The 121,896-nt window shown below is 33.1% G+C and overlaps 7 protein-coding genes and 3 long non-coding RNA genes across 13 annotated transcripts; 4 read left to right on the forward strand and 6 right to left on the reverse strand.

The window, feature by feature from the left end:
- Positions 1-14,492: 14,492 nt before the first annotated feature.
- On the reverse strand, positions 14,493-24,675 carry LOC105198432 (silk gland factor 1). The gene has a single exon (XM_039453209.1). The coding sequence runs from the start codon at positions 23,534-23,536 to the stop codon at positions 22,028-22,030; it is 1,509 nt and encodes a 502-aa protein (XP_039309143.1). The 5' UTR covers positions 23,537-24,675; the 3' UTR covers positions 14,493-22,027.
- A 160-nt stretch (positions 24,676-24,835) lies between these two features.
- On the forward strand, positions 24,836-58,274 carry LOC105198431. Its single transcript, XR_850877.3, has 3 exons — positions 24,836-25,376; positions 47,418-47,682; positions 56,517-58,274. It is a non-coding gene; the product is annotated as an uncharacterized LOC105198431 (long non-coding RNA).
- LOC105198430 lies at positions 52,911-63,607 on the reverse strand. Its single transcript, XM_011165138.3, has 6 exons — positions 63,148-63,607; positions 62,358-63,072; positions 62,082-62,220; positions 61,847-61,965; positions 55,841-55,935; positions 52,911-55,057 (listed from the first exon to the last, which is right to left on the reverse strand). The coding sequence occupies exons 1-6, from the start codon at positions 63,180-63,182 to the stop codon at positions 53,821-53,823; spliced, it is 2,340 nt and encodes a 779-aa protein (XP_011163440.1). The 5' UTR covers positions 63,183-63,607; the 3' UTR covers positions 52,911-53,820.
- Positions 63,608-64,014: 407 nt separating this feature from the next.
- On the forward strand, positions 64,015-66,243 carry LOC105198476 (zinc finger protein ZPR1). Its single transcript, XM_026138839.2, has 3 exons — positions 64,015-64,359; positions 64,581-65,253; positions 65,503-66,243. Exons 1-3 carry the CDS (start codon positions 64,234-64,236, stop codon positions 66,036-66,038), a joined length of 1,335 nt encoding a protein of 444 aa, XP_025994624.1. The 5' UTR covers positions 64,015-64,233; the 3' UTR covers positions 66,039-66,243.
- On the reverse strand, positions 66,198-68,870 carry LOC105198475 (dynein light chain 1, axonemal-like). The gene is made up of 3 exons (XM_011165185.3): positions 68,841-68,870; positions 66,893-67,041; positions 66,198-66,813 (listed from the first exon to the last, which is right to left on the reverse strand). The coding sequence occupies exons 1-3, from the start codon at positions 68,868-68,870 to the stop codon at positions 66,198-66,200; spliced, it is 795 nt and encodes a 264-aa protein (XP_011163487.3).
- Positions 68,871-70,221: 1,351 nt separating this feature from the next.
- LOC105198470 lies at positions 70,222-73,125 on the reverse strand. The gene is made up of 4 exons (XM_039452832.1): positions 72,871-73,125; positions 71,509-71,717; positions 70,447-70,512; positions 70,222-70,367 (listed from the first exon to the last, which is right to left on the reverse strand). Exons 1-4 carry the CDS (start codon positions 73,062-73,064, stop codon positions 70,222-70,224), a joined length of 615 nt encoding a protein of 204 aa, XP_039308766.1. The 5' UTR covers positions 73,065-73,125.
- Positions 73,126-79,624: 6,499 nt separating this feature from the next.
- LOC113003223 lies at positions 79,625-101,415 on the reverse strand. Of its 2 annotated transcripts, XM_039453210.1 has the most exons (8): positions 100,924-101,415; positions 97,806-97,932; positions 95,382-95,475; positions 95,011-95,126; positions 91,053-91,286; positions 89,678-89,886; positions 88,676-88,741; positions 87,919-88,596 (listed from the first exon to the last, which is right to left on the reverse strand). In XM_039453210.1, exons 1-8 carry the CDS (start codon positions 100,946-100,948, stop codon positions 88,451-88,453), a joined length of 1,017 nt encoding a protein of 338 aa, XP_039309144.1. In that variant the 5' UTR covers positions 100,949-101,415; the 3' UTR covers positions 87,919-88,450. The 2 variants fall into 2 exon arrangements, with proteins under 2 accessions (XP_039309145.1, XP_039309144.1); XM_039453211.1 differs by lacking the exons at positions 87,919-88,596; positions 88,676-88,741; positions 89,678-89,886 and adding an exon at positions 79,625-79,741.
- Positions 101,416-106,499: 5,084 nt separating this feature from the next.
- Positions 106,500-109,792, reverse strand: LOC105204307. 3 transcript variants are annotated; one of them, XR_005575482.1, is made up of 4 exons: positions 109,693-109,792; positions 107,937-108,145; positions 106,850-106,914; positions 106,500-106,770 (listed from the first exon to the last, which is right to left on the reverse strand). It is a non-coding gene; the product is annotated as an uncharacterized LOC105204307 (long non-coding RNA). The 3 variants fall into 3 exon arrangements; XR_005575481.1 differs by having other exon boundaries at positions 109,623-109,723; XR_003269283.2 differs by lacking the exon at positions 109,693-109,792 and adding an exon at positions 108,210-108,908.
- Positions 108,912-110,449, forward strand: LOC120358596. The gene is made up of 2 exons (XR_005575483.1): positions 108,912-108,972; positions 109,648-110,449. It is a non-coding gene; the product is annotated as an uncharacterized LOC120358596 (long non-coding RNA).
- A 7,492-nt stretch (positions 110,450-117,941) lies between these two features.
- LOC120358471 (small nuclear ribonucleoprotein Sm D1-like) lies at positions 117,942-118,819 on the forward strand. Its single transcript, XM_039452833.1, has 2 exons — positions 117,942-118,166; positions 118,628-118,819. Exons 1-2 carry the CDS (start codon positions 117,942-117,944, stop codon positions 118,817-118,819), a joined length of 417 nt encoding a protein of 138 aa, XP_039308767.1.
- The last annotated feature ends 3,077 nt before the right edge of the window (positions 118,820-121,896 follow it).

The following is a 121,896-nucleotide window of genomic DNA, read 5'->3' on the forward strand; positions in this document are numbered from 1 at the left end:
GGCTATTGTATTTTTCAGGATTTGTTTGACTATTATATGTATTTTGAAGATTTTCAGTATTTTTCCCTTTATAGAAATACATACGGAACTATATTCTGAGATATCACATATTTATTTTTCTATTTTATCTTTTATCTTTATGAGCCTTCTTATGTAAATAATATGTATATAACATGTATAATCATCATCATATACGATATCTGTCAGGTAAAATGCACGTTAAATATAAACGCATTCATTGGCAGCGGAAGCAGCGCATTCACAACTTGTTTTTCCGTTCGGCGCCGGATGAAAACGGATGAGTCCCGCCTCGTGAAATTAACCAACGACCGAATAACAATCGGAATCGTGCGGAAAAGCGCGGGAATGCAGGCGTAGTGGTGGTGGTACGCCAGCCGTGCGTGAAATTGAAAACGCGGCGCCATTAAAACGGCATTAATGACGGGATCGGGGATATTGAGATTTATCCGCGTGTTATCGAGCCGGCAGGATTTTTGAGCGCTCCGCCGCGCGACAGTGACGATTCGCGTGCGCCAGGCTGCTCGCAATAAATCCGCGTCCCGTAAATTAGGCTCTACGTGTGTCGAATTCATTTTGGAAATATGGTACAGACGCGCGTAATATTGAATGCGAATTTAAAATTCTCGCTATATTTAGCAAGCTCGATTAGATTGTACATGACGATTGCAGCACAAACGGTCATCGCAAAAAAGGTATATGAATAAATTTATAAAAATCCATATGAGCCTTGTGTTGAGCAATAGTTAGTTTTACAAGAAGAGATTTACAGATGGAAAATCTCTGAGAAAAACAGAATGAATGGGAATTTACAATAGAACTTTGATTATTCGTCATTCTATTTATTGTTAGTTTCTACTGTTTAACTCACGCTGTAATAGAGACCTTATACACGCAGGAATACTATTAGTACCAGCAAATGCAGTATTGATCGTGTTTAGTTAATATTGGATTCACGGATTGATGTAGAATATTGGTGACGATTGAAATTTTTTGATTCTCCAGGATCAGCATCTCTGTGATAGAAACATTGACAGTAATAATAATTTTGCAAAGAAGAGTTAGTATTAAACTGTCAGTATAGTTCTACATTCGTGAATGACATAATCCTAGAAATAAAATTAAGTTGTAAAAATATTGATGCATACAACTGTCAGTGTTACTGAGTCAATAGTACTGAGCAGTATTATTGACCGTGTAAGATTTTTACAATACATTGTGATACTGGCGCATCACAATATCTACAACTTATCCGAAAAAGATTAATAATAATTAAAAAAGATTTAATTATTTATATTTCATTAAATTATGTATTATATAATAAAATGAACAAATTACTTGATTTATTATACAGATGTCTTCTATAAACATCTATTATCCAGCTATTCGATTATCTATCATGGTATCGGTCTCACACACTTTAACTATTTAAGTGAAATTCTATATAAAGAATTTGAATATATTTATAAATCCATAAATAGCTGCGAAGGCTTGCCATCGAATTATTGTGACAAATCTTGAAAATAAATGAATTTAATTATCTTTATTATCTATTAAATACGTAATAACATTTATATGATGTTTTTAGTATAAAATATATAATTCATATAAAATAGCTCATAATTTTTGATAATCAGATCATTCAATCATCAGTATTGTAAATTATTTTTCCCTTTTTCATCTAGCAAACTCAGTGAGTATAACGTAGATGTATAACACAGATATAACACATGTATGTGTTGTATGATATTACATCTATGTTATATTCGGTGTTTGCTGGATAGTCAATACCGTCGCGCAGACGTTGTTTTTTCACACTTCGATACACCACGGTTTCGCGTAATGAGGCAAACGAGGACAATGTACAAGTACAGGAATAAAAAGCGAACCGAAACGAAGTACTCGATGAAAAGAGTATGATGCCTTATCTCTACGTGTGCGAAGAATCGTAGAACGCGAGCAAGAGAAAAAAAGAAGGTTCGGAGAAGAGAAGAGGGACCAGGACAAAGTGCATCTGCGTGAATCTATGGTGGAAGCGGTTAAGAGCAAGAGAGACGAAAAAGGGTACGATAACTTACAGACGCGAATGTCTGACAGAGAGAAAACGTACGAGGATTACGGGTGCAAGTGTGTAGAGTAGTGCGCGAGAAAAGGATAGAGAGAAAGAGAGGCCAGGATAAAGGATGCCACAGGATACCACGTATATACGAGCGGAAGCAGAGTACAACAAGCAGGACGGCAGCAGTGGAAGTGAGAGAGATGTCTGGAGGAAGAATCAATGAGTCGGACGAGGAGGGAAGATGAGAAAGAGAGATCGCGCGGATCGCCGGGGGAAGCTCGTGGAGAAGAGAACGTACGCGCAGTGCGCTGAGGGGGAGCGAAGGGAGGACGAGGGAGTGGAGCGAGATAGTCCAGTTATCAGCGAGCGAGAGGAAGCGTGTGGGTGCGATGTGCGTCGGCCATGTTGAACGGGCTTGCGTGTTGGGTTCTCCAGTGTTGGCCTCTCCCTCTCTCTTTGCCTCCCTCCCTTTTCTGCCATCCGCCCCCCTTGCCTCTCTGCCAACGTCATTCTACGGCTCTCGCTCTCCTCTCTTTCTTCGTCTCTCTCTCTCCCCAGTTTTGCCTCTCTCACTCTGTCTCTCTCTCTCTTACTCTCGGTCGAACCGCGGCGCGTCAATACCTCGGGTACCCAGGGTACCCTGCACTCCGCACCGCTCTCAGGAGGGCAGCCTTCGCTCTCAGCCAACCAGAAGGCAAGCTGATACCCCGCTGTAGCGATGGCAACGTTACGTGGCGCGCTCGTCGACAACGAGGCTTCCCGCCGACGCGACGACGGAGAAAAGGAGGAAAACGACGAAAAAGCACCAGCAAAAGAAGAGGAGCCGGCCAGATAGTCGATGACGTGACCGGCGACGACGACGACAACGACGACGATGGAAGAGGCGTCATGAAGGCCGGGTTGCGACCAAAAAAATTAACCAGACACATTTCATTTCGGAACTGACGCCGGATTATTGTCTTAAGATCGTAGTCACAATTTAAGAGTCTTAACATGTATTAATTTCATAAATATCTATTTATTATAACAAAACTATGGGGACGACAAAATTATTTTGTTTGTACTTATAATTTTTAGTCTACTTTTACAATGAAAGAAGATTTCAAATGAGAGAAAGTGTGCTGTGTGAAAAGGGATTTTGCACCTCCATTTAATATTTCATTCCATTTTACATAATGTCTAATTCCCCGTTACTGAATATATTCGCTCGTAGTTATAAAATGTTCTTTCTTTGCAAAATATTTAATAATTTTTTAATAATTTGGAATTTTATATTTTTTTTACAATAATTTTATAATGTAAACTTTTCAAAAATGTAAATACTAAAAATTACACTCTGATGCTTTGAAAATAAAAGAGATTAATATATTATTACAAATGTTAAATGAAGAATTATAAATTTTGGAAACAATTAAACAATAAAATACAAATAATCAATGATAATACTTACAAATATTAATTGCTTTATTGGTAATTACTTTTATTCCGCATAATTTTACAAAGGTTCAACTAACTAACTTAAAAAAAAATCCAATTTTAAAAGATATTTATAACTAGCAAAAATATGTAATCACTTTCAAGTTAATGTGAATAATTCAAAAATATGAGTATTTATCTTAATATTTAGCAATCTTATCAATGTTAAATTTCATTAAAACAAATCATCGTCCTAAATTAATCGTCAAATGAGCATCTGTTTAAAAAGATTCGAGTGGGAATTACATAATGCGAGGGCAAATGGCTTCCTATATACATAGTGTTTCTTTCTCGAATGTTAACACAACTCGAAGCTGATACCCTCGGCGAAACGACTCCATCGTCGCGATAACCAAATATTGTCGTTCCGATTATTACCAACGGTAATAAGTCCCTCCCCCTGCCTATCGTAAAACAGAAAGAAGACGAAACGACTTTGGTGGAGAAAAGAGAGCCGTTTGGTGACGAGACTGAAGTTACAAATTAAACAAGTAACCAGAAACAACGCATTGATTTACCGAAAGTGATGAATTTATGTTTAGTTTTATAGTTACGTTTTTAAAATATTTTTTAAGTTATCTATTTCAAAGTTTGTGACATATTAATTTAATTTATGAATATAACGAATATTTTCTATTCTATTAAATTAATAATTATAAAAATTATGGAAAGAGAGAATTACGTCTTTGGAAATAATTAAATTTTCAATAAAAATTTAAATCATCACTCATTTTTGTTTTTCACAAAATTCAGAATGATGTACATATTATCTATAGTACAAATATGGACAATGTATTAATATTATAATATATTAATAAATTCAGAATTTTTATTCATTGAATAAATAGTTTTTAAAATATTTACTCATTTAACAATTTTCTTTATATTTTTATATAAATTTCTATTTAAAATGGGAATAAACAAGAATAGCTATTAATGTTTCGCTTGATTTCCGGCAAAAATCCAATACGACATCGCGTAACGTCAACGATCAGATTTCGTCGATTCGAGTACGCCCCTGGCAATAAGGTCTGCCCTTCTGTGATGGGAAAGGGAGGGTAAAACGACGAGAAAGAAAAGAGGAAGGACGGGCGAGGGGCCAGATAACGGACAAGCTGATCGAAATTAAGGACAAAATGGTTGAGTTAAAACCAGAGCGGAGCGTTATTCAAATAAAGTTTTATTCAAGCAACCATTCCAGCACAAAAACGCTTCACGTTTTATTTCCTTGGTATGTCCTATAAAATTCGCTAATAATGTATGCACTTTAATCGTCGTATCAATAGTATGAGTATAGAGAGTGGAATTGAATTGGTTGACCGTAACTTTAATCGATTTAACCATTCAATGTTTGCGAAATGTTTTTTCTCGATACTTGTCGTCCGTTACTGTTTCGTTTCAAAACACACATTAGTCGGTGTAAAATGATATCTAAGACAGCCTTAAAAGAATCAACGCGTTCACTTATATTCCCGAGGAATTTATGAAGATTTCCGAAAACATACAATTTGCATCACGAATATGTAAATTATTTTCACAAGGAAATGTAATTCTCATCTATTTAACAATACAGAACAAAGATTACAATGTTATATAAATTTACACGCGACATATTTGTTAGCATCGCGCGTAAACTACGTCGACGTTATTTATAGAAATGTTGTTCGTGTCCGTTAACGCAAAATCGTTCGTCCAACCTACGCTCATGTCGGCACGTACAATCGCCGCGACACACATGTAACTTAACGATCGACGTGCGCTGCACCTGATTTTATTACGTAGCAGGTGTCCCATTAAGACCAGGATTATATTCTAATTAACAAGGAGTTTGTCGTGTGACCGCTCCCCTAATCCGTTTACGAAAATTTCAATTTCTCGCCGGCGCACCTAAGTAAACCGGATCCCGTCCTTAAGCCGCAACGATTCCTCGTCGTCCGTACCGTAGCTCGGCGATCACGTGCCGAAAGTGCAAACGACGGTCAGACTTTGTCTTTCGCCGGAATTCATACTGGAATTATTGCGACGGCGAATTAATCGTCGCGCAAGAATAAATCCTCTGAATAGATCGCATGTAGGATTTCCCAGATTCGCGAAGGAAAGCTGAACGACGGTTACGGGAAAGTTCCTCTTTATTCTCAACGAAACACGAACGTATGTAACAAAAATGAAAATAATTGCAATCGCAAGGAGGGTAACTCCTTGAAGGTATTTACGCATTGGGGATTTATGCTGCAGAAGTCAGAAACAATAGAAGTGGAAATAACTTGCTTGCAACTACTATTACGTTAAATTAATACTGTATTGTAATTTTAGTTTTTAATGTTAACAAAATTATCGTGAGTTGAATCAATTTGTCAATGTTATGAGTGATGCAGCGATGTAATATTACAAATCTACGTAAAATGATTACTCTCTCTCTGTAAAAGATTTAATGATTATTTCGTGATACATAAACGTAGAAAAATAATAAAGGATGGAATACATGAAAATACAAAAGCTCTTGTATTTTTTATTCAAACTGATTGTTCCATTCATAAGTGGCCATATATCCCACTCGGTTTAATTACGACAAAAATGCAAGGATTTTTTATAGTTTCTTTTTCCAAATTAAAAAAAAATTAATATTTTATATTTCTAATTTTTTATAAGTAGTAGATAGTATGAAGCTTTTATTGATGCACTTGACTTTCCTTAAACGTAGTAAATAGTGCTTGATAAATTAAGTTTTTATTAAGCGCGGCGTATATACCGCAGTTACCCTACGTTTCTGCTGTTCTCGCTTAGTATCTTATTTCTTTTCTTTATATAAAACTAATGTCAACACAGCAATTAACTGAAATTAACAATTTAATGCGAAAACAGCATTTTAAAAATTACTTTTCACGTAATTTTATAACATTACCAAAAGCAGCATCGTAAAAAAATATGATTGCTATTTTTTTAGTATATTTATAATTTGTAAATATTTAACGGTACGTTGAACACGTTACGAGTACATCAATTTTATTTAGAAAAGCTATTTCCCGAAGTTCATATTTTTAGCACTTGCCATCCGTTATGGGTTAAGCTTCCACAACTGCAGCGCCGTGACGAGCGACAAACAGCAAACAGATACGTTAACCAGTAAAAATGCATTTTTTTATGCAGCAACGCAAATCGAGGAAGTTGATTCATTTACTTAAACTTTTCGCGCACGAGCATAATCGAATTTTACTTTCAAATTCCCGGCTAATCTTTGGCTCGCGCGTTTCGCGGCATACGCGATCGGCTGTATATCATTCTCGGTATAGGACACCGAGAGATGACGATAAAATGCACGTACGTGCGATACACGCGCGCACATGATCGGATGATTTTCCTCCTTGTCAATAGATGCGCCCGTCGGAGTGTCCTCCTCCCTCGCCCCTCCGGACTCGCTCCCAGTCGCTTTCAGTCAACTCTCGCATCCTCTTCTTCCCTACAGCTAGCTTTCCCTGCAGTTCCCTGCACTCTCCCTCTCCGTGAGTGGGTCTGTCTCTTTCTCTCCCTCTCTCCCTCTCTCTCTCCTTTCTCTTTCCCTGCACCCCTTCGCGCTCACCCTGGTTTTCAGCGCGAGAATATATCGAACGTATGGCGCGCCGCTCGCCATACATGCACTCGCGGCCTATGCAACCCCGCAGTGCGCAGTGAAATTAACCCTCCCGTTCATTAAGCCTCTCGTGCATTTGGGCCTCGTATGAGATCGGATCTGTTTCACGCTCCAGTAAAAAAAGAAATCGAGTAGAAAATAAGATTTTCAAGAAAAGATGTTGATTAAATTTCGATTTGTTAAACTTACAATAAGACAAATTTTCAAATAGCTAATGTTAACAGTAGCTCGGTAAATTAAATGTTAAACTATGGTTCTGTTAGACGTTTTGTTGTTAAGCGTCACTTGAAATTGTCTGAAGATTAAATTCACGTTACCCGCTAACCTCTAATGCTTCGCTTTTAAGAATGGTTCAAGTATAGTTCACAGTGCCGCGAGAAAGTACCGAAGAGCCCGTGTAATATTTTTTACATTTTGCGGAATCGGCTTCTTCCTATATAACTATATTTAATTTACTGATGGAAGATCGGAACGAGTCGAGGTCAATATTTTCTTCAAAGAGCATCTCTTTGATAGCTGAAAGAAGAAACCCGCGCGTTTCTTCCGGGATATATAGATATGTTCGATTCCCGCTTTAAGAGTCTCTAATGATTACGTTGCATTTTACATTGATTCCCGGGGACTTGAAACATAATGCCAGCAAGGTGTTCGCATAATGCTTCGCCGCTATATTAGCTGCCCAAAATATATATATGCGCAACGTGTTTATGCCAATATGTTCTCGTTCATCAGATGGTGCCTCAGACGATGTACGTATAGATAACAAAAGCTAAAAATTGTCTTTCGCAAATCCTGATCACATCCAAAGCAAAGTGTGCTCGTCAAGCACCTATATGTTTGCCAGTTTGCATTAATCTTAACATAAATATTTAAATTTTAACCTCTTTTGATCGATTTAACTCTAAGAAGTAAGACTCGTTTAATTATGTCTCAATTAAAAATATAAAAAAATTGTTTCAGACAGTTGAATAACGATAAACTTACAATTACCTTTAACCTAAATAGTGCAAATAGAATTTGAATTCTATTTGTACAAGCAATCTAAATACATATAAATTATAAATAAAGTTATCATAACTAGTAAAAGAATTTTATGCATCGGTAGAATTATCAGTTCCAAAAAATAAAATAAACTGCAAAGAAATGCTGCTTATCGTTACATAAGAACATTCCATAGAAATTTATTAAGGATGGTCTTATGTAACATGAAGCCTCAAGCATTATTTAATAGAAAAATTTGCTTATTTTAATCTGATGAGGTCCTTATCAGTATTTAATAAGGAAGTTTCAATTTCATAAATATCATGTTTATTAGAATTAACTTATAAAGACTAAAGAAGAATTTATGAATGACACCACATGTAAAAGAAATAACAAAAACTATAATTAAGGTTCTAAATAAAATGAATCATAAAAATGTAAGTGTAAGAGCCGTCGCAGAAGGCCGTAATTGATTTACAATCTAAATGACAATAAATAACGCAAACGTTTCGATCCTGGAATTGGATCCTCCTCCGAGTGCAAATTAACAATCGAAGAAAATATAAACTGTTTTAACTTACGCATTGATAACCGCGATATATTCTTATTCGCCTTTATATTTCCAATTTTTTGAATTAACGAATTAACAATCTCCGAAAGTTATATCAGAAATAATGTAAAATCTTCCAAATGTCCCTCTCCATAACTAATTTAGCATCCAAAGTATAAACAGTCACGAAATATATAAAGTAGTCTATATAAATAAATCAGTAACATCAATAGTTTCATAAAAACTGTCAAACGGGTAAAAAAATAAACTTATGTATGACAGAGAGTGAACCGCACCAAAACGTGGTAACGAGCGGAAAGATATTCGAAAATCAAAAACGGACACAATTCAAGAATACATATCCTCTCTTTCTCAACCAACTCGCCACGTCTACTCACGTATCAATAAGAAGCTTAAACGGTTAGATAACAATTTCATCTAACAGTTCCAAGTATAGGATCAAGAAATTCTGTATCTACTTGCGAATTAAGACCTTGATTCTGTTTTTTAATAAAAATCATTTGAGATGAGGCGTTTAAGAAAAATATGTATTCAACAAAGTCCTTATTTGTGGGGCATAATAAAAACTTTTTATTTAAGTTTTATTTTGTAATAAAGTTTATCATTATTTAAAGTAGAAAGAAGGCAATGAAAATCTGATTTTTAAAATTTTCTTTTCTCTTTAGACAAAACAAAAGTCCAAATCACAAATTTATATTCAGGCCAACTAATCGGGCGTTTATCATCATTTCTACACGAAATATTGCGACGTAGCGCCTTCTCTTCTTCCTCCTCATCCCTAAAGCTTCATTAACAGTGTTTTGCAGTAGTGCAATGTCTCGCGGTATATTCGGTGCTTCTCACGAAATTCCGCTTCTAATGGACACCTTCGCCGTCAATATTCCGGCGCATAACATGGTCGCCAATAATCCCCGAGGCTGCGAATCAGCGCGTCGCTGTACTAACGCGACGTAGCGTGCATTTTCGTTATGCGCCGTGCGCGCGCGCTCGCGCTGCGTTCTCCAGCGCATGTGCGCGCGAGTGCGCGTGTGTACAAACATTGTTCATGATTTAGTCAAATATTGGCCGGATACACAGGTTTGTAGTGCCTCTCCGTGTATATCTGCCCGTGTATCATGTCGAATAATCCGCGGGAGATTGCACCTCCGCATAGCCGCCCGTTAACTAAGACTCGTTTACGGTGCTCATACGCGAGCGCGATAACGCTTGGGACACAGCACCGAGATATAGGTGGCTACGATCGCCGCAGCGTCACCTTATCGCCCACGATAATCCTAACGCTCGCTCGCTAACGCGACACACGCATTACGCGCGTTTCCGCGGCTGTGTTCCGACGATATTTAGCCTGCAGGTGCATATGGTTGCCGCGACCATGAAATATATAACCGACGATTCCTCGGAAACGATATTTTTTCTTCTCTATAGATCAAAATCGAGCGACACACTATAATTTATCTATGAACAAATAAAAAATTTGGAACCTCCACATTTCAACGTATCTCTTAATTAAAAAAGCGGGAAAAAAAGATAAAGGAGTGATATCTTGAATGTTTTGAATATTAATCAATTTTCAAAAAATAAAAGAACAAATGATGTTTATTAAAATATTATTTTATATATTGAAACTTATGTACTAAAATTTATTAGAGACATAAGTATTTTTCAAACAATAGATTTTCGAAATTTAATCGTTAACCGGTCTAGTGAGATGTTATAATACTCAATATACTATTTAACTTTAATAAAAGTCTATTTCACTAGAGCGATTAAGGATTAATAAAGATTTTAACACTGTTATATGTACGTTCAAAAACATGTAAGATTTCACACTAGACGCATTACTTTAAGGGCTTGTTCAGATAAATAAAATTAAGATAGCTATAATTGAAATTTTTATGGAGTGACACAGCGAAAGATAAGATAACAAAAACGCCTCGAAATTTATCTCTTAGAGAAAGCAACTAGCGGAAATAGCTCAAGAAACATCGCACTCTAGAAACCAATAAATCAATCACTACTCTTTAAATTTCTTCGAGTAAAATCTCACTGAAAATGAGTGAAAATTTACTCCCATCGACAGAAAATACTACCACTCGAAATAGATTGAAATTGCACTTTTCATCAACAATGAGTATTTAACTCTAATGAAAAAGTAACTCTGTCACGCGTTTGAAATGAATATTTTACTCCATTAGAATAAATAATTCATCAACAAATTTATTCTAAAGCTCCAAGACTTGCCGCACAAGAACATCCGTAACATGTTAGAATACGTTAATTACTGATCTTAAAGTTAAATCTATTCGTAACAGTTATGTTAACTCAATGAAAATCGTAACTTGACGTTTAACGTTGCTATTTAGAATGCACTGTTTTCAACTGACATGGAGCACATCAGATTCACTTTTTAATTACGAATGAAAATATTTATTTTACTCCACAAAGTGAAAGAATTTATTCTACAGAGTAGAAAAATTCACTCCATATGAATAAAAAATCACTGAATAGTCACTAAAAAGTTATTCCAACTTGAGTTAATCGATAATTATTTCACTTTTTTAATGAAATTTTACTTATAGAAATTTGAAGAGTAGAAACCAAGAAATTAGTCACTAGATCAGTAATAAGTCAACCAAAAATCTCATTCATATCTTCCTACTATTAAAAAAAATAGTTTAAAATAAATATTTTTGTTTTCTATATATGTGTGTGTGTGTTGATCATTTCTGACAATGTAGATTAACTTTATTTTAATTAAATTTTAATTAAACTTGTTTTTATCTTTTTATCTAATTCTAAGAATTAGAAAAAGATAAAAAAGTTTAACCGAGACTATAAAGTTAATAATCTATTAAACATTGGTTTGATAGAAATGGATATTAATCGTTTGTATTAATCGTTCGCAAACATAAGGATAAAAGAGATACGCGGACGAATAAATTTATGTAACTAATTCTGCCAATATCACAAAATACACAAAAGAAGATATATATTATATTTACTCTTTCTTGCATGGCATTTATTTAATTTTGTCTTAAATAAGTTTGCAAATTTGAAACAATTTCCGTATATTTTCTTCGTACTAAAAAATAATACTTGGTTTTTAATATTAAGTGAAATTTTACTCGATTTCAATATTTTATTTTTCGTAATAAAGTGCAGTTTTATCAAGATATTACGCAGGAAAGATTAAAGAGCTTCATTTCGTAAAATGCAAAGTTTTTAATTCTCTTCAAACGAATTTCTCGATCGCTCGACGATCAATTAATCTCCTCAAACGTCGGATCAGCATTTCCGGCTTTCACTCCGGATTACAGTTCGCCGAGTCGCGTGGTAAATCGGCATTGAACAGGCGGATTGCAGCATGTACAGATTAGGAAATTTACACAAGATACTCGATCGCACTTGGCCAACAAAAAGCTTAAGGTCAATGAGTACGAATTGAATGTGCTGTCGCGCAAAAATGTCCCAGAATCGTAGTTAAATATTATTACAATACACTGACAGTGAAATGTGTCGTAGAGCTTAATAAATGCGTAGGTTTGAATAATATTGATACTTACGACGGAAAAAGACCGAAAGATTAGTCTAAGTTTTCAAACTAGACGTCAGAACAGAGCTCTCATCTCAACTTGCTTTACTATCTCATCCGATTGACTGCGGCGAAAATTTTCTCTGCAAACTATTTACCCAAAGATTACCAAATTTTCTTCTTCAAAATTTACATTAATCACACTTTAAAGATTATATCTGTATTTCCTACTTTTCGATTAATAAAGTAGAGAACCCTTACCATTTACATGTAACTTTATTAATAATCAATAATATAAATTAAAAACTAAATAATTACATTCGACAATGTGTTGTTTAATCAATTCTAGACACAAAGTTATAAAAATGACTATTATTTAGAGTATTATATAGTATAAAAATGTTACGAGAAGACGTAATGGATTAAAAAGAAATAGGGATGATAGTGTGCTTCGCCTTTTGCAAAAAAAATTTTTACATTGGTTTCCTTTAAAAAACACAATGTGTTGTTATAAAATTATATATTTATTCAAAATAAGAAAATATTGTAGAATATATATGTAATTGCACGTACACAAAACTCTTTCTCACAGACTGCAGTATTGAAAATCTATAATACATGTAATGTAAAATATTTTATAGAATAATAGTAGAATTACAATCAAATTATTAAATAACTTCTTCGACTTCGAGGAGAGGGACCCTAATGAAGCGGCAACACATTTAAGGGCTGCGTTAGCAAAAATCCATATTATTGTTTAACCTTGCATAACTCGAGATGTGTACAGCCAAAAAAAATATTAAATAACAAAAGAAAGCACTCAAGTGTATGTATATTTGTACGATAATACATTTCAAGTTTAAAAAGAAATGAGAGCAAGTATAGGTAATTAAATGCTAAAATATATTGAAAAAGTCTTGAAAAAGTTTCGAAATGCTCAAAAGAATTCTTTATAATACAAAACCTAATCACGAAAATATTACCAATGGCCATAACATCTACAGGGACCGTAACATCATTTTCTCCTCCGTAAGTTGAAATGTGTGGAAGCATTTTAAAATTTATTTCACGCGCGCGTCTTTTTTTTCTCTTCCAATTCATTCGCTATTCATTATAGCATTTATAACAAATCGTGTAACAAGTCGAATAAAGTTATTAGCACAGTTATCATGACATATTTTTGTGACTCGCTTGGCCAGGAAAGATGCCGCCGGTACACGTGCCGACGCGTTTATCTCGTTTTTAATCTGCCCACTTATCCTCTTCGAGCCTTCCACATACATGTCTTTGCGTTATCATGCCCAAAATCAATCGATCGTTATTGATAACCGGCTGAAGGTTTGTTTGCCATTGGCACTGCGTTGTCCAATCGAAAGCTCCTCGATGATGCTTTTTGCAGTAGCTGTCGCTATCTTGGAACTATGGTAGGCGTACGTATACAACAGAATTTAGAATAGTACACAACAAAAATTAGAGATGCAGGTATAATTCATTAATTAAATGTAGCGTAACTAATCAGTATTATTTAATGTAGAATAATTCAAAAGTTCAGAGATTTCTTTTTTTCAAATTTCTCTCTCGATGTAGAATTAAAAAATCTGTAATACATTGAAGAAATGAAATAAATTCGTAAGTTCGCTATTAACTGGTTGTTCTACTTATGTCAAAGATATGATGCCCACAAAAAGAACATGAAATTAATGTTGTTAATACGTCATAAATGTAGAATAATGAAAATTATGTGTAAAGCAGCAGCAGATTACGATAAGAATTTTTAATTTAATGCGCCATCATAAATTACAGTGAACATATTTCACTGGATATACAATATGATAAAGACAGCCAAAGATGCCATTGCTAATCGCAAATAAATATAATGATCGCAATTTGCTCAACGGATTATCCGACCGGAATGCCGAGATATTCGTCATTTGAAGAAATGAATTTAATGAATTGAATATACAATATCAACAGTGTAATATCGTTTGTTTTGACAAAAGTAACAATTAATGCAACTGTTTACATATCATTTGCATATGGAACATTCGATATTCAATGTATTTTAATTAATTTCACCGCAAGATCAATGTTGGATAAAAATATAATTATGCGATTCTCTCTCTTTCTACTTTTAAATTATAACAAAATATAATAAGGGTAAAAAAAGGAGATTAAAAGGGATTGAAATTCGCAGAGGAAAAACGATATGCAAAAAAGACAGCAATAGTTCAGTTTTCGTAGAAATACGTAAATTTATTGAAACATTTACAGCTTTCTCATCGTTCTTTTCACTCTGTCACATACACATACAATGTATCCCTCTGGCTCTCTTTTTTTCTCAGCATTTTTTTTCCTTTCACATCTATGTCTTTCACTTGACCATTCACTCGCTTTTGTCATTTGATCTCTCGAGATTTGCGTGACGTATATTTATCAGACATGGACAGGTTCAATCGAGAATGACAATTTATAATAAAATTTTCAAAAAAATTTTAAAAACCTATCACGCGCGGATAAATACAGAGATCATCATTCTCGCGTATCTGTATGACCGAAGCCTGAAGTTATTGAACAAATGAATAAAAGACTCTGTCTTTCTCTCTTTCACTCATTCAGAAAGTCGGCGAAACGACCCAAAGGACAGTTAAAAGTGTGTTAAACATGAGATTTCATAATTTCGAGATTAACATTTCATGCGCTGTCCTACCTTGAGAGGTCCCCTTTGCAGGATTCACTTCCTCCTTTCTCACTCTCGTTCGACACTTCGATCGACGCACTCTCAACAGCAAGAGAGCCTGGGATCGATCGTAACGTTTCTATAAAAAAATTTTTTCCCACATTTTTAGTACGTCACCAAATCATATGGAGATCTGGATGTCCTTGTTAGAGAGATTCAACTCACATTATTTTCAAAAATTTTTAATCTTATTACGTGTACTTGGAACATTCTCGTGCGAATGTGTTGCCATTGTTTTTTATTACAATCGAACCCAGATTCTTATGCGCAAAAACATTGTTAGCGAAGAGAATTCGGTAAATTTAGATTCGATTCATTTTCTGTTTTTCTTTTTGGTGACTTTCTCACGAAATCATTTGATATTTATAAAAGAAGAAAAAAATATTAATTTTAAGAAAAGGTAATAACTTTTTTTCTAAATATCATATATATGATAATACAAAATTTTGGCATTTAATAAAGAATAAAACCAAAAAATAGAGCAGGGAATTAACTTAATAGATTCGCGAAATGTAACCGCAACGACGGCAGTAATATAATGATGATAACAATAATTAGCGATCTTTCGTGACGCGCAATTCGCTATTTACAGATTTACATGGGTTGTTGCGTATTTCAAAAGCATCCATCATCAATTTTCGGTTGTGTTAGAAATTTTCTAATTTTTGTATTATTAGAATATTTCTTGTTCTAATCTCATTGCTTTTGCCAACAATGACGGAAGTCAACGTTTCGTTACAGACGCATCTTAAATACATGTATACTGAAAGTTTTTTTAAAATACTACAAATTTAGCTAACTATAGGGGCTGAAAATAATTTTGTTGGACCATTAAAATAATTATATAGGATGTTTAAGCATGATAAAAACAATGCTGCAAAAAAAAAATTTGAAATATTCCAGCAACCAACTTTCCCACATAATTATTTTAATAACCTAATAAAAAAAAATTATTTTAAATTCATAGCTAGCAAAATTTTTTAATACTTTAGCAGACTTCTCTTTCCGTGTAGCAACTGCTCAATTTTAAGAACACATTATTTTTTATCTTGCACCGCCTACATCTAAGCAGTATCTGTATCGGCGGACTTAACAAAAATTTGTAAAAGAAAGTTAGATAGCAGCGCATAAGAAGGATATAAGAAAATCAGCGTAATTGCGAGCCATTATCTAAATTTCCAAAGCGACATTCGATTTTCAATGATCCGCCAATGAAAGCGGACAAGATTTCACTTTCTCTCTTCAATAGAAATATTAGTAAGACGATGACGACGGTAAAAGCTTTCGTGAATTTCATATTCATAGGCTGAAGTAGCGCTGCAAATGTCCTCCTAACGAATTACGTGACCAATAAAATGCGCCGTTCCGCATAAAGTCGTCGCAAGATTCCTGTCACACACGCTCGCTTGTGCTGCCGTGTCGTTTTAATTATGGACGTTTTTTTTCTGTTTTCGACAATTCGTGCAACTTAAACCGCTCGACTTGGCTCAGCCCCTTTGTACTCGAATGTTGACTTGCACTTGCAGAAATTGCACCGACATATGACGCTCGTATGTTCAACGTTACGAGCGAATTCTTTGTCGCTCGTATTTGCGCAGGTTTAACTTCAGCTGTTATATCTTGTGTGAGGAAGCAATTGATTTGCGTATTTTTGCAATACTGACGTAATAGAACAGTGATCGCTAATAAAAATTATGCCGACATACGTCGGACCGGCGATAAACGTGCGATTTCCGTAGTTAAAATCAATTTTGTTTATTACTTATCGCGTAGAAAATTTCTCAAGTCAATTGGCCGATGAAATGTATGATCACTGATCTAGCGGCGTTTCAATCGTTTTCTAATGTAGGTAAACAAGTTGCATTATTATAATATTTTGCTCTAGGATTGTATGTTCATCCAAGATATTCGATTCGCGGAATATCAAAAATTAATACAACTTCATCTGGCCAAAATTATTCAACTTTAGATTGCAGTATACTTTCGGGAATGATTACAAAAACACACAAAACTAAATGAATCCTTACGTGGGAAAGTAGAAAATCTAATGAGTCCGTCATCGCCCAGCACAATGTGAATACGTGTGCAACAGCATAAAAGTATGCTTTCGAAATACGTAATGCGAAATATCACGTTTGCCTAGCTCGCTTTTCCTCTCTTTCTCTCTTTTTCTTTTATTCGCTCTCTCCCGTCATTTCTCTCATTCACTCCCTTATGCTCTATTGTATGTATATACTTAAAGCGCTCTTTAAGCGACCTATATCTTGTGACAGAATTCAGGACGAGACTTTTTGTGCCGTGCAATACGGAAAATATGTTTGAAGGGTCAAAATATACACGTGTACAGAATGCATATCGGAACTCACGGCACATTAAATGCAATCGTAATAAAGGAATCCTGCCTCGAACTTCGTCACCTATTAAGATCGCCTAAAGTGGGCTCAATATAGTGTATTGATAAAGATTCCATTTATATATACCTATACATAATCATATGTATATATATACCTCTCTTTAACATGTAATATTGTACATCATGCGCATTACGATATATACGGGTATCTACAGATATTATACAAAAAAACGCGGGGCGTTTTCTCTCCGCTCTCAAACGAGAATTAACTATTATTTATCAGCTTACGATGCACACGCGCGTTCGTATACCTCCTGTGAATGCACGCCCGTGTGTGCACACACGATGGGCACTGGGGATGCGTAAAACGCGTAGACCACGCGGCCACACGCAGGGTGCTCGAATATAATATATAATATATATGTATATATACATATATATAAATATATATGTGTATATATATATATTTTTTTTTTATTTATACGTGCCCTCTTCTCTCTCGCGCGTTGCGCGACGCGTACGTTCATTAATTTATATTTATTTTCACGTATAGTATCACAAGTTTTGCTCATCCGACACCGCTCTCACTTTTTCGCTGGAGCTGCTTTTCGAAGCTTACGCCGCTCCCTTGCCGCAACAACGCGCCCCTCACAACAGGGCGCGCTCGCCTTTGATATTAATCGAGGATTCTAAAGTACCGATCGGTTCATCGCCGCGGGGCTCGTGCAATCGTAATGACCATTGCAACGAATCGCTCGCGATTTTTGATTACCCTTAAGCGATTCTCTTATTATTAGATACGACATGTGCGCCAGAGTTAGGTATACATATCGGGGTGGAAAGCATTGTTTAATATTTTATTATTCTCTCGTGCGGAGTACCTCGTCTAATTTGATCATTTAAAATTGTATTTAAAATGTGAAATTGAGAAAAAATGAATATAAGACAGATCTGATGGATTGACGGCAGATGATCTAATGGAGTACCGGCATCACATGTGAGATTTTCACAAGACGATAAACCGAACTTATCATCTTATTCTTTAAAAAAGAATTATTTTATTTTATAATTTTGTTACACCTCGCGATAAGAACTAGATATCTTCAATAATCTGCATGTTATACGTTATACGCGAATAAATGTGAAAATAATTACAGAGTAATAGCAAAAAGTCGAAATTATTGATTAATTTAATAAACATATTGTTAAAATCAACATAAATAATAATTTTGAAGAAACCTTCAATGTAGCACGTGTGTTAAATAAAATATTTGTTTTAAAAACGATATGCCGACGTGATGATCTCGTGCGATAAATTTATAAAATTGTACAATAAAAGCAAATTTGTAGCTGATAATTGATAATAATCTTCATCAATTACACGACTTACTGAGACTTAAAATATCTTTATTTTTCGTGGTAAGAGACAGCAAACGACAACTAATAATGAAACGTTAACGCTAGTGAATTGTATTAATAATTGTTAAAAAAAATAGATGATTTGTAGACATAGAGCTTAGTATAAAAGTATATATACTTTTTAATTGAAATGTTGTGTTTTTATGAGAGTTTCTAAATATCACTGGCAATAAGTGATGCTGGATTTACATGTTTAATATTTTACATTTTACTCTCTAAATTGGAATCAGTGGAATTTTACTGATTCCACTGATGTTATACTTATATCAATCTACAATTCAATCAGTGATATATACACTGTCTTCCAGTGATAATATACTACTTTTGATTAGTAAGAATATCTTCCTCTTAATCGGACTCACTGAAAAATGGTGAATAGTCACTGATAATGATAGTTATAAATATAACATTTCAAATCAGTGAATAATACACTGATTCCAATTTAGAGGAGTATATTTCAAAAACTATCTTCTAGTAAAGTTCATTTATCGTTTATAACAAAAATGAACTAATGATTGTAAACTTGGAATATCTATAAAAGATTACGAAGAAGAAATTCAACGTTAGCTCAAAAAATTTGTTTTAGTTTGCATTCTAATTCCGACAACACAAAATATTAGCGTTTACATTGCAAGTTATTGATTATATCATGTTAATTGAAATATTGGTACTTTGTTTCTTTTCACTTCGTGTTTTTTATTATCTTATGAACTGCCATCATTAATTTAATACAAATGATTCATATATATATATAATACATTAGAGATACACATGTATAATCTCGTTGACAAAATAATTTTATATATAAATAATTCTATATAAAAAAATTGTAATAAAATTGTTTATGAGAAATAAGAAAGTGCGCATATCTAAAAAACAAAACGAAACAATTATGAATTTTGAAGCTTTAGACGTTTGTAATAGATAAAGAATAATGAAGTCAAAACTAAAGCGCAATAAGATTTTAATTAATGCGATTTTATAAGATATCTTCTTTGGTGCGCTTCTTTCCATTTTTGTGCTTCCTTTCTCTATTAATTTTGTTGTTACAAGATCATATATTGCAAATTTGACTCAAAGATGATGATCCATAAATACTCAGTCTGTAAATACTCAAGTATATGCCAGATTATTGCGTAATGTCTCGATGTAATAGTGTGTAAGAAACAGAGCATACCGACGAGATGAGCATTGCAGCTATCGCATAACAATATGTTGATCACTCGAGCATATCATGAAAAAGTCTCATGCGATACAATGAAATCCATACAATTTTATCAAACTGTTCGGCTATAATAAACGCGGGAAAACGAAATGCAAGATGATTCAGTCATTCAAATACTTCTCCGGAACACCTACTTCCACAAGCAATTCAAAGTGGAATTCAACGGTTGAAATGAAACAAAGATAAGAAACAATCAAATTTTCAGAGCTAGAAGTAAAACATTGAATTTTATTCACAATCTTGTGTGCCGTCGTGTAAGCTCTCTAACGTTCTCTAACGTATTGTATGTCAAAAAATTATGAATAGAACTCTCTCACGCGAATTAAAGATGTCGTCTAAAGTGGATTTTAATCTCCTTTATCACAACTGTTGTTTGCAATTGTACTTGAAACGAAGTCATTGTCAGTTTAAGTGACAACATACAGTAACGGACATAAGTTTAAGAGTAAGTACAAGTGTAATAGATCGCACGCATGTAAATATTATTATATCCCTATCTGCTTTCTTCTCATTCTCAGCATAATACACGCATATATGTGACCTCCTTAAAGTTTCGGGTATATCTAAGAATGTGAACATTGTTCCTATTACTACAAATATTTACTTGAATTCGCGATTCACATACAGTAGAGCCTTCCATATCTGAAGTTTCATTATCCGAATACTCTAATATCCGAACATTCTACTATTCGAATGTGCCATTATCCGAACAGCGTTTTGTAATAATGTTTATAAGTAACTGTTTAAGTATACAATACATATATGAAGTTCTTTTTGTTAAAAATTTAAGTATCTGTTTGAATACTTGCATAGAATTTAATATAAAAATGTCTTTATTCTATTATTCGAACATTTCCGTATCCGAACAATTTTGTCTCCCTATTATTTCGGACATGGAAGGCTCCACTGTATTCTCTTTTATTATTAAATACATATTTCAAAAGTAGTTTCTTAGAAAACGCAATAAAAATGATCAACTGGAAGTATAATAAATCTTATTTGATATATAATTTTATTCAATAACAATATAAATGTATAAAAATATAAACTTATATAAAATAGAAATATAAATACATATACATTTACTTTCTCTTGCATATTTATGTATATCTGCATATTTATGTAAAGAAATTAATTTTTATGTGAGGAATCAATATTCGTCAGTTAAAACGTAATGTAAATATAATCTTCTATTTTTCTTTCTTTTTTACAATAATCAAAGCAATAAATTGATTATTCTGTTTCTTTTCATCTCTTAAACTTTTGTTACCGTTACTGTAATTTAATACGAGGGTTTATTCGAGTTGTAATTAATGTAACAATGACTATTGAAAACAGTCGCTCTATAAACGAAAGAATACGTATAATGAGAATAAGTAGACCAAAGTATAATATAAAGTAAACTAAATGTAAAAACGCTTCTCAGAAAGAAGAATATTTTAACAGAATATTTTAAGATTCTGACAAACAATTTGCATAATTTGTCAAAATAATAACGTTACGTTACATGTATTTTACATGTAACAGCGATATTGCAATTAATAAGAAAAAATATTTTGTAGAAAAATATTTGCGTTTGCCCGATATCGCACGCGGTAACACAAAAGAAAAAAAAAAAAAAATCGATCCTCGCGACGATGAACCGTAATTCTCAGTGGAACGAAATACCCCGAAGCCTACCTCTCGGCAACCTCGCGATGTTTACCGTCTGTAGACGACGTTCTCCTCTTCCTCGTCCTCGTTCTCGTCGTCGTACTCGTCGTCGTCGTCGGGTGGCCAGCAAACGACGGCGTCGACGACGTCGTCATCGTTGCTGTCGGGACGACGCGCTGTACGTCGACGTGGCTGTGCTCGCGGCGACGACGAAAAAGTTGACGAGGTTGCAGGCGACGTCGGCGCAGCGTTCGTCGTTGACGCCGTGATCGCGGGTAGATCCGGCATCGGGGATGGTATCGGCGCGGCAGCGGTCGCGACGTAAGCCGCGGCGGCAGCGACTCAGGCCAAAGCGTAAGGGTGGGTAGCGTGATGTCACAAGCCCGGCGCCGCGGTGGCGACGGCGGGCGGCGGAGGAGCGCTTGTGGTGGCCACGCTCGTTGCGTGATGATAAAGAGGACTCTGGTAGTACTCCTGATGATGATGATTCGTCATGTGCATTGGCCCAGCGGCGTTCGTGCCGACGTGCATGCCGTTGTGATGATGATGACTGGGCGGCGCCGAATGCGCGTGCGGATGATGCGGCGAGCCAAAGTTGGCGTAGCTCTGATGCAACTGCTCGTACATCTTCATCTCGGGCGGCTTGGTGTCCTGAGCGCCAGGAGAAGTGCCGGCCGTGTCGCGCGGCAATAACCTGTTGATGCTAAATGGATGATTGGCCGCTGTTCCATAAAGCGGTTCTTGCTTCAGACTGCCCGTCATGCCGTGGTGCAGACTTGTATCGGTCAACAGTTGCGGGTGGATGCCGCGACTGACCATTGCGGTGAGCTCGTCGTGCGCGGCGCTGAGATCAGGCCCGAGAAGGCCGCCAATGTCCGTAGTGTCGCTCTTCAAAGCGGCATGATGCTGATGCAGACTCGTATGATGATGATGATGCGAGGACACCAGCGAGTGCAAGTCCTTGTCGTCTTGCTGCTGGGGACCACCATGGTGAATGGACGATCCGGTCTTCTTAGAGCCAGGCGCGACCTCGTGAGTGGGTGGACTGTGCTGACCGGCAATGGTCGCGCCAGACGCCACTGCCACCGCAGCCGTCTGATGCTGTTGATGTTGCTGATGTTTGCTGGTCTGTCTAGTCAACTCCTTCTTCTCGTCCTTGAACCTTTTCTGACGTCGTAAATAGCAACCATTTTCAAACATATTGCCGCTGTCAGGGTGTAGCGTCCAAAATGATCCTTTACCGGGTTTGTCCGGTGTACGCGGCACCTTGACAAAGCAATCGTTAAAGCTCAGGGAATGCCTGATAGAATTTTGCCAGCGCTGCTGATTCTGTCTGTAAAACGGGAATAGGTCCATGATGAACTGATAGATCTCCGAGAGAGTCAACATCTTGTGGGGCGCGTTCTGTATCGCCATGGTGATCAAGCTGATGTAAGAGTACGGCGGCTTCGCATGAGTGTAACTACGTCGGTAGGACTTATCACTGCGGGCACGCTGGAGTGCCGAATTCGGTGAGTCCGGTTCCGTCAGAGCGAGGGGATCGCGGCTGACGCCGGTGCCCCCGCCGGGAGTCAGCGGACCGTATCCGACGGCGCTCATACAGGCGCCGCCGGCGCCCATTGAAGCGCCGCTGTAACCGCTCATACCACCGCCTCCCATCGACGCCATTCCCATCGCCGAGCTCATGGTGCTCATGTTAAAGCCGCCGGTGCCCTGAGGACTGCAGCTGGGCCCGACGCCGACCCCCATCGACATGCCCATCGGCACGCAGCCCATCGAGTTTATCGAGCTGTATGTGGGGCCCATGCTGCCCATACTGGACATCGCGGCGCTGGTCATGGCACCCGCATCACTATATAGCTTTTGCGACTGAAGCATGGTCATAGAGCTCACCGGTGCCGAGGTGGCCTGCTGTCGCGTCGTCGCTGTCAAACGCGAATCATGAAATCCGCGGTACCACGGCTGCTGGCAGTCGGGTATTCCCTTAATTTTCCCACCGGATGAATCCGAAGTCAGTTCGCGCGTTCAGCTCGCTACAATCGAGAGGCCCTGTTGTCAGATCAGTCTCTTCTTCTGTCGCTGTCGAGTCACAATAAGTCACAAGAGGAGTGTGAGCCTCGCGAGTCGTATGCACGGAATACGCACGGAGATGCGATTCTGCACGGGGGGGCTGCCTGAGAGAATTACGTCGCACTCAAAGAACGAACTTCACCAAATAGAAGAACTTCACCAGATATTCTTCCTCAGAGCAACAATGCACTGAACGGCACTGTATCGAACGGAACTCTTCTGTGTCACAACCGCGAGAATGCGCGATTTCTTTCTGCGCAAGGAGAAAAATTACGAGGATATCTTTACCTACGGGGACCTACGAAGGGCACGCACTGCGTGTCAGCGGAGCGATGAGGACGAGACAACTGCAGGAAACTTTTGTTCACACTTCTTGTTTCTCTTCTTCCCAAAACACAATGCACAGTCCGTTTGTTCACGGGAAGATGCGCATTCGACGCGCGAAGCGAACAAGAGCGGGCACGAGCGCGAAAGTGAGTACCCCCCGCGGGAGAGATAGGGGTAATTGTTACCCCAACACCATGGAGGGCACGGCGAATGCAAAGCCGACGATAGGGAAAGAGCCCAGGCTCTCGCTCGCGTGTTGTACGACGTGGACGAGTGCGCGAAACAACACCAACCACTATACGATGACGGCCGCTCGACGGTCGCGCGCGCGGTCGCTTATTTGATCGAGCGGGGCCGCTGTTTGAGCCGCCTCACCACCTCTCACCACACACTCCGCCTCGCGTACCGACGAGTCTCTCTTTCCTCTCTCTGTGTGCCGTGTTGTGGATGGAGGCCGGTTAGCGAGTGTACTCCGCTACTCTTGAGTCGGCGGCTCTTGTTCAAATATGCCCCACCACTAGCCGTGAGAGCCGCGCCCGACGTCGCCGGGTCGACCAATCACGGCGCGACCGTACCTCCGCTCATGTCTCGCCCAACCAATCTGACGATGGGCTCAACGCGGCCGGCAGTCCTCCCGGTCGCTCTATGAATCGCACGTCGTCGGATCGTGCGTGGCGCGTCGTAGCCTCTTCCCCTCCGACGCCACACACGTACGGCGGAGCGAAGCGTGATACGCGCATGCACCGGGCCCGCGCGCGCGAGATTGAGCCCATGAAACGGAACCGGCTTGCGCAATTCCACGCGAGACGCCCGGCTCCACGACGTTGCCGCGCCGCGCCGCACCGCGCCGTGCGGTGCCGCGCCGCGTCGCGCCGCGCCGTGTCGCGCCGCGCCGCGCCGCGCCGCGCCGTGCCGAATCGAGCCGCGGCGGCCGCGCTGCCGCCGCGCCACCACCGCCGCGGCACGGCTCGGCCGCTCCTCTCTCATGTCATGTTGTCGTCTGCCACGCGTTTGATAGCCGGCATCTCCGTCCGTGCGTGCGTATGTGACGCGCCCTTATGCGTCTCCTCTCGCGAATCTCGTCAACGATTTCCGGTGATACGCGTTTTCGCTTCAGCCGAACAATTTTTACGTTCTGACTTCTATCCTTTTTCTTCCGAACTTGTCGCGAACTGAGTTGAATTATTTCATAATAATGCATGATGTCCGAACGGTTGGTTAACGCTCCGATATCGTTTCATTAATTTGCAAGTGAATCTAACGTGAATGAGGTGAACTATTCGCGACAGTGTCTAATGGAGACAGCGAAGACCTCGGTTGATCCAAGGTAAGTCGCCATAGAATCATCACGTTCGAAAGTTTGGAATACAACGTAGGAACATGAATACAATATGATTTGCTCATTGTAATTGTATATACGAGTATATATTGTAAATCAATTATTTTTTACATTCTCTCTCACACTATGCTCTTATATCATAAATTTATTTTTTAACTTATTAATTTATTTATGTATATCAGTATCAAATTCAAATGATATATTCTCCATATAAACATCTTTATTTGAATACGTATACATATAATAATTGCAAGAGATCTATAATAATAAGTACTTCAGAAGTTACATGAGAAAAATTTTAAATATTTAATTATAGTAAAATATTTCTTCAATAATCCATAATAATCAAATTTTTTACGTAACTATTTGTACGCATTGACGACAATGCATCTTACGCATTTTGTATCAGTGAATCGCATCAATGAATATTATGCAGGTATTATATTTTAAAAAATAATATGCAAATATACTTTTTGTTTGCGTGTAAAGTTTATGAATTAAAACTCAGGCATTTCCATTTTTATCTTGTCTAATAATAATTAAATTTCTCTCTCCCTCCTCCTCTCTCTTTCTCTCTTTCTCTCTTTCTCTCGATTGCGCACTCCAATAAGTATAGTAAGTCATAAGCTTGGTAAGTAGTATAAGTGTGAATCTTTAAAATTGAATATATCTCGTTCACGCAGATTATAAACAGGTTGGAATAATAATTCTCACTTCTATCGGAAACTTAAATGCATTACACATTATGACTTGCTTAAAGTCAAGATGACGCTTTGAAGCATTCTTTAATTGATCAATTTGTAAAATTCTTTGTTCTGATTAGTCAATCAAAATGCTTAAAGTTAAAATGCTGTAGCATCAAATTGCTTGCACTCTTACTCGCTATAAGCTTGCCCATTTGTTTATGCCATTTGATATTATTGTGTCTCTTTTACATATAAAAGGCGCCCTTGTTATTTAATATGCTGTGATGTAAGTTTAAAATTTTCTAACTCCGTTTATTTCGAGTGGACGCCTTTCAATTCCTCTGTCACGTTACGAAACATACTGCATACAGTTTCCTATAGATAAAAAGTATAAGGTATCCAGGTATTTCATAGGAAAGTGAAACAAACGCTATGCTAAGCTACACCTATGTCTGCCCACGTTCTCCACCCACGGTCTCATTTGAATTCTCATTGACGTCATTGAAAATATTCTCCGTGCATTATTCGCACGAGAACCTTTACTTTATGTAAATGCTGTCGCGTGTCATTTATTATCTACACACCACGAATATCTTGGAATAGAAGTTGCTAATTAATCCTAACAGCTGCTTCAATTAGTTTTCTCGAAAATTAAAAAGTATCTTCGAAAGTATCTCTCCTCTTCTCACGTAAACAAAGGTTGCATCAATCTTATTCTGATAATGTATGTTTTATCGTAATGATTTTGATGCATTTTTACTTAAGTAACTATACAAACCTAGATAAGATAAAATGAAAAACTAATAGAAAAATATCAATCTAAGAATATATAACTGTATAGGGCTCTCTACAGTATTGACAAAAATTATTTGTCGAGATTATCATTAAGATTATCGAACAACAAAAATTGTTTAATTTAAACCTTAAATCAGAGTACTTTAGTAGTTTACGTTAAAAATGTATCAAATATTAACATTAGATTAGAATAAGCTATCTTCAGAAAAAGACATATGGACTCTTAGCAAACACTTTTGTTTTCCACGCTTTGTTAGAATTGACGTAAATTCAACAATAACAAGATGCACAGCGGAATTTTTAAATCTAAATGTGTTTTAAAACAAGCACTTAAGAAAATAAAATTTTTTTTTATACTGATTGCATTTAATTTCATTAAAAGCATTAAAATTACCTTTAAGATATGAAACATTTTTCAATCTACTTCTCAAGTGAAGCATATTAGTTTGTATATATTTCTTAAATATGGTTATAGAACATTAGATATTTTTAGAAAATATATATGTATAACGTATATCAGATTTTTAGGTATCAGTATTGATATTATCATTATCATGGGATCTACTATGATAATGATAAGAAAATCTAACTATATACTATTTCAATACCGTGCTGTATAAGGCTTAAGAAGATTATTTTATAGATTTTTAATAATTAGATTCTGTTATCTTTTTAAGACAAAGACTATTTTTATTGTGATACTTAAAATCTAGATATGCTTCATGTGTATTTTATATATGTTTCATAGAAATATCTAATGTTTTATAATCATTTAGGAAACATAATGTATAAAGCCAACATATGCTGCTTGGGAAATAGACATACTAATAAAGCACAGAAAAATAAAAATAAAAATGCTTATCAAGAGTTGATTCAATTTTTTTTTTACAAATAATTTATTCTAATCTAAATTCTAAAAGCCGTGATTAATACTAAACCTGCTGTTAAACAATTAAAAAGTAAATATTGACGAAGTGCAGCTTTTATCAAAAAGAAATTAATTTATTATCTTTAATGTAGATTCTATTTTTCTTGGAATAAAGTCATACAATCTTAATAATCAACTTTAATAATCACCAATGGAATGTGATACTATTCTTTTAGTAGAACATCTTTCAACTTATATAAGTGATGTTGGAGGAAGAAATATGCTTTTCATATCTATTTTCCAAACTTGCCCTCTGTTTTTCTAAACTTTATTTTTCACGACCAATCTCATTTTTCGTAACTTACGTGACTTAAATATCATCGAGTCATTGTGAACAATTTTGAAGGATAGAATGAAAAATAGATTTTCTTTTCTAATGTCTCTTAAGCATCCTTCAATATCTTTTAAAAAGTGTTACGCTAGAAAATTGCGCTGTTGACTATTTAACCATTGTATGACCTTGTTGCAAACAAAAATAAAATTTATATTAAAAACAAATAATAGACCAATCCCTTAATAATAAAATAAGCGTACCTAAAGGTATCTAAACCGAATAAGACTCGCTTAATTTGTTTTTAATTCCATTTGTTGGGAATATTAAAATAACTAAATGAGAATAAAATATTTCCATGATTCCCAAAAATATATTTTTCATATAAAATATTTGTAAATAAACAAAAGAGTTTTTCTAACTCAAACATTAGATCTTATTATATATTCAGAAATATAAGGTCCGAAAGAAAAATAAAATAGAAATAACAAATTAAACACTATCTTTATTATAAAAGAATCTTATACACTCCATCATAAATTTTTACACTAAACAGATACGTTCTAATTCCCCAGATCTTTCTTTTTGTTTCTTTCCTATGACACATCTTTTAAGCATAAACTTTAAAGTGTTAAGTGGTAAATTCAAAGCCTTATTTAATGCCTGAGCCTTATTCGATTCAGGTACCTTAGTTTATTTCTCAGACATTCACACTGTTTGGTTCTTTTTTTTTAAGTGTCGAAAGAATAAGAAATAAATTTTATTACGTGTAATGATCTCTTGTAAAATAACGAAAATTTATGCGAAAGAACAAGAGCTATTATCGCATTAAGAACTGCTAAAAAGCAATTTATGACAGTATACTGACCAATCGTATCATTTTGCTGATCGATCCCGTCGGCGTCCTCCGACATGGCGTCCATTAGCCGACGGGGAGCAACCGCCAGCACGCAACGACCGTATTATAATAGATAACGTACACGGGTTTTTTTATTGTTTGCGCTCCCACAACTGTGCAATTGTTACAGTTGTAAAAGTTGCGATATACAAGTTGCGAATTAACTCACGATGTTACGTAAAAGAAGTCTGACAATAAAAGAGAGAAGGGTAAGAAATAAGGCGAGTATAAAATTGCTTCATACATTTATTCTCAAGGAAGAGTACAATACTATAGAAGATTTTTATAGGACTAATTATGCCCTCCTCCAAATAGTTTTGAAAATTACCTTAATGGATCTCGATAACCTTCGGGATGTGTTTTACAATCGTATACCTGATGATACCTACATCTTATTCGCATACCTGGTTTTTTTTTGTTGAGTGAACCGTTACATTGAAGTTACCGACAAAGAATTGCCGACGCTACGTGTCGAAAACATTTCATTAATACCGAATTTGAGGCAATATGTATTCATCGACGCGTGCATTCTATTTTCACCAGCAATTCTCGGTTGACAGCAAAATTTTCGCTAAACAAGTGAATTTCTGTCATCACAAAAAGGCTGAATTGATTGCGCGTCTAATTGGATGTGCAACGAAGATACAGCCATGTGTACTGTACGAAAATAATATACTTACGCTTTGAATAAGAATAGAAATATTTGAATAGAAATATTTGAAAGATATTAGAGATACTTTGTACAGTAGCGAGACACAACAATTGGTGTATGTATGTGAGTCAATGTTTATGTCAGGGAACGTACAGACTACCGGTCAAACACAGTCTCGGCGAAATAGTATCAATGAAAGTATTGTCGGCGAAATCTATCGATGATCTCAATGTAAACCCCTCATTACAGGTCCATCTTTTTCGCATTAGCATATATCTTTAAGTTATTTAGTTTACCCTAAATATACTACATTATAAAAAAAGAATGAACAAAATGTCACCGAAAATTAAAGTGTCGTACGTGCAGAGAGTGTAATTCTGTACTACGACACAGCAAGTATAAACTAGCAGGTAGCTCATTCCCTATTACTACTTCATATTATCCACAAACCATAATATCCCAAAGAGATCGTTTCCATTCATGCGGTTAGTGGATCGTAAATGCCGTAAGATTACCTCAGCGGGACGGCGGTATTTTGTTTCCTTTCCTATTACAACTGATAACTTCTGAAAAGACAATTGTAAAGAGGGAGAAGGAAAAATGTAACTATATAAAAGTAGAATAAAACGTAGCTAAAAATATTTACTTTATATTACTCAACGCTTTTCGCTAAACTGAAATTATTTGTAGAGATTTCGAGCTTTTATGAAATTCGATTGCAGGTTTATTTGAAGTGTAATAAAAAAAACACACATATCTTTATTTAATAAATTTATAATGTGCTCAATTTCGACAGTCCAATCTGAACTTTCCGAAATATTATCTCCGCGGTAACTTGATTTTTAAAAATTGAACATCAGATTGTGTTTTAAATAATCCAAAACTCTTCGTATGTAACATCATTTAAACAATATGCGAGAGAAAATGCTTCGAATGTCATTTATAAAACCATATAGTTTCGAAGCTATAAATCATATCTCAAAAGCGTAGTAAACGTGATTTGGAGTCTTTCCTTGCCTGTGCTCTTTATTTGTTCACGGGGAATGCTGTTTAAATAACTTTCACATAAGTTTGCGTAAAAAGCGAAATCCCGTGAGCAGCCCGCGATTCGTTCGTAGCTTTATGATCCGATCCGGCCCGAAGCGCGAAAAGAAAATCGCAAAATATCGTTCCGTCGACGCCGCGACGTCGAGGAATCGACGGCATACAACTCGATGATTCAAGCGTTTAGAGTCGGCTAATACTTTACTTGAGAGATTCGTAAACACACACGTATACACAATATGTGTATATACGTGTATACAGGCGCGTTCACAAACGAGCAGCGGCGCGTTCGTTACAACGTTAGATCCTCGCCGAGCACCCACCTGTACACCGTGTCTTTATCGAGCCACGAATTGTTTGCGGAATGAAAATATTGTCCCTGTAAACAAGTGACTACATTGTGCCGGGCGCGCCGTTCTCTTCGTTATAACAAATCGCTCCCTCCATACCGCTTGGCCCCTTGGAACGCAAGCACACGCAATCGAGAGAGAGAGAGAGAGAGAGAGAGAGAGAGAGCTGTTTGTTTCGGTTAGTACAAATCCTTAATCTACGATTAAACAGCGATTTGCTATTTGACCTAGATTATCACGTATCGCAGGCCTTCATCGGCTCGATCGAGCACTCAACAACCGTGCGTAAACGCAGCGATTAATTGAATGCACAGATTTCATAGATAAAAACGAATAGATAATTTTGCACAGATAAACAAAAGTATTTTGACAACATTTTTTCTCTGTAACAATTTAAACGGATGACTATGGAATTCCTTCGCAATGTAATAAACAGATCCGTTAAACAGGGAGTTTTTTTTTAGAAAAAAAGAAGCTAAATTAAATTTTGATTATAAACGATCTATACAGGCTTATTCGTGATTCAATTACAAACTACTTTTTAATTTAAAATTTTCATTTAAAACAATTAATAATTGGAAATTAGGCCAATGAGAGTCAGCGCGGGTAAAAGTGCGCAATCACAAGTATTAATATATATTATTCAAATTATTTATTCATTTCTAAATTACAAATGTTTGTAATTTAGAAATGAATAAATAATATGTTCAAAATTAGTACTTGTGATTGCGCACTTTTATTTGCGTTGATTCTCATTGACTTTATTTTCAATTACTAATTGTTTTAAATTTGGAGAGTCCTGAACTAATTACTTAATCGATTTTTATTTAAGATTGAATCATGTTTGACGAGAATTTAAATGTTTTAAAATAATTTAATTAACTTAAATTAATGAAATTTTAAGAAATAAAATTTTTTAATTATTAATTATTAATATCGAATTTATTATACTTAAATTCACTTCTCAATATCTATTACTATATAAAAGTTTCGAAAAACATGTTCTTCGAAATATAATAAATTCATAACTGTTAAAAAAATTGTTAAATATTATTTGTATAATTTTTATTGCGAGAGGTGATCGGCGCAATCGAGGTAAAATTTTTTAACTGCGTTTCCATTACTATCCCAGTTAGGGGCAAATGTGTTATATTGCGTGATTACGTAAACTCGTGGTGCACCAACCCTATAGCGATTTATTTGAAAATTTTATCTGCTTGAAATTGCCCCGTTTAATTTTTACTTGTCGCGGTTGATTAAAGATTTATTTATTATTCACGGATGAATTATAACGTAATCGTATGTCGCAAATGTTATTGCTCATTCAGCAATATTATATCAATCAAGTATTACATTTTATACTCGATAGCATTTTTAAATATGAGCAACCGATGCTAATAACGTGGAAACCGGAGAAAATGTTGCGAATAAAAATAACAAATAATCATCTCTTTACTGTCATATGACAGATTGACACTTTGTTTTAAGTAAGGTTGAGAATGTAACGCGTTACATTATGATAATTTTTTCACAGCGTGTTAGTAACGGCATTACTTTTTTTTCATAACTATAACAAATTTAATAGTTTTACTTTTATTGTCACTTTTATATTTTGAACCTATTTGTATATTATTTCCGTATGCGAATGCGCATGTGTAATAATAATTATTATTAAATCGATTATCAATTTTATATTATGATGTTATTGATCTGATTCAGTTTAGAATATGTTTCAGGCTCAAAAGTATTTTTTTTGGAATTACTTTTTAGAATTAGCAACTAATAAAGGTAAGTAGTTTTTCGAGTCATTGTCAATAATGAATACGTAATATTTAGCAATTTTTTAACAGCTAAATCTATTTCGAAAAACATCTTTTTCAAAATTTTTATAGATAATGATTAGTATTGAAAATAATTGAAATAAACTTAAATAAATTCATACAATATCAACGGTTAATTGAAAAATTATTATCCATATTTTATAAATTCAAGTTAATTAAATTAATAAGAGTACATCAATCGCTATATAAGAAAATTAATTGACATAATTAATTGACAGGTACTTAGCGCAATTTGAAAGAATTAGAAATTGCATATGTACAAAATTACATAAAAAACATTTCAGCACTAACAATAAGATTTAGCTACGATCATTAGGGTTTGTGCATTATTAATTAAATTAATTACTTTTGAAAAGAAAGCTTTCCTGATTCTGATTTTAAATATTCCTGTAAATGTCAATTATCTTTGTGAGAATAGTAATCATTATCAATGTACAAGTGACTCTTCCGTACTTTTCAAACTCAAGAAGCGTGAAATAGCTAAATAAACTGAACAGCTCGGATTTTAGACGGACAAATTCCGTGACGCATTAAACGTTAATGTAAACCACATAATATACTCGATCAATGGAGTATATTACCTGGCGATCGAGTTGATGTGTGCCTGGGATTGTTTAACTTTCGTGAGCCGGAAAAGGTGCAAGTTTGGGTCCCTGGGGCAGCTTGATAAAAAGTGTTTTGTCATTTTTATAAGGAGTACAAAGAGGGTGACAGAACGCAGGAACGGCCGGCTGGACCGACTTTGTGAAGTTCCTACCTGGATCCACGTGGGTGGTCCTCTTTCTCCTTTCTCTCTTTCTGCCTCTCTCTCTCTCTCTCTCTCTCTCTCTCTCTCTCTCTCTCTCTCTCTTTCTCGCCCCTCTCGTATTATTAACACTGGTGATAACTCGTAGGCACACAAGGACGTTATACCGCCCTTCCTTCTCTCGGACCTTCGTTCGTTTCCACTCTTTTTCTGTATGTGTTGTATTGCTGTCTGAATGGCGCTCGCTTCGTACATCCGCGAAAAGGGCGATCGTATATTCATAGAGACAAAGATCTTTCACGTGAGATTTTATTCCTCTGTATCTATTTACTCATCCATTCATTTTCATTTATGCTTTTCAACACCAAATTATTTTTCAGCATTAGAAGATAAATTCCAATTCCGTTTTCTCTTTTCCACGGCAATATATCTTTATATATTCCTCCTTATATATGGAGAATCTAATACCGGCGATACTCGTTTAATAATTATTTTAATTGATAATAAAATCCGTTTTTTTTCTAATTTTTATTTAACAATAATTTGTCGAATTTATAAAATCCGATCAATGAAAACTTTCTGATTCTTTTATAAATGAATATTTAAAGAATTTCAGACAAAAATCTATCATATTTTGCACTAGTTCCTAGTGTTTACTAGGAACAAAGTCCCTTTAAATTTCGAATACACCGGATGTTCCTAATTTTGTATGACTCTGCATTTCTTTGAGAAATCTATCGCAAATCTTGGTTTGTCCTAGAAAAATATTCTGAAGGACATGGACGTGGTCCAGAAGATGGTACGTGGTACCTGTCGCGTTTGATTGCGGAAAGCATAACATCAACAGATTTGTTGTCCTAAGCATTCACTACCCTGTCGATATTTCGCGCAAAAAAAGGGAAAGTCAGATGCGTGTGGTGACTGTGTCATTTTAACAAAAAAAAAAAAAAAATGAGCGTTTTAGTCAAAAGAAAAACAACTACATCGATCTTTAGAGATCATCTATCACGTCCTCCAAACTTAACACGGTATGTGGGTCAATTTTTCGAATTGACAATTTTAACAATCAGAGAAGTGTAAAGAACAGAACATGTAAAAACATGAAGTGGCAAATAAGTCCATATCACTTAATATTAATTAAGACAATTTCTTGTTTACCAGTCCCAACTTGAATATTATTACATTGGTTATTGCATCCAAATTACTTGCATGCATAAACCAATGTTCAAATAATGACTTTTTTTTATATAAAAACGAGATTGGCGCAAAAGATTTTAAAGATGCCATTTTAGTTTATTAAAATAAAATTTTATTGAAGTAAAAATTATTATGTCATTAAAACTTTCATTCCTTGACACAAATTTATTATGTTGATGGTTAAAAAGATATGATTAATACTATAGAGTCTGTTGTCAAAGTTTTGATTTAATATTGACGGACGCCATATTGCTCATAAATATCTTTCATAAATACCTTTTTTACTAATCGACACAATTCCTTTTAAGGGACAAAAGTCCTAAAAACATACTTTACTTTTATTGCAATAAAACTTCTTCAATACGTCGCATATCATAGTTGTAAAGCAAGATGGGGTAAAACAGGGCAGTTAAGCTTTGAGAATGAATAAAAGCTAGGTTTTCATAACTAACGAGTCAACTTCATTTTTATAATATTCTTTGGACATTTATCTTTCAATATATTTATCATTAAAATAAAATTTTTATGTATTACAAATTTTCTTTATTAAAAACCAAAAAGAGGCATTTCTCCCCATCTTGCGAACGGGTGGGGTAAGATAGGGTATCCCCAGGGCAAGAGGGATACCTATGCGTATCCCTCTTGCCTTTTTAGCTTAATATTTTTCTCATACGTTTCTTTGGCTCTTATATAATTTTATTTTATACTTTTCTTGCTCTCTTCTTTTCTTTTTTCGTCTTTATCTGTTTCCTCGCTATTATTTTTTATTGTAGTCATAAGGAAATCGCAAAAAAGTATAATTTATGGTCTGTCTCAATAACGCAGCTGTCTATTTCGCTAACTCGTGGATAACTTTTAATGACCAAGGAGCCGCATCTAACGCGTATGCTCGATTGTGATTTCTGTACTCGAATCGCGCGATACAGGCGATACTCCGTCTTATCTCTCTACCCTTTTTTTGCCTCACCTTCCTCTATTATGCAAAAATATACTACAATAACCTTTTTTTTGCAATTTCAACCATAAATCTCCATAAATATCAAAATTGTGTTGACGTGACAGGAGAATTTAATAAACGAAATTGTATTTAGTGGCCAAGAAACTACGGGAAACAATTGCTTTCGTTTTTTGTGCACTTTTTTGTTGAACAGTATAAGCAAACTCATTTCCTATCAGGATCCCTATTCTGTAACTCAATAGTGTTGGTATTGTTACATTGTTGTTATGCTGTTTTATATAAAAATATACTACAATAACCTTTTTTACAATTTCAGTCATAAATCTCCATAAATCTCCAAATTGTGTTGACGTGACAAGAGAATTTAATAAACGGAATCGTATTTTGTGACTAAGAAACTACGGGAAACAATGAAAACCCTGTGTAACGACAACACAATGCCGACGTCATCGTTTAGAGTTACAGAATAGATCTACTATAAGTCTATTTTGTAACTCTTTAGTGACAATTCGGTATCGTTACAGCGTCGTTGCGCAGATATTATACATGATAAAAAAGCTGCGCAACGATACTGTAACGATACCGAATTGTCGCTAAAGAGTTATAAAATATTCCTACAGTAGGAAATCTATTCTATAACTCTTAACGATTGCAGTTTCGTTACCGTTATAACATTATTGTGCAGATATAATACATGATAAAAACGCTGCGTAACGACGTTATAATAATAACGAAACTGTTATTAAAAATTACAGAATAAGTCTGCAAGAGGTCGATTCTGTAACTTTGATGTCGTCATAATATCATTGCGCAGATTTTTTGTATCTATCGTGTAATAGATAAAAACTCTAACGAGTTTAACGACAGTATTGGTATCGGTATGCTGTCGTTGCGCAGATTTTGTACATGGTAAAAAAATTACGCAACAATACTATAACGATATCAGTATTATCGTTAAGAGTTACAGAATTCCGCTACAGGTATTGAAGATAAATCAAAATCGATCTTAACCCCAAGTCAGCTGATGTATCAAGGACTCGAACAGATATGACCAGTCTAAAATTACATTGGCCGACTAAGCCGCCAATGTAAACAGACAGGTTTCGAATGAACTAAAGTAAATCATCACAACGTTTACGACATAAGAAACCTCATTAAGATCGAATTAACTTCGTTAACGTGAATATGAATCTCTCTTTTTTTTTTTTCCAAAGAAAAACCCTAATCCTAAAAACAAGCCTAACCTTGTCACCTTTCTGGGGGATATTGTACGAAATTGAAAAAGTAAACAAAATTTATCAAATTATTGTACAATACAAAGAATCTTCCAAAACTTATGGTAATTCTTTATCCCTCTCAATGCTGTGGGTGTGTAAGCATGTCTGGCTTGAGAATAAACAAAAATAAACAAAAAACTCTGAAATACGTATGGATGGCTAGGGTATTCCCACAGCTTGCGAATGCAAAAGCCATTCATTAAAAGTATTCATAACATTTTAAAGTTAATATTTTTATGTCCCATCACGTTTTCAAAATCTGTTTAGGCGGAAAAATTAAACGTGAGCAAACACAAAATAACTACTTGAATAAAAGTTTTTAAATTTATTATTCATTCTAGCAATCTAAATGCAGTAAATTTCATAACGTCACACGTGTGCGTTTGGACGTAATACTTATAATATACATCGATCAATATGAAAATAATGAGGGATGATGTAAAGCGAACTGCATATCAATATATGTAGTTATATCATATTGTTCAAAAAGTCGGTAAATAGTAAAGCATCGATAGCTTCTAAATGTTAATTAATTCTAAACGGCAATTATCCGATAATAGCCGTTGGATATTTGCGATCCATTCATATTGCGAATGATATCGCAATTTGCATTTGAAAATGGGATTCACATCTACAAAGAGTAATATTTACAAATTCAACTTGTACAAACCAGTAGAAAAGTGTATATTAGGTATCATAAACGCTTCAAGATTTATCAGATGCATTTTTAGGTGCATTTTTGGGAAGAACATATATATTTATATTGACTTATGATTATTTGTGATACATAATTAAGATACAAACATGCCGATAACAAAGTTGAAAGCAACGTACAGTAACGTGGTATAACACGCTTTCGATCATTTTAGCTCTTATCTTGCATGTTTCACGTACGCTATTGTACCCCTGTGGCACACAAAAAATCGAACGTTGTTTTAAGATTGTTATAGCAAAGTAATCGTTCGTGCATACCAATATTTCTGAGAAAAATCTTATCTCCGGCAAAAATAAAAGGTAAATAAGAAATAAATAATATAGACAAAAATTTAACAAGTTTCATTTTGTTTTGTACATGCTATCAGCATTTTAGAAAATCAGATATATTTGATATAAACTTTTTGTCAATTTATATAGTTTATAATAACATAATTATGCAATTTTATTTTAAATTTATATTTTCATAAAAAAGGTTTGTTGCATGTTTTACATCCATTGTATACATATTTACAATTATTGTAAAAATTAAATCGATATTTTTATAAACGCTTTCAAGTTTCCTAATCCGTGTATCACTACAGTTTTTACTATAAAGAAATGATGTTAATGTAAAATTGATAAATGACAATAAATATGTTTTATCTCTTCTTAAATATCTATAATTCTTTGTATTTATTTATTCATCTTAATAATGTTATCCAATTACAATTCGCTACAATGGCTTATTTAGTATTTGTTAATGTAATTTATATTGAAGAAAGCTAAGTAAATCTGAAACATTTATATCAATTAAAATATTCTTATGCTTGTCATGTAATTAAGATTTAAATTAATTATTATTCATTCTCATATTTGCTCGTTAATTGACCTTTATTTATCTTTGTTTTGCTTTTGCATATGAGTCTTATTAATCTATTTAGATATAATTCGTCTAAATCTGAATGAAAACTTCAATATTAAAACAAAGCAGAGATTGTTGCTTTTAATTTATATCGCGCGAATAACGACTGACTGCTCGCAAAATTAAAAGAAAAATCTTAAAAAATTTATAAGTTGCAAGTTTGGCTGCCGAAAGGATTGAGACGGCAAGCTCTGCGGGGAAAGGAGCCGCGAAAGTGCCGCGGGGCATATTGACGTCCTATAAGTTAGCGGAACAAAGTGAGCAGAATCAATTCAAACAAATTTTTTTATTTGTTGCTCATTTGTTGCTAAAAAGTTGCCAAAGAAAAAAATTTGTTGCTCTATTAATTTTTTTTAAAAATAATGTTCCGCTAACGGAAGTTTAAGTTAGCGGGACAATACCCTTATATCGCAAAAATCATACGCAAAAGCAATGTTAAAATATGTTGCTAATTTGTTGCTCACAAAATATGCTACTCTCGATATTGTTACTTGCAAAATAAGCACCTATAACAATAAACACTCACCCATACAGAGAGTTACAAGAGATTTATACAGAGAGTTACAAGAATAAACTAGAAGAAATAAATTTGTTACTCGCATAACTATGATTCCGAGCATAACTATAATCCTCAGCCATCGTACTATTAAAAATTTAAAATTATTGCTAACCATAAAACACTAAAGATAATTAATTTACCAAGGAAATGCGCGCGTCGCGCGCGGTAGGCATGTTAACGAATGTCAAAAAATGTGTACGCTGGTATAATTGTAATATCAAAATAACCCCCAGATATTGTACTATCAAAATATATAAAAATCTCAATTTGTTGCTAACTATAAGACACTGCAAATAATTAATTTATGCAGTAAACACATGCTGCGCGATATAGGAAAGGTATTGCCTATCAAATAATGTGTACGCAGATAAATTCCTAGATAAATTAATTATTTTTAATGTCTTATGGTTAGCAACAAATTGAAACTTTACATATTTTGAGAGTACGACATCCGCGGATTAATTTGATACCATAATTTCGCCAGCGTACACATTATTTGATAAGCAATACCTTGGCTATAGCGCGCGGCGCGCGCGTTTACTGCATAAATTAATTATTTGCATCGTCTTATGGTTAGCAACAAATTGAAACTTTACATATTTTGATAGTACGACATCCGCGGATTAATTTGATACCATGATTACGCCAGCGTACACATTATTTGATAAGCAATATCTTGGCTAAAGCGCGCGGCGTGCGCGTTTACTGCATAAATTAATTATTTACATTGTCTTACGGTTAGCAAAAAATTGAAACTTTACATATTTTGAGAGTACGACATCCGCGGATTAATTTGATACCATAATTTCGGCAGCGTACACATTATTTGATAAGTAATACTCTGGCTATAGCGCGCGGCGCGCGCGTTTACTGCATAAATTAATTATTTGCAGTGTCTTATGGTTAGCAACAAATTGAAACTTTACATATTTTGATAGTACAACATCCGCGGAATAATTTGATACCATAATTTCGCCAGCGTACACATTATTTGATAAGTAATACTCTGGTTATAGCGCGCGGCGCGCGCGTTTACTGCATAAATTAATTATTTCCATTGTCTTACGGTTAGCAAAAAATTGAAACTTTACATATTTTGAGAGTACGACATCCGCGGATTAATTTGATACCATAATTTCGCCAGCGTACACATTATTTGATAAGTAATACTTTGACTATAGCGCGCGGCGCGCGCGTTTACTGCATAAATTAATTATTTGCAGTGTCTTATGGTTAGCAACATATTCAGATATTTACGTGTTTCGCTATAGGCGCGCTATAGAGAAGGTATCAAATAATGTGTACGCTGGCGAAATTATGGTATCAAATTAATCCGCGGATGTCGTACTCTCAAAATATGTAAAGTTTCAATTTTTTGCTAACCGTAAGGCAATGCAAATAATTAACTTACGCAGTAAACGCGCGCGCCGCGCGCTATAGCCGAGGTATTGCTTATCAAATAATGTGTACGCTGGCGTAATCATGGTATCAAATTAATCCGCGGATGTCGTACTATCAAAGTATGTAAAGTTTCAATTTGTTGCTAACCATAAGACGATGCAAATAATTAATTTATGCAGTAAACGCGCGCGCCGCGCGCTATAGCCAAGGTATTGCTTATCAAATAATGTGTACGCTGGCGAAATTATGGTATCAAATTAATCCGCGGATGTCGTACTCTCAAAATATGTAAAGTTTCAATTTGTTGCTAACCATAAGACATTAAAAATAATTAATTTATCTAGGAATTTATCTGCGTACACATTATTTGATAGGCAATACCTTTCCTATAGCGCGCAGCATGTGTTTACTGCATAAATTAATTATTTGCAGTATCTTATAGTTAGCAACAAATTGAGATTTTTATATATTTTGATAGTACAATATCTGGGGGTTATTTTGATATTACAATTATACCAGCGTACACATTTTTTGACATTCGTTAACGTGCCTACCGCGCGCGACGCGCGCATTTCCTTGGTAAATTAATTATCTTTAGTGTTTTATGGTTAGCAATAATTTTAAATTTTTAATAGTACGATGGCTGAGGATTATTTTGGAATCATAGTTATGCGAGTAACAAATTTATTTCTTCTAGTTTACTCTTGTAACTCTCTGTATGGGTGATTGTTTATTGTTATTGGTGCTTATTTTGCAAGTAACAATATCGAGAGTAGCATATTTTGTGAGCAACAAATAAGCAACATATTTTAACGTTGCTTTTGCGTATGATTTTTGCGATATAAGGGTATTGTCACGCTAACTTAAACTTCCGTTAGCGGAACATTATTTTAAAAAAAAATTAATAGAGCAACAAATTTTTTTCTTTGGCAACTTTTTAGCAACAAATGAGCAACAAATAAAAAAATTTGTTTGAATTAATTCTGCTCATTTTGTTCCGCTAACTTATAGGACGTGGCATATTGAGCCACTTAAAAAACGATATTTTCGATGTGTGTGCTTTATCGGGCGCGAACGTGGCGCAGACCGGATAGTCACGTGCTGTGCGTGCCTCGCCGTGGATTTCCCAGATTTGCGATCCCCGAATCTCGCTGGCCGTCCTATCTCCGACGAAAACCCGGGCACCACGGCGCACCCTCGATCGGCCCAAGGCAAAAATAATAGACTCGTCGCACGTTTTCATTCCCCCGGCCGACGGCGTGACGGCGGCTACTATCGACTGCACCCTTATCCTACAGAAAGCTCTCCGGGGATAGGCGTAATCACGAAAATTCCACGCAAGAACTACTCTCAACATCTTTCCGCAAAGACGACGACACTGTCGTGTCTGGAATCCTCTGCCATCGATCATATCCACATTTTTCCCGCCGATATGTTACTTTTATATTAGATTACATTATTTATTTGCTGATTATATATTTATTTATACTAATTATAGCATAATACTAATTACACACACACACACACACATTTGTATATTATATTATTTATTATATTAATATATTAATTACATTGAGAACAAAATTAACCCAAAAACTAAAATATTTAGTTTGATACGTGCAACTACATAAATATTGAGTTAGTTTAATAAATTCTTGATTTAAAAAATTGAATGATTGATATGAATGAGCTATACATCTTTTTTTGTGCAATTAAATAATTTTTGAATTAACCCAATGTGTAGTTGATCGTATTGAACTGAATATTTTAGTTTTTTAACCAATTTCTTTTCTCAGTGTATATTATGTCCCTTTTAATATTTTAATAGGCCTGCCCCAAAAATTTTATTGTGTATTCAAAACATTGCAATGGTCTGTCGTCAAATTGTTAAACGAACTTTGATATTGGTAAAAGATATTACAATTCTTCGTTGACCTTTTGCAAAATAACTTCCTTAATAATCAATATTTTAAATTGAAAACTTAACAATTATATTCGTTAATGTGTTATTTAATCTAGACTCAAAGTTATAAAACATTTATTATTTAGAATTTTATAAAAATGTATAATGGCTCAAAGAGAGAAAAACAGGTGTAGTATAAAGGTGTAATCCCTCATTCCCCTCAAAATAGATTTAAAAAATTGTTTTTGTTTATAAAACACAGTGTTTTGTTATAAAATTGTGTATTTATTCAAAATAAGAGAAAATATTGCAGAATGTATGCAAATGTATATACGTATACATAACCCTTCCGCATATACTCGTACATAGATTGCAATACTAAAAATCTACAATACATGTGATATAAACTATAGACAGCAGTAGAACTATAATATAACCAACTTATCAAATAATTACTTTAAAAACATTAGCAATTATCGAATAATTACTTAAAAATACTTTGAAAAAGAGGCCATATTAAGCCTGTTGAGATGTTAACACACTGGTGCATTAACAAAATCGCATGCCATTGTTTAACTTTGCATAACTCGAAATGTGTACAACCGAACAAAAAGTTAAATAACAAAAAAGCACTCGTGTGTACATACATTCGTGTGATAATGCGCTTAAGTTTACAAAGAATGTGGAAGTATGTATAATTAAATGTTAATGTGTATCTTGAAAAGGTTTCGAAAAGTAAATGCTCAAAAATAGAAATGCTTCACAACATAACAAACGTAGGTTACTATTGGTAGTGATATATTATCGCCATTACATAACGACGAGCTATTAAACAAATGATTCCATAAACAATCATTAAAATTCGTCACTTAATAACGGAATAGCCGCAATGTCTACAAGGAACGTAATAGCACCTTCTCTCCTATTCTGTTGATTAGAGGCATATCAATTATAAAATACTTACATGGATATCTTACGTATCTAGTCTTGCGATATAATGGAATTATCGGAATGCCGAAGTTTTCAACATCGCAGTTTGTTTTTGTGTTCTGAACTTCGGCATTAAACGTTTGAATAAGACGGTTCAAAGTCCAGTGCCATTCTAGCGTCGTCTAGTGCATAAAATCAAAGAAGACAATCAAATGTCTATAATCGCGTACATGCTTCTGTTTACAGATGAACTCGAAAGGCGATTTCGAAATTAGAAAAATTATTTTTCTCCTTTTTAAAAATGATTTTTATTTATTTTCAACATTCCGGTTGAAACAGTGGACGTGAAACGTTAGAAAGAGTACGCAACATCCCGTAGCGTCTCGTCTGAGAAGCGAGCCGGGAAAGATTTTTGATATTTTCCGAGCGGATAGGACGTTCCTGCAGAGCGCGCGCGTAAAAGCACGTATGTGGCGAATCGATTGTGCAAACAAGAGCGCCCCCGTCTATCGTCCTCTCGTTAAATTTCTGTTTCACCGTTTCAATGCAAACGTTGCAAGATATAAAAGTTGCAAGCAGGCCATCAGGCCAATCCGAGAAGTTTTGCTCTGTTTACTCGGCGCGTCTAACTTATTAATAGCGTGTAATCGCAAATAAGTCTCTGTGTTTGTATATTATATAGTATTTTCACCTATCGGTATGTTCAATGAGTGTACGAAGGCGGATATTTCACGTATTTCGGCATTTGTAAAATTATTTTACGTCTAGTGAAATTTAAAGAAGCGCCATTTTTCATAATCATCGAAGACATCGAACTCCAGACATCTCGACAAAACGGTGAATGCAAAGTATTATGGTAACGAAGTTTCGTGTTGAAGTTCTGCTCATGTTAAAGCAGATCCGCTCGAAACCAACTTTAAATATTTAAACGAAAATTCGAAATCATTTTTATTTCGCTTCCGCACTTGGAGATATTTTACATCTATTATAAATATGTATCTCTGAAATCAACAAGATAGCCGGAAAAAAAATACAAGTACAAGTTTCTTTTATCTAACGTTTCATTTATCTTCAAATAATATTTAGGATTCAGGTAAAAAATAATTCCTATCTTCGGAAAACGTGACAATTCTCGATACATATATATTTGAAAAAAAAAAGTGTTTACGAATTATCTCGAACGTCCATCTAAATACGTCCGTATGATTCTAAGTTTTATTTCGTTCTCGTGCAAAGAATGTTGTAACGAGCCGAGAATTCAATAGGCGCATTTAGCGTTAAGTGCGGAGATGGGCACGAGCCTCGGTCATTTTTAACGAGCCGCGCCGTAGCGCTGGTCGGAGCGCTGGTCGATCGATGAGAGAGCATTGGAAGACAGGCAGGTGGTGGATGAGTCGCCGCCGATCAAACGCCTCGAATTGGCAGCGATTTCTCGACCAGCCGCGGCCAACCTCCCCGTCGGCCAGCCGCCACTTCCGTCGAGTCAATTTTAATAATTCCACCCCCCTGCGATCCACCTTCGTATCGCGATGACTCGCACGATTTTTCCGGCGGCTTTCAATTATCCGAGGACCCGCACTCCCACGGACGAGCGTTGCCTCGCGAAATATCGATCGCTCGTCATTGCTCTCTCTCTCTCTCTCTGTCTCTTCCTAAACGATCGTCGCGTTAGCGGGCGTAGGCACCCCGTGCCGGAAGTGGGCGGAACGAGAAATTACGAGTTGTAGTAACGAGAAAGCGCGTTATCGTCGCCCGCAATTACGACTCTTACGTTCTCTGGAAAAATGTCCGAGCCGCCCGTCGGCTAATTGGATGACTGTTACATGGGGTGTCCTTAAATTATCGCGTAGACGGCACTTTTCCATACGAAAAGTTTGTCTTTAATGATAACGTCGAGGCATTGATAATTTTTGACGTGTCAATGTTTGAAACTGAAGAAGATTTTGCGTAACTTCCATAATTTCCGTGTTATTCAAATAACGTGTTATTCGAATGCATTTTGTTTCAGTGGAATCTAACACACGCACAATTTGCTTTAGTATATCTTCATTTCGTAACAAAGAACCACGTTATTCCGCGACGCAAGTAGTTGCGCATGTGTGAATTCTTTAGAGAACCAAAGGCTAAAAATTGCTTTGGCACGAATGACAGCGCAGTAAACCGGATGTATACGAACTTTCCGACACTCGCTAATATACCCTTTGCGGAAAACCGGCCTTCTCAATCGGCCGGCCGAAAGAAAGAAAACCGTGAAAAGAGTGCGGTTGTAAAATCATAATCGGTTTATGACGGCGGTGCTTTTTGCTGCGAGTCCCTTTTCCAAACTTTGAGAGGTCCTAGATCATTCCGTAAGAAAGACACAAAACCCTAAAGTGCAATTAAGTATACATATATAACACAATGCAGTGATAATAAAAACAAGTTACCGTATCTCAAGCTGTCTGTAGCAAAAAATTCAAGAAGCATTATAGAACCGTTACAGAGTTTTTTGCGCAAAGCTAGATACCCTTTTAATTTCAGTTACAGTTTTGTTTTGTTGCATTCATAAATAAAATTTGATTCAGTTTTACTATACTGTGTTGAAAACACAAAATATCCGTAATGCATTGTTTAAATTTTACGAATAAGTAAAAGCCACTTGTCTTCCTTTCATTATAAACTTCCCTGGACACAGAAGGAAACAACAGAAATACTAAAAATTTATTAATATTTTTGTTTTTTTCTCCCGAATGAAATCTTAAAGATGCTTTTACAATATCAGCTAAAAGTTTACGAAATTTAAAAACTGCAAATTTTTTTCCTGTTCAATGACAAAAGTGACTTTGGTCATGAATATCTGCATTTTAGTCTTGAAAGCTACAAAGAAGAAAGCAATAAAAAATTTAGCTTATAATGGTTTATAAAGCAGCAAAAATAATTCTATCCTATAATAGATCCTATTTTTAAATAAGTAACTTTTAACCGTGTAAATAGATCTAAAAGAATTTTTGCACAAATATTTATTAAAATATTTATTAAAATTATTTTACTAATATATGTATAAAAAATTAATTTAATAGCGCTTAATATTAGTATAATCTATGAAAGTTTTAAATTTTTTGTAATAGTATTAAAATTGTACTAATATATGTAAAAAATTACTAATATATGTAAAAAAATAGATTTATTTCGAAATGCAACTTTCTCATCAAATCTGCAAATAAATATTACAAAAGGCGAATTTACATAAAAGTTAAGATCAAATAAAAAATTAAATTTTTAAACCACTAAGAGAGTTATATTTAAATTTTACACAGGTATCAAAGCGTAATACTAGAATAATTTATAAAAGTTTTAAATTTTTTATAATACTTTGAGACACATGACTCATACATACAAGAGTAATAAAAAAAATCATTTTTTCATTATGAGCTGTATTCATCTTCATCTTGAGGATGATAAATACTATAGTCTAAAATGACGTTAATATAATGGCAGCGTAATACAATGAATGAAAATATTTCATTAGTTCACTTATTAATCATAAAAATGGCTTGGGTACCAATAGCATATCCAGACTAATAATTAATTATTGCTTACAAATCGAGTCTTTTTTCTTATCTAATCTATTTGATTATTTTTGACATTCTAATAATCGCACAATACAAAAAAATTGTTTAATAGAAATCGGCAGGGGGCGAAAAATTGTTTAATGGAAAACGGAAAGCCTTACCGATTCTCCTCTCTTGTATGGAACGAAAATATAATTCATAGTGTATTCTTTTAATATCTTATATAATAAAATTTAAAATTTTTTATTAAGAGCTCAGCGTTAAGGTACAAAAAGGACTAAAGTTTGAAATAGGTCATGCGTGAGAAAAAATTAAGAGAAGGAATTGCAACGCGTTTCCGCGCTATTTACCTTCGTCCGTTTATCCTCAGACCGGATCTAAGCGACATCGACGCCATCGATATATTGGACCTTTTATTGTTCCAGTTCGATCTTCGTGGGAGGCTGCGCAGCGCGTAAAGATAAACATCCATACGCAAGAATAACATCTTCCAGATCCCTCTAATCACAACACTCGGAGGATAACCCCGTACATAAGCGAGGAACACGGGTAGGAAAACACTTTTGATAGAGCCATCGGAAAAAATGAGAGAGCGGCCTGACAATTCATCAAGGGAGATCATTATTCGTGGTAGCGAAGAAAACTAGACTCGCACAACCGGTGAACAATTCGTAACTTTCGGAAAATGAAGTAAGAACTGCGTGTATTAATTAAAAATTAAATTAGCATTTTTTTCTTCTTCTGATTAGAATAATTAGATGGTTTTCATGGAATTTTATGGTATAACAATTAAGTATCGTTAGTAAAGAAGAATAAATAAAGAAAAATAGCAGCAAACGTTTCAACCAAATGAACAATTATATCGAAAACGTAATTTTGTGAGAAAAGATTTAATTATTTGTGAGAAAAATTGCTAAACGCACACGGAAAGAAAAATTTTTTCTGAAATACAGATCTGAAAATAATTATGTTGAACTATTAAGAAAAATAATATTTGAAGTGATTGCTAGTATGTCGAAATTTTTGCAACAATATTATCATGCTTAAGTATCCTACATAATTATTTTAATGTGATCTAACATAAAATTATTTTCTAATCTGTATCTATAACTAAATTTTTAGATACTGCAATAAAACTATTCTTTCTGTGCAGCATTTTTAAATTATCGCTAATAAAATTATTTTATTTTTTATCAATATTACAATGTATATTTAATAATTAAGATTCTTATTGAACTAATTGAATTGTTTCATAAATATGTAATTTTATTCAGATTATTTTGATACATTCCACGTTGTTCTACAACGTTTCGCAATATAATCGAAAATAGAACAATAGAACTTGAGCTACGCTCGATTCTAATGGCACTTCGAGTTCGCTAGAAAGTGTTACATCGTATACGCGTTACATTGCGAATGTTTTAGATTAATGCATCAATTAATAAGGCGAAATATTCGGGGACTTTTATCTCTTTCTTATGTTATACAAATAAATAGATTGATAAAACGATCGAGATTTACATGAAATTTACTAAAGATTTCTAATACTGTACCTTGTAAATAATTTTCAATAAATTGAAAAGAACTGATAGGAATTTATGCTGCAAAATTAGTAATTTTCTTCCATGTCGAGCTTAAAAGTTTTGGAATTTTGTTTATTTCTTTTTTTCTTCTAATTTTCCTCATTAATAAATTTACTTTTTAAAACTAAAATAGGTTATATAATAAATGCTTTAATCCCCCCTTAAGAAGAAACTAGATTATGTTATCATATGCAGAATAAAAGAGAAGATTGAAAGCAATCTCAGCGTATTTCAATTGTTATAAAAAATAAAATATGATGGCATAAGTTCCTATTAATCTTTCCTTAGTCCAATGATTTTTAAAATAACACAAATGTCTCAAAAAGAAAAAAACCTGTCAGCGGCGAAATATACAAAATGAACATTACATCTTACATGGAGGCACATGTGACTTGCGATATGATCTGATACTTATTGAACAAATATAAGTTTACCTTATCGCAGTAATAACTTATTATCTCGAGTTCGGAGCAAGTTTAGCACAAATTAACTTCTATTCTGCGTGAAGTAAAACGAATAACGAGTGCCCATTATAGAGCAGTAACGTTATATCATGTACAGTCTAAACCTTACTCTGTTATGACGTAAAATCTCATAAATTAGCCCACGCGAAGAATAGTATTGCGAAATTTATTTGATCGGCTTCTACAAAAAGTTGTACAAAATATGACACGATATCCGTTTACGATATGCGTTTAGAGTGCGTTGTCACTCATAAAACTACATCTACGTATTTATTGCCAACTGGGAGATATATTGGTAGAGATATCTCAGCCGTAATAAACTGCAGAATATCCATAAAAATATCTATGTGTAAATAGTACCGGCGAAGACATGATATAGATGAATAAATAAACTTGCATGTACAAACTTGCAACTGTGATAATCTCAAATGTGATTTAAAGAGAAAACTGCGAAATAAGACTCTCTATTCTTCTAATCGGAGTAATAAAATTCATGTAGCTCTTGATATCTTGGCAGTCTCAACCAAGATTTTAATTCCTACATTATACATAGCGCATCGTTTAATTGCTCTTTGAGGTACAAACTCATTTCTTGGCAAAATCGTACGGTAATGAGGTAACTGTGCCAATTAATGGTATATTCGTTAGTCCATTTACAACGTATAATGTAGTACCTTATCTCTTACGCATTAATGACAATAAAAAATTTATAAGTATTCTTAAAAATTTTCTTAAATTTACGCGGAATCTACTTGCGATTTATAATAAATATACGAAGACGACTAAAAAGAACTAACATAGCTGCTATCAAACGCAAAATAGGTACCTACATAGAGGTATGCACCGAAGAAAAAAGTTATTAACTTGATTAAATTCTTCAGTTAAAGTATTTATATATTTAACATAAATACATAGATACTTGAACTAAAGAATTTAATCAAGTTGAAAAATTTAGTCAAGTTAATAACTTTTTTCTCAGTGTGAAATATACGTATTGATGGAATATTTTAGTTTACATGCTTAATTCGAGAGTAAAATATCGAGCATAGTTTTTTTCAAACAAATGATCAGAATAACATATTAATACGTATATATGTATAATGAAAGATGGATAGACGTGAAAGCTATTTAAAGATACGTTAAAAGAAGTCGACGTGTAATCTATTAATACTCATAAAATCTGCATACCCGGCCTTTGAACTTTGTTCAATTATAAAGCATAAACGGGAAAAATTCTAAGACTGACGTTACGCTTTTTCGTGTTATGTCCCGAAAACATATTTTCATACAACGATGATTGTCGGGCAAGCTTATCTGTACTAGTGAGCAGTAGATAAGATAAGATGCATATTGTGGTAAGATAACAGATGAGGTATGTGAAAGATAAATTAGTATTAACCCTTCGCGATCCTAATTATTATTTCTCAAAAATAATAAAGTTAAGAATTTCGTTCTCAGTTTAATTTAATCGAGTTTAACATTCGATTTATATTACTTGTGTATGTGTGAAGGAATTATATTATTTCAAAGAATAGACATTATAAAAATATAATTTACAAATTGTAATCGTGCATACGAATGTTGAGAGAACTATTTCTGGAGATTACACTATGTCGAGCTAATAAAATATCGACTTTGGAACGACAAAGAGTTAAAACAAAAGACAAAGTGAAAAGATGGAAAAGATGGAAAGTGTAAGAAAGGAAAAGACGGTGTAACAAAAAAAAAAAAACAGTATTGTAGATTGAAAATATAACATTTGTCATGTAATAAGCCAATTTGAGCGTCCCATACGCAACTGCGCAAAATAATTAAAAAAAAATTTTTTTCAAGTTTTATGTCATAAAAAATATTTAACTATGCGTTTCAATCATTCTAACAATATTATTTTTTCAAAATCACATAGAAAATGAAAAATATTCGACCATGAATTTCAATCATTCTAACCATATCAAAATTCAAAGCAAATATCATCTATTTTAACCTGCAATTGCATTCTAGTCGATTTCAGCATTGTTAATAATGCAGATATATTTCGCGTAACAATACGTCCAAACAAAATTACACGCGCTTAATTAGAATAGCGCTTAATAGTAATAAATTATTATTTCGAAAATACATACGAATTAATGAACAAGTCTTAATAACAATGATCTATTAATAATTTGCTCTTTCTCTAACGAAGATGTGTAACGATCGTTTGTGAGGAGCGATCGGATAAAACGATCTCATATGAAGACTCATGATGTGCACAAAGTTTTAATCAATAATATTTTTGCAAGTATACTCTAATATTTAAATAACGCGCGAATAATTATAGACAAGCGATACATAATCAGTATGTTATGTTAAAAGTAATTGTTTGATGCTCTTGCTAAATTATAGTAATGATTTGAGAAATAATTCCAGATTAAATAATATGAAATCCAAACAATTAATGCGGTGATTTTATAAAATCAAGACAGTCATGCATTTACTTTTATAAACTATTTTGCATGATATATATATCATGCAATTACTTTTTATAAAATCACCGTGGTGACTTTACAAAAAAAAAAGAAATATTTCAAAAGACATTATGAACCGCTTATGTGTATAAATCAATTTATTAGCCGGCGATTCTACGTAATCGTCAGAAATTTCATGAAGTGGTCTTCGAATTAAATGTTTTCATCATAATCTATAATCTATAAGGCAACAACTCGCACTTCCGACATGCACGCGTTCAGAGATCAGTCACGGGTCCGGATAAATTTACGCTACCGTCTACCACGAGGATAATTTTGGAATCGCTCGCGATCGACGAGTTCTTGTCACTTCTGGACGTGTCCGGTTTCCCATTATCGGTGTTGTCGTCGCCGTCCTCCGGCTCATTCCGCTCGTCTTCCGATGATGACGATGATAACGGCACCTGAATCATCGGCTCCTTGGCCTGGTCTTCGGGAACGGGATACACACCGGAAGTTAGGACGTCGCAAATCCTGCTTACAGTTTCCATGGCCGTGGCACCGTTCATCTTTTTACGTAGTATCTCCACCAGCTTCTCCAGTCTGACAAATTACGTTTCGTGTCACGTTACATTCGTTCGTGCGCGCTTGGGAACGTGCCGTTTTCCACCGCTAATGCATCCAAACATTTACTAATGCATCCAAAGACTTGCCCAACAAATTCTTTAGCAGAGAGTAAAGCGAAAGTTTCAGCGGAAAGCCATGCTGCCGGCTAGAAAACAGAAGAAAACGGTGCGATTCGGTGCTTGCCGTCCAGATGAAGCGTGCGCTGGGAGATCTCTCCGAGAAAGAGACAGAGAGAGAGAGAGAGAGAGAGAGAGAAATCGACAGATCTTCCAAGAGTAGAAGGAATCATGCAAGTAGGGTTGCATTAACAGTTTACATAGAAAAAAATAATTTTAGAAAGCGAAACGTACAACAATTCAGCAATAATGTAAATTACTGTTATATTATTCAATATTACAAAGTAAAATATTTTACTAAATCGAATCTAAAAAAGAAAAAAGAAAGCATATTTTTGGACAAAAACATATTCGGATTAAACTTTTATATTTACTTTAAATTATAGAGAATTATAGAGAGTTATAATATATAAATACAAATTTTAATAGAAAGGTTTCATAAAATGTCTGAATCATGCGAAAAATATGGCAACAATTATTTCATCTTCTTTAAAGCGCTGAAAATAATAGAAATATGCAACGTAACTAAAAACATACAACAATACAGGCACAATAACAGGTGTATAAAAAATATATATGCAACATATAACATACGCAGAAAAATACAAATAGAAGCATGCTAATAAAGCTGCATACCATGCATGATATATGAAAATTTAATTAATATATACATCATAAAAATATAAGAAAAAAAATGTATTTATTGTGCATATCTGTGCTTTTTACATACATTTGATATATTTACGGATATCTCTACATTAAAGAAGCAGCTATTCGTCAGTTAACAATGTATAAAATTTCCATAAGCATAGCGAATAACGACAATGTATTAAAGTGTCTGCATACTTAAATAGCAACTGGAGTAATTGCTACGTCAATCTATGTAAAGCCCTTTGGTCGTTAATGTTAATCAGTTACCTTCCTTTCCATGAAAAGAACAGCTCCTTACGCTGATTACGAAACACTTCGCTTATGTAAAAAAAATATATAATACAATTATAAATTATTGAATTGAAAATGTCTACTTCCAATCAACAGGAAGCCGTCTTTCTCCAATTTTCTTTTAAGATGCAACGTTACGGAAATAGTGCTGCGATATGGCGCATGTAAATTACGTTATTCCGGTACATTAAACAATCGTGTATTGTTTTATAATTTAAATGATATTGTTAACAAATTAAAATCATTATAAAAGAAGAACTCGATATCAGTCAGCTACATATACGTATGATTCATCGAAAACAAAATTCATTCAATTAAGTTTAAAAAAGTCACTTTTTTTAACTTGTGCCAATATTTTCAACTAATGTATAGAACTTATGTATACCTGTTCAGAAATACGAATCTCCTTTAGATACCAGGAATGACGTAATTCCCCCGAAGTGCCGGGAGCATGAGTGCGACGAGCGTGTACGAAAAAGCATGCATGACAAGTGAATAATAGACCTACGTGCTATTCGATATGTACATAGTAGTAGCCTCTAGTAAAAAGCCCCTTGAAGCCCCTTTTCGCGGATATTGATGACGAGTAGCGTGGTGTATGGCGTTCTTTTTGTCTTTTTGCTCGGGGCCCCGCGCGTACGCGCGCAACCTAGATATAGGCGGTGGTGTAGGTGGCACGTGAAGGTGCTGTTTGGGTTCTGGAAGTCAGGGTTCTCGTCGAGCAGAGGTCTTTTGGGACGATGGAGCCACCACTGACCACAACGACGTCCGGCACGTCGGTGATGGCTCGACCCGTGCGACTGTCATTGGGAAAACAATCCTCATCCTCGTCCTCGTCCTCGCCGTTCGCCGTGTCGCGATTGCTCCCGGAGGAGCACGGTGGGAACGTGGTGCCGATCAGGATCTTGATGTCTTCGCACGGATCCTTGTCGCACTTGTCACCCTCGCTAAACAGCCTCCTCAAAGTCCCCTTCTTTCGCCGTGATTTCTTAAAGCTGCCTCGCTGGTTGTTAAATTTGCGCAGCTCCTGCCAGAAACTGTGATTATCCGAGTGATTGATGAATTTCTCCGGCTTGCTCGCAACATCGTTCAGCTTATCCGGCAAATCTTTCTGTTCCTCGAGGACTTTGGATGATTCGGGATCCTTTGCTTCATCCTTTTCCGTTATCGATCGCCTCTTCGCTTCCAATATCTGATTTATCCAAGGTTCCAGAATACCAGTCAAACGCTTCGTTTTTTCTTCCTCCTCAGTCATCGGTCCCTCCTCGATTTTCACTTTGTCATCGTTTCTCGTAGTACCGATGTCGCGCACTTCCTTCTGATTCAACGGCACAAAGCAATTGTTCAATTCTAACGACATAGTTTCGCAAATAGCCTTGGTACAGATAGATCCCGAACTCTTTTCTATTTTGTTCCAAGGTTCGATTTCAACCGCATTGATGACATCATCGTTCGTACAAGTTACAGCGATGTGACAAGACACCAAAGACGTTTCCGACCGCGCGTCTTCCTTCGTCGGAGAATCCTCGCGGGACACGGATCCGGAGTCCGCCGCGAAATTTTGACATTGATTCGTCTCGGAGATGAGTTGAAGAGCCATTTCCTCCGCGGAACGGGGACGTAGAACGGAAGAGGCGGAGAATGTGTTGCGCAATGAAGGTGGGATAGCGGAAAGCAGGAAGCAATCGGGAAGAGCGGTACGCACGGGGGTGCTGGCTATACAGGGCGTATCGAAAGTTACAGGCGTGACAGATCTGGATACCGCAAAGTTTACGCACTTTGCTGCGTGGTTCTCGGCCAGGGTCCTGGACGCCCGCGCCTCCTGGAGCTCTCGTCGCAGCGCCAGATTCTCCTCCTCGAAGACTGCGATCTCGCGGCCCTCGTTGCTAGTGCGAATAGAATTGATTTTTCTTTCCGTTTCTTTTCTTTTTATCAGAAGCAAGCTTCGACGTTGATTGCGAGAGACAGCGAACCGATGTAATTGAAGTTGTGGATATCGTTAAGTAATTTCGAAGATCGCGTTCGTCGAGAAAAGATGATTGAAATAACATATAGTTCGAGAAAAGATGATTGGAATGACGTATGATATAGAACGAAAAGTTATTGTGAATAATGATATGAAATATCTAGACTGTTCATCCAGAAGTGCTGATTCAAATGCTTCATCATTCGTAATGGCTTTCACTTGCCTTCTATTTTAGCCACGTGACTTTACTGTAGAAAGCGTTGAACTATTCTGAAGCTACTGCCGGACTCCAGATGACATCGTGGAGTTCGATTCTAAGCAACGTTTCAATAATCATAAACGGAACAGCAGAAGACAACATCAAAATGTACGCGATTTATTGGACAATAATTGTTCGCTAAATTTATCACAAATAAATGTGTGAAAAAAAAATTATACGTGTGCCCCTATGCGTAGAGATTATGAGCGGAAAATAGAACTAAAAGTAGGAACAAATATCTGTGATAAACCATAATCAATTACGGAGGAATAATTGGAATCAATTTTCCGACAGGCTTTATCAGATACGTCGGAGTACTATCGTATTTTACCACGCCTTTTAAATTATATATATACACCGTCGGAACGGTGTTGGAAAACAAAACAAATACTAGAACCTAAAGCAAGCTTCTAAATATTTACAAATGCTAAAAAGCTTACTTACGTTGCGCTCAGCTTCAACGCCATCATTTCCTCCTCCAGTTTCATGACACGCTGGTCACTTTCTTCTTTCTCTTTCATAAGCTTCGCCAATTGATTCTGCAACAAAAAAAAAAATATAGAGAAACGTTAATCCTCAGGTAAGATAAAAGCTAACATCGGTATCATTGAATCAGAACCAGAAAGAGAAACTCGTCATCGTGTTGAAAGAACTAAAGTCTTATTGCTGGAAAAAAAATATAAGACAATATTTTCACATTCGTAGATTCTGTTGAAATATCAGACCAATCAATGGGTTCCCATATATTTGGAAAAATATATATGTTTGAACAGAACAAATAAGATTTTGTCAGAATTCTTTTCATTTTTTCCAAATTATGTTTTTTTTCATTTCAGAGGCTACAAACTTTGTAGCCTCTGAAATAACTCTTAACTAGCAATTTTTCATTGTACTTACGTTAAAAATTTTCTACAGCAAATATAGCTGTCCTAGAAAAATTATTAAAAACGCATAAACTTATAAACGAACTGATATAAATTATTCTCAAAAGAATTATTCTAACATTTTCTAAATTATTCCTAAACTTCTTTGTTTTTACACAAAACTAGCTTAAACTATCAAAGGTAATTACATTTTTTTTCTTATCCGTTTTAACCACTTTATATCTTGATGTTTAAAGGTAAACGCAACACGCTGGGAAATATAAAAAAAAAAGAGAGGAGAAGGAGCGAAGCAACCTTGATCGGCTCTCACGTGCAGCAAAATTTACATGGACGTGGAGATGGAGGGTCCCGGAGGTTCAATTACGAGATTGCCAATATGCAAGCGACATGGCGGTGGCGGCCATCGCTTCGGCTGATGAGGCTAATGGATGGTTGAAACCTGAGAAGAACGGCAAAGAGGAAAAAGAGGCCAAGGGAGAGGCCCCTGACAGCCACTAAGTGCGCTCCGTCCTTCTCCACCCTTCCCCAATCCCCCCTCCCTCTTCCATTCCCGTCCCTTCGGTCCCAGCCCTGTTCTCTCTCGCCTCTGCAACACTCTGCCCGCTGCGGATGCCCTTATGTGAAACCTAATCACTTTTAGCGCGTCACGGATATTTCGTATTATGTCTACATTGCGTTCTCCGGTATCGGCCGACTTTATCAGCCGTCTCTCTACGGTTCGACCTTTCCCTCATCGCCCCTCGTACCCATCCTTCACGAAGTCGAGTCGCGCGTGCAGCAAGCCCTAATCGGCTGATGCGTTTCTCAAGGATAGATCGTGGAGTTTTTGAGAGAAGCGTCGAAAAATGCTTATAAACTCTTCATTGTGTAAATGTAAAAATTTTTTTAAATAAAAAATATAAAATATAAAACTCATTAAATATTTCTGAAATGCTTTTGTCTCTAGACTGTTAAAAACAAAGTATTTAATGATACTTATCTTTACCTAATCTATTCGTCTTTAGCTGCCTTTTTGATTAAAAATTTTTTTCAAACAATTGTATACATCCAAATGCTGTATTTTTATATTTAGTTTTACTTATCGCAATGCTGTTAGTAATGACATTGTAATAAAAGATTACGCTTTATAATGCGTGATTACAACTTAGATAATGCAGTTATGACAGAGAAGTATAATTTGTATTGGATAATGCAACATCTTTCTTTCTATGTTGTTAAATCGATACGTATGTACGAATGCTTGTAATAATGGCACATTTGCGTGTTTGTACTAATGTATGCAATACTTTATTAATACGTATCGCAATTTCGCATCATTAAAATAATATGTGCGCAAAAGGAAATTAATTTTTCTAGGAAATTTATAATGTGATCTCAACTATTAATGATTTGTTCTATTGCCAAAATTAGATTATCTATGCAACATATCATAATGCAAAAAAAATGTATTCCTAACGATTTAACAACTATTGTGCATTTTTTAGCAAGAAATAAAATTAAAAGAAATTGAAAGAAAATATAGAAAAGTAATAAAAATAATTTAATTATACAGTCGTATTGTTGGAATCATTTTGGTTTTGCTAATTATTTCAATTTTTTTGTATTATAAAGTATAGAATACTTTCAAATATTTTATAAGTATGTGAATATAATACAAATAATGATATAATATTAAAATATTTCTTCAGTAACCGAAAATAAGAATAGAAAATTACTAAATATTATACATTCAGCTGTAATGTTAAAGCTAAGATTAATCTCTATAAATCTAGACAATTAAAGACACACAATAAATTTTGTAAAATATGCAGATTTAACATAGTTCGCAAATATTTGTTATAAGTTTCATTAGTAGAAAGGTTACACAAATTGATATAGGGTCTACATAGAGTCACTGCACCATTCATTGAACAATCACTAATAAATGACTGTTTAAGAAAAAAATGTAACTGTTTAAACTGTTTAAGAAGAATATTAAAATAATAGAAATAAAAGTACGGGTTCCATTTACATTTTATACAATAACTTTATTAATAATTATTCAATATTATAAATTGAAAACTTAATTATTATATTCGTCAATGTATTGTTTAACTAATTCCGGACTCAAAGTTATGAAATATTTACATATTATCTACTTTTTCTATCCACTATTATCTATTATTTACAAAAATGTAACAATACTGCATAATAGGTCCAAGAGAAATAAAGATGGTAATGTAATCTCCCCCTCTCACAAAAATAAATTTTAAAATTATTTTTGTTTAAAAAAATGTTTTATTATAAAAATATATATTATTTAAAAAAAAATATATATATATATATAGAAAATATTGCAATTCTTTCATATTATAAACTGTAGTACTGAAAATCTATAATATATGTAAACTATAAATTAATAGTAGAACTATAATAAACTCATTGATAATAACTTGAGAATAACTTCTTCGGCATAAATACTTCACAAAAGAAGCAACATTAAATCTGTTAAGATGTTAGTATGTTTAAAAGACAAATTGATGGCAGCCAAGAGAAAAACGTGCTAATTTAATAAAATTCCATACTATTGTTTAACTTTAAGTAACACAAAATATATATAGTAAAAAGAATATTAAATAACAAAAAAGCAATCAAGTGTACATATATTTGTATGACAATAAGTTTAAAAAGAATGAGAAAGTGTATGTAATTAAATGCTAAAATATACTTTGAAAAGATCTCGAAATGTTCAAAAGTAAAAATGTCTTGTAACAAACATCGACTATTGTGTATTGTTATATTAGCGTCACTGTATAACGGTAATTACTAAACAAATGATTCCATAAATAATCACTAGAATTCGTCACGTAATAAAGGAGAAGGAGGTATTATTGACAATTACGAATGATCATACTACGTACTTTCTCCTCCGAGACTTCAAAATAATAAATTGCAAATTAATTGATGTTTTTTAGATCTAATTTTCATACAGATTTGATTAAAATATTGCTTTGTACTTGAAAATGCAATTATATTAAATTGTTTCTATTTGTTTATGGACTAGTTTAATTTCTTATTTATTTATTAACTGGTGCAATAATTTTATATAAAGTTGTCGATAGAATGATGGCAAAAATTCAATCTTTGACGTACTTGTTACAGAAATTGACAGTATAAATAAAGCAAAATTTGCGTTCGATAACTTGCTCTTTGAGAAGATTATTAACAGAATAAGCAAATAGAAATACAAGCAAGCAAGCAAAAGCAAAATCAATTGTGGCATTTCGCACAAAAAAATTAAGGTTGTCTGAATAATGTTATTTTTTGCCTATCCATATAAAAGAAAATTATAATACTCTATAAACGACCTACATCGCCCCAACCTTAACAAATATAGCTGTTATATACATGTTACAACCGTAATCAGACTTGTAATATGATCGTATTATTAGATGACGATAGAGTATGCGATCAGAAACATAATAAAATCCGTTCACATGCAGCATTTAGCAGTAAATTAGTGGCAGAAACTTGTAGCCTCATACGCAGTTTAGCAGTTTGATGCAAATTAGCAGTAGAACCCGTCGCCAATCTGTTATTAGATTAGCTTGGGTTATATCGACTCTGCCGGAAGAACCCGAGTTTAAAACGGATATAGTTGCTACTGATCTGCTGATATACTACAGATTTATATTTCGTTGACGAGGATATAAATTAATATACACAAGAAGGATCACAATACAATAACACACTTTATTTTATGTGTGAAAATTGTTCGAGAGTTGATACCGCTGCTGTCTATTCTATTACTATGAAACCGAACTCTCAAATGCTGTGCTGCGTAGCTATATTTCATAGATCTCTCAAGATCATACTATTTGTTCTATATTTGATACTATTTAATCTCTCATAGATCATACTATTTGTTCTACGGACCACATTAGAGAGATAGTAATAATCCTTTAGTTGAGACAACCATATATGAAAGTGTTCTAACTAAATGTTATTTATCATAAGAATTACGGTTATGAGAACCGTATAGATGGGCTTAATATCTTAACAATTAAATTCAGTGTAATATTAACTTAAATTCATATACATTTTTCTTTTCTAAACATAGAAAATATTGTTATAACAATCAGCAATTTTTTACCGTGTACGGTAACCGAAAGAGAAGGAGAGAAAGCTGAAAAAGACCGATAGGTACCACCATCACCTGGCTGTCCTAATCAAACAGAACGTAGGAATGCCTGCGCAAACATTACGTCCATGATCGTGACCCGGAAGAGCGAATGCCGAAAATATTGAACGGAGTGCTCATATTACCGTATCTCAATCGCATAACGGCACGGGAAAAAAAAGGGGTCCACTACTTTTGTTTTCTATTCCCATATACTCCCATGTATGGACTTATAGCACACGCACGTATTGTATACGTATACATATATACGTATCTTAACTTTAGTCTTTCAAAAAATTTTACTTTCCTAATTTATGTTTTGTCAAAGAATTACACTAATTTACAAGTTTTTGTACAAAAACGATAATATAAAAACTGTTTCTAGAATAATTTTCGATGCTGAATCCAAATTTGTTGCCAAAATATTTCCATCAGGTTTTTGGAATGTAAGAAAAAATGGTTTTCCAATATATAGAAAATATTGTATAGTATTTTTATTGAAATTAAAAAACAAATCAGAATTATGTTATGTTTAATTTTTTTTATGAAATAGTAGTGTAAATAAATTTCAACGATTATGCAGTTCTTTCTTCCAATAATGTATTGTCACAAACAAAACGTAATAGAAACGTAGTGTAGTTAAAATTAGTCTTATACAATCTTCTCGACATTTTTACGCCATAATATAACAAAATAATAGCTCTATGCAATATTTTTGCAAACAAATAATGATACATTGTATTGTTGCTATCAGTCAAACAATATTATCAACATGCTATGTTTTAAAAATTCAATTTGATGAAATTTTTCTGGCAACAAATCAAATTCAGCACCTCAAAATATATTTTAAAAGTCAAAATTTATTTCAGCAGCTAAAGAAAATCGTCTTTTTTTATTTCATCCATATCAGAGGCCAAAATCAATCCATCACCCTCTTTATAAATTAGTGTTATTAATCATTTTAAAAAATCAACAATGAAACTTGCTCAAGAAAGTTAAAAATAAAAATAATATTAGTGTTGCATAAAAATAATCTTGAAATTTTGTGTGCGTATACGTATGGACTGTTTTATATATTCTTTACTATTTTATAAAAAATTACTAATTTATTTACATTTTATTTGTATGTGTAACTAATACTTGAGATAAAATAGTAGATTATTTAATAAATGTATATAATTACTAAATACAGTTCAATGAAAATTTATCTATTTCTTACTTATTCCCAGCGAATTATGTATTCATAGATAAAAGATGTTGCAAAATTTGGAAAAATAATTAAGTATCAAATTAAAATATCATGCAATTGAGTGCGTTAGAAATAATTATTAAATATATAAAGTAGTGCATGAAGTATATATTAGTACAAAAAATGTTATAAAGGATTACTAAATTTTATATACATACCTTCAGCTCGTCCACTTCTTTTGCTTGTTGATTGCATGTCTCTTCTAACATAGATTTGACTTTTGTAACTAAACCTTCTTCACAGTTCTTGTTAGCTTCTCTAATTTCACGTATAAATTCTGAAACAAATAATATATTATTTCATCAAAATAATGTAATGATAGCCTTACTATAAAACTGTGCAAAACGAATAAAAAAATTATAAATATTGAAATGTTATAAAATTATTCTCTACCTGATAACATTCCAGGTTGGTAATCCGTAGGAGTATTATGTTTACACTGTGCCAATTTTGTTTTTACATTCTCTAAATTTGACTTAGTTTCACTAAGTTCTTTAAACAATTGGCTGTTACATTTTTTTAACTCTGTCATCTGTAACATAATATATTTGAAAAAAATATATTAATAAACAATACATTTTGAAACTGATGTACTAAGAAGTACAAATAATCAGTAATAGAATATGTTTACTCTATTTTAAAATAAATAAAAGTTAAATAAGTATAAACCTGCTCAATAAGTGACAGGACAAGTTTATTGCTACGGCTAATTGTTGTTATGGAACTTCCACTTTCGACACTATCAGAATCATCACTGTCTGAGTGAGCAGAAGTCCCAGCAGGTCCCAACCCAGGATCAGAGTATCTTCTGTGCTCTGAATTAAGTTCATCACCATTGACACCGCTGTCTTTGTTGGCGGTGGGTGGTAGACTGGCGTAATCTCCATTTTGAAGGGCGATATGTACAGTAGGCTCTACAACACCATTTTCCTGCATACTCCCATAACCATTAACATTATTGTTGGCATTGGGGCGAACATTTGCCAAATGCTTGTTATAGTGCCTTTGCCTATTGTGGACGGTTCTAATATTTGGCACCGGCATCGGCTGATACATTCGGTACATTGTTGGCAGTGAGACTGGCTGCATAGCATACGTCATCGGCATCGGCGAGTAGCCACAGACGCTCGGATCCGACATCGCAGTGAATAAACGTTGCCCATTACTCGGTACATTCTGCGGCTGCACATCCGTTGGCTGCCACAGCATCCGTGGAGGGTAATCTACCCCAGCCACTAGACCACCGTCCTGATTATTGGGTGTAGTATTCGACCACGTGTCCAGTACCGTGTCCACCAAGTTACTTCTGCGACCAGATCGTCTTTTATTCTTCTTCGAGTGGCTTGGTGGAGTCTGACGTGACGGTCTCGACGGGTTCGGCAACCTGCACGTCAGCAGTCTTGTTTACATCAAAACATAACCCCATGACAAAGCGAGCGGACAGAAAAATGTGACTCACCTCTGCTCCATCCCGGCGAGCGACTCAATCCGCATCAAGAGAACCTGGCTCCTCGTGAGAACGCGCGCGACATCCACGAGACGGGGATGTTAGGTGGGCCGATCCGACAATCCAGTTCTCAACTGTAACGGCACGCCGAGATACCTTCCCGAAACTCCAGCGCGATGTGACAGATCAGGACAATCTTCGCATTACCTTCGACAACTCAACGCATTTTATCCAATCGATTACGCATCGACGCTCGTCGTCAGCAGCGACGACGATCACACAATAGAAACCGAGTGAAAAAAAGAAATAGTCTCGAAACGAGTAAGGTCGTCTATCCGTATTCACGCATGCTGCAATAATGACAGGTGACGATTTCACATGATTTCACATAATTCACATACGAAAAATCGATATTGGGTGACCGCAAATCGATAATAACGACGATCAAACTCGGACGACGATTATCCTCAGTTGATAATGTCACAACCGATTGTTAAGTTGACGCGACCATCAATATTTGGAATATATGTATATAATTTTCTTGCAAATATATTCACTTTAGAAGTACACACACACACACCACACACACGCGCGCGCGCGCGCGCACACACGTACACACGCATGCACAATAGCTTTTTTTTCTTTTTTTCTGGTTAGGGTTGGTTTATAATAGCTGGGAATAGTCATAATTGTAAAAAATTGAAATCATAGTCGATTATTCTTCTATAAATTGATTGGCTAATTTTTTACAGTTACAGCTGATATTTCCGCCGCGCGGCAAAAGTTGGATCGAGTTCAACTTCATGATTGGCTACCATGCCAACTTCCGCCGCGCGGTAAGTCTTGCCGCCTCTTGTGGGCACGAGGCAAGTGCACCCAGATATTATTTTATTCTTGTTTAACATTTAGTAAACAACAAAGATAAAATATCTGGGTGCACTCGAACGTTCATTCTGAATGCACTCCACTGCAATCCATTAGCAGAATTCCTCTCTGCTATTACAATCCATTATCAACATTACTAAAAAAAAAATTTACAGTTGGCATTGTTGGCAATGCTGTAACAGAATTGTGCGACACATAACCTTAAAATGAGAAATGGCAGCCGCTGGAAGACGTATGGAAAATGAGAAAAATCAACCGGTCTTTTGCGAGCTGTCGGCTAGTGATCTGGAGCCGGAGATTACGGAAATCGAGAGTCTATGCGTGGAGTGCGGCAAGAACGTAAGTAACTTTCACGTTTAATATTAAATTTTTGAAACGTTCCTCGTTGCACATTCTCTAAATAACATTTTATATATATTTTATATATATTAATATATATATATATATATATATATATATATATAATAAACATAATTTAAATTTATATATATTTATTTATTAATACATTTATTTTATATTTAAATTTATTATATTATTATGTAAATATATATTCCTACAAGGGGATTACCCGACTGTTGTTGACGAAAATTCCACACTACAAGGATATAGTGCTTATATCCTTTGAGTGCGAACACTGTGGTTATCAAAATAACGAAATACAAAGCGGTGGAAAGATAGCGGAAAAGGGGATCAAAATAACATTGCAAGTGGCAACGTTGCAAGATCTGAATCGCCAAATAGTTAAATCCGATTACACCAGTATTCACATACCCCACTTGGATTTTGAAATTCCTTCGCAGTCTCAAAAAGGAGAAGTTACGACTGTGGAAGGAATAATCGACAGAAGCATTAGAGCATTGGAACAAGATCAGTCCAGGCGTCGGGAAGAATTTCCAGATACTGCAATTGAGATAGACCTATTTATCAGCAAATTACATGCACTGAAGATATTAGAAGAACCATTTACTATTATCTTTCAAGATATTTCAGGAAACAGTCATGTGGAGAATCCAAAAGCACCTATCAAAGATAGTCAGTGTACTATAACATATTTCAAAAGGACGGAAGAACAGAATCATATGTTAGGGATTTATTCTGACAATGAAGATGTCTTACTCAAACCAATACGAGAAGGAGAGTATCCTTTGGAACAAATTGAGGGTGAAGTACTATCCTTTCCTACTAATTGTCCAGACTGCAACAGTCCTTGTGAGACGAACATGAAATTGACAAGTATCCTTTAATTATATTATATAGTATTTCTTAATTATGCCCAAATTATATTTTTAAATTTTCAATAATCAATATAATTTTAATATTTTTAAGCAAAATCAGATATATTAAAACTGTAATGAAAGAATGTATTGCATTACTAAAAAAAATATTTTTTTTTTTTTACTTATTGCTAGATAGTATGTAAATATCTTTGTATCTGTAATTATAAAACTTACACATGAATTCTTTCCTTAATATAATATTTAGACATACCACACTTCAAAGAGGTTGTTATAATGGCGACATTATGCGAGTCTTGTGGTCACAGAACTAATGAGGTGAAGAGCGGCGGTGGGATTGAACCTCAAGGAGTTAGAATCGAAGTGACAGTAACAGGTAGAGAAGACTTCAGTCGTGATCTACTAAAATCAGAAACCTGTGACATGGAGATACCCGAGTTAGAATTGGAAGTTGGTCCAACCATTTTGGGCGGCCGATTCACGACCGTCGAAGGAATCATAATGGCAATGAAAGAACAGTTGTCTTCTTCCACAGCTTTTACCGGAGATAGTACTGATTCCGAAACCGTGAATAGGATGAACACATTTATTGCACAGTTGGAAGACGTTTTAGATGGTCAGAGAAAAGTGACTTTGATTTTAGATGATCCAGCTGGGAATAGCTATGTGCAAAGTCTATCCGACAATGGACCTGATGATAAATTAAAAATTACGAAGTATGAAAGAAATTTTGAGCAAAATGAAGAGCTCGGTCTTAATGATATAAAAGTCGAAAATTATTAGATGTCTCTACCAAAATAAAAAAACAAATATTGCTGCAGTACAAATGTCATCATATGTAAGAATAGCTAAATAACAAAATATTCTAGATCATTGTTTTTGTAACAATTGTATTATTGAAATAACGAATCATTTTTTGTAACAATTGTATTGTTGAAATAGCTAGTATCTTGTAAATATAAATTTTATATTAATTTTGACGCACAAATTCAAATTGATAATTATCTGATTAATAGTCTTTAATAGTTTAATCTTCGCCTGCGTGCCTAGAAGAGGAGAATAAACTTCTTTTTTAAGTGACTTAAAGCGGCGTAGAAAGAGAGAGAGAGAGAGAGATACAGATATAAAAAAATATCTTAAAAGATATATTAGAGAATGCATAGTATACACAATCGGTATTGCATCAAGTTTCGTCAACGTAGGTAGTCGTCTTATGACTTGCGCGCGCCACGATTCCGCATCCATGTTTTCACATATAGGATTGTTAATGAATAACAAATCTTGAAGATTAGGTATTTCTTGCAGTCGATTAAATTCCGCCCAATCTTTTACTAAATTGTTGCCCATATACAAGACTTTGAGCGCTTTGAGAGCGTTGACACCTTTGATCTTTTCGATCAAGTTATAAGATATCCACAACTCCTCCAAATGATCTCCAATCGCCTCCAATCCCGAGAACGTTTTAATATTGTTTCTGCTCAGTGACAAAATCCTCAAATATTTCAAGGAATTAATACCACTGATCTTTTCTATTACATTTGTCGATAAAGACAATTTCCTGGGAATATTTTAAAGAAATAATTTAATCTACGACTTTTAAAAAATACTCATTTTTAATTTGTTAAAGAAGAACGAACTCGACGTTGATTAATGCTGCCAAATTGTTATCCATTCTCTCGATTGGAGGCCATTGGAAGGATAAAATCATCTCTTTTTGTTCGCTTGCGATCAATCCCGTTTTTTCTTCCCATTTTTGAATGGCTTCTTTACATGTCGTCGCTTTAGCCTATATAATTTAATTATAAGTATTATAATTATTCAATGAAAAATTAAATATACTTAAAATCTATTACCATAATTTTTAATATTAATTCTCTTTAATTTCATAAATTAATCTTAACTTTAATGAGATTAATTAATAAATAGTTGCGTTCAGGAGAATGTTTATTTTACAACTGTTATTTTACAGAACACATATAAAGAGAAATGTCAATTCTGTTTTTATATATATTTTCCGTGTTATTTCTTTGCGCCGATTGCTTAGATCACAGAACATATACAAAGAGAAATGTCAATTCCGTTTTGAAAAAAAGGAAAACATGCGACAATCCTAGTAGGGTGGCACGTGTACTACATACTGAATTGTTCTCATGTGGTAACTTACAAGTAATCTTGTATTTATTAGTTGGGATATTAAGCGAGTTTTATAATTCATCGATTAATCAATCGCATCATGCGCAAATAGAACTTTTATAGAAATTGCATTTGCGCCTAATGCGATAACAAATATATATATGTTTTATATATATATATATATATATATATATCTAAAACAATTCAGTAACGATTGACGTACATGCAAATATGTGTAAATATATGTAAATATAACAACATTAAATTCTTAAAATTCTAACAGACATGACATAATTTACTTTTAAACGCTATTAAGAAATTTTGTTAAAAATATTATTAACAATTTTATTAAAATTATTACAAAGTTTCTTGTCACAAAACAAAAATCACAAATGTGACAAGGACAATAAAAATAAAATAGTCTTTATTAATTGCCTAATGGCCTAATGTAAATAATAAAAAAGTCGCATTATGCTGCGATTGCAATGCTAGTGTATTTATTCTTTTTACACAGGCTATTATACGCGTTTGCATGGTTCTTTTTTTATTGATGAATGAGGATCTGTAGCAACGTCTGTAGCACGATCTCAGTTTCTGAATGTGTCCTCCCACCATAGACTTTCAATATATTTTTATACAGATGCACATAAAATCTGTATACGACAAAGAGACACATTTATATAGTTTTCTTTTTCTTTTTTTAGTAAATAAAAAAAGATACGAGCAGAAATATATAAAATGCATTACTTGGCTAATCCTTCCCAGACAACGCACAGACAACACTTCGCTATTGGGCGCTTGTTTCAGAATTCTAAAGTACAATATATAATAAATACTATGCCCGTTATTTCCGTGAGAATTTTGTATTACGCCTACTTATTTTCTTCAGCTTTCGTCTCGAGTATCTCTTCCTTCACTTCCTTTCGTTTTGTGCTCTTCTTCCTTACGCGTCGTTTTTTCTGCTCTGTTTCGTCCTTTTCCTTATCTAGATTGACGTCTTTGATTCAAAGGGCTAGTAACACTACTGCTATGACCCCAAGGTGTAAAAAATGTTTTCTTAACTTGATTCTCGATTTCAAAGGTTTTATAAAATGGATTTCAAAGATTTAAATATTAAAATTTTTGCAACGGACAGCTATATTCGACAAAACAACATCGAACACGTAACATTTATAAAATTGCTAGTGTTCGGCCCTCATCAATTTCGACATGCGCGCTGGTGTGGGCTTGGATAGGGGATTGCCACTGATAGAAGAGGATAATTATAAAAAATAAAAAAGAGAAAAAAGTATTTAGTTTAAACCAATTAATATTGAATAATTGGGGAATAAAGGTGAAATCTTAATAATAATTAGTAAAATAAGAATTAAAAGACATTCTGGAAGATAAAGAAGAAATATACACAATCAAATCTCTGGGCCAATGGATTTGACTGATTGTAAGACGTGGTACTTTGATCTTCAGTAGAAGACAGATATCCATAGGTTAATAGAAGAAGAAGAAGAAGAACCTAGTGTCATCCCTTGAATTATATCTTTTTTTAGATCTAGAGAAACAATTCTATTGAAGTGAAGAAAACTTCCAACAGTTGTAAAATAAATATTCTGCTGAATGGGATGGGAGCGCTTTATTGGATCACAAAACAATTGTTCATAGCCATTCATAATAATTGGTACCAGAACTTTTCGATTGAAATAAATAATCAAAAAATTTTTAATTAGCCAATTGATGTGGGCAATCGAGTCCCTTAACACGACCAATGGGCTGTGTTCAGAGAACGTTAGGGTGCATTCAGCCCAAGCAGAACAACAAGTCAAAATGACATCAAAGTAATTCACAATTGTGTTAAAATGGCATCAAAATGAATCGTAATTGATTAAAAAGTGACTTGTAATGATCATTATGCAGTCACTTTGACATCATTTTGACGTCGTGATGACTCCTTGTTCTGCTTGGGAGATGTCGGAAAGCGGAATCAGCTAGGAACGATCATATTCTTGGTACTACTCTTTTCAATGTATGGACTGCTTTTCTTTCGACTCATTTTGATTTGAGGCATTCTATGAGTTTTATGCGTTGAAGCAATCTATGCGTTTGTTGCGTGATTCGAAACGCTCTTATATTGTATCGATTACCTATCGGATATACCATGGTAGAGTCGACAAGCTCGGACACAATAAATCATTTATTTGAATTTCCCATTTTCATTGAAGAGAAAAATGAAATAATTACTTTATTTTTAAATAAAGAAGAGATGGAGAGAGCAACAAAACGTAAAATTATACGGTTACGCAGATATAATTCACTTTATTAATTATAGATTAGACGCTATTAATAATTGTGCCTTTTTACAGACGAAGCTTTTTTAACACAACTTATTTAAAAATGTTAACAGTTTATTTAAAAAACATTTCTTATAAAATAGGTTTTGTCATTAATAGAAATAAGTTATTTATGTTAAACAAATGTTCAAAAATATGAAATTTTATGTTAAAAGAATATACGTTTAAAATGTTTGTTTCTTTGTGGGAAGAGGCTTACAAAATACATAATTTGAATATTTCATATAAAATGATAAGATTTTTTTTATAATTAAAATAAAACCAAAGATAAAACATAAACAAATACATTTATTAACCTAAATATTTATTCATTAAAAAATACAATACAAAATTTATTCATTAAAAAATACAATATAAAAGATAAATACGTTAATAGATCTTTATTTCAAATACGTAATGTATCGTTTGTCAAAGTTATTTCAATTAAAATTATAACATTTAGAAATTCATTAATATTATAATTATTCCTTTATGTCCGATAATTAAAAATTTTAGTGTTTAGGATAAAGATTAAATTGAACATTATTCTTTCCAAATTTTAACCAGGCAAATATAGGAAATTTATCCAAATTCCAAATTACGAATTGAGAGAGGTAGTTATAACATATTCTTACAACTGCTCCAACATAAGGAACAACTGAAAAAGATACAGAAAACAAATTAATATATTGTATTGATATATTAGTCACAGACATCTATATCTATGTAATACTTACAAAATAAATAAAATAATCCTTCATGAAATTTCTTATTTAGCCAACTGTACCATCCAAGTTTTTTGTCTGAAACATAAATTATCTGTAATAAAAAAAATGTGTAGCAAGCATATCAATCTATCTTTATTCAATGAGTAACCAAAACAGAACAACGCTTGTGTCAATAAATGGAAAGCACGTTTCATAATTTTAAGCATCCAATTCCTGCCGCAAATTTACTTTAGAACATAGAAATGTCTATAGTTCTGAATGTGTTTTTTGAAACAGGTATTGCATATACGGAATGGGGTTCTCCTTATACGACTTTTATAATTTTTAATAAGGTAATGAACATACATATTACCTTATTAAAAATTATAAAAATCGTATAAGGAGAACCCCATTCCGTATATGCAATACCTGTGAACTACAGACATTTCCATAGTGTTCTAAATTTGCGACAGGGATGACTATATCCATACTATATTTTCGTCTATTGGACGCCCGGATTATTCCGATATAGATATCCATCAAATATCCGCATTCGTTTAACAGATATCCATAAGATGTTTTATAGACGTCAAAAAACCGGACATAAACTAATAGAATATGTTATTGCAAACAAATGCAGTTGAATTAAAAATGCATTTAAAATGCAGACAGAGACAGATAAGATTATAATATGTAAATACGGGCAGATGCAGTTGGATAGAAATTACATTAGTATGTGGATAGAAATTGTTAAAATCTTTATACATAATTGCTGATTTTCTATTTGCATTTGCAGTTGTTTTATAGTTAGTAACAAACAGAAGTAGACTTTGTAAATTCGTCTTGTATTTAGAACAGATAGCATTTGATTAAAAACCGATTTAAATTATATTGTATCTTACAGGAATTTTTACGAAACGTAATAAAAATAAAAGTTCTTATTTTTGTCTCTCGCATGCATGTACAATGCTAAAGAATTAAATACTTAAAGAATAACTCAAAATAAAAAATATTATTTACAAAGAAAAAATAAAAAATAATTTCGAAATTATTAAAGTAGAAATATATTTATAATACAAATTGAATACCTACATGGAACATTATGTAAGTCACAGGTGAATGCCATCAAGGAATCTTTATCTAAGGTGATCATAACGTACCATAACGCATCTGATATAGTTGATACTACTTTGTGAAAGTCGGGTGATGTTTTACAATTTATTAAATAAGTTGTGTATAGATCTTTGATCTTTTTACACAATTTAATAGTTTCATTTACATTATTTCGACACAAATTAAATCTGTAAATTAAAATAAATAATTAATAATATTTTAATTATAAAATTGTATCATGTATCTACCCAAGCAGACGAGCCAAAATAACTCGCAATTGAATCGTAATTGATCAAAAAGTGACTTTTAATGATCATTTTGCAGTCACTTTGACATCATTTTAACATCGTGATGAATCCCTGTTCTGCTTGGGTATATTTCCGTTAAATTTATAAATTAAACAGCCACATAAAAAAGTATCATGTCCAAAAGATCCATGTATCTTTATGTATTTTGAAGCTCTAAAACCGCGAATATGATCTCAGAATTGCACCATCAGATCAAGATATTTTTTTACCTTCAAAAAATTGCTAAACATTCCTTAAAATTACACACTATTCAGCCCGGTAAAAAATCCTGATCTGATGGCGCAATTCTGAAATCATATTCTGTTTCAGAGCCTCAAAATACATAGGGATACGTGGGTCTAAGTTTTCTGACATAACACTTTTTATTTTTTTGGCTATGTTATTAGTGATTGTACAAAAGTAGAGGAGAAAAGGGTATACTGTAGACATTATGGCTATAATCTTTATTATCTCCGTTATTAGGTAACAAATTCTAACAACTTTTTATGGAATTATTCAATTAGCAGCCCATCGTTTTTTAATGGGGTTTATCCCGGTGAGAACAGGTACGTGGAATCCACAATTTTTTCACGTGGATAATCCAAGTGAAAATCTACATAACCAACCAAATTTTGAGTGGATGGTCCATTCGCTTTGATGTCATTTTGACGTTATTGTGACTCGTTGTTCTGCTTGGAAAACTTTTTCAAAGTATACTTTAACATTTAATTACACATAATTCCTCATTGTTTTAAAACTTGAACGTATTATCACACGAATATATGTACACTGGAATGATTTTCTGTTATATAACTTTTTATTTGGCTGTACAGTCAGGAGCTAAAAGGTTGCAATTTTGAGTTTATAATCTGTTAAACAACACTTTGACGAATTGTTGCAGTTTCAATGTAAAATATTGATTATAAACAAAGTTATTCAATAACATAGAAATGGGCGTCATATTACTGTCTTTTCTCCATTATATTATATATATTAAACATGGCGCTAAACCTGTTTAGTAAAAATCATCTTCCAATATCATTTTATGCATTACCTGTCAGAGATTCCTAGCATGTATCCATTTACACGCCAGACGTGGTTAAATGCTTCGTCTTCTTCATGTGTATTGCATAATCCAAAAGATTTAGGCGCAATGTAAACGTATGCCATGAAACTGTACTGAGTGAGAACCATGTCTCTTAGAGAAATTTCTCCAAGACCAGCTTTTTTTGATTTCTTAGATGCCATTTTGTGATGCCAACGAATTGCATTTATCGATTTGTACCACCTAACAAATTTTAAAAATTAGTACAACTATATATTTTTTAACATAAGAAATTTTAATATTTACTAGCTTTATCTTAAAATCTAATTCAAAAAATATTTTTAACAAATAATTCTAAATTTTTAAATACATTTAAATACATCAATTTTGTGCGATTTTTGTGAAGTTTCCATGATTTAAAGACTTTAACACTTGTATGCAGTCTTACAAAGACGAATTTTTTTAAAGAAATCTTTCTATTGTTATTTTTAGCTTAAATTATATGGTACATGTAAAAGTTAAAATAGCAACAATTATATATAAGGTAGTATATCTGCGATATATTTAAAATATATATTTAAAATACGAATGATTAAACATTAATATAGTATATAAAATAAAGATAATATTATTTTTTATCAATTTTTAATATTTGATTTAATTTTATTTGTCCCGGTTCGCGCCATTAACCGCGTTCTCTCATATATGTTCCATGCACAGCTTGTATTTTACGTTAAATAAAAGTGATTGTCAAGTTTGATAAACCCTAATTAGTTTATTTCTCGCCATAAGCGTCCTGCCATCACTAACAATCCTCAAATTTAGGAGTTTATCTTCAAAGTTTGTGGTTTCGTGAGGGGTTAAACAGAAATTATTTTTATTTTAAAATTCAATGAAATTAAAGCAAACCATTACTTTGATTGTCACACTTATTAATAAAAAAATCTTAAAACAATTTACATTTAGATTAAAAATACTTAATAGATAAGATATATTAAATAAAATTTAAAAAATATAAAAGTAATCAATCTCTTATTACTCTCTGCTAGACACAACAGTCACGATAGAGTTCCAAGAAACATGTATCCGGCGATCAAATATCCGTGAGAAATTCTGACTTGCCGTTTACCTTCGCTCGCATATTAGTTATTAAAAAAAAAAATGTGTTAGATTTAAAAATTAATTCTAGATTTTCCTTTTGATTTAAAGCTCCAAAGAAAAATAAGAAAAGAAAAGAAAAAAAGAAAGAAAAAATTTTTAGAAGCTCAGCGCGAGTTTGTTTTAACAATTTAAGATTCGACATTTTTTTAGAATTAACTTCATCCATCGGATCTCTTCGCGACTTTCTACTTAGATTTAAACGTTGGAGAAATTTACTCTTATATTATAATCGATTCTACGATTTGTACTGTTCTTATTGTGCTGACATTATTCAACTTTTTAGAGCTTGTTCTCTGAAAATCCGTTATTACATTATATCAAGTTAATTACTAAACCTATTGTTTCCGACTCTATCAGTCGCGACTTTTAATTTATATATTTTTTTCATTTCTCTTTTGATTCTTTCTTCGTGCGTCAATTATTCAGACGCGTTACTATTTGCGTAAACTTTAATCTGCATTAATTAATAAACCGTGTTGCTATTTGCGTTAATTATTAAGCTTAGGGTTAACAATTATCCGTTTATCCGGATATTCGGATATCCGAAATAGAGATAGATCCAAGATTAAATATCCGATTGAAGCGAATATTTTTTAGATAAGATGAAAAAAAATAATCCGGATTGATTCGGATATCCGGATCTTCATATTCTATCCGAAATATTTAGATATAGAATCCAGATAATATCACTATCCGGATACTCAGATATCCGGATATCCATAGATTCGGATGAAATCGTCAACCCTAATTAAGCTGCGTTATTATTGCGTTAGATAAAAGAAGGAAGACTTAATTCTCAAACATCGGTGTGCGATAAGCCGTGCGCAAAACGCCGCACAGCTACGCCTGCGCCGCGGCACATTTTCACATTTTGCGCCCGCGGAGGAGGAATACAACGCCCTTCGCCCAAGAGTGCGCATACCTTTTCTTTATTTATTCATTCATTGTCCGTAGTTCATTTCATCCGGTTATCAGTAAGATCTTAACACGCGTATTCATTTTCCATTAATTCGAGTTCATTCGTTTTTATCTAAAATTTTCAAATTTTGTTATACGTTTTCCCTTTCTTTATTTCGCTATAAACTTTCCGCGATATTCGACTACGCCATGGATTACTTTTATTGTTAATTTTAATATCAGAATAAATAATAAAGTCAATGAACCGCGAGGAAAAATCTGGCCCGATCACTCTGACGGGAGGGTCCCAGATGCGCACAGACCCAATTGGATACCACCAATTATAGCGGCCGATGCCTAGAGTATTTCCGTTGGTTGGGTTAGATTAGATTACGTGATTGGTGGTGTCCGATCGGGTCTGTGCGCATCTGGGACCCTCCCACTCTGACGACCCCTACCAGCGAAAGCCGTTCTACCCTTTACACAGAGAGTTTTCATTCCTTCTAGCCAATAATAATTTTAACAAGCTGGACGTAAATGTAAGAAATCTATTTGTTAATTTTTACAATATTTAATTTTAATTATGTTGAAATTTAAAAGTAACACGTCATGTATCAAGTATTCAAATATAGGCGGGAATTGTTAAGTTACATCAATCAAAAATAGCACTCTCGTATCTGTAATGTGTAATGCGTTGTTAATCTTATTTAAAGTTATTTTCGTATCTGCAAGTAACGGAGTCCTTCCCGCTTATGTATCGTCACTGTGAGTCGCGACGCGAGCACGATTGTTTTTACCAAAAGATTTTTGTTGTCGGTAACCAGGCAAAGCTCAAAAAGACAAGCCAGAACATGGTGTAAAAAGAAAGATAAGTCAACACGCATCTTTGGCAGCTTGATGTGCTATGAGCCAATGAAATTTAGGTCCAAATATCATGGCTGTAAATAAGGCTGTTCAATAAGGCTGTAGCCATAGTGAAATCCAGCATTTGGAACCAATTCTGATTGGTCGAGACATATGGTCTACTGCGCATCTGGTTACTTACTTCACCTTTCTTCTTACACCATGAGCCAAAATATTAGTGCAGGCAATTGCAAATTTGTACAGAACAGAGCAAGACGTATTTTTAATAAACCTATTCCTTACACCTGTGTCTACCCGCTTGTGTCTACATCCTGACGATAATTCCACTCTACGCATCGCAATTCTTATTAGAATTACTCTACTATTATACAGTATGAATTTATCTACAAATGTAGTACTCTCTTTCTCTCATTTATTTAGATCTAGCCTGATAGAGAATATTAAGATAAATTTTAAAAAACGCAGTTATAAACTGTCGGTTACATTGCACAAAGGGTGCGTTTACAATGGACGCTCACGCGCTGTAAGCATTGTTTTATCTTTCTTGTTTACAAATATTAAACAAGGATAAATAATGATCATAAGCGCTGTGAGCGCCAAAGCAAACGCAGCCAAAATAATACCATATCAAAATTAATTTTGAATTTAGTTTGAACTTATATAAAAGTGTTAATAAAGCATAAAAATAATAATAATATTAATACAAGCAGGTTGATTAGACATATAAATTACATACTATAAACATAAATACCTAAAACAAATCAAAACCGGTATTCTTTTATACGTACATCTATTTTACAATTAAACATAAACTCTGTAATAACGCTATCTTTTTGAAAAATAACATGTAATTTTTCGCGGTACCTAGTATATTCGTAAAATATTCTTTAATATGATTTAGAATTTTTGAATATTTTTGACAAATGCTTATAGAATGCATAAAATAAATTTGTGTTAGCTGGATTGTTTGTATTATGAATAATAAAAGACTTAGCAATAAAAACATGAACTTATATCAATAATTATACAATTTAAAGAAACTTACTTAGACTTTGAATCATTTGGATCATGCATATATAAGCTATATATGTGTAGTATAGTTTCTGCGTATCTTTTAAAAGCCGAACAAGTCGAACTACTTCGTTTTGTAAGTATAAGCACCTGTTTAAAAAATAAATTGTTCAAGAATAAATAACATTTGTTTCTTTTCACAATAAATTTTGTTTAACGTAATAAATTCTCAAACAGTGTAGTATTTTATATAACATTATTTTATTTTTATTTTAAATTTAATTATGTAATTGAAATGCATAAAAAGAATAAATTATAATACAATATAAAAAAATTATTTATTATTTAAAAAAATTTAATATTAATATGTTAATACAAATAAAATGTCAATACCTTTAATGTTGTGTCTATTAAAAAAGTCATAACAAGACCTATGGCACATCCTGCTAATAATGACGCCATGTTTCGCTTGAAATATTTTTGACCTCTGCAATCATATATTTTTAAAAATATAAAATGAGCAATGCTAAAAACATTTTATTGTATATACAGGAGAATCCAGTAGAATCCGGACAATTTTCAAATTAAAATTTTTGCCATATAATAACTTGTGAGCCGGCAACTAGATAGCATTCAAGCAAGCCTCATCCATTGGGAACAAAAACATAACTTTATCATGGCCGAGCTGGTTAAGTAGTGTTCAGAATATAACCGGAGAGCCGCGCTGGACGTATCGCGTCCGAAATAATGAAATTTTCCGATTACGCGAAATCGACGGTTTACGACATTATTCATCGCTATACGGCTTCCGAAGAGTCTGAAGAAGGTTCTTAGACGGTCACTTACAAGCAAACCTACCCAAGTATTACATTCCAATTTTGAAGAGCTTTGAATATGTTGTATTCTAGGTCAAAATAAGAAACACGTACTTTTTTATACGGGCCTATATGCACTTTTAGGGGGTAAAACACTCTTTTGAAAAAAATCGGTTTTTTTCTTTCGAAGCGTATATCGTCGAAACTATAAGAGATAGAGAAAAATGTTCTAAATGAAAGTTGAATGGCTTGAAAAATACTTTATAAAAGTGATAAAAACAATTTTTATTTTAATTTTTTTTATACTTTTCCCCACCACATACATATTTCTTTCAAAATTTTTATTTCTTTTTATACGCAAAATAAAGCTTATTATAAATTTTATTATAAATTCAACGATATAAGATAAAGTTATGTTTCGACATTTCTATGTTCCAAAAATAATTAAAAACCTCTCTATGTACGCATGGTACGCGCACCCGTTCGTATGCTACGGAAGTGTCCCCCTCCGATTTTGACGAGCCTTTAATATATTGTAGATAAAAATATGGGACACGTATTTTTATATACGGGCTACAATATATGACTGTCAAGAAGATGAAACACTCTTGAAATAAATTGATTTTTTAATTTCTGAGGTAATACCGCCAAAACGGTAAAAAATATAAACAAAAATTTTTAATAAAAGTTTTATGGATTTCTTTATAACAGTTTGCTCAAATTTTTCGAAAATGTCATTTTTCTCGAAATCCCTCTCCTTTTTTAAATTTTTAAAAAATTTGAAATTTACCTTATATCAAAACTTATAGCATATTTAACAACAAATTCAAAATTATAGTCCGATAAAATTATAGTCCGAATACACATTTTTCAGAAATAAACTAAAAATATCTATATCGCTATACACGCGCCCCATCCATATCCGCTTTATGGCGTCTATTGTTAATATTTCTTTTTTATTTGATTGACTTTATCTTATAAGGTTGAATTTGTAATAAAATAAACTTTATTTTGTATAAAAAGGTATAAAAAAAATTAAAATAAAAATTTTTTAAATTTTTTATAAAGTACTTTTCAAGCCATTCAACTTTTATTTAGAATATTTTTCTCTATCTTTTATAGTTTCGATGATATACGCTTCGAGAGAAAAAAACCGATTTTTTTTCAAAAGGGTGTTTCACCCCCTAAAAGAGCGTATGGGCACTATGGGCCCGTATAAAAAAATACGTGTCTCTTATTTTAACCTAGAATACAACATATTCAAAGCTCATCAAAATGGGAGTGTAACACTTGGGTAGGTTTGCTTGTTAGTGCAGAATCAATTCTTCGAAAACATGAGCATGTGTCGGAGTAAGGAATTTTGGTCTGCTAACAGCCTGACATTATCCGCTGGATCATTTCGTGTGCAGCGTGTTTGAGCAAGAATCTAACAAAACTCTACATCCTAACGTTGCATCGCTGACAGCCGCTATTGAGGCATCGTGCGCGAGTATGGTGAAAGAGTTTTCGACAAAGCTATGCGCGCACTTCCGGCCAAAAATTGAAGCGGTCATAGAAGTAGAGGGGGGCTATATAAAATAAAATTGTTTTTTAGGAATACCCAAACCCAAATATAAAAATATTTTTCATACAATTGTCATTTTTTATTAAAATAAATAATTCTAAAAACTCACAATGGATTTGTCCGGATACTACTGGTGCACCATGCATATTGGAAATAAATATTTGATTTGTGTTATTAACTAACTTACATGAACATGTTCATAATGTAAAATATAATCGATATAATGTTTACATACTATATAAAACACAGTAAATATCTAAAAATGTTATTGTATAAAAGCGTAGTGCAAGATTATATATGTGTATTAACTCTATATTTCTATTTTTATAAATAATTTACTAATTTTTTTTTAGTTGAATATTTTTTATGTGCATAAAAATATCTTTTTTACATATTTTGTGATAATGAATTTCAGCATTTTAAATTTATATAGATACTTACTTTTTGTATAATGTTTCATTATACCATTCCGGAAGATCATAGGGCGTTACATCAGTCGCCTCTGGATCAATCACACTATTATCTTCTAAAAGTAATTTGAACTGTTCGTCTACTGTTTGCATTTGAACTGCAATATAATAATATAATACATACATATATATGAAATAAAAACATGAAATAATCAGATAATTCGGAAAATCATATCATTATAAATAATTCTCTTTTTATACGGTTGTGTCAATGTATTTGCAATGTATGTGTATATTTTTTTTAAAGGGCCTCGCACTATTCTTATGGAAATTGGATTTCACTCTAACAGGATAAAAATTTGACAAATAAGACTTTGTAAAGGAAAAATACGCGTTTATTCGACGAACTTTATTAATTTTTATTTTGATTACTATTGCGAATAATAAAAAATGGTAAAGGACTTTTCTTCGCAAAGCAAATTGTAGATACTTTATGTGGTACGATATGTCAGTATAGTTAATATTTAAAAAACAATATAAAATATAAATTTGTTTTGTTTGATTTTATTTACAAATAAACGTTTTAATCTATTTTATAATTTTTACATATACAACGTTAAATTTATAAGCTTACTTTTAAAATATATATTTTTGATTTTGTATCTCTCTTTTTCTCTCTCACTCACTGATTTGTAATTACATAAACTAAATTATTAATTATTAACAATAAGTATTTTTATTTTTAGATGCTACTTCTACACATTTTGAATTAATAATTTTCAAATTTAAATTATCATTATGTATCAGAAGCGTTACGATCAGCCAAACAAAGGTATCAACATCAGCAGCGTACGAATGCAAGAGATCAAGACAATATAAACTGAGATTTTATTTAAACTTTAAGTTTTCATTTAAATTTAACTTTTTTTATTTCAATTTTTCATCTAAGAACTACATATCAACTATTTGAAAAGACCAGTAAGACGAGCAAAAAAGTGTAGGTGTTTGTATAACTTATAATCATTATTTATTAATATTCAAGACACAAACGTTTTGACTCTACGGAGTGTTCTTCAGTGTGTGTATTTCTTACGTTATTGACGCAAAGCGCAAACGGAATCTTCAAAACAGCCTGAAGCTCTTAAATACATTAGTCTGGGATTTAAAGCCCCATGGTCCGAAACTTCTATAATTGCTTCGTCAATTTCCAATCCGCGATACAAATCATGTCAAAAAATTCGGTCGACATCTCGCTTCTTGTTACACGACTCATGCAAATTAATCAACTTTCAACCGCTGATACTTTAAAAAATATAAAAAGACAAAAATAAAAATAAAATTCAAAAATAACTGTTACGAGCATTTTTTATAAACGCATACGAACATATCAAATTTTTCAATTATTGTATTAAAGCATAAAAATACATATTACACAAGAATACGTGATTTGATTTTGTTGTAGCTTTTCATCTATTAGAAGCGAAGAGGGTAATATAGCACTCATTTTTATTTTATTAAATAATTTTGTTTATAATTAATATTTTTTATTGAAACTTGAACTATTACATTCGTCAAAGTTTAACAGATTCTAGGCTCAAAGCAATGAGACATTTATTATTTAGGACGTTATTTATCAAAATCTAATGCACTGTATAATCGGTAGGAGAAAAAAAGTGGTTGTAATATGGCTACTTATAAAAATAATTTTAAAAAATTAGTTTAGTTTAAAAGAAACACAGTATCTTGTTACAAAATCTTATATTTTTAATTTTCCTGATTTAGAATTTTCCTGCGCTCGGAAACTTTAGAAATAGCATTAAAAATTTGGTTAGAAATATCATTTTATCTCTGTTTAACATGAAACAACAGGCATAAAATGATGTCTTTAATGTTTTTATACACCGCTCTGTAGAATGACAATCAATTTATCAAAGAAATATTTCGATATAAAAATTTCGCTTAAAAAACCATAGTAATGAAATTCTATGTTATTGCTTTAACTTTGTAGAACTCAAGATGTGTATAGCCGAATAAAAAAGTAAATAACAAAAAAACACTCAAGTATATGTACATTCGTGTTAATACACTCAAATTTAAGAATAATAAGGAAGCATGTTTAATTAAAGTTTAAAGGTATACCTTGAAAAAGTTTAGAAGTGCTCAAAAGTAAAAATGCCTTATAACAATTGTCACCCTTTTATGTATTGTCATAGCATTACTAAAAAGTGGCTACAAAATGAATATTTGTGTGCACCGAATAACCTTTCAGAAACATCGAATAACTCCATAAGCAATTGTTAGAATATGTCACCTAATAACGGAAATAATAGAAGTAACCATATTGTCGACAGTAGCCATAATATCCTCTTCTTCTCTACACACACACACACACACACACACACACACACACACACACACACACACACACACACACACACACACACACACACACACACACACACATACACGCGCGTGCGCGCGCATACACACGCAAAATTTTCTGGTTTTTTCCACATAATAACATTTTACTTATATATAATATGGCAATACATGTATACATACATATGTGCCCTTATATAATGATATCATTTGAATATTAATTATATATATGCACACACATATGATTAATTGCTATACAAATGGTAATGTAAAGTTATATGTACTTATTTGCCATATTATAATATAAATGAAACGTGTTGTTATGGAAAATAATCTAGAAAACATTTGGCAGGTAAATATCCATCACGCGCAAAAATGATTTCTACAGCGCAAACAAAATCTTGTCGTAGTGCGTTGTTATATAAGTAACAAATCGCTAGCATATTGTGCGTGATGCTTGCATATATTATACGCATATTGCATGTACAATATTGTTAGCGTATTGCTTGCACAATATGTATACATATTGCTTGTTGATTTGGTATTTATCTCTTATTATGTTTACAAGAGTGTTGCAATCAAAGTTTGCTGACGATTTATTACTTATATGATGACGCACTAGGACAAGGTTTTGCTTGCGTTATAAGAATTCCTTTTGCGCGTGATTTGCTGGACATTTACCCGCAAAATATTTTCTGGGTACATTCTTGGAATATTGTTTTAATATTATTTTGATTGTTAATAAGATTTGTATAATATTCTAGGAATATTGTATACTTATTAAATCCACTGATAAAAACTTTGCCTTACCATCGTCGATATGTTTCTTTTCCATCGTTGCTATAATTTTTTCTGCTTTGGGGAGCACGCGTGTTGATCTTCGAGCAACTAAAATGATACTAAAATAGTGTGACTCTCATGAAGCAACTTTCACCGATTTCTACATTATAGAGGAAAGGGTAATGTTCCAAAAAGTTGCATAAACATATTACCATTGGAGCCTTTCTGGAACCATGAGGTGAAAACGTTAGGTAAGAAAAAGAGAAAGAATATGAAAGAGAAACAGAAAGATGGCCAGGACATGCGTAGCTATTAGTTTCTTCCTTTCACTTTTTTTGGGTGTGTTCGGGAAGACGTTATTAGCGCTATCTGCATCATTCTATCCTTGTTAATGCCTAATAAATGATAAAGATAGAAAACGCAAGTAACGCCAATAGCTGTCTCTTCGAACGCACCCTTTGTAACACGGGTCCATCACCATTCACTGTCTCGCTCCCTTCCATATGCTCTCGCTCGAAACCGTATTAACCCATGTACACCCAGCATCATTGATTCTATTCCTCAGAAAATTTTCCAAACTGAGAAGTTATCACTTTTTACATACTCGCAGTTTATGATTAATGTAATGACTAGAGCTCATTGGTCGTTACGTTAATTATAAATTGTAATTATGTAGAAAGATAGTGATTTCTCAGTTTGGAAAATTTTCTTAGGGACAAAATTAATGACGCTGGGTGTACATGGGTTAATATGGTTTCGAGCGAGAGCATATGAAAGGGAGCGAGACAATGAATAGTGATGGACCCGTGTTACAAATGGTGCGTTCGAAGAGACCGCTATTGGCGTTACTTGCGTTTTCTATCTTTATCATTTATTAGGCATTAACAAGGATAAAATGATGGAGATAATAACGTCTTCCCGAACACACCCAAAAAAAGTGAAAGGAAGAAACTAATAGCTACGCATGTCCTGGCCATCTTTCTGTTTCTCTTTCATATTCTTTCTCTTTTTATTACCTAACGTACGATCTTGCATCTTTTCCGTACGCTCGTACACGCGTTATATTCTCTGTTCGCGCTTGCAATTCTCTCCCAAGCAGAACAGGGAGTTATCAAGACGTCAAAATGATGTCAAGGTGACTGCGAAATGATCATTAAAAGTCACTTTTCAATCAATTACAATTCATTTTGAAGTCATTTTGACACAATTGTGAATCACTTTGATGTCATTTTGACTTGTTGTTCTGCTTGGACTTTTCCGTACGCGTCTTATTAAAAAAGCAGGTGAAAACAGTAAGAAACTATTTATAGAAGGATAGACGAATGGAATTAATGTATCTGACGATGAGACATGGAGAAAGCGAGGATTTTCGTCATCGTTTTATGGCATGGATTAATCATAGTCATCGGGTGGCAAAATTATCGATGATCTTGTTAAATTAAAATACTGCAGGGTCTGTAAATTTTGGAAAATAAAAGGATACTACAGAATACCAAGAATAGGTTGAGTTGCATTCGAAGCATTACCAAATAAATAATTATAGTGGGTCATTATAGTAGTTAAGTTACTTTAAGTACCCTTAATCCTCTGTTAAGAGTCATATTTGCTCTCTATAACTGAAATGCTTTGGACATTATTATTGCAAGTTTTTTTTACGACGGTTTGCTCTTTTGTGTGTTTTTTATTTAATGTGTACATACACACGGAGACCCTGTAACACCTTGAACTCATTAAGCCAATAGCAACATATGATTGGTTAAATTGCTGGAATTCCTATACCAAAAAAGGTCTCATAAATGCACCTCATTGTACAATACATGTGGTGATTTGTTTTATTTTTTCTGTGTAAATTGTGACTTGCGTGGAAATAATGCCAAAATGCAAACTGAGTATTGTACGAATAGAAGAAGAAGCTGTTCTTAAAGTAGAAAGCGAAGGTGAAGATTTTGAAGATAACGACGATAATTACAAACCGATGACAAAGAAAATAGCTGCAGCTGATACCGAAAATTATGATTCAGATAGCGGTGAAAATATAGAATATTTGTTACAGAGAATTACATGAAAGAGCTGCTTTTGACCGCTCTATTTTGTATGAATCAAAAGCTAGAAAAATTACATCTAGTACGGAAGCAGCGATACTGCACAGCAGCGGCACTGTGCTACAATGAAAAACTATATGCCGCTCAGAGAAAATGCAACTACATTACTACTAAAAATGCAAGAATCGTCACGATCTACATTTACTATATTAACTGTAATCCATTCTTCGCAACCAGCAAAAATCTTGGAAAAAAGATGGAGTAGGTATTGCCCATATAATAGAAGCGGAACCAAATATGCGAATTTTTGCGATAAATGTGGCAAAGCGATGTGTCCAGCGCATTCTATGTCTCAACAGTTTTGTTATTTATGTGTTCCAAAAAAAAATAATTAGTTGCCAACAAATATTTATGACTTTCTTTTATCATTTGCTGTAATTTTTAAGAAAATACAAAATCTTATTTGCTATTAATACATAACAAATTTGTTTTTTCTTGTTTTAAATAAACATAAATGTCTTTGCTGTCTGTAAAAAGATTATGCCGATAAAACTATATCATTAGAATTTTAAAAATTGGTAAATAAAAATAATCTTGTAGTACATACAGATGTAGGGCAAATTTGACTCTTAACATAAAATTAAGGGGTACTAAACCAACAAAGTATGAGAGTTCAATTTAACGAAAAATATTTTTTGTTAGTATAATTATTTGAAAAACTTTTGTTTTTAAAATCATTTATTTTGAAATAAAAATATGATCATATTTTATATCTTATACTATTTTTTGCTCAATAACAATATTATCTGATAATTATCTAGATAAAACTATATATTTTTTTATCTTTTATCTAGATAAATTAAAATTAAATTATCTATATTTGATGTAACATACATTTACACGTAATTTATCTTATCTTTAACTAGATAAATTTTAAGTTATATAAGCGCAACAATAAAGGTTATTCCATAAAAACTTTTCTAAATTAAATACATCTATTTGAGTTAGAACAGAAAAATTTTTCATTGGAAATACACAGATTAGTAACAGTTGTATTTTATTTGAAAAGAAATTAAAGATACCACTACTTGGGTTTTATTTAAAAAATTAAGAAATTATTATTTGCATTTTATTTGTTAAAAGTAATACAGCAGTTATTTTAAAGAGCAATATGTTCTTTTTATAATTAGCGCAATTTAAAGATTTCATACATTTTTTTTGAAAAAATACATTTAAGTTAGATTAAATTCAAGATATTTATTTTTAAGTAAATACCACTTGGGTTGGAATAGAAAGATTTTTCAATGATAATACAGAGATAATACAGAGATTTACGTTTTGTATAGAAATTAAAGAGAATACCATATAGGTTAGAATAAGAAGAATTTTCAATGAGGATACAAAGATAGTACCACTTAGATTTTGTAGAAGAAAATAAAGATTTAAGGGTTACACACACACACACACACACACACACACACACGCGCGCGCGCGCGCGCGAACACACGCACGCACGCACACACGCACGCACACACGCACGCACACACGTGCGCGGGCGCGCTCGCCTTTTTTTATCTCTTTTTGAAAAGGTAATTTTGTACTGATATCATGCTTTTGTACTATTAAGCAATATATATATATATATATATATATTTTTTTTATGATAAAAGTCATGATTTCAACTTATAAGTAAGACCATAATTAACGCAGCACTTTTTCAGTAAAGGTTTTTGGCCATTTCAAAGTAAATTTGTAAAGAATTTGTTATGGATTTCTTTTTTTCTGCTCGAAATAAGTTATTATCTGTTTGAGATATTTTTTGTAACTGTATCGGTAACATAGTTACATTTTTCTAGTAACGGTAATGAATTTAATAGTTACTTTTATCGTTACTTTTTAATTTATAATATAATTTTTAATCTTTATTTTTTAAGCAATATTCATAGTTTGTTGTTATATTATATTTAAGATTGTTTTGAAGAATACTTGTAAAATAAACCAATCACAGAATTGTATTAACATAAAAACAAACTTTACAAACGTCAACTTTTGTTAAAAGTAAATAGTAAATTAATACCGATAAAAATGTAATACTAAAGTAAAACATTTTCATGGTTTAACTTGTACATTACATTACTCAAGCCGAACAGGGAGTCATCACGACGTCAAAATGATGTCAAAGTGATTACAAAATGATCATTAAAAGTCACTTTTCGATCAATTACGATTCATTTTGATGTCATTTTGACACAATTGTGAATCACTTTGATGTCATTTTGACTTGTTGTTCTGCTTGGGTTTGATTGATTGTAAGACGTGGTACTTTGATCTTCAGTAGAAGACAGATATCCATAGGCCAGTAGAAGAAGAAAAAGAAGAAGAAGAAGAACCTAGTGTCATTCCTTGGATTATATCGTTTTTTAGATCTAGAGAAACAATTCTATTGAAGTGAAGAAAACTTCCAATAGTTGTAAAATAAATATTCTGCTGAATGGGATGGGAGCGCTTTATTGGATCACAAAACAATTATTCATAGCCATTTGGTACCAGAATTTTTTGATTGAAATAAATAATCAAAAAATTTTTAACTAGCCAATTGATGTGGGCAATCGAGGCCCTTAACACGACCAATGGGCTGTGTTCAGAAAAGGTTAGGGTGTATTCAGATGTCGGAAAGCGGAATCAGCTGAGAACGATCATATTCTTGGCATTTTTTCCAATGTATGGACTGTTTTTCTTTCGACTCACTTTGATTTAAGACATTCTATGGCCGGTATTCATAGTCGATTCTTATATTTAAGATTATCTTAAGTATCATCTTAAGATGCCATCAACCAATCGGAGAGCCGTATTAGCATCTTAAGACGTTATTTAAGACGATCTTGAAATAAGAATCGACTATGAATACCGACCTATGAGTTTTATACGTTGACGTAGTCTATGCGTTTGTTGCGTGATTCGAAACGCGCTTATTGTATCGATTACCTATCGGATATACCATGGTAGAGTTGACAAGCTCGGATACAATAAATCAACTATTTGAATTTCCTATTTTCATTGAAGAGAAAAATGAAATAATTACTTTATTTTTAAATAAAGAAGAAATGGAGAGAGCAACAAAACGTAAAATTATGTGGTTACGTAGATATAATTCACTTTATTAATTGTAGGTTAGACGCTATTAATAATTATGCTTTTTTACAGACGAAACTTTTTTAACACAACTTATTTAACAATGTTAACAGTTTATTTAAAAAAACATTTCTCATAAAATAAGTTTTGTCATTAATAGAAATAAGTTATTTATGTTAAACAAATGTTCAAAAATATGAAATTTTATGTTAAAAGAATTAATAATACGTTTAAGAAATGTTTGTTTCTTTGTGGGAAGAGGCTTACAAAATAATTTGAATATTTTATATAAAATGATAAGATATTTTTTATAATTAAAATAAAACCAAAGATGAAATATAAACGAATGCATTTATTAATCTAAATGTTTATTCATTAAAAAATACAATATAAAAGATAAATACGTTGATAGATCTTACAAATTTATTTCAAATACGTAATGTATCGTTTGTCAAAGTTATTTCAATTAAAATTATAACATTTAGAAATTCATTAATATTATAATTATCCCTTTATGTCCAATAATTAAAAATTTTAGTGTTTAGAATAAAGATTGAATTGAACATTATTCTTCCCAAATTTTAACCAAGCAAGTATGGGAAATTTATCCAAATTCCAAATTACGAATTGAGAAAGGTAGTTAAAACATATTCTTACAACTGCTCCAACATAAGGAACAACTGAAAAAGATACAGAGAACAAATTAATATATTGTATTGATACATTAGTCACAGACATCTATATCTACGTAATACTTACGAAATGAATAAAGTAATCCTTCATGAAGTTTCTTATTTAGCCAACTGTACCATCCAAGTTTGTTGTCTGAAATTATCGGTAATAAAAAAATTTGTAGCAATCCAGTCGGCACATAGATTCAAAAAGAATTAAAAAAAGAATTCAGACCTATGTCATCAATTTAGTGTTCATTTTGAAATGCAGAAAGAATTCCTTTTTAGAAAAGAGTTCTTTTTACGTTTGAAAACGAATTTTGAATGATGACATAAGTCTGAATTCTTTTTGAATTCTCTGTGCCGACTGAGAAGCATATCAATCTATCTTTAATCAATGAGTAACAAAAATAGAACAACGCTTGTGTCGACTTGTATCAACAAATGGAAAGCACGTTTCATAATTATAAGCATCCAATGACTATATCTATACTATATTTTCGTCTATTGGACGCCCGGATTATTCCGATATAGATATCCATCGGATATCCTCATTTGTTTAACAGATATCCATAGGATGTTTTATAGACATTAAGATACCGGACATAAACTAATAGAATACGCTATTGCAAACAAATGCAATTGAATTAAAATTGCATTTAAAATGCAGACGGAGACAGATAGGATTATAATATGTAAATACAAGCAGATGCAGTTGGATAGAAATTACATTAGTATGTGGATGGAAATTGTTAAAATCTTTATATAATTGCTGATTTTCTATTTGCATTTGCAGTTGTTTTATAGTTAGTAACAAAGAGAAGTAAATCTTGTAAATTTGTCTTGTATTTAGAACAGATAGCATTTCATTAAAAACCGATTTAAATTATATTGTATCTTACAGGAATTTTTACCAAACGTAATAAAAATAAAAGTTCTTATTTTTGTCTCTCGCATGCATGTACAATACTAAAGAATTAAATACTTAAAGTATAAATCAAAATAAAAAATGTTATTTACAAAGAAGAAATAAAAAATAATTTAAATTATCAAAGCAAAAATATATTTATAATACAAATTGAATACCTACATGGAACATTATGTAAGTCACAGATGAACGCCATCATGGAATCTTTATTTAAGGTGATCATAATGTACCATAACGCATCTGATACAGTTGATATTACTTTGTCAAAGTCGGGTGATGTTTTGCAATTTATTAAATAAGTTGTGTATATATCTTTGATCTTTTTACACAATTCAATAGTTTCATTTATATTATTTCGACACAAATTAAATCTGTAAATTAAAAAGAATAATTAATAATATTTTAATTATAAAATTGCATGATGTACGAGTATATATCCAAGCATAACAAGCGAGCCAAAATGACTCGTAATTGAATCGTAATTGATCAAAAAGTGACTTTTAATGATTATTTTGCAGTCACTTTGATATCATTTTGACATCGTGATGACTCTCTGTTCTGCTTGGGTATATTCCCGTTAAATTTATAAATTACACAGCCATACAAAAAAGTGTCATTTCCAAAAGATTAGATCCATGTATCCTTATGTATTTTGAGGCTCTAAAACCGCGAATACGATCTCAGAATTGCACCATCAGATCAGGATTTTTTTTACCTTCAAAAAATTGCTAAACACTTAAAATTACACACTATTCAGCCCGGTAAAAAATCCTGATCTGATGGCGCAATTCTGAAATCATATTCTGTTTCAGAGCCTCAAAATACATAGGGATACGTGGGTCTAAGCTCTCGGACATAACACTTTTCATTTTTTTGGCTATGTTATTAGTGATTGTACAAAAGTAGAGGAGAAAAGGGTATACTATAGACATTATGGCTATAATCTTTATTATCTCCGTTATTAGGTAACAAATTCTAACAATTTTTTATGGAATTATTCAATTAGCAGCCCACCGTTTTTTAATGGGGTTTATCCCGGTGAGAACAGGTACGTGGAATCCACAATTTTTTCACGTGGATAATCCAAGTGAAAATCTACATAACCAATCAAAATTTTGAGTGGATGGTCCATTCGCTTTGATGTCATGTTGACGTTATTGTGACTCGTTGTTCTGCTTGGGAAACTTTTTCAAAGTATCCTTTAACATTTAATTACACATAATTCCTCATTGTTTTAAAACTTGAACGTATTATCACACGAATATATGTACACTGGAATGTTTTTCTGTTATATAACTTTTTATTTGGCTGTACAGTCAGGAGCTAAAAGGTTGCAATTTTGAGTTTATAATCTGTTAAACAACACTTTGACGAATCGTTCCAGTTTCAATGTAAAATATTGATTATAAACAAAGTTATTCAATAACATAGAAATGGGCGTCATATTACTGTCTTTTCTCCACTATATTATATATATTAAACATGGCGCTAAACCTGTTTAGTAAAAATCATCTTCCAATATCATTTTATGCATTACCTGTCAGAGATTCCTAGCATGTATCCATTTACACGCCAGACGTGGTTAAATGCTTCGTCTTCTTCATGTGTATTGCATAATCCAAAAGATTTAGGCGCAATGTAAACGTATGCCATGAAACTGTACTGAGTGAGAACCATGTCTCTTAGAGAAATTTCTCCAAGACCAGCTTTTTTTGATTTCTTAGATGCCATTTTGTGATGCCAACGAATTGCATTTATCGATTTGTACCACCTAACAAATTTTAAAAATTAGTACAACTATATATTTTTTAACATAAGAAATTTTAATATTTACTAGCTTTATCTTAAAATCTAATTCAAAAAATATTTTTAACAAATAATTCTAAATTTTTAAATACATTTAAATACATCAATTTTGTGCGATTTTTGTGAAGTTTCCATGATTTAAAGACTTTAACACTTGTATGCAGTCTTACAAAGACGAATTTTTTTAAAGAAATCTTTCTATTGTTATTTTTAGCTTAAATTATATGGTACATGTAAAAGTTAAAATAGCAACAATTATATATAAGGTAGTATATCTGCGATATATTTAAAAAATATATTTAAAATACGAATGATTAAACATAAATATAGTATATTAAAATAAATATAATATTATTTTTTATCAATTTTTAATATTTGATTTAATTTTATTCGTCCCGGTTCGCGCCATTAACCGCGTTCTCTCATATATGTTCCATGCACAACTTGTATTTTACGTTAAATAAAAGTGATTGTCAAGTTTGATAAATCCTAATTGGTTTATTTCTCGCCATAAGCGCCCTGCCATCACTAACAATCCTCAAATTTAGGAGTTTACTTTCAAAGTTTGGCGTTGTTTTTCGTGAGGGGTTAACTAAAAATTATTTTTACTTTAAAATTCAATGAAATTAAAGCAAACCATTACTTTGATTGTCACACTTATTAATAAAAAAATCTTAAAACAATTTACGCCATTTAGATTAAAAATATTTAATAGATAAGATATATTAAATAAAATTTAAAAAATATAACAGTAATCAATCTCTTATTACTCTCTGCTAGACACAACAGTCACGATAGAGTTCCAAGAAACATGTATTCGGCGATCAAATATCCGTGAGAAATTCTGATTTGCCGTTTACCTTCGCTCGCATATTAATTATTAAAAAAAAAATGTGTTAGATTTAAAAATTAATTCTAGATTTACCTTTTGATTTAAACTATTTAAAGCTCCAAAGAAAAATGAGAAAAGAAAAGAAAAAAAGAAAGAAAAAATTTTTAGAAGCTCAGCGCGTTTGTTTTAACAATTTTAGATTCGACATTTTTTTTAGAATTAATTTCTTCCATCGGATCTCTTCGCAACTTTCTACTTAGATTTAAACTGGAGAAATTTACTCTTATATTATAATCGATTCTACGATTTGTACTGTTCTTATTGTGCTGACATTATTCAACTTTTTAGAGCTTGTTCTCTGAAAATCCGTTATTACATTATATCAAGTTAATTACTAAACCTATTGTTTCCGACCCTATCAGTCGGGACTTTTAATTTATATATTTTGTTCATTTCTCTTTTGATTCTTTCTGCGTGCGTCAATTATTCAGACGCGTTACTATTTGCGTAAACTTTAATCTGCGTTAATTAATAAACCGTGTTGCTATTTGCGTTAATTATTAAGCTTAGGGTTGACAATTATCCGTTTATCCGGATATTCGGATATCCGAAATAGAGATAGATCCAAGATTAAATATCCGATTGAAGCGAATATTTTTTAGATAAGATGAAAAAAAATAATCCGGATTGATTCGGATATCCGGATCTTCATATTCTATCCGAAATATTTGGATATAGAATCCGGATAATATCACTATACGGATACTCGGATATCCGGATATCCATAGATTCGGATGAAATCGTCAACCCTAATTAAGCTGCGTTATTATTGCGTTAGTTAAAAGAAGGAAGACTTAATTCTTAGACATCGGTGTGCGATAAGCCGTGCGCAGAACACCGCACAGCCGCGCCCGCGCCGCGGCACATTTTCACATTTTGCGCCCGCGGCGGAGGAATACAACGCCCTTCGCCCAAGAGTGCGCATACCTTTTCTTTATTTATTCATTCATTGTCCGTAGTTCATTTTGTCCGGTTATCAGTAAGATCTTAACACGCGTATTCATTTTCCATTAATTCGAGTTCATTCGTTTTTATCTAAAATTTTCAAATTTTGTTATACGTTTTCCCTTTCTTTATTTCGCTATAAACTTTCCGCGATATTCGACTACGCCATGGATTACTTTTATTGTTAATTTTAATATCAGAATAAATAATAAATTCAGTGAACCGCGAGGAAAAATCTGGCCCGATCACTCTGACGGGAGGGTCCCAGATGCGCACAGACCCAATTGGATACCACCAATTATAGCGGCCGATGCCTAGAGTATTTCCGTTGGTTGGGTTAGATTAGATTACGTGATTGGTGGTGTCCGATCGGGTCTGTGCGCATCTGGGACCCTCCCACTCTGACGACCCCTACCAGCAGAAGCCGTTCTACCCTTTACACAGAGAGTCTTCATTCCTTCTAGCCAATAATAATTTTAACAAGCTGGACGTAAATGTAAGAAATCTATTTGTTAATTTTTACAATATTTAATTTTAATTATGTTGAAATTTAAAAGTAACACGTCATGTATCAAGTATTCAAATATAGGCGGGAATTGTTAAGTTACATCAATCAAAAATAGCACTCTCGTAATTGTAATGTGTAATGCGTTGTTAATCTTATTTAAATTTATTTTCGTATCTGCGAGTAACGGAGTCCTTCCCGCTTATGTATCGTCACTGCGAGTCGCGACGCGAGCACGATTGTTTTTACCAAAAGGTTTTTGTTGTCGGTAACCAGGCAAAGCTCAAAAAGACAAGCCAAAACATGGTGTAAAAAAAAAGATGAGTCAACGCGCATCGTTGGCAGCTTGATGTGCTATGAAATTTAGGTCCAAATATCATGGCATTCAATAAGGCTGTAGCCATAGTGAAATCCAGCATTTGGAACCAATTCTGATTGGTCGAGACATATGGTCTACTGCGCATCTGGTTACTTACTTCACCTTTCTTCTTACACCATGAGCCAAAATATTAGTGCAGGCAATTGCAAATTTGTACAGAACAGAGCAAGACGTATTTTTAATAAACCTATTCCTTACACCTGTGTCTACCCGCTTGTGTCTACATCCTGACGATAATTCCACCCTACGCATCGCAATTCTTATTAGAGGGTTTCTACTATTATACAGTATGAATTTATCTACAAATGTAGTACTCTCTTTCTCTCATTTGTTTAGATCTAGCCTGATAGAGAATATTAAGATAAAAATATAAAATTTTAAAAAGCGCTGTAATAAACTGTCGGTTACGGTGCACAAAGAGTGCGTTTACGATGGACGCTCACGCGCTGTAAGCATTGTTTCATCTTTCTTGTTTACAAATATTAAACAAGGATAAATAATGATCTCAAGCGCTGTGAGCGCCAAAGCAAACGCAGCCAAAATAATACCATATCAAAATTAATTTTGAATTTAGTTTGAACTTATAAAAGTGTTAATAAAGCATAAAAATAATAATAATATTAATACAAGCAAGTTGATTAGACATATAAATTACATACTATAAACATAAATATCTAAAACAAATCAAAACCGGTATTCTTTTATACGTATATCTATTTTACAATTAAACATAAACTCTGTAATAGCGATATCTTTTTGAAAAATAACATGTAATTTTCCGCGGTACCTAGTATATTCGTAAAATATTCTTTAATATGATTTAGAATGTTTGAATATTTTTGACAAATGCTTATAGAATGCATAAAATAAATTTGTGTTATCTGGATTGTTTGTATTATGAATAATAAAAGACTTAGCAATAAAAACATGAACTTATATCAATAATTATACAATTTAAAGAAACTTACTTAGACTCTGAATCATTTGGATCATGCACATATAAGTTATATATGTGTAGTACAGTTTCTGCGTATCTTTTAAAAGCCGAACAAGTCGAACTACTTCGTTTTGTAAGTATAAGCACCTGTTTAAAAAATAAATTGTTCAAGAATAAATAACATTTGTTTCTTTTCACAATAAATTTTGTTTCACAATAAATTTTAACGTAATAAAATCTCAAACAGTATTTTATATAACAATATTTTATTTTTATTTTAAATTTAATTATGTTTTCAAAATGCATAAAAAGGATCAATTATAATACAATATAAAAAAATTATTTATTATCATTTAAAAAAATTTATATATTAATATGTTAATACAAATAAAATGTCAATACCTTTAATGATGTGTCTACTAAAAAACCCATAATAAGACCTATAGTACATCCTGCTAATAATGACACCATGTTTCGCTTGAAATATTTTTGACCTCTGCAATCATATATTTTTAAAAATATAAAATGAGCAATGCTAAAGACATTTTATTGTATATACAGGATGCACCAGTAGAATCCGGACAATTTTCAAATTAAAATTTTTGCCATATAATAACTGGTGAGACGGCAACTAGATAGCATTCAAGCAAGCCTCATCCATTGGGAACAAAAACATAACTTTATCATGGCCGAGCTGGTTAAGTAGTATTCAGAATATAACCGGAGATCTGCGCTGGACATATCGCGTAAGAAATAATAAAATTTTCCGATTACCCGAAATCGACGGTTTACGACATTATTCATCACTATACGGCTTCCGAAGGGTCTGAAGAAGGTTCTTAGACGGTCACTTACAAGCAAACCTACCCAAGTGTTACATTCCAATTTTGAAGAGCTTTGAATATGTTGTATTCTAGGTCAAAATAAGAAACACGTATTTTTTTATACGGGCCTATATGCACTTTTAGGGGGTAAAACACCCTTTTGAAAAAAATCGGTTTTTTTCTTTCGAAGCGTATGTCGTCGAAACTATAAGAGATAGAGAAAAATGTTCTAAATGAAAGTTGAATGGCTTGAAAAATACTTTATAAAAGTGATAAAAAAAAATTTTTATTTTAATTTTTTTTATACTTTTCCCCACCACATACATATTTCTTTCAAAATTTTTATTTCTTTTTATACGCAAAGTAAAGCTTATTATAAATTTTATTATAAATTCAACGATATAAGATAAAGTTATGTTCCGACATTTCTATATTCCAAAAATAATTAAAAACCTCTCTATGTACGCATGGTACGCGCACCCGTTCGTACGCTACGGTAGTGTACCCCTCCGATTTTGACGAGCCTTTAATATATTGTAGATAAAAATATGGGACACGTATTTTTATATACGGGCTACAATATATGACTGTCAAGAAGATGAAACACTCTTGAAATAAATTGATTTTTTAATTTCTGAGGTAATACCGCCAAAACGGTAAAAAATATAAAAAAAATTTTTAATAAAAGTTTTATGGATTTCTTTATAACAGTTTGCTCAAATTTTTCGAAAATGTCATTTTTCTCGAAATCCCTCTCCTTTTCTAAATTTTTAAAAAATTTGAAATTTACCTTATATCAAAACTTATAGCATATTTAACAACAAATTCAACAATGTATGATAAAATTATAGTCCGAAGACACATTTTTCAGAAATAAACTAAAAATATCTATATCGCTATACACGCGCCCCATCCATATCCGCTTTATGGCGTCTATTGTTAATATTTCTTTTTTATTTGATTGACTTTATCTTATATCGTTGAATTTGTAATAAAATAAACTTTATTTTGTATAAAAAGGTATAAAAAAAATTAAAATAAAAATTTTTTAAATTTTTTATAAAGTACTTTTCAAGCCATTCAACTTTTATATAGAATATTTTTCTCTATCTTTTATAGTTTCGATGATATACGCTTCGAGAGAAAAAAACCGATTTTTTTCAAAAGGGTGTTTCACCCACTAAAAGAGCGTATGGGCACTATGGGCCCGTATAAAAAAATACGTGTCTCTTATTTTAACCTAGAATACAACATATTCAAAGCTCATCAAAATGGGAGTGTAACACTTGGGTAGGTTTGCTTGTTAGTGCAGAATCAATTCTTCGAAAACATGAGCATGTGTCGGAGAAAGGAATTTTGGCCTGCTAACAGCCTGGACATTATCCGCTGGATCATTTCGTGTGCAGCGTGTTTGAGCAAAAATCTAACAAAACTCTACATCCTAACGTTGCATCGCTGACAGCCGCTATTGAGGCATCGTGCGCGAGTATGGTGAAAGAGTTTTCGACAAAGCTATGCGCGCACTTCCGGCCAAAAATTGAAGCGGTCATAGAAGTAGAGGGGGGCTATATAAAATAAAATTGTTTTTTAGGAATACCCAAACCCAAATATAAAAATATTTTTCATACAATTGTTATTTTTTATTAAAATAAATAATTCTAAAAACTCACAATGGATTTGTCCGGATACTACTGGTGCACCATGCATATTGGAAATAAATATTTGATTTGTGTTATTAACTAACTTACATGAACATGTTCATAATGTAAAATATAATCGATATAATGTTTACATACTATATAAAACACAGTAAATATCTAAAAATGTTATTGTATAAAAGCGTAGTGCAAGATTATATATGTGTATTAACTCTATATTTCTATTTTTATAAATAATTTACTAATTTTTTTTTAGTTGAATATTTTTTATGTGCATAAAAATATCTTTTTTACATATTTTGTGATAATGAATTTCACCATTTTAAATTTATATAGATACTTACTTTTTGTATAATGTTTCATTATACCATTCCGGAAGATCATAGGGCGTTACATCAGTCGCCTCTGCATCAATCACACTATTATCTTCTAAAAGTAATTTGAACTGTTCGTCTACTGTTTGCATTTGAACTGCAATATAATAATATAATACATACATATATATGAAATAAAAACATGAAATAATCAGATAATTCGGAAAATCATATCATTATAAATAATTCTCTTTTTATACGGTTGTGTCAATGTATTTGCAATGTATGTGTATATTTTTTTTAAAGGGCCTCGCACTATTCTTATGGAAATTGGATTTCACTCTAACAGGATAAAAATTTGACAAATAAGACTTTGTAAAGGAAAAATACGCGTTTATTCGACGAACTTTATTAATTTTTATTTTGATTACTATTGCGAATAATAAAAAATGGTAAAGGACTTTTCTTCGCAAAGCAAATTGTAGATACTTTATATGGTACGATATGTCAGTATAGTTAATATTTAAAAAACAATATAAAATATAAATTTGTTTTGCTTGATTTTATTTACAAATAAACGTTTTAATCTGTTTTATAATTTTTACATATACAACGTTAAATTTATAAGCTTACTTTTAAAACATATATTTTTGATTTTATATCTCTCTTTTCCTTTCTCACTCATTAATTTATAATTACATGAACTAAATAATTATTAACAATATTTTTATTTTTAGATGCTACTTCTACACATTTTGAATTAATAATTTCCAAATTTAAATTATCATTATGTATCAGAAGCGTTACTGTCAGCCAAACAAAGGTATCAACATCAGCAGCGTACGAATGCAAGAGAACAAGACAATATAAACTGAGATTTTATTTAAACTTTAAGTTTTCATTTAAATTTAACTTTTTTTATTTCAATTTTTCATCTAAGAACTACATATCAACTACTTGAAAAGACCAGTAAGACGAGCAAAAAAGGTGTTTGTGTAACTTATAACCATTATTTATTAATATTCAAGACACAAACGTTTTGACTCTACGGAGTATTCTTCAGTGTGCGTATTTCTTACATTATTGACGCAAAGCGCAAACGGAATCTTCAAAACAGCCTGAAGCTCTTAAATACATTAGTCTGGGATTTAAAGCCCAGGGTCCGAAACTTCTATAATTGCTGCGTCAATTTCCAATCCGCGAAACAAATCATGTCAAAAAATTCGGTCGACATCTCGCTTCTTGTTACACGACTCATGCAAATTAATCAACTTTCAACCGCTGATACTTTAAAAAATATAAAAAAACAAAAATAAAAATAAAATTCAAAAATAACTGTTGCGAGCATTTTTTATAAACGCATACGAACATATCAAATTTTTCAATTATTGTATTAAAGAATAAAAATACATATTACACAAGAATACGTGATTTGATTTTGTTGTAGCTTTTCATCTATTAGAAGCGAAGAGGGTAATATAGCACTCATTTTTATTTTATTAAATAATTTTGTTTATAATTAATATTTTTTATTGAAACTTGAACGATTACATTCGTCAAAGTTTAACAGATTCTAGGTTCAAAGCAATGAGACATTTATTATTTAGGATGTGATTTATCAAAATCTAATGCACTGCATAATCGGTAGCAGAAAAAAAGTGGTTGTAATATTGCTATTTATAAAAATAATTTTAAAAAATTAGTTTAGTTTAAAAGAAACACAGTATCTTGTTACAAAATCTTATATTTTTAATTTTCCTGATTTAGAATTTTCCTGCGCTCGGAAACTTTAGAAATAGCATTAAAAATTTGGTTAGAAATATCATTTTATCTCTGTTTAACATGAAACAACAGGCATAAAATGATGTCTTTAATGTTTTTATACACCGCTCTGTAGAATGACAATCGATTTATCAAAGAAATATTTCGATATAAAAATTTCGCTTAAAAAACCATAGTAATGAAATTCTATGTTATTGCTTTAACTTTGTAGAACTCAAGATGTGTATAGCCGAATAAAAATGTAAATAACAAAAAAACACTCAAGTATATGTACATTCGTGTTAATACACTCAAATTTAAGAATAATAAGGAAGCATGTTTAATTAAAGTTTAAAGGTATACCTTGAAAAAGTTTAGAAGTGCTCAAAAGTAAAAATGCCTTATAACAATTGTCACCCTTTTATGTATTGTCATAACATTACTAAAAAGTGGCTACAAAATGAATATTTGTGTGCACCGAATAACCTTTCAGAAACATCGAATAACTCCATAAGCAATTGTTAGAATATGTCACCTAATAACGGAAATAATAGAGGTAACCATATTGTCGACAGTAGCCATAATATCCTCTTCTTCTCTATACACACACACACACACACACACACACACACACACACACACACACACACACACACACACATACACGCGCGTGCGCGCGCATACACACGCAAAATTTTCTGGTTTTTTCCACATAATAACATTTTACTTATATATAATATGGCAATACATGTATACATACATATGTGCCCTTATATAATGATATCATTTGAATATTAATTATATATATGCACACACATATGATTAATTGCTATACAAATGGTAATGTAAAGTTATATGTACTTATTTGCCATATTATAATATAAATGAAACGTGTTGTTATGGAAAATAATCTAGAAAACATTTGGCAGGTAAATATCCATCACGCGCAAAAATGATTTCTACAGCGCAAACAAAATCTTGTCGTAGTGCGTTGTTATATAAGTAACAAATCGCTAGCATATTGTGCGTGATGCTTGCATATATTATACGCATATTGCATGTACAATATTGTTAGCGTATTGCTTGCACAATATGTATACATATTGCTTGTTGATTTGATATTTATCTCTTATTATGTTTACAAGAGTGTTGCAATCAAAGTTTGCTGACGATTTATTACTTATATGATGACGCACTAGGACAAGGTTTTGCTTGCGTTATAAGAATTCCTTTTGCGCGTGATTTGCTGGACATTTACCCGCAAAATATTTTCTGGGTACATTCTTGGAATATTGTTTTAATATTATTTTGATTGTTAATAAGATTTGTATAATATTCTAGGAATATTGTATACTTATTAAATCCACTGATAAAAACTTTGCCTTACCATCGTCGATATGTTTCTTTTCCATCGTTGCTATAATTTTTTCTGCTTTGGGGAGCACGCGTGTTGATCTTCGAGCAACTAAAATGATACTAAAATAGTGTGACTCTCATGAAGCAACTTTCACCGATTTCTACATTATAGAGGAAAGGGTAATGTTCCAAAAAGTTGCATAAACATATTACCATTGGAGCCTTTCTGGAACCATGAGGTGAAAACGTTAGGTAAGAAAAAGAGAAAGAATATGAAAGAGAAACAGAAAGATGGCCAGGACATGCGTAGCTATTAGTTTCTTCCTTTCACTTTTTTTGGGTGTGTTCGGGAAGACGTTATTAGCGCTATCTGCATCATTCTATCCTTGTTAATGCCTAATAAATGATAAAGATAGAAAACGCAAGTAACGCCAATAGCTGTCTCTTCGAACGCACCCTTTGTAACACGGGTCCATCACCATTCACTGTCTCGCTCCCTTCCATATGCTCTCGCTCGAAACCGTATTAACCCATGTACACCCAGCATCATTGATTCTATTCCTCAGAAAATTTTCCAAACTGAGAAGTTATCACTTTTTACATACTCGCAGTTTATGATTAATGTAATGACTAGAGCTCATTGGTCGTTACGTTAATTATAAATTGTAATTATGTAGAAAGATAGTGATTTCTCAGTTTGGAAAATTTTCTTAGGGACAAAATTAATGACGCTGGGTGTACATGGGTTAATATGGTTTCGAGCGAGAGCATATGAAAGGGAGCGAGACAATGAATAGTGATGGACCCGTGTTACAAATGGTGCGTTCGAAGAGACCGCTATTGGCGTTACTTGCGTTTTCTATCTTTATCATTTATTAGGCATTAACAAGGATAAAATGATGGAGATAATAACGTCTTCCCGAACACACCCAAAAAAAGTGAAAGGAAGAAACTAATAGCTACGCATGTCCTGGCCATCTTTCTGTTTCTCTTTCATATTCTTTCTCTTTTTATTACCTAACGTACGATCTTGCATCTTTTCCGTACGCTCGTACACGCGTTATATTCTCTGTTCGCGCTTGCAATTCTCTCCCAAGCAGAACAGGGAGTTATCAAGACGTCAAAATGATGTCAAGGTGACTGCGAAATGATCATTAAAAGTCACTTTTCAATCAATTACAATTCATTTTGAAGTCATTTTGACACAATTGTGAATCACTTTGATGTCATTTTGACTTGTTGTTCTGCTTGGACTTTTCCGTACGCGTCTTATTAAAAAAGCAGGTGAAAACAGTAAGAAACTATTTATAGAAGGATAGACGAATGGAATTAATGTATCTGACGATGAGACATGGAGGAAGCGAGGATTTTCGTCATCGTTTTATGGCATGGATTAATCATAGTCATCGGGTGGCAAAATTATCGATGATCTTGTTAAATTAAAATACTGCAGGGTCTGTAAATTTTGGAAAATAAAAGGATACTACAGAATACCAAGAATAGGTTGAGTTGCATTCGAAGCATTACCAAATAAATAATTATAGTGGGTCATTATAGTAGTTAAGTTACTTTAAGTACCCTTAATCCTCTGTTAAGAGTCATATTTGCTCTCTATAACTGAAATGCTTTGGACATTATTATTGCAAGTTTTTTTTACGACGGTTTGCTCTTTTGTGTGTTTTTTATTTAATGTGTACATACACACGGAGACCCTGTAACACCTTGAACTCATTAAGCCAATAGCAACATATGATTGGTTAAATTGCTGGAATTCCTATACCAAAAAAGGTCTCATAAATGCACCTCATTGTACAATACATGTGGTGATTTGTTTTATTTTTTCTGTGTAAATTGTGACTTGCGTGGAAATAATGCCAAAATGCAAACTGAGTATTGTACGAATAGAAGAAGAAGCTGTTCTTAAAGTAGAAAGCGAAGGTGAAGATTTTGAAGATAACGACGATAATTACAAACCGATGACAAAGAAAATAGCTGCAGCTGATACCGAAAATTATGATTCAGATAGCGGTGAAAATATAGAATATTTGTTACAGAGAATTACATGAAAGAGCTGCTTTTGACCGCTCTATTTTGTATGAATCAAAAGCTAGAAAAATTACATCTAGTACGGAAGCAGCGATACTGCACAGCAGCGGCACTGTGCTACAATGAAAAACTATATGCCGCTCAGAGAAAATGCAACTACATTACTACTAAAAATGCAAGAATCGTCACGATCTACATTTACTATATTAACTGTAATCCATTCTTCGCAACCAGCAAAAATCTTGGAAAAAAGATGGAGTAGGTATTGCCCATATAATAGAAGCGGAACCAAATATGCGAATTTTTGCGATAAATGTGGCAAAGCGATGTGTCCAGCGCATTCTATGTCTCAACAGTTTTGTTATTTATGTGTTCCAAAAAAAAATAATTAGTTGCCAACAAATATTTATGACTTTCTTTTATCATTTGCTGTAATTTTTAAGAAAATACAAAATCTTATTTGCTATTAATACATAACAAATTTGTTTTTTCTTGTTTTAAATAAACATAAATGTCTTTGCTGTCTGTAAAAAGATTATGCCGATAAAACTATATCATTAGAATTTTAAAAATTGGTAAATAAAAATAATCTTGTAGTACATACAGATGTAGGGCAAATTTGACTCTTAACATAAAATTAAGGGGTACTAAACCAACAAAGTATGAGAGTTCAATTTAACGAAAAATATTTTTTGTTAGTATAATTATTTGAAAAACTTTTGTTTTTAAAATCATTTATTTTGAAATAAAAATATGATCATATTTTATATCTTATACTATTTTTTGCTCAATAACAATATTATCTGATAATTATCTAGATAAAACTATATATTTTTTTATCTTTTATCTAGATAAATTAAAATTAAATTATCTATATTTGATGTAACATACATTTACACGTAATTTATCTTATCTTTAACTAGATAAATTTTAAGTTATATAAGCGCAACAATAAAGGTTATTCCATAAAAACTTTTCTAAATTAAATACATCTATTTGAGTTAGAACAGAAAAATTTTTCATTGGAAATACACAGATTAGTAACAGTTGTATTTTATTTGAAAAGAAATTAAAGATACCACTACTTGGGTTTTATTTAAAAAATTAAGAAATTATTATTTGCATTTTATTTGTTAAAAGTAATACAGCAGTTATTTTAAAGAGCAATATGTTCTTTTTATAATTAGCGCAATTTAAAGATTTCATACATTTTTTTTGAAAAAATACATTTAAGTTAGATTAAATTCAAGATATTTATTTTTAAGTAAATACCACTTGGGTTGGAATAGAAAGATTTTTCAATGATAATACAGAGATAATACAGAGATTTACGTTTTGTATAGAAATTAAAGAGAATACCATATAGGTTAGAATAAGAAGAATTTTCAATGAGGATACAAAGATAGTACCACTTAGATTTTGTAGAAGAAAATAAAGATTTAAGGGTTACACACACACACACACACACACACACACACACGCGCGCGCGCGCGCGCGAACACACGCACGCACGCACACACGCACGCACACACGCACGCACACACGTGCGCGGGCGCGCTCGCCTTTTTTTATCTCTTTTTGAAAAGGTAATTTTGTACTGATATCATGCTTTTGTACTATTAAGCAATATATATATATATATATATATTTTTCTTTTATGATAAAAGTCATGATTTCAACTTATAAGTAAGACCATAATTAACGCAGCACTTTTTCAGTAAAGGTTTTTGGCCATTTCAAAGTAAATTTGTAAAGAATTTGTTATGGATTTCTTTTTTTCTGCTCGAAATAAGTTATTATCTGTTTGAGATATTTTTTGTAACTGTATCGGTAACATAGTTACATTTTTCTAGTAACGGTAATGAATTTAATAGTTACTTTTATCGTTACTTTTTAATTTATAATATAATTTTTAATCTTTATTTTTTAAGCAATATTCATAGTTTGTTGTTATATTATATTTAAGATTGTTTTGAAGAATACTTGTAAAATAAACCAATCACAGAATTGTATTAACATAAAAACAAACTTTACAAACGTCAACTTTTGTTAAAAGTAAATAGTAAATTAATACCGATAAAAATGTAATACTAAAGTAAAACATTTTCATGGTTTAACTTGTACATTACATTACTCAAGCCGAACAGGGAGTCATCACGACGTCAAAATGATGTCAAAGTGATTACAAAATGATCATTAAAAGTCACTTTTCGATCAATTACGATTCATTTTGATGTCATTTTGACACAATTGTGAATCACTTTGATGTCATTTTGACTTGTTGTTCTGCTTGGGTTTGATTGATTGTAAGACGTGGTACTTTGATCTTCAGTAGAAGACAGATATCCATAGGCCAGTAGAAGAAGAAAAAGAAGAAGAAGAAGAACCTAGTGTCATTCCTTGGATTATATCGTTTTTTAGATCTAGAGAAACAATTCTATTGAAGTGAAGAAAACTTCCAATAGTTGTAAAATAAATATTCTGCTGAATGGGATGGGAGCGCTTTATTGGATCACAAAACAATTATTCATAGCCATTTGGTACCAGAATTTTTTGATTGAAATAAATAATCAAAAAATTTTTAACTAGCCAATTGATGTGGGCAATCGAGGCCCTTAACACGACCAATGGGCTGTGTTCAGAAAAGGTTAGGGTGTATTCAGATGTCGGAAAGCGGAATCAGCTGAGAACGATCATATTCTTGGCATTTTTTCCAATGTATGGACTGTTTTTCTTTCGACTCACTTTGATTTAAGACATTCTATGGCCGGTATTCATAGTCGATTCTTATATTTAAGATTATCTTAAGTATCATCTTAAGATGCCATCAACCAATCGGAGAGCCGTATTAGCATCTTAAGACGTTATTTAAGACGATCTTGAAATAAGAATCGACTATGAATACCGACCTATGAGTTTTATACGTTGACGTAGTCTATGCGTTTGTTGCGTGATTCGAAACGCGCTTATTGTATCGATTACCTATCGGATATACCATGGTAGAGTTGACAAGCTCGGATACAATAAATCAACTATTTGAATTTCCTATTTTCATTGAAGAGAAAAATGAAATAATTACTTTATTTTTAAATAAAGAAGAAATGGAGAGAGCAACAAAACGTAAAATTATGTGGTTACGTAGATATAATTCACTTTATTAATTGTAGGTTAGACGCTATTAATAATTATGCTTTTTTACAGACGAAACTTTTTTAACACAACTTATTTAACAATGTTAACAGTTTATTTAAAAAAACATTTCTCATAAAATAAGTTTTGTCATTAATAGAAATAAGTTATTTATGTTAAACAAATGTTCAAAAATATGAAATTTTATGTTAATAGAATTAATAATACGTTTAAGAAATATTTGTTTCTTTGTGGGAAGAGGCTTACATAATAATTTGAATATTTTGTATAAAATGATAAGATATTTTTTATAATTAAATTAAAACCAAAGATGAAACATAAACGAATGCATTTATTAACCTAAATGTTTATTTATTAAAAAATACAAAATTTATTCATTAAAAAATACAATATAAAAGATAAATACGTTGATAGATCTTACAAATTTATTTCAAATACGTAATGTATCGTTTGTCAAAGTTATTTTAATTAAAATTATAACATTTAGAAATTCATTAATATTATAATTATTCCTTTATGTCCAATAATTAAAAATTTTAGTGTTTAGGATAAAGATTTAATTGAACATTATTCTTCCCAAATTTTAACCAAGCAAGTATAGGAAATTTATCCAAATTCCAAATTACGAATTGAGCGAAGTAGTAACAATATATTCTTAAAAATGCTCCAACATAAGGAACAACTGAAAAAGATACAGAGAACAAATTAATATATTGTATTGATACATTAGTCACAGACATCTATATCTACGTAATACTTACGAAATAAATAAAGTAATCCTTCATGAAATTCTTATTTAGCCAACTGTACCATCCAAGTTTTTTGTCTAAAACATAAATTATTCGTAATAAAAAAATGTGTAACAAGCATATTAATCTATCTTTATTTTACGAGCAAAACAGAACAAAAACAGAACAACGCTTGTGTCAATAAATGGAAACCACGTTTCATAATTTTAAGCATCCAATTCTTGCCGCAAGTTTACTTTAGAACACTGTAGAAATGTCTATAGTTCTGAATATGTTTTTGGAAACAGGTATTGCATATACGGAATGGAGTTTTCCTTATACGACTTTTATAATTTTTAATAAGGTAATAAACATATGTATTATCTTATTAAAAATTATAAAAGTTGTATAAGGAGAACCCCATTCCGTATATGCAATACCTATTTCAAAGAACACATTCAGAACTATAAACATTTCTATAATGTTCTAAATTTGCGGCAGGGATGACTATATCCGTACTATATTTTCGTCCATTGGACGCCCAGATTATTCCGATATAGATATCCATCAGATATCCGCATTCGTTTAACAGATATCCATAAGATGTTTTATAGAAGTCGAGAAAACGGACATAAACTAATACAATACGTTATTGCAAACAAATGCAGTTGAATTAAAATTGCATTTAAAATGCAGACAGAGACAGATAGGATTATAATATGTAAATACGGGCAGATGCAGTTGTATAGAAATTACATTAATATGTGGATAGAAACTGTTAAAATCATTATACATAATTACCGATTTTGTATTCACATTTGCAGTTGTTTTATAGTTAATAACAAATAATAGTAGACTTCGTAAATTCGTCTTATATTTAGAACAGATAGCATTTCGTTAAAAACTGATTTAAATTATATTTTATCTTACAGGAATTTTTACCAAATGTAATAAAAATAAAAGTTCTTATTTTTGTCTCTCGCATGCATGTACAATACTAAAGAATTAAATACTTAAAGTATAACTCAAAATAATAAATATTATTTACAAAGAAGAAATCAAAAATAATTTTGAAATTATTAAAGTAGAAATATATTTATAATACAAATTGAATACCTACATGGAACATTATGTAAGTCACAGATGAATGTTATGATGGAATCTTTATCTACGGTGATTATAATGTACCATAGCGCATCTGATACAGTTGATGTTACTTTGTCGAAGTTGGGTGATGTTTTACAATTTATTAAATAAGTTGTGTATAGATCTTTGATCTTTTTACACAATTCAATAGTTTCATTTACATTATTTCGACACAAATTAAATCTGTAAGTTAAAACAAATAATTAATAATATTTTAATTATAAAATTGCATGATGTACATACGTACCCAAGCAGATCAACGAGTCAAAATGACATCAAAGTAAATCGTAATTGAACAAAAAGTGACTTTTAATGATCATTTTGCAGTCATTTTGACATCAAGAGGCGCGGTCGCGTCTCGTGCCAATTCAAAAAAAAAGCGAGAAAGACCGACGCCTCTTTAACACGAGTCAGCGAATTCAAGCATAACGATTCGAGATTATCAGATATCAGCAACGGCTGAACCGATCAAGTTTAAAGTCGTCTCATTCGATAGCTTGGGAAAAATTGCATATATAAAAGTGTTTTTATTTTTTCTCTCCGTGCTGTACAAGCGGAGATATCGCGATGCAAATTCTAATCTCTACATTTTTCTGTAAGATATGACTCCTTGGTCGTCGTCCTCAGGAATTTTCCCTTTCACATTTTCGACACAGTGTGACGCTCGCTACTACATTATCAGCATCTATGCGGTCACGTGATGCTCCATGTGATGTGCATCACGTGAACGCGATCATGATTACGCGTATGACAGATTTCCTAACCTGTAACTTGAATCGTCAGTAATATCTCGGTTTGCGGGACAAACGACTCATTTTTCTGCCAAATTCTTTCGCGTGGTGCAAAAATGCGTTGAATAAGCCTATTATTAATGAATATGTGCAGTTAAAAATATATATTTTGCATTAACTAGAGTCAATATTATTATATATTATACTCCTACGAGTGCTACGTATAAAATTTTTCGAGTGTCATAAGAAGATATGATTTACAAAGTGCACATGAACATGGTAATGAAACGAGGTTAATTAGATCGGATGCATCTTATTAAATCTATTTTTGGTAATTATGAAGGAGACGGTCCTTCTCACCGATTTTGATAAAATTTTACATATTTGTTCATTTTGAAACATACATTAAGAATCTAAAAGAAAAAATCGTCGCTCTCAAGGGGATAAAAAGTTATAAAGTATTAAATAACGACGTTTGTGAGGTTAGGAAATCTGTCACACAGCAAAATTAATTATCGCACCTGAAAGTAAATGCTTAAAACCCCCCGCCACATGGGTTTTCAACTTCTACGCAAAACAATTTTTGAATTAAAACTGGGACACGGGTTGGGTTGGGTTAGATTTTGGGGGGGGGGCGGGAGGAGGGGCGAAGCCCCTCCCCCTTTTAAGCATTTACTTTCAGGTGCAATAATTAAAAAATATATTCGGTCTCTCTATGCCGTCAGTGTGACAGATTTCCTAACCTCACAAACGTCGTTATTTAATACTTCATAACTTTTTACCCGCTTGAGAGCGACGATTTTTTCTTTCAGATTCTTAATGTATGTTTCAAAATGAACAAATATGTAAAATTTTATCAAAATCGGTGAGAAGGACCGTCTCCTTCATAATTACCACTTTATTGATCAACAACTAATGAATTTGCTCACTTTTGTAATTTTCACCTCGTTTCAGAAACCGTAATAGCCCCCCCAGATATTTTGGCAATATATGACTTACTGCACATTGTTTATCCTTACTGTCAAGAAAGAACCAGGAGTATCGAAATACTAGAGATTACACCGAACGCGCCTTCTGGTACTTCAGGACCAGTAGCGCCCATGGTGGAAGGGATAGCATGGTGTGTGCAGTTCGGCTAAACCACGCCCACTTTTGCTCTGCAAGGGCAGAGAGGAACCTGAGAGGGGACAGGCTTCGAGTTTAGATGGAACCTTATTTTGAAGCGCCTCTATGTTTCGTGAAAAATGGACATTGAACTACGTAGCCAATGTCCTATTTCCACGTCGGTAATGTCCACGTTTAGGTGGTTCTCAGCGGTGCTATGTCCATTTTTACGGTTCTCTTCTGTGCTATGTGCAGGAGTGAGAGATGCATCAGTTGGATAAAGACGGATAATGGATCTCTGTCTGTCTTCTGTTTAGACCATCGGTTAGAGAGAGAAAGTATCGCGGTAGCAAACACGGAGCGAGCGGCGATGTTATCTCTACGGATACCCTCCTCTCCACTCCCCTTTCGCCTATCTCGTTTTCCGCGCTACGTTTTGGCCGTAAAATTCAGAAAGTCCTCTTCGGACGATTTCTGGGCAGGGACGTAGAAAGGCCAGAAAGCGCCTACTCTTTAAAAATGTTTTATATTTTGTTATATTTGTTGTAATGACGTACGCGCATATGTATGATTTAAAAATGACAATATGCGCGTGTTTAATATTGTACAAAAAAATAATAATGTAATAAAAGAATTTATGGATACCTGAGAATCATATTTTTATTTTCTTTCAAGTGCGATTTTACGTGAAGATAATCGATTTAATTTCAATACAACGTTACGAGGGCGACAATTTAATTAAATATATACCTTTTTAAAAATAATTATTTATTTTTATTAAAATATTTTGTAATTATTATAATAATTTTAATTATAATAATAATTGTGGACTTGTATGCCCTTCCCCCCCTCCTCTTATTATTGTCCCGCGACCACCACTACCTCTTCCTCGTCCTCGTCCTCTTCCTCTTCCTCGTCCTCATCCTCTTCCTCTTCCTCGTCCTCTCCCTCTTCCTCTGCCTCTCCCTCTTCCTCGAGCGAATGCCGCACTAATTATTTTCTCTAGATCTAAAGTCTGAAATAAAAAATTTAAAGAATGTGTAAAAGCATTTATTGAATACCAAAGAAAGATAAAACGATGCTTATATGTCAACTTTGTCATTAAAAAAAACCACATTTGCCTGTGTAGGTGAACCGTGGCAAACCAAGATCATGTTTCGAAAATACGCTCGTTTTTTAATAGCGAAACTATAGCCGCATCTAGAAACTCGTTTATATTTAATTAATACTTACACTTAATGTTACGAATCCTGTCGTCGCCGTTTCGGCTGACGCCGTTGGGGTCGTCGTCGCCGCCGCTGTCGACGTCGTCGTCGTCGCCGCCGCCGCTGTCGACGTCGTCGTCGTCGCCGCCGCCGCTGTCGACGTCGTCGTCGTCGCCGCCGCCGCTGTCGACGTCGTCGTCGTCGCCGCCGCCGCTGTCGACGTCGTCGTCGTCGCCGCCGCCGCTGTCGACGTCGCCGCCGCCGCTGTCGATGTCGTCGTCGTCGTCGCCGCCGCTGTTGACGTCGTCGTCGTTGTCGCCGCCGCTGTCAACGTCGTCGTCGCCAATGTCTGTTCCACTGAAAAAATAGAATTTTTAGAATAAATAACAATATTTTACTAATATAATTGTTATAAGTAAAGTACATAGACGTGTACTTACTGGTTCTTCTTCACAGTGCTCGTCCTTACGGTTTACGGTGCTCTGCGGTGCTCGCAACAGCATGTATGATCTTTTTTAGATGTGAAGTGTACATTAACTTACAAGAAAAAATATTTAATGTTCTCTTACATTTATCTTTTAACAAAAATTTCTATGTTACACAACACAGACACACACACATACACACACAGACACACACACACACACACACAGCACGCGCGCGTGCGCTCGGAACGTGTATGATGCACAGATTGAAATCAATATGGCTACGATTTAATTGTAATAATACTCATAACTTGTATAATTTTTAATAAAACATTTATATAGGTACATGCGCGCGAATTAACTTATATTTGCATCATACACGTAAATGAGAATCTTAGCAGCTTAAAAAGCTGAGCTCCTTCACCACGTCAAGGTGATTCTCACGAAGGGGAAAAAATGGGAAGCAACAATCAGCTGAAAGTTAAATTTGTATTTCTTTTTAATTATAGAGAAAGAATATGCAAAAAGTTAAAAAGAGCGCATCTCTTAGTTTGTAAAATATATAATCTATATTTGATATTTTCAACGTAGAACGCATGTTTATAAAAATCGAAATTCTTTAAAACTATAAAATTACAATTATTGTTGGTGTTTTTGTTATTAAGCATGTCACAAAGATCGCAATCACAATTGAAATAATTGCATAAATCTGAGACTAGCAGATGTTATCACAGAGAAGTTTACGTAGTAAACTTCTTTGAAATAACTGATATAATATCAGTTATTTTTTTTTCTGAAATATTTTGTATATTTTAATACACATACGTGTATTAAAATATTTTTGTATCTTATTATAAAATACTGTGATTTTTAAAAATCACGGTACGTAATATATGTATATACATATATACATATATATTATATATATAAACATATATATATATATATTATATATATAAACATATATATATATATATATATATGCATGTATGCATAATTTATTGCCAACATATTTAATGTATTTCCTTTCATTCTTTTTTGCTTTGTGTCTTGCATTACATCATTAGTAACAAGTAAATGTATGATTTCACAATGTCGTAGCATGACCACATTAATCTTTTATTTGTCCTGTGATAACATCTGCTAATCTAAGATTTATGCAATTATTTCAATTGTGATTGTGATCTTCTACGATATTAAAAAATGCATATTAATTTTACACATTACTCGAAAATAATACTTGCTGCACAGTAATATGATTTGTAAATATATTTCACTCTGTTGAGCTATTATATAAATACAATATCATAATATACATGCAGCAATTATTTTTTCTACAATGATGAAACTATGAAGAAACAAAGAATAAAAATAAATGGAAGGAAATACTTTGAGATATATAAAAATTATTTGTTTTTTATTTTCATGCGTTTTACGTCATTTTATTTGTTCAATAATTTCTGCATCTTTTTACGAGATTCCTTGTCCGTTTTTTCAGCACGATTATTGTATCGTGTACGTGAATATAGTTTTACACGGATTAAAAGTTGCAGTGCTTCCAATCGATGTTTATAACATGAATTATCTTCATGAAACCATTCTGAATACGTATTATTCGTTACGTTTATGCATTCCTTTTTAATATTTTGTAAAACTGCTGTAGATGCCCAATAGCGTTCCCAGTTACAATCAATTGCATGTAATTGAATTTCGATCACTTTGGCAAAAAGAGTTGTCGGTCGTATCAACTTTGTAACTGAAGGAGCATCTTCATCAGAATTTGAAAACTCTCGCAGCTCTATATATTTTTCGTTTGCTGTGGCGTCATCCATTGGCGTTTTCGTCATAATGTTACGACAATTATCGCATTTAGTTTGTGCAATGCTTTTCCGTGCTACGTATCCATCAAAATATGCAATAGCATTGTTATCGTAACTACTCAATGAACTTTTATTTCCAGTAACATTGGTATTATCATACTCTTCGACAATATTTACATCGTCATTAAATAATTCGTCCTCGGGATCAATTTCGTGTTGTACAGAAATATTATTTGCAGTCATAGAAGTCTCAATTGATTTAATTAAATTTGTGGGTGAATTAATAAGGCACTCAGCTTCTGGACACTGCACATTTCCTTTGTCACTTGTATGGATATATCCTATGCATATAATGTGTCTTACATTACATCGGATTATTCTTGCAGTTGGATTATTATTAAATCCACCACGTTGTTTGAATTTTGAAAATAAGTGTTCAACAGAATCTTGGTTACACAATCCTGTCGCAAGTTCAAACGTTTTATTTTCTATTTTTATATCATTATAATGTTCCCAAGAGAGCTTGTATGGTCACAATAAATCCTTTTAGGCATGGAATTTTCAAAATTTTATCAGGTGACGTCGATCATCCTGAACACCATGTGATAAATTCTCTTAACAAATTTTCAATATCCGGATTTTTATCAGAAAGTAATCGTTTTCCTCCAAATTTCATATTATAACTGTATGAATTGCAAGCATCAATTACATTGTTCATGCATTCTGTGAAATTTGCCGTCGCTTCCCATGTATCGCTTTGCAATTCTTTTCCATAGCCCGCTGTTCTCATTGAGGCTGTAAATCTATTATTCAATACTTGGAATGGTTTTTTGACGTTCATTGATTAAAAATTATTGGGGTAAAGATGCGCTTCTGTAATATGTGACAATAAATTTGATCCTCCTTGTGCAGCATTATCAATGCGCCATGTCTCTTCATAATCGTTAAAAGATGCTACAACTTCTGTACCGCAATATAAAAATTTGTGTGTTCTTAGTAAACTCATTAATCGTTTTACTAAATGTGGAAAATCAAATGACGCGTAATATTTTTTTCCTTTATGAATAAAAAATGGATTATCTGTGCTTACACCAAGTTGATTATAAGCACTTTGATTAGATGATCCTTGATCACATGTCAAAATTCGTACATCAGCATCTGTATTGCTTAGTCTGTCTAAACATTCTTTCAATAAATATATTATTTCTTCCGCTTTCATGCATTTTCCAGGAAGAAAATATGCCAATGGTTGACGCCACGGGTTACGCGCGTTAATACTATCTAAGCAAAAGACAAAAACACATTTAGCATTTTTGTTTCTTCTTCCTAAAGGCCCAAGATCTACAAGTCCTTCTACTTGATCTAAATGAGGTGAATATTCTTGATATGATTTTATTGACATCTCGTCCCATTTCAAGGTACATACTCTTTCTTCCGCAGGCAAGTCTGCGAGTTTCTCTTGTAGTTTAAAAAAAACAAAATCGCAAAATCCTGGCACAATATTGTATTCTTCGTGCCATCTTCTAATAGTTCGTTCACAAGGGAACGTGCAACCTGCCTGTCGTAAGCGGCGCAATGCAGAAGCAGAGTAATAAAATAATTGTTGCGCAAGACTTTTCTCTTCTTGCGTATACGGTGCATTAGGTGTGTGCAGTTGCAAAGTTATCATTGCTTGAGCAACAGGATGTAAATTTTGATTTTCAATAAGATTTTGTATAATTTTTTTTTGGCTCTTTTTACTTGTTGTTTTTCTATTTGAAATTTGTCGAGTACGCACACGAAATTTTAACTTTTTAATAATTTTACGCAAACGAAGATTTTCTCGCTTTAAAAGTTCCACTTGTGCTACTTCTGATTTTGATTTCTCGCTTGCATGCTTCCCCCTTTTTTCTTCAATTACAGGTATATCCACATTACACACATCTTTTATCTCCGATGGTTCCTCATTAATCCATTCACTTACATTTTCTTCTTCATCCGAAGAATAAAAATACATCTCTTTTGCACGTTGGTACGTTTTAATGTATAGGTAATTTGGAACATTAATTTTGACGTTATCATTATTAATTGTTTGGGACACTATTTCTGTGTCATTATTGAAATTTATTTCGACGTTGTCAGTAATAATTTCTTGTGACACTATTTCTGTGTCATTATTTATATCTATTTCTGCCGGTAACGTTAAATTTTGGTTCGTACCTGTATTTTTTGTTTCTAATTCGTGTTGTGAGTAGCCGTTAAATTTCACTGGAACAGCATCTCTTTTTAAACGTCTTAAAATTTTAAACGTCTTAAAATTTTTCTTCTTTGTTGGTCCTTCCTTGAAGGAACTTGGATCAAAATGATCTTCGCACAGACCGGCACGACGTAGTGAGTTGGCAGTCCATTTTGCCAAAGTAGTATTTCCTGAAATAAAATTATGAAACGAGATATTAGTATTGTAAAATGTTGTACAATCGGTGTGCCGCGAAAATGTTACCGAATTTAAAAGTAAGCAAAAAGAGTTAAATTAATAAAAATACATGTACCGCACAAAATAAAAAACATATTATTTTTAAGAAATCTGAAAAAATTTGAGATAAATAATATTGGAAAGACGTTGTAACCAAAAAGTATAAAGTTAGTCATTTAATAAATTCACTTTGACAAATTAACAATTGACAATTTTTAACTTCTTAATTATCTCTTCTCAGTTTTTTGCTCATTCTTTTACTTTTTTGCTCGCTCTTTCGCTTTCTCGCTCGTTCTTTCATTCTCTCGCTCACTCTTTCGTTCTCTTACTCGCTCTTACTCTCAGCACCATACCGCTCATGTGTCTATTGCTGCTTGCAAACAAATCTTCCCGCGTCTTGCACGTAGCCAAGTAGTCTTATCTTGCCACACGCTTAAGGTCTCGACATAGGCTTTTGCATAGCTTCATAACCGTATCTATAAGGAAATTGATTGGTCCGTTAGCACATGCATAAGGAAATGGACCAATCAATTTCTTTATGCATACGGTTATGCAGCTATGCAAAAGCCTGTATCGCGGCCTTTACATTTGGCTCAGCTAAATCGGCAATTATCAGTAATTATTATCTCGTTAATTATAAAAAAATGGTAAACGACTTGTTTGGGCAGTTTGACTTGCTCTATCAGCTCGAAAGGTGATCTGGTCATTACCAGACACTCTGTACTTTAAACAAATGTCTAGTAATTTATATAATAAATATGATAAGGAACTTACCGCTGTTACGTATCCATAATTGACATCTAGCATCAGTAATTGCAGGAAATCGAAATAAACGTGTTCCCGTTGAATGTCTTCCATTACGACAATTTTTATACATACACTTGTCGTATACAGTTTCCACACGCTTTTCACTCATTGTTACACTTTTTCGTTTAAAGAATTATTTGCACAAAAAAATACTTTAATTGAAGGAATATAAGAAACAAAAAAAGAAAAGAATATGAATTAGAGACAGAGCGTTAACTGAAAAGAATAAAGGTAACAAACTTGATTTATTGAATAAATCAAGAAGTGTTACTAAATAAATAAAATAAAAAGTATAAGAGAACTTATAGTTGCAACCAAAAACGCGATTTGGTACACAAGCAAAGAACTTTAAAAACACGCTATCGAAGTACGAGTACACTGTCTCACTATGAAACGCGGACTGCGTCGAACAATAGCGAGCTTCGTCGTCACATAACGTCGTCGCGCTGTTTTGTTTTTTTTCTTTTCTAACGCTTAATTTTAAACGTTTACGAGAAAGACGAATCGAACCGATAAGATTCTTTGTATCATAATTTATATTTCAAAAAGTACAGCTTCAATAGGCAACTTTTTATAATTCGGGAGTCTTAAGAAGTCATATCTGAAAATAAATTTTCTATACACATCTTATGTTGCTTATAAGTTTATTATAATTCACCAAATTTTTGTATGATAATTTTATAACAAATTGTATAGAAAGCAATGCTGGAAAAGAGGCAAATGTTTAATAACCGTACACATAATGTTATTTCTTAATAATACAAATGTACGAGATTATGCTTATTATTTATAATAAACCCTGTTGCAAAATCTTGTATGTTCTTGTCTGAAGTTCGTATGAGAAATTTTTTCTACAAAATCTCACAAGACCTTCCTTACAAAAATTATACAAATTCTTGTGAGATCTCTTTCAGTATTTATAAAAAGGATTCCAATTTATTTAAAAATTCAGTGAAAAATTTTCATGATGCAGGATACTCTTCAATATATGCATAAAATAAAAAATCGTATACAAATTATGATTATTATAAATATACAACGGCTATGTGTATCAACAACGTATACATGTTTTTCTACAAAAAAAGCATTCACAATCTACCGATCGAATCGTTTCGTACGTGGTTAAAAAGCGACAATACTATAAGACGACGCGAGCATGGCGAGCGCTCTATTATTCCGATCATTCAATGTTCGACTGTGGTTCAACGATCGAGGCAAGACGCAGGACGAGCACCGCAGATCTAGTAAGTGTATCTATATACTTATAAAAATATATAAAAAACATATTATTACAGTAAAACATTGTTAATTATATTGTAAAAATATTATTTTTTTAGTACAAAAAACATCGGTGACGACGACAACGATGCCAACACCGACGACGGCAGCGACGACGACGACGATGACAACGACGACGACGTCGACGTCGACTGCGATGCCGACGACGACGATGACGTCGTCTGAGGCAGCGATGACGACGATGACGTCAACTGCGGTGGCGATGACGACGACAACAACGTCGAGTACAGCGGCGGTGACGACGACGATGTCATCTGCAGCGGCAGCGACGACGTCGACAGCGACGGCGATGGCAGCCGATACAGCGACGATGTCGACGGCAGCAGCGGTGCCATCGGCCACGAATTTAATAACTATAAATGTAAGTGTTTATTAAATATAAAACTAAACATGTTTTTATATGCGGTTACAGGCTGGTTTTCATAGTCTATTCTTATTTTAAGATCATCTTAAGTAATAGCTTAAGATGCTAATACAGTTTTCTGATTAGTTAATGACATCTTAAGATAATGCTTAAGACGATCTTAAATATAAAAATCGACTACGAACACCGGCCACAGTTTCAGTATTGAAAAACGAGCCTATTGTTTTTCATGATTTTGGAGTCGATCATGAAACTTTTTCCTTAGGGCGGAAATGTGAAAAGTGAAAATCTTTACCATTGAAGTTAATGGAGAAATTTTTCACTTTTCACGTTTCCGCCTTAGGGAAAAAGTTTCACGATCGACCCCCTTGGTTCACCCACACAGAAAACTGTAGATGCTTTTAATGATACAAAGTTAGCACAAGCATCTTTTTATCTTTCTTTTTTTTTTGTTTCAGACTGCCGATTTGCAAAATATAATATATGCCGCTATTGCGGGCATGCGTACAAGAGGGAGAGGAAGAGGACGTGGAAGAGGACGAGGAAGAGGAAGAGCAGGAAAGGGTAGTGGTAGGGGTAGAGGCGGTGGTCGCGGGACAATAAGAGGAGGGGGGAAGGGCATACAAGTCCACAATTATTATTATAATTAAAATTATTATAATAATTACAAAATATTTTAATAAAAATAAATAATTATTTTTAAAAAGGTATATATTTAATTAAATTGTCGCCCTCGTAACGTTGTATTGAAATTAGATCGATTATCTTCACGTAAAATCGCACTTGAAAGAAAATAAAAATATGATTCTCAGGTATCCATAAATTCTTTTATTACATTATTATTTTTTTGTACAATATTAAACACGCGCATATTGTCATTTTTAAATCATACATATGCGCGTACGTCATTACAACAAATATAACAAAATATAAAACATTTTTAAAGAGTAGGCGCTTTCTGGCCTTTCTACGTCCCTGCCCAGAAATCGTCCGAAGAGGACTTTCTGAATTTTACGGCCAAAACGTAGCGCGGAAAACGAGATAGGCGAAAGGGGAGTGGAGAGGAGGGTATCCGTAGAGATAACATCGCCGCTCGCTCCGTGTTTGCTACCGCGATACTTTCTCTCTCTAACCGATGGTCTAAACAGAAGACAGACAAAGATCCATTATCCGTCTTTATCCAACTGATGCATCTCTCACTCCTGCACATAGCACAGAAGAGAACCGTAAAAATGGACATAGCACCGCTGAGAACTACCTAAACGTGGACATTACCGACGTGGAAAATGGACATTGGCTACGTAGTTCAATGTCCATTTTTCACGAAACATAGAGGCGCTTCAAAATAAGGTTCCATCTAAACTCGAAGCCTGTCCCCTCTCAGGTTCCTCTCTGGCAAGGGTTACAGTTAATAAGACAGCCAACTGTGAAAAGTAAAATTATTTAGTGTCAGCCTGTTGGTATGCTGGATCTACCTTCTTTGTTTCACACATGTTAATTTCTCTTTCTATCCTTGTATGTATATTTCCATGGCTCGATTTACATACGTCAGAAGGAAGGTGTGATTTGCATGTAAGTGATATTTTTTAATATTTTACAATTGAAGTTTGTTGTTATATCAAAATTAAATATTAAATTGGAAAGACTTAATAATAAGACAAGCAAATACAGTTATTTTTGTTCAGTTAAATTCTGAGCGTCCTCATTATTGTATAGATTTTTAGCAATAAAAAGTAAATAGGTAAAAATTAAATAAGTAAATAAATAAATAAATAAAAAATAAAAAACAATAAAATTAAACCTAAAAAACATATAAAAATATAATAATACCAAAAGTCTTGTAGTTATTAAAAAAATATATATATATATTAACAATAGACGCCATAAAGCAGATATGGATGGGGCGCGTGTATAGCAATATAGATATTTTTAGTTTATTTCTGAAAAATGTGTCTTCGAACTATAACTTCACCATACATGTTTGAATTTGTTGTTAAATATGCTATAAGTTTTGATATAAAGTAAATTTTAAATTTTTCAGAAATTTAGAAGAGAAGGAGAATTTCGAGAAAAATAATATTAAAAAAAATCTAAACAAAGTGTTATAAAATACGTAGAAATATATAAAACTTTTATTTAAAACTTTTTTTTATATTTTTTACCATTTCGACGGTATTACTTCAGAAATTAAAAAATCAATTTATTTCAAGAGTGTGTTTTATCCTCTTGACAATCATATGGGCCCATTGTTATACATATAAAAGTACGTGTCCCACATTTTTATCTGTATTACAACATATTAAAGGCTTGTCAATTTCTTGCACACTCTTACGCCGTTTCCTATTTCTTTCACACGTGTTCTTACGATGAAAAGGAAATGGAGGAAACTAATCGAATGAACCGAATCTTCGGTCAAAAATTAGTGTAACACTTCACGTGCATAACTGTTCCCGATAGAAAGAGAAGCAGATACTTGAATAAGTGCATGAAACAAGGATAGATGACTCAGCATACCAACAGGCTGACGCTAAATAATTTTGCTTTTCACAGTTGGCTGTCTTATTAACTATAACCCACCGATAGACGAAGAGGGCAAATTTTTAGAGAGAGACACGCGCGAACTGCACACACCATGTTATCCTTCCACCATGGTAGCGCCTGGAATCTATATTTCGGTCAATTACATGACTTTAAAATATTTTATTAAAATTATCTGGATAACTCACAAACGTTTCTGACGACACTTCAAAAGTCTTCAAACGAAATACAAACGAATCCATACAAGATTTTTGTTTAATTTAGCTCCGGTTAATTTTTTCGGCCAAATACACGGTGTAAAAATAAAAAATTAATTACAATTAATTGAAGGATTCACAAACCTTTTCAAATGCACTTCATAACTCTTCAAACGAAATACAAACGATTTAAAATAGTCATTTCTTCATCCGGAACTTTGCTTCGGTCAAGTACATACGAATGCATAAGCACCATTGAACTATTCTAAAGGGCCTCGCACATGAAATGCATAACATAACATAAGCACAACATAAGACCGATGGACCAATGAGCATCCAGCATAAAGTCGCCATATTGATTTATATAAAATTCCCATTGGTCCAGAGACCTTGCGCTACGCTTGTGCTCTGTTATGCATTTCATGTGCGAGGCTTTTTAATTGGAATGGACACTAGCCGCCGGAAAACGTGACGAGAGAGAGCCATTTCGAAGGACCACCTCTCTTTGTCAGTACAGTCACGTTAGAAAATTTTGCAGTACCGGCACATAAGAATAAATAAACGAGCGACTTGAATGACATACACAAATAAAACAAAAGCAAAATTGTATTATATTTTTTTAAGTATTTAAGTAACTTTTTAAGTAAAAGTTTCTTCCTCGTTTCTACGAATTCCGTTACATGTATCAACATGAAAACAAAGAAGAAATTTAACTTTTGAATAGGAATGTAAGGTGAATGCTGATGCATGCGCAGAAAACGCTTAGAAAAAGAGAGGTGGCCCCTCGCATCAAGCTATTTCTATCACGTTTTCCGCTTACGGACGTTATATGGCAGTGCCCATTCCAGTTAGAGTATAGTTCAATGATAAGCACAGCATAAAATCGCTACACCAATGAGCATCCAGCATAAAGTTGCCATGATTTACATAAGATTCTCATTGATCTAGCAGCCTTAAGGGCCTCGCACATGAAATGCATAACATAACATAAG

Source organism: Solenopsis invicta, chromosome 8 (genome assembly GCF_016802725.1).
Source record: "Solenopsis invicta isolate M01_SB chromosome 8, UNIL_Sinv_3.0, whole genome shotgun sequence".
Taxonomy (NCBI): Eukaryota; Metazoa; Arthropoda; class Insecta; order Hymenoptera; family Formicidae; genus Solenopsis; species Solenopsis invicta.

Excerpts from the sequence above, each read along its gene's own strand:
- LOC105198476 (XM_026138839.2), top strand. The coding sequence starts at position 64,234 with ATGGCAGCCGCTGGAAGACGTATGGAAAATGAGAAAAATCAACCGGTC. Across the intron at positions 64,360-64,580 it reads GCGTGGAGTGCGGCAAGAAC|GGGATTACCCGACTGTTGTT; the intron begins GTAAGTAACTTT and ends TATTCCTACAAG. Across the intron at positions 65,254-65,502 it reads GACGAACATGAAATTGACAA|ACATACCACACTTCAAAGAG; the intron begins GTATCCTTTAAT and ends TATAATATTTAG.
- LOC113003223 (XM_039453210.1), bottom strand. The coding sequence starts at position 100,948 with ATGGAAAAGAAACATATCGACGATG. Across the intron at positions 97,933-100,923 it reads AAAGAAACATATCGACGATG|TTCAAATGCAAACAGTAGAC; the intron begins GTAAGGCAAAGT and ends ATTATATTGCAG. Across the intron at positions 89,887-91,052 it reads ATGCTAGGAATCTCTGACAG|ATTTAATTTGTGTCGAAATA; the intron begins GTAATGCATAAA and ends TTTAATTTACAG.
- LOC105198430 (XM_011165138.3), bottom strand. The coding sequence starts at position 63,182 with ATGCGGATTGAGTCGCTCGCCGGGATGGAGCAGAG. Across the intron at positions 61,966-62,081 it reads CCAACCTGGAATGTTATCAG|AATTTATACGTGAAATTAGA; the intron begins GTAGAGAATAAT and ends TATTTGTTTCAG. Across the intron at positions 55,058-55,840 it reads GCGTTGAAGCTGAGCGCAAC|CAACGAGGGCCGCGAGATCG; the intron begins GTAAGTAAGCTT and ends TATTCGCACTAG.
- LOC105198470 (XM_039452832.1), bottom strand. The coding sequence starts at position 73,064 with ATGGCATCTAAGAAATCAAAAAAAGCTGGTCTTGGAGAAATTTCTCTA. Across the intron at positions 71,718-72,870 it reads ATGCTAGGAATCTCTGACAG|ATTTAATTTGTGTCGAAATA; the intron begins GTAATGCATAAA and ends TTTAATTTACAG. Across the intron at positions 70,368-70,446 it reads AGGATTATTTTATTTATTTT|TTGTTCCTTATGTTGGAGCA; the intron begins GTAAGTATTACA and ends TATCTTTTTCAG.
- LOC105198475 (XM_011165185.3), bottom strand. The coding sequence starts at position 68,870 with ATGGATATCTGTCTTCTACTGAAGATCAAA. Across the intron at positions 67,042-68,840 it reads GTCTTCTACTGAAGATCAAA|GCTAAAGCGACGACATGTAA; the intron begins GTACCACGTCTT and ends TAAATTATATAG. Across the intron at positions 66,814-66,892 it reads GCAGCATTAATCAACGTCGA|GAAATTGTCTTTATCGACAA; the intron begins GTTCGTTCTTCT and ends AAATATTCCCAG.
- LOC120358471 (XM_039452833.1), top strand. The coding sequence starts at position 117,942 with ATGCCGACGACGACGATGACGTCGTCTGAGGCAGCGATGACGACGATG. Across the intron at positions 118,167-118,627 it reads CGAATTTAATAACTATAAAT|ACTGCCGATTTGCAAAATAT; the intron begins GTAAGTGTTTAT and ends TTTTTGTTTCAG.
- LOC105198432 (XM_039453209.1), bottom strand. The coding sequence starts at position 23,536 with ATGACCATGCTTCAGTCGCAAAAGCTATATAGTGATGCGGGTGCCATG.